At 32.6% G+C, this 121,933-nt stretch overlaps 5 protein-coding genes across 6 annotated transcripts; 3 read left to right on the top strand and 2 right to left on the bottom strand.

The window, feature by feature from the left end:
* Positions 1 to 18,980: 18,980 nt before the first annotated feature.
* LOC114332242 (poly [ADP-ribose] polymerase) lies at positions 18,981 to 104,757 on the bottom strand. Its single transcript, XM_028282000.2, has 13 exons — positions 104,537 to 104,757; positions 73,015 to 73,323; positions 68,258 to 68,445; positions 67,249 to 67,465; positions 53,726 to 54,018; positions 51,443 to 51,758; positions 51,077 to 51,386; positions 39,517 to 39,813; positions 38,547 to 38,728; positions 36,692 to 36,932; positions 30,579 to 30,835; positions 26,622 to 26,797; positions 18,981 to 21,270 (listed from the first exon to the last, which is right to left on the bottom strand). The coding sequence occupies exons 1-13, from the start codon at positions 104,651 to 104,653 to the stop codon at positions 21,198 to 21,200; spliced, it is 2,976 nt and encodes a 991-aa protein (XP_028137801.2). The 5' UTR covers positions 104,654 to 104,757; the 3' UTR covers positions 18,981 to 21,197.
* On the top strand, positions 96,402 to 98,491 carry LOC126891844 (putative nuclease HARBI1). The gene is made up of 3 exons (XM_050661175.1): positions 96,402 to 96,897; positions 96,993 to 97,274; positions 97,885 to 98,491. The coding sequence occupies exons 1-3, from the start codon at positions 96,613 to 96,615 to the stop codon at positions 98,374 to 98,376; spliced, it is 1,059 nt and encodes a 352-aa protein (XP_050517132.1). The 5' UTR covers positions 96,402 to 96,612; the 3' UTR covers positions 98,377 to 98,491.
* On the bottom strand, positions 99,584 to 104,530 carry LOC126891845 (DNA ligase 1-like). Its single transcript, XM_050661176.1, has 8 exons — positions 102,924 to 104,530; positions 102,750 to 102,859; positions 102,370 to 102,598; positions 102,174 to 102,305; positions 100,820 to 100,873; positions 100,106 to 100,162; positions 99,993 to 100,040; positions 99,584 to 99,852 (listed from the first exon to the last, which is right to left on the bottom strand). Exons 1-8 carry the CDS (start codon positions 102,984 to 102,986, stop codon positions 99,619 to 99,621), a joined length of 927 nt encoding a protein of 308 aa, XP_050517133.1. The 5' UTR covers positions 102,987 to 104,530; the 3' UTR covers positions 99,584 to 99,618.
* A 191-nt stretch (positions 104,758 to 104,948) lies between the features above and the next one.
* LOC114332243 (exosome complex component RRP42) lies at positions 104,949 to 108,765 on the top strand. 2 transcript variants are annotated; one of them, XM_050661178.1, is made up of 5 exons: positions 104,949 to 105,090; positions 105,323 to 105,519; positions 105,573 to 105,738; positions 106,546 to 106,725; positions 108,489 to 108,765. In XM_050661178.1, exons 2-5 carry the CDS (start codon positions 105,368 to 105,370, stop codon positions 108,747 to 108,749), a joined length of 759 nt encoding a protein of 252 aa, XP_050517135.1. In that variant the 5' UTR covers positions 104,949 to 105,090; positions 105,323 to 105,367; the 3' UTR covers positions 108,750 to 108,765. The 2 variants fall into 2 exon arrangements, with proteins under 2 accessions (XP_050517135.1, XP_028137803.1); XM_028282002.2 differs by having other exon boundaries at positions 105,083 to 105,245.
* Positions 108,766 to 115,195: 6,430 nt separating this feature from the next.
* Positions 115,196 to 120,910, top strand: LOC114332244 (uncharacterized). Its single transcript, XM_028282003.2, has 3 exons — positions 115,196 to 115,355; positions 117,905 to 118,041; positions 120,576 to 120,910. Exons 1-3 carry the CDS (start codon positions 115,292 to 115,294, stop codon positions 120,861 to 120,863), a joined length of 489 nt encoding a protein of 162 aa, XP_028137804.1. The 5' UTR covers positions 115,196 to 115,291; the 3' UTR covers positions 120,864 to 120,910.
* The last annotated feature ends 1,023 nt before the right edge of the window (positions 120,911 to 121,933 follow it).

The raw sequence follows: 121,933 nt of genomic DNA, 5'->3' as shown, positions 1-121,933 counted from the left end.
AATTCGAGATTTTGTTGGGAAAACCCACATTTTCCGAGGAAAATTTTCGTCGGAGCAAATCGGGAAAAACATGTCTCTATGCAGAATTAAATTGGGGTGAATTTTTATTTGAGTGTTTTTGGTGTAAAGTTAAAATCTTCGGAGTTATAGAGCAATAATTGAAAAAAATAAGATTTGTCGGCGCCATTTTGTTTATAAAAAAAGTAGCACACTATATGCGGACTTTTCATACCTATATTAATAATATATAGGATCTTATAATTCGATTCCAGCAATAAAATTGCTGGTAAATAACCTTTCTTTGTACTTTACTAATTAGACCAGCGTATTATAACTATTTTTTTTTCAAAATTTAAAGATTATGCAAAAAAAAAGAAAAATTTATATTTTGTCGATAAAATATTAAATAAGCATCTCACCTTTATAATCTTTATAAGTTTGATCAATGTATCATGATTATTTTGTTTATTATTGCGATCGTCATTTGTTAATTAACAATTGAATTGTTTCTAAAATATTCGTTTAATTTTCACCGGCTTCTGGAATTACAATATATACCAAAAAAGCTTTGAGGTCACTAAGTTATTTAATTATTGATTAATAATTACTTACCTAAAACTTTATTTGAAAATTAGAGTTTTTGTTAGGAAAACCCGCATTTTACGAGGAAAATTTTCGTCGGAGCAAATCGTGAAAAACATATCTCTATGCAGAATTTAATTGCGGTGAATTTTTATTAAGCTGTTTTGGTTGTAAAGTTAAAATCTTCGAAGTTATAGAGCAATAATTGAAAAAAATACGATTGGTCGGCGCCATTTTGTTTATAAAAAAAGTAACACACTATCTGCGGACTTTGCATACCTATATTATTAATATATAGGATCTTATAATTCGATTCCAGCAATAAAATTGCTGGTAAATAACTTTTCCATGAATTTTGCTAATTAGCCCAGAGTATTATGCTAGGGGAGCAAAGTATGCTAAATGTGCAGTCACTCGACTAAACACTATTGTTGTTCTGAAGACCCGTGTTGAGCTGCTTCCCCCCCCCACTTGCAAAAATTAAAAAACAAATAGCCCTTATTTATGAACTATTTATTAGCTTTCATATTCCGCAAATTAAAAATTTTGAGCTCGTTCCACTGAGCAGGATTTGATATTTTAGTGGCCCCCACTAATATTTTAGTGTCACTAATGTGCCACTAATATTTTAGAGTCAGCTCCCCCCCCCCCCACACTACTTAAAAATTGGAATATTGAATCGATTTTTGCGGCAGAATTACGAGCTATTTATAAGCTCTTGAAGTGATATACTTTCGATTTTTGAGCTCATCCCCTTCACCCCCGAACCACCCTTTAATTGATTTAACTTGAGAGAAAAATGCTGAAAAAACTTAAAATATATCGTATCGCGGATATAATTCCTACATATTATATATTCTAAGAATAAACTATTAAATCACGTGCACTTCGATTATTGACCTACAACCCCTTCGCAAGAAAACCACCCCATCTTCCTGGCTTAAGAGAGAATTATACTTAAAATGCATTAAATTAATTATTTGGCGACTACATTATTATTTAATAATTTATGAGCTCCCAAATTATGCGCATTTAGATCAGTAAATTGCAATTTATTTTGTATAGTGCAGTCACTGAAGGTAAAAATCAACGATTACCTTCAATTTCGGTGAACCTTCATCGATTTTCACGAAAATTGGTCAGTGGTTAGAGGATACCTCAAGAAACAAAGGTGACATAGTACCACCTTGCGCCTTTACCCTGATGCTGGATACCGCCCCTTCTCGGGGGTGGAAATTATTTTATAAAAAATAACTGCACAAATCAATAAAAGGACAAATTATAAGCAACATTTTTTATATTAAGTTATTAAAATAAGTCAATACTATTTAAGTTATTAAAGATTTTAATTATTCGTGAAAAAATGCATGTTTTGAAGCGGTTTTTCGCAAATCACTGAAAAACTGTAAGTTTTTACAAAAAAGCTAATAATAATAATAATAATAATAATAATAGCTTTATTGCCCAACAGTTTCCCATTTATAGGACAAATACAGAAAAAAAAATAACATAATTCATTAGTATAACATCTACAAAGTAATAGTAGAGACCTAATCTAAGTAAAGAGAAGCCATTTTTAACAAATCATTAAGTGAGCACGAAAAAATATCACAATGATTGCAAATACTATTATAATTCTTACACATGACAAAAAGAGGCGATTTAACTAATATATTTGTTCTTGCTCTTGGACACTTAAATAAAACGTTTGATCTAGATCTAACTCGAGGAACGTTGAAATTAATTTGTGCTAATAAATCACTACAGTCAATACTGTTATGTAATAATTTATACAAAAATGTTAATGAACTAATTTCTCTCCTTAATTCTAAACTAACCATGTCAACTCTACAACATAATGTATTATTATCACATCCACGGTTAGGATAGATTCCATCAATTTTAAATATCAGATATTTTATAAGTTTTCTCTGTACTTTTTCAATATCTTTTGTATAACAATTATATATAGGATACCAAACTAAACTGCAATATTCTAATTTTGGACGTACTAGAGAATAGTATAATAATTTTATTGGTGTTATGTTGGTGAAGTTTCTGCAATTCCTAATAATGAAACCGTACATAGAGTACTAATAGAGTTTAAAAGATGAAGTTTTCGATCCTAATAGCATTATTAATAATATTTAGAAAATATTAAAATATTACTAAAAGATTTTTAAATCGAAAACTTATTGGTCCATTTCCTTGGTAACACCTCCATGGCTTCTAAAATTTGCAAGCCAGATGGATACTGAAGCAAAGAAGACAAGAGGGAATTCAAAAATCTTACAATTCACGACCCCGTCTGTTCAGCTGGTAAATTCCAACAGGAAATGGACCTAGTTACTCGAAGGAGTAAAGACCAATATAAAAATAAAATAAAAATTTTATTTTTAATTCAGTTGCAATGCGAAGGCAAAACAATCTTACTTTTCAATTAGAATACGGAGCGCAGTCCAGTCCCTTGAATCGCGATTTTCGGCTCTTATTGGAGCCTCATCGGAAAGAACGTAGGCTTGTTCTCCATCAAGAGCCGAAAATCGCCATTCAAGGGACTGGACTGCGCTCCGTATTCTAATTGAAAAGTAAGATTGTTTTGCCTTCGCATTGCAACTGAATTAAAAAAAAAATAAAAAATAAAATTTTTATTTTATTTCTAATAGAGTTTAATTTGTATAGCTTCTATTCTAAGAATAAACTTTTAAATCACGCGCATTTCGATTATTCAGCTGCAACCCCTTCGCAAGAAAACCATCCCATATTCCCGGCTTAAGAGAGAGTTGTACTTAAAATAATTTAAATTAATTGTTTGGCGACTACATATCGTTTAATAATTTATGAGCTCGCAAAATATACGCATCTCAATGATTGAATTGCAATTTTCTTTCTATAGTGCAGTCACTGAAGGTAAAAATCAACTATGAGCTTCGATTTCGGTAAACCTCCATTCATTTTCACGAAAATTGGTGAGCGGATAGAGGATACCTCAAGAAACAAAATTAACAATAACAACTTGCGGTTTTAGCCTGGGGTATATGTCACCCCTTCTCGGGGGTGAAAATAACTTTATTAAAAATAACCCAACAAATCGAGAGAGGGACAAATTGTAAGCAAAATTTGTTATATAATGTTATTAAAATTAATGTGTGCGGCCGTGGAGTAACGGCATAATCGCTGGCCTCATACGCCAGTGCACGTGGGCTCGAGCCCTGCCAAAGACAAACCATTTTCATTTCCAATAATGACACTAGCCGTCTCACCGTGCCTCGGAGAGCACGTTAAGCCGTCGGTCCCCCTGGACTAGTGTACATCGGCACTATGTAGTTACTTGAAACAGGGTTAAAGATGTAAATGGCGCCGGAACTGTCCGAAAGGATCTCCCCGGCAAAAATGCGATACGATATTATATTATTATTAAAATTAATCAATACTTTTTGAGTTATTAAAGATCAAATATTTTAATTTTTGTGAAAGAAAATGCATGATTTAAAGCGATTTTTCATAAAGAACTCAAAAACTGTAAGTTTTTACAAAAAAGTTTTCATCACTTAAATTGAAGCTAATAAAAAATATAATAAATTGCTTACTTAAAAAACCCTTTAATGTTAATTTAAAGTAAGTTATAGGTAATTAAATGTATATTTTTTTCTGCGACTATTCAAATCTAAATATTCAAGCTTAAATAACGGGAAAGAGATGCATTTTATAACACTTACCAAATACTTGTTAAAGTACTTACCCTATTAAAAACTCTCTTAAGCGGTAATATGGGATGGTTTTCTTGCGAAGGGGATGTAGCTCAATAATCGAAATGCGCGTGATTTAAGAGTTTATTCTTAGAATATAAGTTTTACCAATTAAACTACTATTAACTTTTTTGTAAAAACTTAAAGTTGATTTACGAAAAACCGCTTCAAAACATGCATTTTTTTCACGAATAATTAAAATCTTTGATCTTTAATAACTTAAAAAGTATTGACTTATTTTAATAACTTTATATAACAAATTTTGCTTATAATTTATCCTTTTACTGATTTGTGCAGTTATGTTTTATAAAATAATTTTCACCCCCGAGAAGGGGCGGTATCCACCCTCAAGCTAAAGGCGCAAGGTGGTACCATGTCACCTTTGTTTCTTGAGGTGTCCTCTAACCACTGACCAATTTTTGTGAAAATCGATGAAGGTTCACCGAAATTGAAGGTAATCGTTGATTTTTACCTTCAGTGACTGCACTATACAAAATAAATTGCAATTTACTGATCTAAATGCGCGTAATTTGGGAGCTCATAAATTATTAAATGATATGTAGTCGCCAATTAATTTATATAATGCATTTTAAGTACAACTCTCTCTTAAGCCGGGAAGATGGGGTAGTTTTCTAGCGAAGGGGTTGTAGTTCAATTATCGAAATGTACGTGGTTTAATAGTTTATTCTTAGAATGTATAATCTATAGGAATTATATCCGGAATACGATATATTTTAAGTTTTCTCAGCATTTTTCTCTTAAGTTAAATCAATTAAAGGGTTGTTTGGGGGTGAAGGGGATGAGCTCAAAAATCGAAACTATATAATTTCAAGATCTCATAAATAGCTCGTAATTCTGCCGCAAAAATCGATTTAATATTCCTATTTTTAAGTAGGGGGGGGGGGCTGACTCAGCCCCACCCCACTAAAATCCCCCGCTTAAATCGTCAGATTTTTGAAATATACACTCTTTTGCATGCACTTAACTTACCTTATCTTAATCTGACAGTATTTTTAAGGATAGAATTTTTTTCGGGCCCCCCTTAACGAACTCCCCTATGTTAAGAGCCAATATAATGGTAGAGGTACATCTGCAGGGTACCAGGTTTCTCCCCATATGATAATCTGACGCGCTCGAGTAACTGCAAACATCCCCGCTTGGGCTCCCCTACCATTACTTAAAAGTAATACGCGTTCTGTAGTTATCCCTACAGCAACCGAAGGTGTAGCAAATTAGAAATATACGAGATAGGAGATATGTACCTATTTATTTTTTATACAATTTTATTTTGAAATTTTTCATGAATCCTAGCCAGAAATCCAAAATCAAATATTGTGTTATTACTTACTGAAAAAGAGAATTAAAATCTTATTTTATATTTGGTGATAGGTGATAGTAATTACTACTGTATTGTATTTTTAAAATAATATAATGCCGGAATAAGTACCTACCTATTTTTCAGTACTTATTTACCAATCGTTAAACTTTGTTTAGCTGTTTAAACTTGTTGGGTATTATTATTCCCTCCAAATTTGAAACTTTCGTGAATTTTTCCTATACGGACTTGAAAAATTTACCGTTAAAATAAAATAATAGACAAGAAAACGGGAAGATAGGGTACCCTCAAAATGAAACGGTACTGACCACAATGTGGTGACTGGTGAATGGCTAATTTTGGTCGTACTTTATGTTTTTGATGGTGCTGAAAACGAAAATAAAGTTTATTTTGAATTGTAAGTAGGGGAAAATAAAACAAAGACTGTGTGTGTACTTTGTACGCACGTAAGAAGTTATACTTCTATTATATGATTTCAACGAAATAAATATAGGTACTTAAAACAGTTTATTTGTATTAAAAAAATTTAAAAAAAAAAGGAATAACAATCGTCCGTCGGTGTCCGGATTCGAACCCGGGACCTCCGCTTTACGTAGTCGAATGCTCTGCCAACAACCCATCAGGGTTTTGTTTTGACGGCTGCCCGGACGTAATTACAAACGACGGTGACAAATAAATCAAGTGAAGTATAATTATATAAAAATGTTTAATACTTATTACAGTAGGAAAAATGAAAGAATACCCATGAATGAACATATAAAACACGCTGTATTTTCATGTCACCGTGTCACACAAAAAATTGGCCAGCGCAAGTACATGTAATAATTATTGTTACATGTACTTGCACTGGACAATTTTCTTTGTGACACGCTGACAGGAAAATACAGCGTATTTTATATGTTCGTTCATGGGTATTCTTTCATTTTTCCGACTGTATCTTATTCCCAAGGAAGACAAATCCAAAGACACAAAAATTATAATAAATATATTTACTAAAAACGCTAATATATTCTTTTTAAACCTTAGTTGCGCTGATATACAGAGAGAACGTAAAGGTTGGAATAAATTCATTTTCTCGAGAATGGACAATTTTGGAAAAAAATCCTGTAACAGGTCGATTTTTATTTTTAAATTACGACTTTTTGGCATATACCGGGTGTCCACTTATATTTTCCCCCATTTTAACTGCCTATAACTTCTAAACGGCTCAAGATAGAAATATGCGGTTTTCGTTGAAATATTTTATTTTAGTAAAAGTTTCGTCTGAATGGATTAAATTTTTTATAACGCTTTCAAATACGAAAATAAAAATGGCGGATTTTTGAAAAAAACGTTGTTGACTTTTTTTAATGGAACGCCCAGTATATTTTTTTGTAAATTGAAAGAAATGTCATTCACCTATCCAGCAATATAAAGTTTTTCAAAATCGGTTGTCAAATCACTGAGTAATTAATTTTTAAAATGTGAGGTGCAACGTGGATATCACATACCTAAATACCATAACGAAGCAAATTGATATTATGTTATTTATGTGATTTCCAAATGCATCTCTCATTTTAAAAATTAATTGCTCAGTCATTTAACAACCGATTTTAAAAAATTTTATATCGGTGGATAGGTAAATGACCGTTTTTTTTTCAAGTTACAAAAAAATATACTGGGTGTTTTAATAAAAAAAAGTCAACAACGTTTTTTTAAATCCGCCATTTTTCATTTTATAGCGATATAAAAAATGGTCATTTACCTAAAATCTTGAAAAAACGGTCATTTACCTATCCAGCGATATAATAATTTTTAAAATCAGTTGTAAAATGACTGAGTAATTAATTTTTAAAATGAGAGATGCAATGTGAAAATCGCAAACATAATATCAATTTGACTCGTTATGGTATTTAGGTAGGTGATATCCACGTTGCACCTCTCATTTTAAAAATTAATTACTCATTCATTTGACAACCGATTTTAAAGAACTTTATATCGCTGGACAGGTGAATGACATTTCTTTCAATTTACAAAAAAAATATACTGGGTGTTCCATTAAAAAAAAGTCAACAACGTTTTTTTCAAAAATCCGCCATTTTTATTTTCGTATTTAAAAGCGATACAAAAAATTCAATCCATATAGACAAAACTTTTACTAAAATAAAACATTTCAGGGAAAACCGCATATTTCTATCTTGAGCCGTTTAGAAGTTATAGGCAGTTAAAATGGAGGAAAATATACGTGGACACCCGGTATATCATACTAGTGACGTCACCCATTTGGGCGTGATGACGTCATCGATGATTTTTTTAAATGAGATTAGGGGTGGTGTTATAGATCATTTGAAAGGTAATTTAATTCTCTATTCAGTAATACAAATATTAACATAATTATTTATACAGGGTGTTCAAAAATTTTTTTTTGAATTAAATTTATTCACATAAAAAGAAGAGTCTATATAATTTATTTAATTCAAAATATATTTTACTGCTATCATAAAACAGAAAAAAATGTTTATTTGACAAATAAATATTGTTTTTTGCAAATTCAATATTAAAGCAGCCACCCACCTGCCTCTTGACAATTTGAGCATTTGATTTAAGCGAAAAGCAATGATTTTTTCAAATAAACATTTTTTTTGTTTTCTATAAATTCTGTTTTCTGTAAAATGTATTTTGAATTAAATAAATTACACATATTCTTCTTTTTATGTCAATAAATTTAATTAAAAATTTTTTTTTCGACACCCTGTATAAATAATTATAGATTATTAGATAATTATAGAATAGATAATTGAATTACCTTTTAAATGAGCTATTATACGACCCCTATTCTCATTTAAAAAAAATCATCGATGACGTCATCACGCCCAAATGGGTAACGTCACTAGTATCATATATATGCCAAAAAGTCGTAATTTAAAAATAAAAATTGACTTGTTTCGGGATTTTTTTCCAACATCTTCCATTTTCGAGAAAATGAATTTATTCCAACCTTTACGGGCTCACTGTATACATAACTTAAATGATTTAGCAACTAACAACATACTGTCTGTGTGCACATGCGCCGAGGATTATAAAATATCACTCTCGATCGTAAAGAAGTATAACTTCAAAAATAAATCACGTTTTTCTGCGTTCAACTCGCTGCAACTCTGTTCGGTTTTAATATTTTTATCTGAAATTTTTACAGCTTATTATATATATCTCACCTTTTTGGAGACAAAGGGACCTCTTGAAAGCTTTCAGTCTTATTCTAATATGAGTTATGAATTTTTAAAGTAAAAAGTGCAGATTTGTGAATTGCAAAGTTAAATCGCAAAAGTTGAATGATGAAATTTGAAACTTAGCTTTTTAATCACGTTTATGTTAAAATACAGAGTACAAAGAAGTTTTTTGTGGAGTTTTAGATCAAAATGTTTTATAGAAGAAAAATTGTGCAACTTTAAATACCGACGTTATACACCCCAAAATAACGCTTTTTTCTCGATATGTAACGCTTTTCTCTCTGACCACTGGTGGTGAATGGCTAATTTTGGTTTTACTTTAGGTTTATGATGGTGCTGAAAACGAAAATGAAGTTTATTTTGAATTTTAAGTGGGAGGAACATTGTCAAAAATGCAATTTTACCGTAAAAATAAAAAATGAAGTTACATTTTTCTGCGTTTAACTCGCTACAGCTCTGTTCGATTTTAATATTTTTTTTCTGAAATTTTTATAGCATATTTTTTTACCTTTCTGAAGAATATAGGATCTGTTGCAAGCCACTAAAAATTTAAATTTTTGTGCAAATAACGTTTTATTTTTCAATTTTTCCTAAAAAATTCAAAAGTATCCTGTTATTTTCATCATAACTTAATTAATTTTTATATTATCAACTTATATATTATAACTAATATTTTAGACAAGTATATTTTATAAAACGCATCGTTTTCCCGTTATTTAATCTTGAATACTCCAAAAAAAAAACATTCAATTAACTATAGGTAACTCACTTTCAATTAATACGAAAATGTCATTTTTTTATGAATGCCAAACAATGTCCCACTTCTCTCACTACTTACATACATTCAAAACGAAAAATTTCTCACGCAGTGAGAAAAGTCGGCCATTGAAGTGAGAAATAATTTCTCACTGATTCTCCGCCGGTTTTCCATACATAAGATCGCCATTTCCATGGTAACATGCACAAAACAAACACAATTATTATTGTCAAACCAAATGTGTTGAAGCAAAACTTACCAGGAATTACCGTTCAAAACTGTTCAAATATAAGTGTTAATTATAATTTTAAATAAATAAAGTACATAAATATTAAGAATATTAAATACCTACATATATGTATAAATGTATTTGTATTTTATTTCAATTTAGACACCTAAATTATTTAATATTGAAGTATAAACTCTTGACAACAACGCATCCATAGAAAAAGTACAATGTACAACACGTGAGAAAATGACATATTTCTCCCTCGCTTGATTTGCGGCACTCGCCATTGGCTCGTGCCAACAAACTTCTGCGCTCGTGAGAAATATGTCTTTTTTTCTCACTTGTACAATATAATTAACTAGTTTTGATGGAAAATAAGCCACAATTTTACTAAAAAATGATTTTATTAACGCTTCGACGCCCAAATCGGGTGTCGTTATCAATACTAGTTAATTGCAAAAATGCCACAAGAAAATAGCTTCAGAACAACATTGTACAATATACTATTCTAGTAAAGAATTTATTCGATTTCTTATTGGCTACAATTTTGGTAATATTATATTTTTTGAAAAAACAGTTTTTGAGTTATTTATGAGAAACCGTTGTAAAACATGCATTTTTTCACGAGAAATTAAAATCTTTAATATTTAATAGCTCAATTTGTCCTTTTCTCGATTTGTGGGGTTATTTTTAATAAAATAGGTTTCGCCCGCAAGAAGGGGTGGCATCCACCCCCAGAGTAAAAGCGTAAGTTGGCACCATGTCACTTTTGTTTAATGAGGCATCCTCTAACCACTGACCAATTTCCATGAAACTCGATGGAGGTTCACCGAAATAGGAGGTAATGGTTTGTTTTTACCTTCATACACTGCAGTATAACTTCGGTATAAAAGTTACACCATTTTTGAAGTTATACTTCTTTACGGGCGTAATGACGGTGAAATTTTATATGGTAAAACCTAGCGACCGGGCGCATGCGCATTATAACTTTGTTCTGATTGGATGTTCAAATGACATGACAAAAATTATCCAATATGGCAGCTGTGGGACTGTGGTTGGGTTATAATGTATGCTTGTTGCGTTTTAAAATTTGTAGAAAGAGAAACAACAAACAAAAAGTTAGTTAATGGTTATACTGCCTTTTTAAATAGTTTTCATATTATATGTTTGGACTTATTTACATAGAAGAGATAATTGTTGCATGCCAATGTGAAAGCTCATCAAACTGTGACTAGTATGAGTGCCGTAGATCTCGCTTATTCAAAGCTAAAGAATCTTTCACTGGTAAGTGTTTTATAAATAGTTGATCAAATTTTGTTATGATATTTGAACATAGCCACTTTGCACGACGCAAGTGATTGCGAAATTTATTAGTCGTTATACGGGCTCCGATACCTACCTTGAACCTACCAAAATACATAAGTAGTAGGTATGTAATACTTTTATTTACATAATTTGATTACCATCAAAATTTCTATCAATATTCACCTAATATATTGTTTTCTTACTCTATGTTTTGTTGTATTTTTTCAATTCTAAATCATTTCAATTCAAAATCAAAATAATTTGATTTACACAAGTTAAAAATGTCAAAAGGTTAATCTGTTTAGTTAGACGATCTTCGCACATAATGACAAGCTGTCTCTGTGGCGAAGTTTTAATGCGAGTGAATCCCAATACAACGCAAATATCAGCCGCGTGGTAAGTTGGTTCGAATCCCAATAGAAACTTTTATTTTTTTATTTTTCTTATACATTTTATGATTGTAAGTATATTTATTATATAATTTTATTTTCAGAAAATACGTATTTAGTTAAAAATTTTTCCGACAATTAATGTTCAGAAATCATTTGTGGCATTTTTAATGTGTTTGTGTGTGTTTTATTTTTTTATTATTTTAATTTTTAGTAAGTATAAATTAATTTAATATTTAAATAAAATATAAATAAAAAGTATATTAATTTCGTTTATAATCATATAATCATATAATAGAAGTATAACTTCTTACGTGCGTACAAAGTACACACACATTCTTTTTTTCTATAAAACATTTTGATCTAAAACTTTCCAGAAGACTTGCTTGTACTCTATATTTTAACATAAACGTAATTTAAAAGCTAAATTTCAAATTTTATGGCTCAACTTTTGCAATTTAATTTTGCAATTCACAAATTTTCACCTTTTACTTTAAAATATTTATAACTTTGGTTAGAATAAGACTGAAAGAGGTCCCATATTCCTCAGAAAGATGAAAAATATATTCTATAAAAATTTCAGAAAAAAATATTAAAACCGAACAGACTTGTAGCGAGTCAAACGCAGAAAAACGTGATTTCTTTTTTTATATCTATTGTAAAATTTCCCCCACTTAAAATTCAAAATAAACTTCATTTTCGTTTTCAGCACCATCAAAAATATAAAGCACGCCCAAAATTAGCCATTCACCATCCGTGGTCAATATCTCGAAAAACGACAAAGCTTTTGATTGTGTAAATCACAACATTTTAATAAAAAAAACTAAATTTCTACGAAATTCGAGGGATTTCTTTGAATTGGTTCCAATCTTACTTGGATGATAGGAAACAACTGGTTAGAGCAAATGATACAGACTCTAGTCTCAAAAACATTGTATGTGGGGTACCTCAAGGATCAGTATTGGGTCCTCTACTTTTCCTTATCTTTATTAATGACATCACTAGTTTAAAAATCGATGGAAAAATCTTTCTTTTTGCTGATGATACCAGTATCACTTGGAGCAACTCAAATATTGCAACTCTTCATGCTACTATAACTTCTGATCTACTTACAATAAAAACCTGGTCTGACTCTAATTTACTCTCGTTTAACGTAGATAAAACAGTAGCATTATCTCATAAAGGAGCTCTTCAACCCTTACCTCTTTAATAACAGCCAGATCAGTACCGTTGATTCTTTAAAATTCTTTGGAATTTTTTTAGACAGCAACCTTAAATGGTCCCTCCATATTAATCTGTTAAGGAAGAAACTATCTTCAGCTTGCTATGTTATAAGATCTGTTTCGAATGAACTCAATTTAGCATCTTCCAAAATAACATATTTTTCTTTGTTCGAGTCACATCTTCGTTATGGTCTTCTTTTTTGGGGTTCTGGTACAGCTGCCAAATTCGATGTTATTTTCAAATTACAAAAAGGAGCAATAAGATATCTGTTTGGCCCCAGAAGAACAACACATTGTAGAAGTTACTTCAAAGATCACAGAATTTTAACTCTTCCATCTTTATATATTTTAGAAACTGTTTGCTTAATTCGTAAACATCTACATGTCTTTCCACCAAGACCTAATCATGACTACTTCACAAGAAATTCTACTTCTTCTTCTTAAGGTGCCGAGACCGTTTGTTGATCGTTGGCTCTCATGTTGCCCAGCATATTAACAATCATTGTCTTATTTACAGCCGCACGAAATAGTTCAGTGCTAGTTTTCCCAATGGCGTAGGTTTTTAAGTACGGCGGCCCACACTTTTTTTCCCATTATTTTACCTTGCATGACAAGGTGAAGTATGTCATATTTTTCTGGGTGACGCATCATATGGCCAAAGTATTCCAATTTGCACCTTTAAACAGTGTTCACTACTTCGCAACTTTTATTTAAACGTTGCAAAACCCTTTCGTTTGTGACTCTTTCTACCCAACTGATCTTCAGAATAAGGCGGTAGACCCACATCTCAAATGCTTCTAGGTTTTTTAAAAGCGATTCTGTCAGGGTCCATGCTTCAACCCCGTAAAGTAGTACTGGGAATATATAACATCGAACCATTCTTATGCGAAGTTCCAAATTTATATCATGACTGCACATTATTTTCTTAAATTTCATAAAACTTGTTCTTGCTTTGGCAATTCTACTTTTTATTTCTGTACTAGGGTTCCAGCTTTCATTAATATGAGTACGTAGATATACAATATTACTTACTCGTTCAATTGAGTCATTACCGATTGTTACGTTATAGTGATTATTATTTACGGCTGCCTGTTTACTAATAACCATAAACTTTGTTTTTCTTGCGTTGAGTTTGAGTCCATATATCGCGCAGAATGCCACCATTCGGTTCAATAACGCTTGAAGATGTTCAATTGACCCTGTCAGTAACAAGGTATCATCTGCGTATCTGATATTGTTCATAAGCATACCATTAATGAGTATTCCCTCTTTTGCGTTTTCCAACACTTCATTTAAGATTGTTTCAGCGTAAAGATTAAACAACATTGGTGACAATATACAGCCTTCTTCAGATCACTGATTCCCAACCCTAACACATGCAGCCTGGCCCCAATACAAATTTGCGATTATTCTAATGTCCCTACCGTCCAGACCGGTAGTTTTGAGAATATGTAGCATTTTTTCATGGCGAACTTTATCAAAGGCCTTTTCAAAATCAATCGCGCACATGAAAACGTCATGATTTACATCTCTGCATCTTTGAATTAAAACTTGGGTTGCGAATAGTGCATCACGCGTTTTTTAATTTACTAAAACTTTCTATTTAAAAGTTTTTCTCTAAAATGAATATCCTAAGCTGCAAAATTAAAAATCTTTAAAAATAACAAATTTAACAAAAGAAAAACGTCATAAATAAAAAAGCGCACAAAATTTTTGGTTACATTTTAGTATAAGTTATTCCTGGCATCGTCGTTTGCAATTTGCAACACCTGATAGGTTTCAAAAATTCCTGAATTATATCCTGAAATCGACCTATTTTTCACCCACAGCTTGGACTATCATCACTTTTGAACAGTTTCCAATGTTTTGACCAGTTTTGTAGGATTTTGTAATGAACCTAGCACGCTCGTTAACGTTTTCGAGTGCCATGTAGCACATTTAGCACTATCAATGTTTGCTTTTAACGCATTCACAATCACAACGCCTTTAAAGTAATTCCGATTTTTAACATTTGCGATGCTTTTGACACCCTTTCGACGATCTTCCAACCCTTTTTGCACACTATATGTGAATATACAGAGTGGGCCAAAGAACAGAGTCCACCTCGTTATTTGGCACTATTTATTAGATTTTAAGGAAATGATGAAGCAGGTCGATTTTTGATCTACGGGGGACACATTTTTACGGTACATACATCTGTCATCCCCCTCCCTTCCACTTCCCCCACCCCTTATTTTTAAATAGGGAATAGGGGTTGTGTGCTAGCTCATTTGAAAGGTTATTCAATTCTCTATTCAGTAATATAAACATTAACATAATTATTTATACAGGGTGCCCAAGAAAAAAATTTTTAAATTAAATTAATTAACACAAAAAGAAGAATGTATGTAATTTATTTAAATCAAAATACATTCTACTGCTGCCACAAAACAAAAAAAATGTTTTTTAATAAATAAACATTGCTTTTTGCTTAATTTCAATGTTCAAGCTGCCATCCATCTGCCTCTTGGTAGGTTGAATATTGAATTTAAGCAACAAACAATGTTTATTTATCAACTAAACATTTTTTTTCTGTTTTCTGTCAGCAGTAGAATGTATTTTGAGTTAAACAAATTACATACATTCGTCTTTTTGTGTCAATTAATTTAATTCAAAATAATTTTTCTGGACACCCTGTATAAATAATTATGCCAATGGTAATATTACTGAATAGAGAATTGAATAACCTTTCAAATGAGCTAGCACACGACCCCTATTCCCTATTTAAAAATAGGGAGTGGGGGAAGTGGAAGGGAGGGGGTTGACAAATGGCATGTATGTACCGTAAAAATGTGTCCCCCTTAGATCAAAAATCGGCCTGTTTTGTCATTTCCTTAAAATCTAATAAATACTGCCAAATATCGAGGATGACTTTTTTCTTTGGACCACTCTGTATATACACTGTGTCCGTAAAGTATGGAACAAATTCTTTTTTAGATAAACAGACCACTTTAAGAAATAATCCTAAAACATGTTGATTTTTGATTTTAATTTACCGTATTTTAAAATAATATTCAAATATACAGGGTGAATTACTTTCGAGTAATGACGTCACCGTCATTTTTTTTTAAATGGAACACCCCCATTTTGTTTCAATTTTCGGATTACTCTAGCTGAGCGGATTCCAAAAATGTATCACATGTTGATTCAAATTGGTATAGGGTGGACAAAAATACAATAGTTTTGTGTGTGCCCATAAAGTAACGCGTTAGTTAAATTAACAATATCAGGTCACCAGATTTCAATCCTTTGGATTATTTTATGTGGGGCCATCTGAAGAATGTTGTGTATCAAACGAAACCAGCAAATATTCAAGAATTAAAACAGATAATTCGGACAGCAATAAACAATAATTCTCAAGACACAATAAACAAGGTTCAACAAGAATTTGTACAACGTTTGGGTTACTGTCAAATACAGCAAGGGCTGCTGTTCGAACATTTATAAAGTCATGTATTTCATCATATTCTGTCCGCTAGACAATAAGTATTTTTGATAATATTGTTAATTTAACTAACGCGTTACTTTATGAACACACACACACAAAACTATTGTATTTTTGTCCACCCTGTACCAATTTGAATCAACATGTGATACATTTTTGGAATCAGCTCAGCTAGAGTCATCGGAAAATTGAGACAAAATGGGGGTATTCTATTTAAAAAAAACAATGACGGTGACGTCATTACTCGAAAGTAATTCACCCTGTATATTAGAATATTATTTTAAAATACGGTAAATCAAAATCAAAAATCGACGTGTTTCAGGATTATTTCTTAAAATGCTCTGTTTAGCTAAAAAATTTGTTCCATACTTTACGGACACAGTGTATACCTGCGTGTGAACACTTTCCCGGTCATATTCCGACATTCCCAAAAATGTTTTTGATGCTTTTGAAGCATGTCCGTATTTTTAACCAACACTTTTTAACGTTTTTGGCGAATTATCTTGCATTTATAACACATTCCGATATAGTCTAGGCGCCAAAGGGGTCACCGTGTCATATTCAATTCTGATGGACAAACTCAACGGTTTCTTATGGATTTTTGGCTGCTGATTACGAATTTCGAGGGGGGATTTCGATCCGAGTGGTCAAACAATTGTTATAAACAATTTAATTGTTTATAAATTGTTTATAGGGCTCTGGCTCATAAACTAAAAGAGATAAAAAAAATGTTTCAAATAAAATTTGTTCCTTAATAAAAAACGAAGAAAAAACCGTTCACTAAACTTAAATCTAACAATTAGAACTCAAGATATTGTAAAATTAGTGCACAATGCAAATTGCAAAATAAGTATTTTTCGAAGCTTTATCGATCGTAACTCGCCTTCTACGCATGCAAATAAGTCTTAGAAGGTGTCGTTTTAAAGCTTAATTAACAGGCTTCCAAACAAAGTTTGTTAAGTTACTTGATCTTCATTTGTTTTAAAGTTATACCCGTTTGAAGTTACAATTTTCTTAAAAATATTGTACATTCATTTGTTTATAAGGGTTTCAAGCAAATTTGAGCTATAAACATTTACACTTTAATGAACAATAATGATAGAAAAACTCAAAAGGAACAATTTGAGGTTATGAAAATGTTCATAAGTTTATTTTTGGCCAAGATGTCGATATTTTAATGGCGCGCGCTATGAGGCGCAAGATCGGCTCACTGCGTAAAGGTTCACGCGCTAACTTCTCGATGCAAATTATAATTTCTATGTATACATACGTTATCTTCATTTTTCATTTTTGAAGATCCTGATAAAATTTTATCATATAATTCTTATAATTAAATCATCATACTGTACCTCGTATCACCTTTCATTATATTTATATTGTCTTCTATTTTTTGCACTAAATGAGAAAAAACATTAAAAACTAATATTTCAGAAGTATAACTAAAAAGTTCGTTGATATTATTTATTAATACTATTTTTACAAACATTTTTTTCATGCATCTGCAAATCTGAATAGAGATATACAGGGAATATCAGCTTTTTTACATCTGCATAAGTTCTTAGCGAAATTTTAACAGTTACATGGTGGTACAAGTCTGTTCTTGTAGGCAGTAAAACTAAAACTTTTTGAGGCTTCAGAGTCTAATTATCTATATGATATCCATATAAAGTGGATCTAGTTCTTTTGCAGCATCATCAAGGCCCGTCAATTGTGTGTATGCCGCCACCTCATAAATGCTCGTTTTATATGCAATGATGATGCTGCAAAAGAACTCGATCCATTTTTATATGGATATCACATATTGGCTCATTTTCATGCGTAGAAGCCGAGTTACGATCGATAAAGCGTCGAAGAATACATACTTACTTGACTGTGAGCCAATCTTGCGCCTCATAGCGCGCCATTAAAATATCGACATCTTAGCCAAAAATAAACTTACGAACATTTTCGTAAGCTCAAATTGTTCCTTTTGAGTTGTTTTATCATTATTGTTAATTAAAGTATAAATGTTTATGCCTCAAGTTTGCTTGAAAGCTTTATAAACAAATTAATGTACAATTTTTTTAAGAAAATTATAATTTCAAACGGGTATACCTTTAAAACAAATGAAGATCAAATAATTTAACAAAATTTGTTTGGAAGCCTCTTAATTGATCTTTAAAAGGACACCTTATAAGGCTCATTTGCATGCGTAGAAGCCGAGTTACGATTGACAAAGCTTCGAAAAATACTTATTTTGCAATTTGCATTGTGCACTAATTTTACAATATCTTCAGTTCTAATTGTCGGATTTAAGTTTAGTAAACGGTTGTTTCCTCATTTTTTATTAGAGAACACATTATATTTGAAACATTTTTTTTTATTCTTTTTAGTTTATGGGCCAGAGCCTTATAAACAATTTATAAACAATTAAATTGTTTATAACAATTTTTTGACCGCTCGGATCGAAATCCCCCCTCGAAATTCGTAATCAGCAGCTCAAAGTCCATAAGAAACCGTTGAGTTTGTCCATCAGAATTGAAAATGACACGGTGACCTCTATTTGGCGCCTAGACTAATAGCATTCGGTGCTTCTTCGATTTTTTCCGAGGCTTTTGTAAAATTTAGAGAATTTTAAAGATGTCTTAAATATTCACCCATTTCTGTATTAGCCTCGTATTATAGAACCGTCCTCGCATTTTTCGTGTATTTAAGTTATAAAAATTAAAACGCAAACATAGCAAAATAATATAATTTTATTGAAACTGTTTATTGACAAAAACAAATAGAAAATACCTGCAATTAAGGGCAAACAAATATCAATAAAAACAAAATATATAGCTCACCGATTGTGGCGTGAGCATTATAACAATAATTATCAACTCATACAAGTTTTAGAAAAGAACTATTACACTCTTGTTAGTAATAAACATCATGAGTATAATAGAATATACTAATTAAAAAAATATAAACCGAAAAGTAAGAGATTCGTTCAAAATGTAAAATATCTCTGAAAGATCAAGTTAACCCTATTCTATGAAGTGTAAAAAGCGAAAATATTGTCGATTATCCAACTCACTTTGTGATGTAACACAAAACTGTGATAAATAATAGTTTTTGATTATTACAATTTTTAACGTTATGGTATATTAGTTTGGAATATTGGTAACTTTTGAACATGAAAAAATACTTGATAAACTTAACGTAACGTAACTAAATAATGAAATTAATTATAATTTATACACTTTACTAAATTCAACTGAACAGAAGAAGTGACTTATAAAACGCTCCACATATATCAAACGAAATAATTTTCATTTCTATCTGTAAGGACAACTACAGAAATTTTTGTTTTATATATTTCGATCGAGAATACCTTTTTCAGCAGTTTTCCGAATTTTGGCGGCCTTTCAACGCTTTCTCGACGATTCTCCAACTTTTTGAAGCATTTTCGTCACCTTTCACAATGCTTCAACGATCCTGAACCTTTTTCTGTAAATTCTGTGCACACGGGTTTATGATTTATATTTCGATTTAGGATATATCTGTAGACTGTTTCTCATACCTTTGGCGCTTTCTAACTAATCGTCTAATCGACGATTTTTAATACATACTAGGAAGCATTTAACACATTTTGAGCTTTTTTCCACAATCTTCGAACGCTTTTACGATACTTTTAACGATTTTTCAACGGTCCTCACGCTTTTTCTGTAAATTATTTACAGACATATTTGTTTTATATATTTCGATGTAGGATATATCTCTCGACCTTTTGGGAAATTTATGATTATTTTTCGTCGACATTTCAGTGGTTTTGATATGTACTCGACCCTTTTTGACAATGACTATATCGATCTCTGAAGTTTCCCAATGGTTTTACAATGTTTTCGAAGTAGTTCTGACGCTATTGATGATGTTTTAACACTTCTTAACATTTTATCGACGATTTTCCTACTATCTTAAGCATTTTTTGAAGGGTTTACAACCATTTTTACACTTTCTCAACTCCAATGATGTTTCAACGCCTAGAAGTTAATAGGACTTTGGAATTTTTTAGAGAGGCACTTTCTAGACGCTTTTACAACGATAGTAAAAATGTCTCGACGTTTTTACAACGCTTACAAAGATCCAAAAGAACCAAAAGCATCGAGTAAGCGTTAAAAGCATTAGAAAAGCTTCCAGAATGCGTCATTGGTGTTAAAGAAGTGCCAAAAACGTTGAGAAAGCATTGAAGAAGGATTAGGGCATTGGAAAAGCATCGAGAAAACGTAAGGCATTAGAAAAGCACCTCTGGAGCATTATTTGGATTGGAAACGTACGGAGAAAACGAGAAATTCTACTAACAGGTCACATTTATTGCAGAAAAAATAGAGTTTTTGTAGAATATGACATTATACTGGAGTTCAAAGGAAAGTTTTGCTTTGTAGGGAGAACTGGCCTGTAGGGGGTCTGGGAGAAAACCAACGATTAGACTTCTAGCAAACAAGTCATGATCCATTAAAATCAAGATTTTAATTGTCGACAAATCCAAAAATTGAAATAATATGCTCAAAATTTTGTTATTTATTATTACTAAAGGTGCCACAATCAGGTATTTATAAGAATTTTGAGAGTACCAAAGATATATCGAAAAATAAAGACCCTAAAAACAACTAATGGTCAAAAAAGCAACAATTGATCGCTGGTTGAACATGCGAAATATAAAATAATTGTGTCAATTGTGCCAAACATTGCTCGTCAATTTTGATGATCTCATCTACTCTATTCTGGTCTTACCGAAACAGTACTAAAATAGCACTGAAAGCAAAATTGTTAATAAGCTCATTTAGCATAAGATAAAAGTATTGAAAATAGTGTATAAATTACAATTCTTGTAAAAAACAAACACTTTAACTTTTAGAACTTACAACTAACAGTTAAAACAGTGAATAACAAAACTAAAACTACTAAGCCACTTAGAACCTATATTCAAAGTGCATCTTCAGTAAATATTTTATGTTGACTTGAGCCACGTCATAAACGATATATCTGTAAAGGTATTAAGGAAAATATACAAGTTATTTAGAATATATCTAGTATAGCCTCATCATCATCATCAACCCGTATGCACCTACTGCTGGACATAGGTCTCCCTCAGCCCTTTCCATCTGTCTCTGTCCTGTGTAGCTGGCACCGAGTTACTGATACCACGTTTCAGATCGTTGATCCATCTGGTTGGTGGGCATCCTCTGCTCCGTAGTGCTTCTTTTCGTGGTCTCCACTCAACAATACGTTTTGTCCTTCGGTTGTCTGATAATCTGGCGACGTGTCCTGCCAATTCCACTTGAGCGACGCGATTCTTTCGACGGCGTCCGTTGTTTTTGTTCTACAATGTATTTTTTCGTTTGGGATTCGGTCCATCAGGGAGAAACCCAACATCTGGCGCTCCATAGCCCTCTGAATTACGCGAATCTTCACCACTTTTTTGGTGAGTGATAATGTTTCCGCTCCATAAGGGAGTATAGGCAACCCACACTAGTCAAATATTTTCCTAATGTTGTTCTGAAGCTATTTCCTTGTGGCATTTTTATAAATAAGTATTTTCTATGGGAAATAAGCCACAATTTTACTAAGAAAATGAATTTATTAACGTTTCGAAGCCCAAATCGGGTTTCGTTGTCAAAATACAAAATACTGCTGAAATAAACAAAAATGTTGTTGCTAAGTAAAAAAATTCTTCTAATAATTTATTTAATCTGACTCATTTATATTGGCAATTCAGACGTATATTATACATTTTAAAGTAGAAGACTAAAATGATATCGCCAATATTTATGAGTTGCGTTCCTGGGACGACTTTACTAAAAGATAGTTCATTCGATTACATGATATCAATCCCAACTCAAGAATATCGGTCACAAAAAATATCATAGAATCTTTTCTGTCTTTAAAAAGACAACCAAATGCAACGATGACAGTAAAATTCTCGCGTTACAGATTCCACAGTAAATCATGAGGGAAAACCAGTAAAAAAACCTCGTGATACAATCCCGACATCGTAAGTATTTGGTCTTACGTTTAATTTACTTTCAAAAAACTAATACAAAATTCTGACTTTAATATGTTTAAATTATATTAATAATACGACATAGATATACAATAAGTAATACTAAAATATAAAATTTGTACTAACTCGATATGTTATTGACTAATCGTGGTATTTTCTTTCTACTGACTTCGTCTTTCAGTATGAGTAACCACATCCTACTGCATTCTACCGAGGAATTTGCGACACAATTGGTTTCATTTAGCATAATTAGAGCCGCTTCTTTGATTTTTCTTTTTACTATCTGATTCTTTCAGGACTATACTTGAATCTCTCCATTGAACTCCATGTTCATTATCCCATGCGTGTTGACATATTTGAGATTAAATATATCAGAATAAGTGAACATCAGTCTTATATTCAAAATAGAGAATTCGATAGATCTTAAATATGTCAACACGCATGGGATAATGAACATAGAGTTCAATGGAGAAATTCAAGTATAGTCCTGAAAGAATCAGATAGTAAAAAGAGAAAAATCAAAGAAGCGGCTCTAATTATGCTAAATGAAATAAATTGTGTCGCAAATTCCTCGGTAGAATGCAGTAGGATGTTGTTACCCATTGGGTGGTGCGAAAAAAGTCAAGTTGATAATTCCGTGTCGCTCTAGTGCGGAAAAGTTGCGATTGGTAATTACAAGAAAAACAAAAAAAGAATTATTCAAATCAGACTTTATCTTCCGATCCCGTAACCGGCCTAAAGATTATGAAAAAATGAAATTTTACCTTTTTTTCAAACATTTTTATTTATCCTTCGTGTACGTTTAATTTATCGCTATAGTAAAATTTATTTACATTTTTCATGGTTGAGTAATAAAAAAAATAGTTCTACGCATTTAACGAATATCTTCCGATCCCGCAAGGTCAATCAAAATCTATAAAAATTTGAAATTTTTTATGATTTTGATAAATTAAAAAATATTTAGTTATATCATTTTTCTGTTACATTGTGAAGCTCTTCGCTTGTTTAGATATTGTGTGACAATATTTAAACAACCCAGAACTCAAAACGAGGGGTTGGTTGCACTTCTAGCTCCACACGCACCCTTTTCTCTAACCAACCAATAAGTGTGTGTTTTTACATTATTTACATATGTATGTACATTTGTTTTTCATCTGTTTGTGTCCAGTTCTTAAACACCAACTTTGTATTGTGATTTCTTGGTAAAATCAGGCAGCATGGACCTTGCTTTAATCAAGGTCCATGCTGCCAGATTTTACCAAAAAATCACAATACAATATATACTAAATTTTAGTGTTGTCCTGATGAATACATCTCTTGATTGGGGCCTACATACATTAGCATTAGACGATGCTTCTGTGGCCAACTTTAGACACTGCTCGTCAGCGTGCGTGTGGCAGGGATAGTTTTGTACATTCCAGTTTGGCATATCGCATTCCTGTCTGGCAGCTCTTCGAAGAATTGGTGGAGAAGATAGTTTTGTAACATTCCAGTCTATTATTTCAGTGTAGTCCTGTGCTTGAAAATCCAAAGTAGGAGGGATGAAATTTCTAATACTGTTGCCCTTGGCTTTAGTGTTTTCGGCTTTTAACACTCTCCTTGGCCCTAACTCTCTAATGTGTTTCCTTTCTCCCTACTACTTGAAATTTTGAAGCACAGGACTAAACACTACCTCGAAGAGTTTCAAATTAAGTTATAACTTCTTGCATTACATCGGGCGAAATGCCAGACTGGAATGTACAAAACTATCCCTTCCACACGCAAGCTAACGAGCGGTGTCTAAAGTTGGCCACGGAAGCATCGTCTAATGCTAATGTATGTGGGCCCCAATCAAGAGATGGATTGATCCGGACAACACTTAAATCAAGGTCCATGCTGCCAGATTTTACCAAGAAATCACAATACAAAGTTGTTGTTTAAGAGCTGGACACAGACAGATGAAAAAGAAAGGTACATATGTAAATAATGTAAAAAAACACCGACTCATTGGTTGGTTGGAGAGAAGATTGCGTGTGGAGCTAGAAGTGAAACCTCCCCCTCATTTTGAGTTCTGAATATCTAAACAAGCGAAGAGCTTCACAATGTAGCAGAAAAATGATATAACTAAATGATTTTTAATTCATCAAAATCATCAAAAAATTTTATAGATTCTGATTGACCTTGCGGGATCGGAAGATATTCGTTAAATGCGTAAAACTATTTTTTTATTACTCAACCATGCAAACTGTAAATAAATTTTACTATAGCGATAAATAAAACGTACACGAAGGCTAAATAAAAATTTTTGAAAAAAAGGTAAAATTTCATTTTTTTCATAATCTTTAGGCCCCTTGCGGGATCGGAAGATAAAGTCCGATTTGAATAATTCTTTTTTTTGTTTTTCTTGTAATTACCAATCGCAACTTTTCCGCACTATAGCGATACGGCATTATCAACTTAACTTTTTTCGCACTACCCTATTACCCATACTGAAAGAGGAAGTCAATAGAAAGAAAATACCACGATTAGTAAGTCAATAACATATCGAGTTAGTACAAATTTTATATTTTAGTATTACTTATTGTATATCTATGTATTATTAATATTATTTATAATTTAGACATATTAAAGTCAGAATTTGGTATTAGTTTCTTGAAAGTAAATTAAATGTAAGACCAAATACTTACGATGTCGGGATAGTATCATGAGGTTTTTTTCCTGGTTTTCCCTCGTGATTTACTATGGAATCTCTAACGCGAGAATTTTACTGTCATCGTTGCATTTGGTTGTCTTTTTAAAGACAGATCACATGCTACGATATTTTTTGTAACGGATATTCTTGAGTTGGGATTGATTTCATGTAATCGAATGAACTATCTTTTAGTAAAGTCGTCCCAGGAACGCAACTTATATTCATCTAATGGCGCCCTAGCGTCATTTCGTATGGTATTGGTGCTTTTTTACCATTTCCCAATGCATCTTCAGCATTTCCGAAAGCTCTTTGAGAGTTTTTTAACACTTACCTATCGGTGTTGACGCTCATTCCATTATTTTGTGACTTTCATGTGTTTTCCCAAAATTTTTGCTATAGAAAAGACACCATTCCTTTTTTTCTTTTTTTGAATCGTTTGACTCTTTTGTTGCTATATCGCCATGTTTACATTTTTGACATCTATTGGAAAAAATTTTCCAATAATTTAACATTCCAATCTTTTTTAACATTTTTGAAGCTTGTTATATCCTCTTCACCTTTTCTTGTCGTTCATCCAATTAATACTTTCAAAGCTTTTTTGAACTTGATGCACTGAGATGCTTTCTTGTCGGCTTTTTCAATTCTTTTGACGCTTTCTTGTCTTTTTTCGACGCAGTTTATGCTTTCTCTTTTAGAATGACGCATTTTGACGCTTTTCGAATTTTTGGGTGTTACATCGTAGCTTTTGTCGTTTTGTTTATTTTAAAGACTTTTTTCCTTCTGTTTCTGCGCTTTATTTTCTATTTTATAACTTTCTACGACGCTGTTTTGACGCCTTTAGAACTATTTTCGACTCTTGACGTTTTCTCGTGGCTTTTCCAATTCTTTTAATGACTTTTGGGCACTTTTTTCAACCCATTTTATGCTTTCTCAATGCTTTTTAAAATCTTTTGGCATGTTCTCGTAGCTTTTATCGATTTGTCGATGGTTTCTAATGTTTTCGAGATATTTTAGACGCTTTTTTCTCTTCTTCTGGCCCTTTCTTGTCTCTTTTACAACTATTTACTACGCTTTTTTGGTGTCTTATGGTAGCTTCTGTCATTTTGTCCATGTCTTCCAATGCCTTTGGCGCTTTCTTATCTCTTTTACAGCAATTCACAACGCTTTTTTGGTTTCTTTAGAACTCATTTGACTCTTGACGTTTTCTGGTCTATTTCTCAACGACTTAAAGACTTTCTCGTGTTTTTCGTCACTATTCAATGATTTTGGCGCTTTTCGGCAGTTTCTCGAGGCTTCCCTAACATTTTTAGCGCTTGGTTAATACTTCACATGACGAAGACTATCTGGCGCATTTCTGTAAGTCGGCAAAGTGGTAAAGGTCCAAAAAGAGTTGGTACTAATCAAAAAAGCATTTGGCGCTCTTGCCCTTCATTATTATCGGTAGAAGTTTATACTTCTTTGACTATCTTATCACATGTCCGAAATATTCCAGCATTCAAATTATCCGAAACTGCCGTTCATAACAACTATTTTGAACACCAATGTCTGTGTTATCATTTTAAATCATATAATCTAATCGTGATAATAACCCTAAAAAGCCAAAAACAACTACTTAATCTACCTATCCATAGACATTTGAAGTTATATTCGTAAAAAGGATACTCGTTATACAACAAACTGGACTTGGCATTGCTGGAAACCCCTTTTCCAACAGGTACTTCAATATCACCAATCTTCTTAACCACTGAAGGATCTGGATGTGTCATTCCCACGCCTTTGCAACTGTGAGTTCCTTTGGGCAATTTTTCAATATAATCGGCTTGCAATCTTTCGTGCATCTACAAAAGATGATATAAATTTAACAAATTTTCATACAGAGGATAGAAAGGTATGTTGCAAATGCATACGATATCGGAAATACTTTACTTACGACAGTTTTTAAGAAGCTGAAAGAGGAAGAAAGGGTTAGTTACGAACACTGAAGTAAGGCAGCACACAAAAGATGGAAAACATATTAAGTTGTGAAATAAAAAGAGATGAAACTTTTAGAGTTATTAAGTGTTATTATTTTAGTGTTTTTAGAAACAAAAAAAAATAAATTTTACAAAGTCAAAGGTAGATATCGAGCACTGAATTTATTTAATCTTGCCCAAGTATACTTTCGCTATCTAAAGCATCTTCAGGGGCATCTGAAATAAGTAAATAAAACGCCATTGTAAAGGAAGAAAAAGTTAGAAACTTCGACAAAAAATCCAAGATGATGTGATAAAAAAGTACAATAACGTTTTTGACTTACTTCGTCAATAAAAAGAAGGTATTATCCTCGAATGTCATTTAATATGAAATAAATAGTTTGGTGGCAACTTAAATTAACATATAACTACACAGTTAACAAAGGGCAAACAGATAAATTTGAGTGCCTGGTAAGGTTCTACATTTTTGCAAGATGGAAGCAGAATGAAGTATTACCACAGAATAAATAACCACATAATGTGGTTATTTATTCTTTGGTATTACTCAAGGTTCATAGATAGGAGGTAGGTTGTCTCGTAACTATGTGGGCGGAAGCGAGGGGGAGGGGAATATCTACGTCACTCGTACGACAAAGTCAAGGTTGACACTTGACAGTTTTTGTTTGTGGTTCAAACCTAACCCTCTTTTTTTATGTTGTGGTTGCGTTTCCGAATATTTCTAGATAATTTTCTTTAATAAGTATTGTTTATTAGTTTAATTTTTATTTAATACGTATACATGGTACATTTTTAATGGATTAGTTCTTGAATGACAAATAATTTTTTGTATTTTAATTTAAAAATAAATTATTTATATTATTAGTTTTTTTCCTATGACTACATGATAAAAATACTGCACATTCCAGAAAAACCATAATAAGTATGTAATTTTGCTAAACTTTTTCTACTTTTTGTTTTGGGTTTTTGTGCGAATTGAACTGTTATCTCCATTTAAAACACACAAGAAATGTTAAATTTTCTTCAAATCAATTCTATTTTTTTGTCAGCAGACTATTGATTTTTAAGGGAAAAATTGATATAATTATCAATATAAGAACCACTTAATATATCTATACCCAAAAAAAATCACAAAATATATTGCAAAACCTAAGTTTTTGAACCTTGTATTAGCATTGAAACTTATGACAATTTCAAATAGTTACGAGACAACCTACGCCCAATCTATTAACCTTGGGTATTACTTATTAGGCATTCCAAATCACGTGATATAATATGGCTGCTGGATGGCGCAACTGTCATCCATAGGCGTATCCAATGTTTAAACCACTTCATATTTAATTTGCTATCACAATTTCACAAATTTCGCTACACAATTAACAAAAAAACAAAACCAAACAGGATATTCTTTACAAATTTGTCAATTTTCAATGTAAACATTACATACGCCATGACCACCCCCCTTAACTATGTCTATGGGCATGCCAGTTTAGCCATCCACCGACCACCACTGACAGTTCATTGGAATCCTTAATTGGACGGAAATAATCGAGTGATGGCTGACAGATGACAACTTGGTGAGACTCTGACTGTGTAATATGTACAGTCACTACACAGTGAACTGCACATTCAAAAAAAGACCTACCGATCAAAGATTTCAAGCACGAAAAAACAGCAGCAGTAGGGCAAAAGGTGAAATGAGAGGTTATTAAAATTATTGTTAAATTATTTATTTGTAGTTAAATGTGTAAGCCAGTTCCCACATTCAAACCTGTCAAGAGGTGAGCTAAGATATTGGTTGGCGACAATGTTTGTGACATATAGATTGGATGTGGTACGGGTTAACACCTGAAGAGTGGTTGGTTGCATACTCTGTAGTACTAGTTAGGTATTAAAAATGTTGAAAGAAAAATGAAATTGACTTATTGAAATGGACTGAGTAGAATTTGGGATTTAAAAAACTTAATGAAATATGAAATATTGTACAACTGTTAAGTCAAACTTGAAGTCAATGATCGGAATACAAAATTGAAGTGTCAAGCATTATCCAAGACCAAATGAAAACAGCGAGGGCCATGTAAATATATAATGTCAATGAAATATTTAAATTTCAATAAAGGATATATAAGTTTTAATTAAGGTTTTAAAACAATTAACCTCAAATAAGCTTGACTACAGCTTTTACAGCTGGCCTTAATTAAAACTTATATATCCCTTATTGAAATTTAAATATTTCATTGACATTACATATTTACATGGCCCTCGCTGTTTTCATTTGGTCTTGGATAATGCTTGACACTTCAATTTTGTATTCCGATCATTGACTTTAAGTTTGACTTAACAGTGGTATAATATTTCATATTTCATTAAGTTTTTTGAATCTCAAATTCTACTAAGTACATTTCATTTTTCTTTCAACATTTTTAATACCTAACTAGTACTACAGAGTGTGCAACCAACCACTCTTCAGGTGTTAACCAGTACCACATCCAATCTATATGTCACAAACATTGTCGCCAACCAATATCTTAGCTCACCTCTGACAGGTTTGAATGTGGGAACTGGCTTACACATTTAACTACAATTAAATAATTTAACAATAATTTTAATAACCTCTCATTTCACCTTTTGCCCTACTGCTACTGTTTTTTCGTGCTTGAATTCTTTGATCGGTTATAGTTTTTTTTTTGAATGTGCAGTTCACTGAGTAGTGACTGTACATATTACACAGTCACAGTCTCACTAAGTTGTCATCTGTCAACCATCTCTCTATCATTTCCGTCCAATTCGCGATGAAAAACAAAGTAGCTGACCTCTGGTGGAATAAATTTAAACTACTATAAGTGGTATAAACAAACCAGAAAATTGTTGATTTGAATGGAATTTGGTCACTATTAAGAAATTTTTAGTAAATTTCAGCATTATGAGTACATTAAAATATTTTAAATCAAATCGGTATTGTTCTATTCCTCAATTGAATGTTTGTTTATACCATTTATATCGGCCATTTTCTTGCATTCGACCTGCCCTCTATATTCCGTTTCAATCGCGAATAAATAATACTTCATTCTGCTTCCACCTTGCAAAAATGATGAACCTTACCAGGCACTCAAATTTATCTGTTTGTCCTTTGTTAAGTGTGTAGTTATATGTTAATTGTTGCCACCAAACTATTTATTTCATATTAAATGACATTCGAGGATAATACCTTCTTTTTATTGACGAAGTAAGTCAAAAACGTTATTGTACTTTTTTATCACATCATCTTCGATTTTTTGTCGAAGTTTCCAACTTTTTCTTCCTTTACAATGGCGTTTTCTTTACTTATTTCAGATGCCCCTGAAGATGCTCTAAATAGCGAAAGTATACTTGGGTAAGATTAAATAAATTCAGTGCTCAATATCTGCCTTTGACTTTGTAAAATTCATATACTCGAGCATTCAACCATTTCCTATTTTAAAAAAATAATTATGAATCATTGAACTTCAAAAATTCGAAGAGAAATTAAAAGTATTGAAAGCCCAAGGTAATGAAAACTGAGTACTTACTGAAGGAACTGCTAAAAACAGAGATGGGAACGAATCATTTAAAGATAATCCGGTTCCGAATCACCAAAACGATAAATTCATTGTAACATGTCAATACTTACATTTCCTAGAGCTACATCGCAGAGCAGCATCAGACCCAACGGACTGTTGACGTTGGTGCAACAATAATTGGCCGACTTGGAGACCATATCGGCAAAGTAGATACCTTTACCGAACATGTAACCGGTCACAGGAGCTTCTGGTGGAGCGATGCGAAGACCTTGAGAGAGAATACCAGCGAAGTTGGTAACTCTGGAACCGTGCCATAACAATTTTCTGTTCGGAAGCTTGCGGAATGGTTTGTGGCGCTTTTCTTCTCCTAAAAAGATTCGCTTATTTAGTTATTTAAGCATAAATACGTACAAATAAACTCAGTTTCCAAAAGACAAGAGTAGACAAAAATTGACATCAATAAGGTGGATAATATCAAATTCTTCTTCCTGTACCTCACTGTAGCGATTCTGAAGGTTAATTTTCTTCTATGGTTAATTTCTCAATCCACTGCTTTAAATTTTTTTCAGTCCTCTTTTCCTTCCACTTTTCCTTGAATAATTAATAGTATCAACTCATACTAATACTCATATACACTGAACAGTTGTTCAGTGAAATATTTTTAATCGGAGCTTTAGCTTAATTTTATTTAACAAAAGTGTTATACGATTCTGAAACATCTTTTTTCGATCTTAGTATAGATTAGAACGAGATCTTTCATTATTATTATACAATATTTGTGTAAGAAGAGCGTTTTTCAACTTGTGTAAAAGTTTAGCAAAAATTGATTACCAGAACCTTAGTCTCAAAACGCGGGAAAAACATAAGTAATTATAGTCTAAGATCCGAATAGGAGGTCAAAATGTACCCATCTGCTTGCCGGATGAAACATTTTTTTATTCAATTTCATATATAAACAAATATTTCTAGCATGGGTTGCCTATCAAAATCGTGTCATAGCTAGCCTTAAAGGAGGGTCGAAGAGGTTGGTCAATATTCCAAACACATTTTTTAAAGTATGGTACTTATTTTATTTTTAAATTCTTCTTCTTCTTCTTCTTCTTTTATATAGGCAGTACTGCCTGTTTTTCTTCAACGGTGCCTTTCATTCTGCCCCTAAGTTGTCATTCCATCTTTTCCTTGGGCGTCCTATACTTCTCCTGCCTAACGGTGACTTGTCCCTGGCTATTCTTACTATCCTTGATTCAGACATCCTGCTTATGTGCTCATTCCACTCTTCTTTTCTGTTCTTTGCCCAGGTATTTATATTGTCTACTCCACATATGCGTCTGATTTCCTCACTTCTTACCCTATCCTGTAGTCCTTTTCCAGTAATCCTTCTTAAGATTTTCATTTCGTTGGTTTCCAGATGTCTTCGTGTTTTGCTTGTATCTGGTCTTGTTTCGGTCGTGTAAGTCATAACTGGCCTAATAACTGACTTATATATTCGGGCCTTTGTTTCCAATCTTAGGTGTTTGTTTTTCCAAATTGTGTCGTTTAGGCATCCGGCCGTTCTACTGGCTTTAATTATTTGGTCTTTTACCTCTTCTTCGATATTGTTGTCGGCTGATAGATTAATTCCCAGATATTTGAAAGTCATTACTTGTTGTATAATTTGATTGTCTAACTCCAATTTGCATCTTATTGGCTCTTTGGCAATTACTAAGCTTTTTGTTTTTTGGACTGATATTTTCATATTCATTTCTTTTGCGTTAATGTTGAACTTGTGCAATAATCTTTGTAGGTCGTCTTCGCACTCTGCTACTAACACGGTGTCATCAGCGTAACAGAGTATTTTTATCTCTCTATTGCCCATTTTGTACCCTCTTTTTTTCTTCACTTGCATCCAATATTATGTTAAACAGTAGAGGGCTTAGTGAATCTCCTTGCCGGATTCCTGTGTTTGTTTCTATGGGTTCTGTTATTATTCCATTGGCTTTCATCTCTATTTTATTTCTTACATATATGTTTTCTATCAGTTTTATGATATCCAGTGGTAAATTTTTCTCATATAGAAGGTGTATCACATCTTTTAATTGGATTCTATCAAACGCTTTCTCTAGGTCTATGAAACAGAAAACGGCTGGTTTGTTATATTCTAATGATTTCTCCGCTATTTGCCTTATCACAAAAACTGCATCGTTACATGATCTTCCACTTCTAAATCCTTGTTGTTCATCCGATATATTTATGCACGCCATTATTTTCTCCATAAGTATTTTTGTTGTGAGTTTCAGTATAGTGCTCAGTAAATTTATCCCTCTATAGTTACTGGGGTCTGCCCTATCACCTTTCTTAAATAACGCTATCATTTGAGTGGTTCTCCATTCTTCTGGAATTCTTCCTGTATTTATTATTTTACTTATAAGGATATTCAGTTCTTTGTGAAGTCTATCTCCTCCGTACTTTAAAAGTTCATTAGCTATTCCATCTTTCCCAGGAGCTTTTCGATTTTTCATCTTTTTTAAGGCGTTCTTTATATCTTCCTCTTTAATTTCTGTTTTCTCATCCGATTCTAATCGTGGTGTTTCCAGTTCTTTGTGATTAGCTGTTTGATAAAGGTTTTTTAGGTAAGTTGTCCATGTATTTGTATCAATATGTTTTACTTCTATCAATTCCTTCATCTCTGCTCTTTGACCTCGTTATCATTTTCCACATTTCCCTTTGCATCCCATAAAAGTCGTGCTCCATCTCTTTTGAAAATGCTTCCCAATGTTCTGTTTTCTTCCTTCTTACTATTGAGTTTAATTCATTTCGTACTCTTTTATATTCTTCATATGTTTGTCTCGTTCTTTTGGACTTGTATTCTAGGTAGATTTTCTTTTTTTCTTGGCATTTTATTTTTATTTCTTCACAGAACCATGGAGTTCTCCTTTTCTTTCGTATATGTTTACTTATCTTACGTTCTCCAAGTGCTTCCGTTGCTGCCATTTTGATATTATCTCTGATCTTCCTCCAACTTTCTTCTATGTCTTCATCCGGTGTAATGTAGTTTTCATTCAGTACTTTTTGCAATCTTCTCTGGTATAGATCTCGTGTTGACAAGTCTCGTAGCTGTTCTACCTTTATTCTTGTCTCACATTCAACAGGGTCTTCTTTCCTGTTTCTTTGTAGCTCTATTCTGATTTTTGCAAGTAGTAGGTTGTGATCGCTTCCAATATTAGCTGCACTTAAACATCGTATGTCTAGTACTTGAGAGTGGTGGATGTTTCTGTTTGTCAATATATAATCAATAACGGATCTGTGTCCTCTTGTATTTTGGAATGTATATTTTTGTTGATCTTTGTGTCTGAAGAACGTATTGTTTATTCGAAATTCGTTCTGAGAGCAAAAGTTAATAAGTAGTTCCCCATTTTCATTTTTGTTGTCTTCATTGAATCGTTGCTTTATTCCTGGTATAATTATGTTACCGACTCTTGCGTTCATGTCTCCTAAAATGTATATTATCTCATTGGCTGGTATTTCGTCGACTGTTTGTTGAAGCTCGTTATAAAAGTGGACTCTGTCGACTTCAGGTTTGCAGTTTTCTGGGCTATAAACTCCTATGATATTTATTTTTTGCTTCTCTAATTTGACCTTAGTAACTACGATTCTTTCTGATATATATTGACATTCATATATGTTATCTGCCCATTTTTTGTGTATCATTAAGGCCACGCCTTCTTTGGCTCTCATATTTTTTGGTACACCACTATAGATCAAGAAGTATTCCCCAAGCCACGTCTGTCCTTTTCCTTTCTTTTTTGTTTCCTGGATCGCGCATATCTCTATCTTATTTTCTCTCAGTTCCTTTTCTAACTCCTGGTCTCTGTTGTTCAATGATTTTATATTCCATGTTGCAATTCTGAGTATATTTTTCCTATTCTTTGTCCTGATTCTCGCCGTTTTCGTCATCTGTGTATCCGTCCTGTTCCGAGGCATCCCGTTGGTTCTTTGAGCATTGCTTCATTTTACGATAGGTAAGTTGCTAACCTCGCCTATTAACCCTCCACTTTTATCCGGGCTTGGGACCGGCTGTGATGACTACCAAGCTACTCGATGCACCTGATAGTTATCCCAGGCAGTGCAAATTTTTAAATTAAATAGGCATATTCAGTACAATTCATGGATTACTCAAGAAAAAATTGAAGGAAAATACTGAAAAATAAGCCATCGCGGTGGCAAATTTTTAAAAACACCTCAAAATATAATCAATTTTTCGTCAGAACTTATCATTGAATCGTGGTAAGCACGAAATTCAAAAAAAAATATTAGCTTATGAGTTTTTCGAGGTAACACTGTCAAGTTTTTTTAGTTTTATCTAATTTTGACTTTTTGATACCACTCAGAAGTCAAAACAACGAATTTTTTTTGTAAAAAAATTAACATTATTTTTTATTGTTAAACAAAAAATAAGCATACAACAAAAAATATCTCGATAGCTTTACCTCAAGGAATGTCTAAAGAAAATATATACAAAATTTCAGGTGGGTCGGTCAAGTAGTTTTTGAGTTACAATATCTACAGCCTTTGAAAAAAGGAGTTTTGAGGAAAACGCGTTTAAAGTATTGTCAACTTTTATTTTCAATTCCTTTTTTGTCTTTCAAATCGTAAAATGATGCACGCCGGAATCTTTTTGAATCGCGGAGTAATTTACAAAAGAAAATAAAAACAGCTGTTGACCGTTGTTCACTACGTTCAAGCGTGCTGGCGCGAACCTGCTGCAAATCGAGTCGAAGCTAGGACTATTTAACATTATCTCCCTACCTCCCTACCTTCGAATCGTTTTATAGCAAGTTCGTGCCAACGCGCTTGAGCGTAGTGAAAAACGGTCAACAGCTGTTCTTATTTCTTTTATAAATTACTCCGTGATTTAAAAACATATTTCGGTGTGCATCACTTTACCATTTGACAGACAAAAAAAAATTGAAAATAAAAGTTGACAATAAGGCGTTTTTCTCAAAACTGCTTTCTTCAGACTGTAGACATTGTAACTCAAAAACTACTTGACCAACTCACCTGGAATTTTGTATATATTTTCTTTAGACAATCCTTGAGGTAATGCTGTTAAGATATTTTTGTTTTATGCTTATTTTTTGTTTAACAATAACAAGTATGTTGATTTTCACCCTTTTTTCCAAAAAAATACTCTTTAGATATGTTGATACTGTATTGATAAAATACTGTTAAGATTTCTGGGTGATATCAAAAAGTCAAAATTAGATAAAACTAAAAAAACTTGAAAGCGCTACCTCGAGAAACTCCTAAACTAATAAAATCTTTTTGAATTTTTTGTTTACTATGATTCAATGATGAGTTCTGATGTTCACTGCAATATTCATTATATTTTGAGGTGTCTTAAAAATTTGCCACTGTTGGCTTATTTTTTAATATTTTTCGTTGAAGATAAAAAAGATCAAGGCAGGTTTTGTTTATATTTGATTCAGAGTTGGACCACCATCTCCATATAGCTATTTCACCATCCTTATGCCTCATCGGTGAAGCTCAGAAGTCTCAACTCTGAAGGAAATACAAACAATTCTGCCAATTTAAGGCAAACCAAACCATCGCAATGCAATGAACCCACCTCTGAGACGCAATTCAGCGACATCTCTCGTATTACGATGAAAACAACGAAAAGCCCCAGATGCAAAGTTTACTACCTTTTAAACAATTAGAATAATTGAAATAAAAATATAATAAACAATATTTTAAATCCAAGACTTTTCGTTAATAAACTGCTTTCTGGCTGCATCCCATATCTCCGGATTTTACAATATATAATCACAAGAGACGACGAAAGTAGGAGAAAGCAAATAGAGGACGCTTAGGCCACGCATTTACCTTCCCTTCGTCAAGGAAAAGGACCGAAAGACAGTTTCTAAATACTCAAACTGAGTAAAAATGAAAAAGATAAAAAAGATCAAGGCAGGTTTTGTTTATATTTGATTCAGAGTTGGACCACCATCTCCATATAGCTTTTCGTTGAGTTTTTTCTTGAATAATCTATGAAAATGTTTCATCCGGCAAGCAGATAGGTACATTTTGACCTCCTATTCGGATCTCGTACTATTACTGCATAGAGAAAATACATACCGCCGGAAAACAATATGTAGGAACCAAAAAAATCAACTTCTCACTTTTTGGACCTAAACTATCATACATGGAACTTATGATTAGTTAATGTACTGAAAAAGTGTTTTACCTTTTCGTTTGACAGTATACACCTGGTCGATAACCAACTCATAAGTATTATGGGTAGCTGCATGGGTATTCTTGACATATTCTTCGATAATTTGGAACTCTTCGCTTGTTTTCTCCAAGATATCGATCTCTGTATTGAGCTGCTTGTAGTAGCTGTCGACTGTATGTTCGGAACCTGATGTTTTCATCAAGTTGTAGGCGATTTCGAGTTCCAGCAAGCTGTCCAACATTTCGATTTTTTGCTAAAAAGTAAGTTTACATCAATAGATAGATACTACTTCTTTTAAAAAGGCTCGGATTTAGCTAATAAAACAACTTTTATGCGAAAAAACTTGTTTTCCACCTACCTCTACCGAAAGTATACTTTTCCAGACCTGATTGTAGGGAGCAAAGTCGTACTTTTCCTCTCTAGGGAGTAAAAGTGACGTCATGGTATGTCATTGATGAAATAACTTAATGACACCCTATATTCTATTTTCTATTACGTAAGTACCTATACATTTTAATATTTATTTATAGAACACCCTGTATTTTGCAGAATGGAAAAAACAGTCAATTTTTATTTTGATTTAACAATGTTTACATTAATAATTTGACAGTTGACAGTTCTACAGTACCCACTTGTTAGTTTTAGTTCTCTAATAAATTTTGTTAGTTACATAAATAAATTATGTAAAAATGAAAAAATGACTTTTTATTTGAGGAAGGTGGAAAAACCATATGTATAACATGAGAGTAAAGTGCCTTTTCCTCCCTTGAATGATTACTACCCTCCGCTACGCGTAGGGCAGTAAACTTCATTCTCGGGAGGAAAAGTAGGATTTTCCTCCCTTGTTATAGAAATAGCTATTTGTATAGCAAGGGAGGAACAACAAAATTCAACAATAAATTCAACAAAATTTACTAGCACTAAAACCAACAAGTAGGTACAATATAACTGTCAACTGTCAAATATAAGTCAAATTATTAAGGTAAACATTGTTAAATCAGAATAAAAATTCACTGTTTTTTACCATTCTGCAAAATACAGTGTTTTTAAATAAACGTTAAAATGTATAGATACTTACGTAATAGAAAATAGATATTGTAGAGTTGGTGCAAAACCTCGTGAACCTTGAAAATGCGTATGTATAACCGAAATAAAATGAAGCCTAAAACCATACGACTATTTTATTTGCTGCGAATTGCGCGGCAGGGTCCCATCTGCACCGTGATATTTTCAGTAATGTCGGATTCAATCATTTAGTTCGTATATTGATGTTACCAAATGAATGAATTAGGTTCACGAGATTTTGTAACAGCAATACAGGGCGTCAATAAGTTATATTTCATGAATGAAATACCATGACGTCACTTTTACTTTTCCTCCCTAGGGAGGAAAAGTACAAGTTTGCTCCCTACAATCAGGTCCGGAAAAGTATACTTTCGGTAGAGGTAGGTAGAAATAGTTATTTGTATGACAAGGGAGGAAAGTGCTACTTTCCTGATTTTTAATATAGGTGAGATACAAGGTTTTCAAACTAAAACCACCAAAATGTCATTTTCAAAAAAAAAAGAGATACGAGGTTTTCACACTAAGTCATCGATATGCAACGTCAAGACTTTAATCATCCAATACGAAGAATTGCTGAAGTGCAGATTCCTGGAAGGAGTAGGAAAGGAAGACCAAAGAAGACCTGGGGGAGACGATTAGGCAGGACATGTTGGTAAAGGGGATTAATATTGATATGACCCAAGATAGAATTGTGTGAAGAAATGTAATTAGGGAAGCCGACCCCGCATAGGGATAAGGCAAAGAGAATGATGATTGTTTAAATATTTATCTTGAATAGCGAAGTAGTATAATAAAAACTTACCTTGATAACTTCGGGATCGTCCAAGATTGGTGGATCATCAACACCGAAGGAGTGAGGTATGAATGTGTAAAATCTGTTGGAGGCATCTATAAATCTGGATCTTTCTGCTTTTTCGTTTATCAGAGTTTGCAATTCGCTCAAAACTCCAAAAGCCTTTTGAATCTGTGATTTACTCAATTTTCCTAGAAAAAGGACACATACGATTGTAATTGCAACCAGCCACAGAAATGGGTCAAGAGACAGTTAAATTACATTATTTAAGCATTTAAATTAATGAACATGACGGCATTGAGTCGATGTTAAAGGAATTAAAATTATTAAGAGGCAACATCATTAATTTTGAATATTTTGTCGAGATATTAAACACACATATTCGTAATACAGTAAAAAATGGCGGTACAGAGCCCAATTTGAGAAATATGTTAGTATGTATGTGGAAATTACTCTATACTTAAATAAAATATTACAAAAACGAGTCTGTACCGCCATTAAAAAGAACAAAAAATACATTTTAGTTTGAGTTACTAAAAATCGATTATCTTAACAAGAAATCGTACTTGACTGAATTGGCAACATTTAGCGCGCCTATGAGTATATTGTGCCTTCGTTTTTGATAGTAGGTTTGTTCGTAGAACGATCAGCAACCGTTGCCAACCGTCAGACGCAAGCGCGTTCGTAGTCTACGAACTCGAACTGTTAACTGCGCAGCGCTAACTGTTAACTGCGCATGCGTCTGATGGTTGGCAACGGTTGCTGATCGATTGGATCGTACTACGAACAAACCTAATATAATGTCACTGCGTTGTCACTGCCAGTGTCGTACTGCCGACGCACTGTTGAAAGTTCGAAAAAAAAATATTGATGACACGCTGATGTAGCCTCTTAAGAGGATGTACACATCCCTGCTCGAAAGGCACGTACCTATGGTAAGAGTAAAAGACCAACCAACCAATCAAATAAATTTACTCACCCAAGGGCATTTTTTCTGTATCCAACTCGAACTCCAACATAAGTTTCTGCATAGTGTTCACGTCAAACATAACCTTAATAAGATCTTGTACTCCAGGATGCAGCTTTGAATCACACTCGACAATGTCCAGCTTTTCAGCTTCCTCCTCTCCGTAGTCCATCTCAATGGGGTACATTCTACCAGGGACTTTTTTGAAGTTATGTCTATTTCTCCATGCGTTTCCGGATTTCTCTTCGTATACTTCTTCGAAATTTTGTTTGGCGTGGATCAAAGAATCCATCTTCTGAAGTTTAGTATCTGTTGAGAGAGAAAATAGTAATGACAAAATTTCATTTTATACGATTTTACAGTGATTTGGTGTTTATTTAAACAAATTTGCATTTTCTATCGTCAAGTATCAATGGAAAACAATATTTTAATAGAAGGGACTCAAAAATGTCATTATATGTCATTATATAGTGCAGAAAATGTTAGAATACCGTTTTTTACATTTTTCTCCATTCCCAAAAAACATCATAATCGATTTGGCTGAAAATTTGCCCACAGATAGCCAAAACATAGGACTTTAAGTGGTGAGAAGGATTTGAATTATATTACAATATCAAAAAAGTTACATGCAATATCATAGTCAAAAATATAGGCGTCTACTGTAAGTACAATTAACTCGAAAATATTGACCTCACGACAAAAATTGTTAAAAAGAAATTGTAATAATTGTAAATACGATTTATTTGGAACAATTTCAGTTCCTACCATTTTTGTCGAAAAGTTAAAAATGGCGGAGATATTGAGCAAAACAGGTTCACCTTTAAAATCAAGATGGCGGCTAACATAACGGAGGAATTCATTCGTGATTTTAAATTTAGAGAAATAAAATTTTGGGCAGCTCGGCATGCAAGGTCAAATGCTATCCCGACTGGACTAATATACTTTTGAGTCTGATATTACTGCATGTAACTTTTTTGGTATTGTAATATAATTCAAATCCTTCTCACCACTTAAAGTCCTATGTTTTGGCTATCTGTGGGCAAATTTTCAGCCAAATCGATGATGATGTATTTTGGGAATGGAGGAAAATGTAAAAAACGGTATTTTAACGTTTTCTACACTACAAAATTTGATCAAAAACTTGTTTTGAATTAAAATAACTTGTTATAATGCCATATAATGACTTTTTAAGTCCCTTCTATTAAAATATTATGTTTTTCATTGATACTTTACGATAGAAAATGCAAATGTGTTTAAATAAACACCAAATCGCTGTAAAATCGCATAAAATGAAATTTTGAGAAAAAAAAAGAAGAAAAAGATTTTTTGACCTTAAATATCTTATTTTTACGTCCCGCAGAAGCTATATACCAATTTTCAGACAAATCGGAGGTCCAAATTTTTTTGCCAGAGTGATTTGACATGGAATGTACCGAAATTATTATCAGTTATTGGGGTGTATTCTGTAACATTTCCGTTAAATTTAAGAGGCCTCTAAAATTTAACTTTTAACGGTCCTCTAAAACTTATAGGTTAGATTGACATTCTATAAACACATATTATGGAGGACCGCTAAAATAATATTTTTTAGAGGAATCCTCTAAAAGGTTTTAGAACAAATACGGCAACGTCGCACGTTGATCGTTTATGAACTACTTTTAACCTAGAAATTGACCGAAAACTGACTGTCAGAGAAAAAAAACCTTAAGAAAGAAGAAGAAATTTACAGTTTGCTAGAAAATAATATTTATTTTATTTAATTATTTTTTATCAAAACCTATATTTTTCAATTAAACATTTTTATTTATAAAGTTATACATTAAAATATTGCTGAAAAATTGCATATCGTATTTTTTCTCTCCTTCTACACTAATTTTGGTCAAATGGTCTATTTTCAATTACATTAAGGTCATCTACCTCATCTGCATCTGGTTCTTCTAAACCTTCTGGAACTTCATTTTTATTAACATTTGATACGTTTTGTATTGTTCCACAATAATTTTAAATAATTTTACCTGCATTAATAGGATTTAATGGCTTTGACAAACACCTTGATTTCAACACTTTTTCAATCACATTTCTAGGTAGGGTAGGGTAGGTAGGTATTTACCTACTTTCTTTAAAATGGTAATTGTAGTGGTTGTAGTTACTTTCAGGTCAATTACCTACGTTTTGTTTTTATTGTAATCTGAATTCAGCTCTACAAAAAGAAACAAAAATTTGAATTTTATTATAGAGGTGTAGTGTGTCGATTGTAAAGTAAACTGAGACTTACTGAAACATTTGTCATTTTTATATGTTTATCTCCATTATAATACATAAATAAGAAACCACTATTCATATCAACATAACCAAACAAGCATAAAACATTTAACGGACTGCTAAAAATTTAGCGGGTACATTTTGACATCCTCTAAAATATTTTTATTTAGCGGGAGTTTTAACGGTTTAGGTTATGATTTTAACGGATGCATCATTTACAGAATACCAAAATATTTTTAGCGGGCGCTAAAATTTTAGAGGCCTCTAAAATTTAACGGAAGTGTTACAGAATACACCCCATTATCAGTTAAGTAACTGGAACATATAGAAACATAGACCAACTGCATGCAGTCTACTTGAATAACTATGAAATAAAGATGGATTGAAGATAAAATGGAGAGATGGATTGAATATAATGAGGACCTGTTTGATGATAAAAAAACAGAAATTCGTATGAAAATATCGACTCGTCCAAACATAACTTTTAATAAGGTGAAAAGAGCTATAAAACTAGCAAATAATTCAAAAACAACCGATGGAAATTCCCAACAAAATACTAAAAGTACTCGACGATAAAGGTACAGTTGAGTCCGGGAATCTTTACCCGTGCGTCATCATTTAAAGCATACGAAATAAGTCGATGATAAGTCGGAAATTGAAATTTACTAAACGCAACAGCAAGTCACTTACTGTCACTTGCTGTTGCGTTTAGTAAATTTAAATTTCCGACTTATCATCGACTTATTTCGTATGCTTTAAATGATGACGCACGGGTAAAGATTCGCGGACTCAACTGTAAATATTCTCCTCTAACATTTTCAATAAAATATGTGAAACAGGGCATATATGAACAGAGTGGTTTTTATCAACATTTGTAAAGATACTGAAAAAAAAAAAATAAAAAATAAACCCTAAACAATGTAGCAATCATCGCACCATCAAACTGAAAAACCATGTACGTTCACAATTTGGAAATCACAAAGTTACGACGTTGCCAAGCAATTCAAAATGTCCTGGAAGTTGGAGAATTCATCATAAATAAAAAATTGGCGCAGTCATAAGTATACATAAGATAGGGAAAGGATATATAACTCGGAAGTCAAATATAATATATATATATATATATATATATATATATATATATATATATATATATATATATATATATATATATACACATTACTCTATTAATACCAAGCCCACTATATTAGTCAGACAACCGGAAGCCCACCCTTAATACGCCCGATAGAGGAGTGTATTTTATGTAGTTATATAGGAAATTCTAAAGTTAGTAAAGGCAACCTTTGAGGGGTAAGTTATTTTAATACACAAATAGTAGATATATGGTTTAGGTCTTTCGAAGCCCAAACATTTGAAGGCAATACGAAGCCAATTGTATAAAATGTTTATATTTACCAGACTATATGAAGCCCGACAGGGTTGTCAGATTTCTCAACTTTCACTATTTTATATTGCGTACCTGATCATATTTAAAAATGATCTTTTCGTACAAAAATCGGATTTGTTTAGGTTTAAACATTTTTGAAAATAAAATATATATTATTTAAAAGTAATTTATTGGAACTAAAAATAATCTATGTGGTTCAGTAAAAATAAAAATAAGTAATCACTTCCTTTCACGGAATGTATTATACACATATGTTTTTATTCGGACCCAGTCCTTATTTTCGAACACGTGTGGATGTAGTTTCAGTAGTTCGTCACATTCATGTTTCCGAGGGGTAATTTTTTTTTCAATATGTTTTTCAAAGTACTGAAGTAAAACTTGTTTTTCATTATCTGACCATTTGGCTCTGAATCTCTGGATGGATTTCGTGGATGATTCTAAAAACGTCAAAACGTTAAAAAAATACAAAAAAAATCACGTATGAATATATTTTAACTAAATATTTTAATATCTAATATTATTATTTCATATTTTTTCCAGGGACGGATCCACAGGAATAATCCAAATTTTAAGCGCAGAAAAGTAAAGTGGTCGTTTAAAAAGTTATGACCTATATTCATTTAAAGTTTTATTTTAATATTAAAATTTCTAACCGCCAAAAATATTTTCTATGTTAACCTGGTAATAACGGTGGTAATTTTGAAAAAACAAAAGTAGGGAAAAATCTCAGGTATTCCCGATTTTTCTTTCTTTTATCTTTTTACTTTTATATTTATTCATTGATAATGTAACTTTAAACAAAATATGGCGGAATATCAAAAAATTTTGTTTTGTGATGATCGTAGACACTTTTACTTATTCATACCTTTAGTTTTTTTTGTTGGTGGTTCTTCACTATTTGCTTCGTTAGATTCGTGAAACGGCTTAGTCGCCTTTTTAAAATAATTTCTTGATAATGTGTTTTCATTATGTTGATCACGTTCCGTTGACTGATGCACATATCTGTCAGAATCTCCAGTATCTAATTCGTCTTCAGGTTTTTTCCCCTTGTAACCCGCTTTAGCACCTTCTGCATAATCGGTTCTTCATCGCCTTCGTATTCAGAGCTATAGTATTCGTTATCATCTATATTGATTTCACTTAATTTTTTTCCTCGGTACCGATTTCCCTTGCCTTTTTCCATAAGTAAAAGAATCTTGGCTACTTTAGCAGTCTGGTAGATATCTTGCGGTAGTCTAAAAGTATTTTATTAATTTTAAAACGAGTTAAATGTCTATGTAGATACATGGTTTAGGTATCCATCGAATTTACCTTATCGGAAACAGTGAGAGTCTAATAGAACAATAATTTATTTTAAATACGGATTTATGAAGCATACATTCTAACAACGATTTTCGAATATTAAAGGTGAAATAACGATTTTTCATATATCGCATTCAAATATATCGGAAAGGCTGAAAGAAAATATGCTGGTAAATTTTAAAAAGAAATGTGTATTCATTAAACAAATTTAGACTCAACACGCGTTTTGCTAAGTTCGGACAAGGAACAATTAAAACCCGGTTTTAACTATTTTTCAAAGAAAGCTTTTTGAAATATTTTGTGTACGAGATACCTTTAAAGTAAACTTTTCGAAACTTAACCATTGTTGCTAATTCTATTACATTATGTATGATATATCATATCAAGCATAAAAAGTTTAAAAAAATCCTAACCAAAATTAACAGTGCATGCATACTCTTAAAGTTGACATTACCTGTTAAACTCGGTATGTGTCTTCTTTGTATATCCCATAAAAGTGGCGATTTGTTCCATTTCGTCATCATCGAGGGCTAATAATTGCAGAGTCGTGGCAATTTGTTTCCTAAATCTAGTTGATGTCAATAGTTCTGGATGTTTGGCTCCACAATTAATAGCTATCTTTCTAATTGTGTTTGCGCCAGACATCCAGCGATCTTCGGAATCAGGATTTGCAAAAAGATATGGATTGGTTTCTGGTACAACATTGGTTTCTTGTCTGACTTTTAGTAAAAGGCTAATGTATTTTTGCGTCTGGAATGAAAATAAAATTGGAACAGGTTTTGAGCCTTTACCTCCAGTTACAAAACGCCTATGATTTTTATATATAATCTTTTCAACTTCAGTGAGTGCCTCTGTAAAACTTTCTTGATTAAGTGTATCGTAGTTCCTCCCGTAGGTTTCTACTGTTAAATACTGCACGTCCCCTACTCTTTTACGGTTAAAAATCACCGTCTTAGCCAAAATACATTCTGTCAATTTTTTATAATTACTTCTAATATTGGTATTTTCCTGAAGTAGTTTAAACAATTCAGCTGATAGCGCATTTAAGTAGTCATTAAAAAGCTTTATACAGGGTGTTTCATTGGGAAACGGAAATACTTTAATGATGAATAGAGGTCACCAAGGCGGTTCTAGGTATACTAAATTTTTTGCCCTACCGACTTTTATATCCGAGTTACAGGGTGTTTTATCGATTTTGCTCATTTCTTTCCTAAGCCATAATTTTAGAACCACCCTGTATATTTTTTTAATATTTGGTACACATATCTCTAATATAAAACCCAAACGACCGACATACTAACCACAAGAAAAATCCAGGTCCGTATTAACAAAAAATTATAAAATTATTGTGACCTTAAAACAACACCCTGTATATTGAAATTTTAAAAATCTGTTTGCATATTTGAAAAGAGCACAAAAAACTAAGTCTAATAGTTCGCTTCGATGTTTCGGCCAGACAATTTTTTGGTTTTAATTTTGAAATTATATTGAATTTTTTTAAGAACTCCACATTAAGAAGCAGGTATTATTAACTTTTAATTATAAATTATTAAATTCATTGAATAAATACTCATTTTAAAATGAATCAATATTTATTTACCACATTGGAAAGACCCAATTATTAATCACAAGAAAAATCCAGGTCCGGATTAACAAAAAAACATAAAGTAATTTTGACCCTGAAACAACGCCCTGTATATTGACATTTTTAAAAATTGTTTGCACATTTGAAAGGACCACAAAAATCCGAGTTTATAGATTCACTTTGATTTTTTGTGCAAATATTTATTAACTTTAATTTTGAAATTAAAAATATTAAAATTTTCAAGAACCCTGAAATTAATAAGCAGGTTTTTAAAGCACTTTTATTAATAAATCATTCAAGTTAATGAATAAATACTAATTTTAAAAATAATCAGTTATTATTTACAGCATTAGAAGGACTTACTTACTAATCACAGAAAAATCCAGGGCCGTATTAACAACAAAATACAAAGTAATTCTGACCTTGAAAAAACACCCTGTATATTGAAATTTTTAAAATACGTTTGCACACCTGAAGAGAGCACGAAAAACTAAGTTTAATGTCCCGCTTTAATTTTTTGTGCAGACAATTTAATGACATTACTTTTTAAATTATATCGAAGTTTTTATTATGAGTTCCCAGAGTTCTTAAAAATTTCGACATAATTTCAAAATTAAATTCATTAAATTGTCTGGCCAAAAAATTGAAGCTAACGATTAAACGTAGTTTTTTGTGCTCTTTTCATACCTATGTGCAAACGGATTTTGAAAATTTCAATATACAGGGTGTTATTTCAAGGTTACAATTACTTTATATTGTTTTGTTAATCCGGACCTGGATTTTTGTTGTGATTTGTAAGTGGGTCATTCGAATGTCGTAAATACTTATTGAATATTTTTAAAATGGGTATTTATTTAATAACTTTAATAATTTATTGTTAAAAGTGCTTTAAAAATCTGCTTTTTAATTTCAGTGTTCTTAAAATTATCAATATATTTAATTTCAAAATTAAAGTCATTAAATTTCCTTCACGAAAAATTTAAGCAAACCGATAAACTCAGATTTTTGTGGTCTTTTCAAATGTGCAAACAAATTTTGAAAATTTCAATATACAGGGTGTTGTTTCAAGATCACAATTACTTTACTTTTTTTTTTGTTAATCCGGACCTGGATTTTTCTTGTGATTAATAGGGTCGTTCCAATGTGGTAAATAAGTATTGATCAATTTTAAAATGAGTATTTATTCAATAGCTTTAATAATTTATAATTAAAAGTTAACAATAGCTTCATTTTAATGTCAGAGTTCTTAAAAAATTCAATATAATTTTAAAATTAAAGTCATAAAATTGTCTGGCCGAAAAATGGAAGCGAACAATTAGATTTAGTTTTTTGTGCTCTTTTCAAATATGCAAACAGATTTTCAGAATTTCAATATACAGGGTGTTGTTTTAAGGTCACAATTACTTTATAATTTTTTGTTAATCCGGACCTGGATTTTTCTTGTGATTAGTTTGTCGGTCGTTTGGGTTTTGGATGATACACATGTGTACCAAATATCAAAAAAATATACAGGGTGGTTCCAAAGTTATTACTTAGGAAAGAAATTGGCAAAATCGATAAAACACCCTGTAACTCGGTTATAAAAGCCGGTAGGGCAAAAAATGTAGTATACCTAGAACCGCCTCGGTGACCTCTATTTACAATTAAAGTATTTCCGTTTCCCAATGAAACACCCTGTATCACTTGCTAGTGGCAATTGCAAAGGCTTTTCCCAGTGTTTCTCTTTAAGGTACTAGTACACTTTAGAAGACCAAAAATAAGCATTTTTTCAAGATTTTTTTTTCTCAGGACCTTTATTAGAAATGAACAAAACTTTTTACATATTAATATCTGACTCTTGGAGAATACAAAAAATATATCTTTTTTCATTTATGCACGTACACTAATGTTGTAGAGGGCGCCAAAATCGAGGCCTCGAAAAAAAGTAGTTCCGATGGCGGACAGTTAATCTCATGATTGGGATCTCTGAAACAAAAAAATCATACGGCATTTGAAAAAGGAAGGTTTCTTACGTGAGAATTTACCACCGTTAGTGAAAAATTCTGCAAAGAAAAGATTTTACGGAAATTTGAAAAAATTTTGTGAAAAAATGACCCGTTTTTCTTCAGTTTTTCATGGTTAAAAAATAATTATTTTTTATTTTTTGATGAAATTGTGGTAAATTGTCACGTAAGAAACCTTCCTTTTTCAAATGCAGTACGATTTTTTTGTTTCAGATATCCCAATCCTGAGATTAACTGTCCGCCATCATTTTTCGAGGCCTCGACTTTTGCGCCCTCTGCAATATTAGTGTACGTGCATAAATGAAAAAATATATATTTTTTGTACTCTCTAAGAGTTATATATTAATATGAAAAAAACTTTATGTTCATTTCTAATAAGGGTTCTGAGAAAAAAATTCTTGAAAAAAATGATTATTTTTGGTCTTCTAAAGTGTACTAGTACCTTAAGGGTTTTCAAAGCTAAACTAGACAGTTCGTTACACCAGTGACCCTCAATTAACTTTCTTAGATCTTTAATTTCGATTTTTTTAATTTTCTGATCGATCCATTCTATACCAGGAAGACGTTTTTTTTTTCTAGAACTAGTTTGTATGCTACATCACAAACCGTTTTTAAGTTGGATCCCATATGCAACGCTAGTGATGGTGATTTGAAGCTTTTACTCTCTACACTATAACCACTTATTTCTTTGGTAGCAAGTATTAGGTAATTAAATAGTTCTGGTTTCAAGGCATCAAATAAATTTTTAATATCATATGATTTTTTTAATGTAATAAGTAAACGGCCCAACTCTCTCATTTTATTCGAAATAACATTAATTATTTGTTTTCTTTTATGTTTTGAGAGAAGAGTTTCGCTGTACATACAGATTAGGGTGTCATTCTTTACTGCTTCACTTTTGTCATCAGGACGCATGATACTGAATACTTCGTCTTTAATTCAAGCATTTTGTAAAAAAGTTGAGTTTTTCACATTAACCATCGCCATAAAAGTTTGTGAAGCAGATAAACAATTCTTTGGGTTTGACGATGACCTATTTTTACAGCTTTTAACGTGTTTGCTTAAAAACTCTTTAGTGTAATGTCCCAGACAATGACTACAAACAAAGTATTTTGGATCTAGTTTTTTTGAAGATTTAACAGGGCGTGTAATATTTTTTTCTGTTTGTAGAATAAAATATCCTTGTTTTCTTAAAGCAGCTACAAGTTCCATACGTTTCTTACCTTTGGGCTTTAGGGATTTGATTAACTGAACTTTCTTATTATCTGGATGGTGCCTGAAAAGGTGTCTGGTAAAATGAGTAATAACGTCTTTGAAGCAAATGGCACATATTGTTGGCCGCTCTCTTGCTGAAGGTTTTCTTTCGTAGTTAAAAAATATCTGTTTTACGGACGAATGTACTTTCACTCTGAACAATGAACCCAATATACAAAATTGTAGGATATGGGCTACTGAAAAACCGCAGCTTTTTCTAGAAACACGCACCCAGTACCCGAAGAAGACAAAGTCTGGTTGGGAATAATAGGTCATCACTTAATTGGGCCCTTTTTCTACGAGGAAAATCTAACTGCAGAACGTTTTATAATGTTATTAGATAAAGACATTTTGCCTGCTTTGGCAGAGGTTGTCCGAGAAGACCACGAGGTGTGGTTCCAAATGGACGGATGTCCTGCCCATAATAGCCAGACTGTAAAAGAATTTCTCAACAATTGTTTTAATGATTGTATTATTGGACCAAATTGCCAAATTAAGAGGCCCCCTAGGCTGGAGATCTTGCCCCAAACGATTTTTTTTGGGGGCATTTGAAAACCAGGATTTATTCCGAAAAAAAGTTAAATTCACTAGAAGAACTTAAAAATAGTATATGCGAAGAATGTAGAAAAACTTCTCCTCGAATATTGGCTAACGTTCGTAGAGAATTTTACAATAGATTAAGGTATTGTTTAGTTCAAAATGGTGGAATATTCGAGCACTTGCTTTAATTAAATATTAAAACTGTGTTGTATGTTAAATTTTATGATTAGTGTATTAAGTATTAGTATTATTATAGTATTAAATCATTTAAAATAAATAAATCATTTTGCCGTTATTTTAGTGTGATAAATTGACGATAATCTTGTGCCAACAAATATGACAGATCTTTGAAATTTTTAAAAAAAGGTGTTGATTGTTCCTTAATAACTCAAATAGGTGATGGAAAGGGGAAGATATTTTCGACAATTTTCACTCCACGACGAAAATAATTCGTTTTTTGAGAATGCCATCTGATATAAAAAGTAATTTGCTACAAAAAAGTCTTATGGACTTTTAGCTAAAACAATTAGGGAAGCAGGAATATGTATTTCTTTATTTTTGCATTGTAATTCCTATGGTGCGTAATGAGATGCAGCACCCGGTATATATTTTTGATATACTTCTATAAAAAACACCATTACAATTTAGAAAGCTGGCTCATTAAATCCGCACAAGGTGTCTCGAGTATTAAAAACAATCGCCAATACTTTGAAGCAATGTTGCCAATTCAACGGGACTCGTACTGTATGTGAATCAACTCGGGCTTCGAATACGCTGTAAATATATTAAATGTGTATATAAATATACACCTAATGTTCGAGACGCCCCCTACCCATCAAATCGATGAACTAAATGGCGTATGTTTGGAGACACTCCCTGACAATTCGAAGCCCAAAAAAAAAATGTGTTATTGATAGCGTTGTGCAGCGTACAGTTTAGGCTCAAACATATACACGTTAATCTTTAGGAAGCCCGGAGTCGGGCCTCGTATTGTCGATGCGGGCTTCATATTAATAGGGCAATATGGAACTTTTGGCTTCGTATTATCGGTTAATGAGTATATATATATATATATATATATATATATATATATATATATATATATATATATATAGCAACTCAACTGTTCGATAGATATATATTATAAACAAAGCTTCTTGTAAGTTTGAATAAAATAAAGAGAAAAACATGTATTAATATTTTTGTGTCCATACTTACTTCCAATGGTGGTTCCAATTCTTCCCCAAGATCTAAACACCCAATAACTGTTCCTTCCGTCGGCTTCCAACAACTGCAATTTATAATAACTATTCTTCCCCGACTGAATGTCAGTCAAACCTAAAATGGCGGTATATTTATCGTTGCCACTTTGGTACACATGGGTTGTATTTTCGAGCCCAGAGTCTGGATCAACTGCAGTTCCTCCTTTGAGCTTCAACTTGACGGATTTTGGTACCGATTTGGTGTAAATGCTCTGCGATTTTGACTTAGAGCTGGTGGACGCTGGCTGTGGCAGGCGGACTGTAGGCTGTAAATAACACAAGTCAATAACTTAATATAATATGTAGTGTATGTAGTACTTACATCAGTTCCCCAACTGCAAATACTCTTCTTAACGATCAGATCTGGGATTTTTCCAGTTTTGCCTTTGGCCTCTTTCAAGAAATCCTCCGGAACGGCATGGATTCCTTCAGATTCCGCTTCTTGCATTCTACTGCCCAGCTTTTCCACTTCCTCTTTCGTCGTAATGACAGCCATGACGGTTTTGTCTATTTTGGTAACGACTTTACCTCCCAAAGCTGTCACTTCTTTCTTTATGGCTTCTTTGCTTTTACCCGAAAGTCCAAGGATGACGAATTTCATTTCGTATAGAGGTGGAAGCTCTCTCTTAACACGTGGCCTTGAAGATAAAGAATATTTTAAAAAAGCTATTATTAACAACACCCCTACAGTGGTCCCCCTACTATAATATTCATATTCAGGCTATTGAGAGGGAAGACCAACAAACTAAGTGTTAGAAATTAGAGAAGAAAAACTAAGGACTGTAAAGAATGGAGAACAATTGTCTAAAAGACTTGCGTTAGCATCATGTTGTCCAAATTTTTTGTTTTAGGATTATTATTTTACTTACCTTCTATACCAGAACTTTCAATGGTATATACAGGGTGTATTTTAAAGAATGGGCCACAGCTCAACCTTAGATTCCTGAGGTTAAAATAGGTCGATTTAAGCTAACTTACCTTAGTACAAAAGTGGGTAATAACCTAAATACAGGGTGTCAAAGTTAAACTTTTATTTTATTTATTTTTGAATATTTCCTGACAGGCATGGGACAACAACACGAAATTTGGTAAATGGTGCTGGTATTGTACAATCTACTAAATTATGTTAAACAAACGTTTTTGGCTACTACCAGAGGCGTACGACGGGGGAACATGAATGGTTGACCCTTCCCAAATTGTACGCCACTGACGGAATTGCTATTTTAGTGCAATTTTTTGATTCTAAAATACTTTCTGTGTAAAAAATATACTCTTCATTCGTAACGATAAAGCCATTAGTTTTCATGATATTTGAAGCTAAAAACGAAGGAAAATAATATATTAATCAAAATAAGTGTGCCTTTTCATTTTTAACTCCAAATGTCTCGAAAACTATTGACTATCGTTACGAATGACGAGTATATTATTTGAATAGAAAGTATTGCAGAATCTAAAAATTATGCTAAAATAGCAGTTTCATCAGTGGCGTAGAATTTGGGAAGGGTCAATCATTCACTTTCCCTTGTCGTAGGCCTCTGGTATTAACCACAAACGATTATTTAACATAATTTAGTAGGGTGTACAATACCTACACTTTCTGCCAAGTACCATAAGGATATGTCAAATAGTTTTATAGTACCGGGCACACATAGTTCTTAAAGTTTTAAATAAAGAATAAATTATTTAGGAAAAAAAAAGAATACTTTAAAATAATTTGACATATCCGTGTGATACTTTGCAGACAATGTAGGCACTGTACACCCTATTAAGTTCTGTTAAATAATCGTTTCTGGCTACTACCAGAGGCGTACGACAGGGGAAAGTGAATGGTTGACCCTTGCCAAATTCTACGCCACTGATGAAACTGCTATTTTAGCATAATTTTTAGATTCTCCAATACTTTCTATGCAAATAATATACTATTCATTCGTAACGATAAAGTCATTCGTTTTCGACATATTTGAAGTTAAAAATGAAAAGGCAGACTATTTTGATTAATGTATTATGCTTCTTCGTTTTTAGCTTCAAATATCTCGAAAACTAATGGCTTTATCGTTACAAATGAAGAGTATGTTTTTTACAGTGAAAGTATTGAAGAATCAAAAAATTGCACTAAAATAGCAATTCCGCCAGTGGCATAGAATTTGGCAAGGGTCAACCACTCACGTTCCCCCGTCGTACGCCTCTGGTAGTAGCTAAAAACGTTTGTTTAACATAATTTAGTAGATTGTACAATACCAGCACCATTTACCAAATTTCGTGTTGTTGTCCCATGCCTGTCAGGAAATATTCAAAAATAAATAAAATAAAAGTTTAACTTTGACACCCTGTATTTCGGTTATTATCAACTTTTGTACTAAGGTAAGTTAGTTTAAATCGACCTATTTTAAGCTCAGGAATCTAAGGTTAAGCTATGGCCCATTCTTTACCAAACACCCTGTATAACATGTAATGTAAATTATAAATGAATAAAAATAAAGTGTTAACTGAAAATGGTAATTCGCAAAAATAGTTAGACAATATTATAGCGTTTTATTAACCCCAGACCGATAATCCCATAAAATTCACTTAAAAATAGTAGTAAAAAAATTATAGTTCTACTTACTCAGCATTTTCTTCTTCTTTCTCTTTTTTAACGCCGTTAGTAGGAACTTTTACTTTAATAATTCTATTCCTTGGTTTATATTTATACGATTTCAAGAACGAATAGTGTTGCAAGTCGTCGGGTATCTTGAAAGGCTTCCGTTTAGGCTCCATCACTGTCTTGTTACATTTTGTCCAGTCTGTAAGATCACCCTTACACACGTAACCTGCGCTGGAATACACGAACTGGCCTTTGCATGTGTCGCATGGAACGAGGGCTCCGAAGGTCATGATGTCTGCCAAGTGGTCCAATGTCTGTAAATTAACATTAATGATCTATAATCTTCTATAGAGGCAACAACCCGCCAATAGCTATGTACACACTGGTGCGCTTTGACTTACAACATGCGTTTCAACGTTCCTTTCAACATTCAATTCAACTTTCATTAAGATATGTCTTCCGGTGTGCGCTAAGCGCAGTCATTTATTCATGTTAATATACAAAAGTACTTACATACGTCAAACAATAGGGTAAAACTACCCATGTTGAGCTGCCCCCCCCCCCCCCACTTGCAAAAATTAAAAAACAAATAGCCCTGATTTATGAGCTCTCATATTCCGCAAATTAAAAATTTTGAGCTCGTTCCACTGAGCTGGAATTTAATATTTTAGCTTATATTCTAAGAATATACTCTTAAATCACGCGCATTTCGACAATTGAGCTACAACCCATTCGCAAGAAAACCATCCCATATTCCCGGCTTAAGAGAGAGTTGTACTTTAAAGTAAAGTAAAGTATTGTTGGAGGTATTATTTTAAATATGATTTAAAAAAATCAAAATTTTTCAAATTTTCGTAAATTATTTGATTTTGATAATAACCCGATAATAACAATACTCGATACACGTAAAAAATGATAGATAACGAAATTTGAGTTTTTTTATTAGCAAAGATTTTACTTCTTGTCTTTTGATTTCTGTACGAATCAAAATAACGAAGATAGAAACGTTTAAGATAACTACGAGAACAATGTAACAGGAGCCCTTTACTATTATCCTAAAAAAATAAAGTATTTGAACGATTAAATGTAATACAGTTTTATAGCTCTTGAAATTACCTTTCAAATAGTTGGATGTGCCTGATATCATAAAAATTAACAGAGTTATTAAAAAAAATTCATTTTTTTGGAAAAATTACTATAAATTTTGATGCTATCAACTTTTTCTGGAGCTCATTTGATAGGTATTTCTAATAACTTTGACAAGTATTTAGTAAGTGTTACATAAAATGCATCTCTTTCCCGTTATTTAAGCTTGAATCCTTAGATTTGAATAGTCGCAGAAAAAATATACCTACATTTAATTACCTATAACTTATTTTAAATTAACATTATTTTTAACTAAGTAATTTATTAAATTTTTTATTAGCTTCAGTTTTAGTGATGAAAACTTTTTTGTAAAAACAGTTTTTGAGTTATTTATGAAAAATCGCTTTAAAGCATGCATTTTTTTTCACAAAAATTAAAATATTTGATCTTTAATAACTCTAGAATCTAAAATACTTTAAGTATTGATTTATTTTAAAAACATTATATAACAAATTTTGCTTAGAATTTGTCCGTCTCGATTTGTGGGGTTATTTTTAATAAAGTAATTTTAACCCCCGAGAAGGGGTGACATATACCCCAGGCTAAAACCGCAAGTTGTTATTGTTAATTTTGTTTCTTGAGGTATCCTCTATCCGCTCACCAATTTTCGTGAAAATGAATGGAAATTTACCGAAATCGAAGGTCATAGTTGATTTTTACCTTCAGTGACTGCACTATAGAAAGAAAATTGCAATTAAATAATTGAGATGCGTATATTTTGCGAGCTCATAAATTATTAAGCGACATGTAGCCAAATAATTAATTTCAATTATTTTAAGTACAACTCTCTCTTAAGCCGGGAATATGGGATGATTTTCTTGCGAAGGGATTGCAGCTCAATAGTCGAAATGCGCGTGATTTAAGAGTTTATTCTTAGAATATAAGATGTACGAATTAAACTACTATTAACTTTTTTGTAAAAACTTACAGTTTTCGAAAAACCGCTTCAAAACATGCATTTTTTTCACGAAGAATTAAAATCTTTGATTTTTGATAACTTAAAAAGTATTGACTTATTTTAATAACTTTATATAACAAATGTTGCTTATAATTTGTTCTTTTATTGATTTGTGCAGTTATTTTTTATAAAATAATTTTCACCCCCGAGAAGGGGCGGTATCCACCCTCAGGGTAAAAGCGCAAGGTGGCACCATGTCACCTTTGTTTCTTGAGGTATCCTCTAACCACTGACCAATTTTCGTGAAAATCGATGAAGGTTCACCGAAATTGAAGGTAAGTAATCGTTGATTTTTACCTTCAGTGACTGCACTATACAAAATAAATTGCAATTTACTGATCTAAATGCGCGTAATTTGGGAGCTCATAAATTATTAAATAATATGTAGTCGCCAAATAATTAATTTATTGTATTTTAAGTACAACTCTCTCTTAAGCCGGGAAGATGGGGTAGCTTTCTTGCGAAGGGGTTGTAGCTCATTAATCGAAATGCACGTGATTTAATAGTTTATTCTTAGAATATATAAGCTATAGGAATTATATCCGCAATACGATATATTTTAAGTTTTCTCAGCATTTTTCTCTTACGTTAAACCAATTAAAGGGTTGTTTTGGGGTGAAGTGGATGAGCTCAAAAATCGAAACTATATAATTTCAAGAGCTCATAAATAGCTCGTAATTCTGCCGCAAAAATCGATTCAATATCCCTATTTTTTAGTAGTGGGGGGAGGGGCTGAGTTAGCCCCCCCACTAAAATATTAAATTCCTGCTCAGTGGAACGAGCTCAAAATTTTTAATTTGCGGAATATGAGAGCTCATATTATAGCTCATAAATCAGGGCTATTTGTTGTTTAATTTTTGTAAGTGGGGGGGGGGGGGCAGCTCAACACGGGTGGTAAAACTTTGGTTCACAGATATAAAATACAAATATAAAAACACAAGGCATAATATTAAATAATACATACATTAAATAAGTCAAACACTTTCTGGGTTCCTAAGAATAAACAAAGTACAATTCAACAATTCACAACCCAGTTCCAAACAATAAAGTTACAATTTAAAAATTAATCAGTGCTGTGAAATGCTTGACTAATGAGAAAATTCTTTAGAGATTTTCTGAATTGTAAAATTGGCAATTCAGTAATTTCAGTAGGTAGCTTGTTGTAAAATGTTATACCATAAGAGTTTGGTCCGCCTATACAATAAGCATCAAAATTAACCACCTTAAAAGTGGAGCATTTTTGATGTCTCGTATTTCCTAAACCTGTTGTCCGATTTGAGTGATTTTTTTTTAATATTTTATAACTTTATTGTTCAAGAATATCAATGTAATAATATTGTTGCTAAACATGTAAGTGTCATTGTATACCGGGTGTAACAATGATAGTGTGTTTTTTCCTCAAAGTTCGGAACACCCTGTGGAATATTCCAGCACATATAAAATATTGAAATTAAAACTCGACTGTAGCCTTAGGTAACATTTTGCTTTTTGATTTATTCGCTTATGTTGGATAATAAAAAAGTTAGATACTTTAACAACTAGCAACGTTCTTCATCAATACAGGGTGTTTCTAAATAAGTGCGACAAACTTTAAGGGGTAATTCTGCATGAAAAAATAATGACCGTTTGCTTTATAAACATATGTCCGCAAATGCTTCATTTCCGAGATACGGGATGTTGAATTTTTTCTTACAAACTGATGATTTATTTATTGCTCTAAAACCAGTTGAGATATGCAAATGAAATTTGGTAAGTTTTAAGAGGTAGTTATTGCGCAGTTTATGACATACAACTAAGAATTTTATATTCACCATTGGCTTGCATACGGGTAATATGACCGGGTAATATGACCCGTATTCACGCCAATGGTAAATATAAAATTCTTAGTTGTATGTCAAACAATACGCAATAACTACTTCTTAGAACCTACTAAACTTCATTTGCATATCTCAACCGGTTTTAGAGCAATAAATAAATCGTCAGTTTGTAAGAAAAAATTCAACATACCGTATCTCGGAAATGAAGCATTTGCGGACATATGTTTATAAAGCAAACGGTCATTATTTGTTCATGCAGAATTACCCCTTAAAGTTTGTCGCACTTATTTAGAAACACCCTGTATTGATGAAGAACGTTGCTAGTTGTTAAAGTACCTATTTTTTTTATTATCCAACATAAGCGAATAAATCAAAAAGCAAAATTTTAAGAAAGCCTAAGGCTACAATTGAGTTTTAATTTCAATATTTTGTATGTGCTAGAATATTCCACAGGGTGTTCCGAACTTTGAGGAAAAACACACTATCATTGTCACCCCCGGTATAAAATGACACTTATCTGTTTAGTAACAATATGATTACATCGATATTCTTGAATAATAAAGCTATAAAATATTTAAAAAATTACTCAAATCGGACAACAGGTTTAGGAAATACGTCACATCAAAAATGTCACTTTTAAGATGGTGCGTTAATTTTGACGCTTAGTGTATATTAGTTGGTAATTTAGAAAGGAAAGTTTTCATTGGCATTCTTTCCTACATGCCATAACTTAAGAAAGTCATAGCTTTAACTGATTGTTCCTAAGGGTACAGACTGTTAAATAAAATGGAGTAATAAAAAAATTCTTCTAATTAGAATTTACTGTAGGATTGTACGAAAGTATGCAAAACTATTATTAACTAAAAGAAACTTAAATTACAATTACAAAGGAACGTAAAAGTTATAAATTATGAAAATCTAAAGAGTTTTCAGTCTCAGTATCGTCACAAGTTTGAGAGTTTCTTTGTTTAGCACCGGTGACCAGTACACTACTAGGCGAGGTTCAGGATGTACTTTACGACGTGTTTGCTGAAGATGACCTCTAGCCACAAGATTCAGGAAATGTCGAAATTGGCATTTCCTCTAGTTGCAGGCCAAATATTATGTTTTGAATCTTCCTTTTTGCGCGAACCCTATTTCTAGTCTGGGCTGATTATCGGAGAATAGGCGATTTTTGGGAAAAGTTATTTACCAGCAATTTTATTGCTGGAATCGAATTATAAGATCCTATATATTAATAATATAGGTATGCAAAGTCCTCAGATAGTGTGCTACTTTTTTTGTAAACAAAATGGCGCCCGAAAATCGTGTTTTTTTCAATTATTGCTCTAGAACTCCGAAGATTTTACCTTTACAACAAAAACACTCAAATAAAAATTCACCGTGATTAAATTCTGCATAGAGACGTGTTTTTCCCGATCTGCTCCGACGAAAATTTTCCTCGGAAAATGCGGGTTTTCCCAACAAAATCTTTAATTTTCAAATAAAGTTTTAGATAAGTAATTATTTACCAATAATTAAATAATTTGGTGACTTAAAAGCCTTCTTGGTTTAGATTATAGTTCCAGAAGCTGGTGAAAATTAAACGAATATTTTAGCAACAATTCAATTGTTAATTAATAATTTACGGTCGCAATAATAACCAAAATAATTATGATACACTGATCAAACTTTGAAATCTTATAAAGATGAGATGCCTATTTAACATTTTGTCGACAAAATATAAATTTTTTATTTTTTTGCATAATCTTTAAATGTTTAAAAAAAATAGTTATAAACAAATTAACGTTTCTCAGAAAGTTTTTATTATATTATAATTTTAAATAATAGCTAAAATGCGCATTTCAAATATCTTGAAAATGAATGCTTTAAAACTTTTTTGCAACCATTTGCAAAAAAGTTATGAAACAGCCAAATAAACATACGATTACTACGGTGTTAATAATTTTTTTAATTCTTTCAAAGCGTAGAAGTGAGTTTAAAGTACAAGCTAATTATTTATAAAACAATATCGATTATCAGCTTAATGGTTATATTTTAATTAAAGATTATAAATATATTTTTTTGTAATTTACACGCGCGAAAGTAGAATAATACAGTACCGTAGCTACCCGCCCACATACACAACTCGCGCGAGTTTAAGCGTGTCAGTCGCTTCGAGTGAACATTTTATCTCCGGCTCTGTATCAAGCCTACTTTCGCGCTAAAAATTACAAAAAAAAGTATTTTTAATCTTTGATTAAAATATAACCATTGCACTAATTTTTGACATTCTTTGTGAGTAATTAGATTGTACCACAGACTCACTTTTAAGCTTTGAAACAATTAAAACAAATTATAAACAATGGAGATATCATATATTTATTTTGCTGTTTCCTAACTTTTTTGCAAATGGTTGGAAAATTTTTTTAAAGCATTCGTTTTCAAGACCTATGAAATACGCATTTTAAGTATTTTTTAAAATTAGAATATAATAAAAAATTTCTAAGAAATGTTAATTTGTTTATAACAATTTTTTTTAAACATTTAAAGATTATGCAAAAAAATCAAAAATTTACATTTTGTCGACAAAATATTAAATAGGCATCACACCTTTATAATCTTTCTAAGTTTGATCAATGTCTCATGATTATTTTGGTTGTTATTGCGACTGTAAATTGTTAATTAACAATTGAATTGTTGCTAAAATATTCGTTTCATTTTAACCGGCTTCTGAATTTATAATCTATACCAAGAAAGCTTTTATTTCACTAAGCTATATAATTATTGATAAATAATTACGGGCCCAAAAAATTTATTTGGAAATTCGAGATTATGTTAGGAAAACCCATATTTTCCGAGGAAAATTTTCGTCGGAACAAATCGGGAAAAACATGCCTCTATGTAGAATTAAATTGGGGTGAATTTTTATTTGAGTATTTTTGGTGTAAAGTTAAAATCTTCGGAATTATAGAGCAATAATTGAAAAAAATACGATTTGTCGGCGCCATTTTGTTTATAAAAAAAGTAGCACACTATCTGTGGACTTTGCATACCTATATTAATAATATATAGGATCTTATAATTCGATTAAAGCAATAAAATTGCTGGTAAATAACCTTTCTTTGTACTTTACTAATTAGACCAACGTATTATAACTATTTTTTTTCAAAATTTAAAGATTATGCAAAAAAAAAAAGAAAAATTTATATTTTGTCGATAAAATATTAAACAAGCATATCATCTTTATAATCTTTATAAGTTTGATCAATGTATAATGATTATTTTGGTTATTATGCGATCGTAAATTGTTAATTAACAATTGAATTTTTGCTAAAATATTCGTTTAATTTTCACCGGCTTCTGGAATTACAATCTATACCAAGAAATCTTTGATGTCACTAAGTTATTTAATTATTGATTAATAATTACTTACCTAAAACTTTATTTGAAAATTATAGTTTTTGTTAGGAAAACCCGCATTTTCCGAGGAAAATTTTCGTCGGAGCAAATCGTGAAAAACATATCTCTATGCAGAATTTAATTGTGGTGAATTTTTATTTGGGTGTTTTTGTTGTAAAGTTAAAATCTTCGGAGTTATAGAGCAATAATTGAAAAAAATACAATTTATCGGCGCCATTTTGTTTATAAAAAAAGTAGCACACTATCTGCGGACTTTGCATACCTATATTATTAATATATAGGATCTTATAATTCGATTCCAGCAATAAAATTGCTGGTAAATAACTTTTCCATGAATTTTGCTAATTAGCCCAGAGTATTCGTGGATTTAGTTTTCGCATCTCAGAGACTATCATTTGACCAAAAATTGTACAGTCATCCATTTGGGTCAATTCACTAGCAGCTGTTCTTAGAAAGTTCAATTCTTCACCTTCTTCTTCATTATCATCGTCGCGTTTTCTTTTTGATACGTTCCTACTGGTGCGTGTTGGTTCTAATGCTCTATTTACAACTTGTTTTTCCAGCGGAGTGTCGGAACGTAGTTTAGTCATGGTCGTGGCAGATGTGATATCATCATGCTCCTAAAAATAATACAACTAATTGGACTTCGTCCTAGGTTTTCACCCAAAATAATCGAAAGTAGAACTGGAAGTCGATATTTGAACTCTTCGTGTAACTTTGCGTTGATTGATATACAATTTTACTAATTTTGAGACATTTTTACTAAACTTTGGGTCATCTTTGTCAACAGAAATAATTTCAAAACCGGAACTAAAGATACAAACTCAACCTTTCAATACGCTTAGATTCATGTGTTACATGTACTATTTCTACGACTATAATGGCACTTCTGGTTAGAACTTTTTAACCGGAAATGATATTAAAAGCAAAATTTTACATTTTTTCTCATTTTGCTAATGCACGTCGCATGATATATCGCTTATACCACAGAATAAATAACCATACAGAAACGAAACTCCTGCCGAAAACGGTAACATAATTTTCATGCTCATGTGTTAACGTAACTGGTGCAACCTCACTTTTGAGACTGACGTGACCCTTGTTTATAGTTAAATTTTATATTTATATATGTTTTATTTTATATTTTATTTATATTTTATAGTTAAATTTTATATTTCATATTTAATTAATAACAACTTATCAAAAATATTACCTAATTTGGCATGGTCTATTCCTTAGAACATCAAGTTCTATTCTGTAACTGGTGCACAAGGTCAAATATTTCGGTCCCAACAAAATCAATGGAAACGACAGTCAGATTCGCTTCTGTGTGGTTATATATTCTGTGCTTATAATATTTCAGTGACTTTAAAACAGAACAGCTACTTACGGTTGCAACTCTAAAACCGAAAGTCCGGTGTCAAAGGACACCGCACCCATCTTATGGAAAATATAATGTCACTCAAATTCAATAAATTTTTACATGACTAGATTCGTCTTTAAATTATCCTCGTTTTATAACCTTGCGCCAACTCTGTATTTTGCTTAATTAGGGCGGAAATTGATATAAATAAATCTAAAATCAAATGGGAATTTAAATGAGTGAAATAAGATTTTCGGAATCGCCACTTTATCAATTTTTAAGGTACAGGATTATAGATAATAAAGTAAGTATAATTTGATCAGGCGTACAAAAGTATATCCTCTAATCCTCTTAACTCAAGCCCTTGTGAATAGCCATTAGACTAATATTATTTATGAATGACACTTTTATGGACTTCAAAAATGTGTTTTCGCTAAACTTTAAATACAATTAACGCCCTAATTAAGCAAAATACAGAGTTGGCGCAATGTTATAAAACGAGAGTAATTTAAAGACGAATCTAGTCATGTAAATTTTATTGAATTTGAGTGACATATTTTCCATAAGATGGGTGCGGTATCCTTTCTCATCTTAATACCATCCTTGGGTTATAAGCTTTCATTCCATATCTTATTTGTCATTATCTGCATTAATAACTCAGTAGTTGTATTCGCGGATGGACAGACAGACGGACAGACCGCCTAGGTTTTATCTCATTTTTAGTAAAATCCTTAGATTATAAGATTTCATTTGACACCTCATTTCCCATTCTACCTGGTATAATGACTGAGGAGTTATATTCGAGATCGGACGGACAGACAGCCTAGGTCAAAAGGCCTAGCCGAGTAAGATGATGAAAATTGCCCCCAACTCGATTCGAATTCCATATAGGTCACCGTTTAGCATATATAGTGAAACTCACTTTCTGAAATTTTTAGCGCCCTAAGTGGTCATGTGACCCACCTAGAGCCTAATTAGAGTTTTTGAAGTTATACTTCTTTACCGGCGATAGAGGGTGATTTTTTTATATGTTAAAACCTATCAGCCCGGCGCATGCGCATTATAACTTTGTTCTGATTGGATGTTCAAATGACATGTCAAAAATTATCCGATATGGCAGCTGTGGTTTGGAGGTAAAGGTAAAGGTAAACAAATGTATAATATATTAGTTTTATTGTTGTGAGGACAGAAACAAAAAAGTTTATAATATTGTAGTGACTTTTAAATAGTTTTTAAAAGCAACAGGTACGTAATAATTGTTAATGTATCATGGGTATAAACTTACCTATTTGATCTGCCAAAATACATAGTATGCAATACTTTTATTTATATAATTTGATTACCATCAAAATTTCTATCAATATTCACCTAATATATTGTTTTTTTACTCTCTGTTTTGTTGTATTTTTTCAATTCTAAATCATTTCAATTCAAAATTAAAATAATTTGATCAATTTTCAAAATATCAAAATATCACAAGTTTAATCCGTTTAGTTAGTCGATCTTCGTAAATAATGACACATAGTGTCCGTGGCTAAAAGGAGAAGGCGAATGAATTCCAATACCAACCGCTCTTATCAGCGCTGGTTCGAGTCCCAATAGAAACTTTCTTTTTTGTTTTTTTTAATACATTTTATGATTGTAAGTATATTTATTATATAATTGTATTTTCAGAAAATACGTATTTAGTTAAAAAAAGTTTCGACAATTAATGTTCAGACATCATTTGTGGCTTGTTTAATGTGTTTGTGTGTGTTTTATTCTTTTATTATTTTAATTTTTGGCACTGTTCTAATAAAAATGTTTGAGAAGTAGTAAGTATAAATTAGTTTAATATTTAAACAAAATATAAATAAAAAGTATATTAATTTCGTTTAAATCATATAATAGAAGTATAACTTCTTACGTGCGTACAAAGTACACACACATTCTTTTTATGTTTTTATTTTTATCTCAGCCACATCGAGAACTAGCGAACAACTGTAAATAAAAAAGTTGTAAGCTTTAAAAAGTTCTGTCCGATTTTTTTTTTAAATTTTTGGCGGAAAATTTAAATTTTAGAACGATTTTAAAATTTTAAATGAGTATAAAAAAATAACTAAGGCATTTGTTTTCACGAAAAAAATATATAACGTGTATTTTTGCATAATGTTTCACCCTGAATATTTTCAAATTTTTAAAATTGGTGAAACGCACCTTTAAAAATAAAAAACCGCATTTTTTCGGTTTTTTTTTTTTCGTTTTTTGATCCAATTTTATACATGTTTTCAAAAAAGGTAACACCGTCACTAGAATAGGTAAAAAACTGAAAAATAATTGGGGTTTGCTTAATAAAAAATTTTTGTAACGCCATCCATTTTCAAGATACAGGGCGTTGAAGAAAACAAAATTTTACACATTTTTTACGATTTTGCCGAAACTACTGGCAACATTGTAATAAAACTTGGCGGGTTTTAAGAGGTAGTTATTGTGCATGTTTTGACATACAATATACAATTAACTTTTCAAATAAAAAAGATAGTACGCCACTGACATATTCTTTCAAATTAACAATCATTTTTTAATTCCTCGTTCAATTTGCGATAAAAAACTATCTTCTCATTTTTTCATACGACGCGCCGTTTTGCTGCAAAAAATAAAATATCTTAACGCTTCCAAAGTATTCGAATTAGTTTTTATAATGGATGTTATATTAATTAAGATATTTTATTTTTTGCAGCACAACGGCGCGTCGTATGAAAAAATGAGAAGATAGTTTTTTATCGCAAATTGAACGAGGAATTCAAAAATGATTGTTAATTTGAAATATCGAGGGGTTCGAGCGAAAACCCGATAATTAAAAATAACATTGTTTCGAGATAATCGCGATTAAAGATTTTAGGAAGTTGAATAAGTTTTCAAATCGTCATAGAAAGTTTAATGACGATTTGATTGAACTTCATATGACGATTTGAAATCTTCTTCAAACTTCCTAAAATCTTTAATTGCGATTATTTCGAAACAATGTTATTTTTAGTTATCGGGTTTTCGCTCGAACCCCTCGATATGTCAGTGGCGTACTATCTTTTTTTATTTGAAAAGTTCAGACCATTACCCCTATTCGCGCCAATGATGAATATCAAATCCTTAATTGTATATTGTTATGTCAAAACATGCACAATAACTACCTCTTAAAACCCGCCAAGTTTTATTACAATGTTGCCAGTAGTTTCGGCAAAATCGTAAAAAATGTGTAAAATTTTGTTTTCTTCAACGCCCTGTACCTTGAAAATTACAAAAAATTTTTATTAAGCAAACCACAATTATTTTTCAGTTTTTTACCTATACTAGTGACGGTGTTACCTTTTTTGAAAACATGTAAAAAATTGGATCAAAAAACGAAAAAAAAAAACCGAAAAAATGCGGTTTTTTATTTTTAAAGGTGCGTTTCACCAGTTTTAAAAATTTGAAAAAATTCAGGGTGAAACATTATGCAAAAATACACGTTATATATTTTTTTCGTGAAAACGAATGTCTTCGTTATTTTTTTATACTCATTTAAAATTTTAAAATCGCTTTAAAAAAATTTAAAGTTTTTCGCTAGTTCTCGATGCGGCTGAGACAAAAAATAAAAACATAAAAAGCCTAATTAGGCTCTAGGTGGGTCACATGACCGCCTAGGGGGCTATAAATTTCAGAAAGTTAGTTTCACTATATATGCTAAACGGTGACCTATATGGAATTCGAATCGAGTTGGGGGCAGTTTTCATCATCTTACCTGGCTAGGCCCTTTCTCACCTTTAGTACCATCCTTGGATTATAAGCTTTCATTTGACAGTTCATTCGTCGTTATACCTCTGACAGTATAATTCAACGTTTTCACATTTTTTCAAAATTGGTGAAAACAAAATGACAGGTTAGGAATCCAAAAAATAAAAGATGAGGTATTAACATGTAATAAAGACCAGGAACAACTTGAAAAATAAAAAATCAAACCAGAAACCAAAAAAATGGCGTATCCGATTTAAAACACATAAAAAGTCATTAAAAAATTAATATTGATTAAAAAATAAAATATATTGTAATCCATATCCTTCTAGAAAGCAGGTACGTGCGTGCCAAAAGGGTCCCCACTGTTCCATTCTAGTAAATTCAGTTTACACAGATAGGCGTTCTGGACAATTCCATGGGTCAAATAGCTGGTCGAACAAAAGTCAGAGTTTGGTAGACGGTTCGAGAACAGAATCGGAAGAATATAAATAGAGACTTTGTATTGAATGAAAGGTTGTGATTCTTATGTGAACCGTATGCATTTATATTGTAGTGATGTTGATTATAGTTACTTTCGAGTATTCATTACAAATCGTTATTTTTGTATAAAGTAATCATTTACAGTATTCGTTACTTTGATTACTATGATTACTTTTGTTACTTCTGTATTTGAGTATCGGTAATCATATCGAGAATCGCATTTCTCAGTAGGTAGGTATTGTGTATAGGTATTTTAATATAACAACGACCTTCACTGATCTGTTTTTACTCGATGGGATACGATTGGTAAAAAGTAATCAAGTCTACTGGTTGTAGATACAATAGTCGTTACTCGCTCTAATACGAAGTAATCAAAGTAACGAAATAATCAGAGTAATCAAAGTAACGAGTACTTTGTAATGAATAAATACTTTTTCAACATCTCTATTATATTGGCGGAAAATAAATGTACATACATTATATTTTTAGTAAAATGTGATATAAAAATAGTGATTGTAAAATAAATTAAAATAAGAACAAAATAAATTAAGCTTTAAAACTCAATAATAATAAATTAGGCAAACTGTTAAAAGTATTACAATATTCAAAAAAATCGTTAATACATTACCTTTTCTCTGCCTTTACAATGTGCTTGGCCATTGTGTTCCAGCAAAGCCGTAGTGAGTTTGTTGAATTCACTTCCTTCGTACTGGCTAAGGGCATCCCGGTATTTAAACAGTAATTTGTTCTGCTTGCGGTACTCCTCATCTTCCTTGGGAGGAGCATCCACTTCATCTTCTACTTTGGCTTTCTTCACTTCAGGGATATCTTCTTGTTTAATAGGACTAGAAATAGATAAGAAAAATTCAGGGTGGCCCAGAGTAAGTAAGAAAACATTTTTTTGTGGTTTTTTATTATGTATTAAAACTAATTCTATTGTTTCCTTCAGTATACTGAATAACACCATCTTTCCATCATTTTTATTCTTGCCAAAGACTAACTTTGATCCAGCTCCTCAAAATAGTTTTGAGAAGCTTTTTTTCTTTGGGAACATTTGGACAATGCTTGTTGACTGTACAGTTCCAGCCTTATAATTACTAGGAAGATACTGGGAAACTAAGAAGTAAAACAAACTTCAAAGATACATTTTTTCTTCTCTTTTCATAATGGTATTAAAATAAATGTGAGTGTCATAAAGACTGCAGAAAAAAAAATTAAAGAAAGGCCCAGGGATGCTTGAACTTTTGCAGTCCTGCAATCCAAGTCTAACTTCTAAAGTTTATATTAAGAAGTTAATGAATGAAAATGAAAATTTACATTTATATATTTGTCAAATAGTTATTTCTGGACCTCGGAGGTAAACTACACTATGTCGACATGGTGTTCACTTATTTTATACTCCACTTATTTTATTAGGTGAATTATTATACAAATTGGTTATATATTATCACTAAAATATGGTCATATTGTTTTTAAACCAGTTATGGGATATATCAGATTTTTATTAACATCCTAAGTGCTCTAAACTTTGTTACAAACACACGCTAAACACAGTTGTTCGAAATGACATAGTATAGTTTACCTCCGAGGTCCAGATTTATAACCTTCAACTGACTAAATAATCACTAAATACTTACACTATAGCCTTGATCACAGTATTCTGGTCCTCTTTCTTCAACCCTTTAAAACCAGGCAGCTTATCTCCAGATTCGAAGTATCCTAGGTCAGCTCTAATTTGAGCAAAACAAGTAACGTGATGCCAGAGATCTTGTCCTCCATATTTTCTACCTACTTCCGTTTCAAAATCTTTTTTGGCAATACGGACCTTTAAAAATCATGTTGATTTTAGAAATGTAAAAAATATAAATATTATTGAGGTTTCCACATTTTTCAAAAATAAAAAAGAAAATATTAAGACAAAAATCAAATCACCGACCAACAGAAATCGCAACACCCTGTATATTAAGCATTAGATGTAGAAAGTGTTTTTCGGAATTAGTATTGTATTCGGTTAAACACGTTCCTAGAAAATAAGAATACAAAATATTGGTTTTTCTACCGTTTATTTAAGCGTCGTTTAAACACAACGATAAGTCACAGCAACTAGTTGTGATGACAAGTTGAAACGCTGTTTAGACGCTGCGATTCAATGCGATACCACCTTCAACCCAACTCCAACTTTGATAAGTTGTGCGATGCACCGTTTACACACAATGATAAGTTGCAACAACTCGATTGACCTTGATAAGTTGTTTGATTTATCGCTGTGTTTAAACGACCCTTTAGATAGACATCTGTATACATTTATTGCGGAACTTTCTATTGTATGGATATACCACGAAACAATGAAAAGAATTATACAAAAGAGTAGGTTTAGTACATGGTCATTGAGGATAAGTAATTATCCTTTTTTCCGTAGAAATTGAAAATGTTAATTTGTATTTACTAAGAATGACTTATGGATTATTTGATACTAGAAAGTTGTTTTTTTTTGAGAAGACAGTAGCTTTGATCGCGCAGTACGTCCTGGGTATACCCAGAGGGAGAACGCCTGCGCATTACAAAATTTGGCGTTCGCGGAGTCCAAATCTTTCCCTCTGAACACCCTCCGGATTTTTAATTCGGTGTTCGCGCAGTACAGAAAAAAGATCCTGAACATGCCCGGGGTACGCTCTCGACGTTCGAGGATTTTGTTTCGGATTTTAAGTTCGCACAGGCGCACAAAATATTTGGGAAGAATTTCTTGACATTCTGTTCTTACTCCTTCCAATTCTTAACCTAAAATATTGTTTTGTTAAACAACTTATAGATGTAGATTCTGGTTTTTAAAGTTTTGAAATTATGTAAAGTGTTGTGTCATTTAAATATTCTTCAAACAAATTTTAATATTTTTTATATTAAAGCTATTTTAGTTGTTTTTGTCCATGTTTTCCATTTCGTATGTTTATAAATAAGTAGGTACTTACCTTTTCTAGTATTATTTTCATTCGATATTCGATAATTATCTATTACGGTAGTATGTATTACAATAAATTGTACTCTGTTTTTACTTAATTTCTTCTATCTAAATGAGCTTATAAGTACCTACATATTCTTGTGGTTTATTTTTCAGTTTAATTTATGAGTTAAATTAGTCTCTTATTGAATATAATGAAACATAAACAATACATCAAGCTTATTCTGAAACTATTTCTTGTGTCTTGTTATATTTCATTATTTTTGTGGTGTAATAAACCACAACACAATGCCACAACCCATTAAATTCAATACATAGATATCAAAATTGGAAATGATTGTTTTACTAAATTATTCCTTCCTTCAGATAATGTTCAACCCTCATGAAGTTAAAGGTAATTTTTATATCTACACTAGCTATAATACCCGGCTTCGCCCGGGAGTTGATATGAGATTACGCGGTAGTTGCAATAAAAAAATAAACTATGACGTAATAGTAAAAAAATTTATTGAAAACATTCGCTCATTTTTTACACTATTTGCTTATAAACAACGTTTTTCATTTTATTGTCTGGAGGAGATAACTTCTTTCAGTTCCTTTCGCAATCGCTTTTCAAATCGAACTAACTCTGGCGGGTGATACCGGGCCCTTATATATTCAGAGAGCATATTCGGAAAAGTTCGAGAGTATTTTCTTTTACACATTCTAGAATGTACTCGACATTATCGTCCGCCGTAACAATAAGTTCTGCAGCTATAGCATAAGTAGTAAAGGCGCGAAATTTGAAAACTTAAATTTTTAAATATTTTCAGAATTAATAATTAATAATTTGAATAACTAAACTTATCTCGCTTCAACTCCAAAATAAAAGCTACTTAATGCTGTATAAATACACAAAATTTAATAACTTTATTATAGAAACAAATGTAATTTAAGACTTTGTTGAAATTGGAATTTCAAATTTCGCGTCATTGCTACACATGCTGTAATTGCCCGCAGCGCCATTCGAAACGCAACTCAAATAATCGTTGTTCTGAATGGAGTTCAACTACTCGACAACAGATGGCGCCACTACTTCACTTAATTTTCAAGTTGAGGAATTGGAAAAGCCCTTATATCTTTAAAAATACGCCCTTTAAGTTAAAACGGGAACTTACTTGTTCGAGGGGGGATAAAGGGCTACGATAAAGTCCCTTTATCGTATCGGGAATCCTTTTTAAGTTTTATCGGCACACACATTTTATCAACTTAGTTTTATTATATATAATGATGATAATGATGTTAATACCGGAATATTTAAAAGTTTGGCGAAGGGGCGAAATTGGGAATATTTAAAAATTTGGTGGAGGAGCCAGGTCTAGGGCTAGCCAAGCTTGCTAGGAAAAGCCCTTATATCTTTAAAAATACGCCCTTTAAGTTAAAACGGGAACTTACTTGTTCGAGGGGGGATAAAGGGCTATTGCACTATATAAGTCCCTTTATCGTATCGGGAATCCTTTTTAAGTTTTATCGGCACACACATTTTATCAACTTAGTTTTATTATATATAATGATATCAACAATCTTACTCTCTACAAAAATGTAAGCTGGATTTCAGAGTGGAAATAACCACATTATATTGTGGAAATAATAAAGAAAGACTCTAATCAAATTTCTACCTTCTAAGAAAGGCATTGAATTATTGAATAGAAAGTTAATCCTTTGCCTGTTGCCTTTATTCTCTTTTCTTTTTCTCTTTGTTGACATACAAATTTGTTGCATTTGCATTTTTTTTGACATTTATTTCGAAATAAGAAAGAGACAACAAAAAGCTTCCTTCTCTAACCTTAATGTATGCAACCCGTCATTACATTGCGAATCCGAAAATTGTTCGCGGAGCGAAAAATCCTGAGCATGTCCAGGATAAGTTTACGTTGACGCCTGCGCATTGGAAACTAATCCCGAACTTACTCTGGGTATGCTCGATTTGTACTGCGCGAACACTACTAGTAAAATTTGTTTGGATAGAGATAGGTCCTGATTGGTGGAAAGAACAAAGTGGGAGATTTAATGATTTGGATGGAAGACTGTCTTCCATTGTGAATGGAAGACTGTGCGAGAACACTACAGTTTCTGCTGAGACGATGTTGCTAATTAGCCAAGTTTTGGAAAAAATATATGTTGTGAAAAGTTGTATTTGTGTCTGGTGGAAAGAGTTCCAACTGTGGTAGCAGACAGAAGAAATAACTGACATGTTGTAAATAATAAACAGATGTATAGTTTTATACTGGACTAAGTCGATTAGTTGAGATATCCTTGTGTCTGGAGGGAAGGGGTTTATTCATGTAGTTAAGATTTGGAGCAGAGGAGTTAGTAGGAGTATTTGGTGAAACTGAAAAGTACGAGCAAAGTGGGCAAGGCACAATCAAAGGAGAGAGAGGTGAAGTCATCAATTTTGGGGACAAAAGTTAGTTTCGTCATTTTAGTAAACAGAGACGATCAATCACGACCACCTATTTAAATTAGAGTTATTCGTTTTGTTGGTGTTATTGAGAATTAAAATAAATGAAAATTTATCGTGACTCACTAAAATTAAGAAGTCTTTGATTTGGATATAAGTTTAATTAATTTGTATTGATAATTTTGAATGTATGCTTTGATGAATGTTTGAAATTTTTATTATGCTGATCATTGTATATGGTATATGTTTATTCAATTTTTTACTTTTGATATTTGATTGGTTTTAAAAATATATCATTTGCTTTGTAAGTTCATAATTGTGCGTTAAATTTATTTTCCTATTGTCTATCCCTTTCCTCAAAGGCAACTAGCAAAAAATACTTTGAAGCCACGTTTTGTTTTAATTAGTAAAAGAGCCCTGAGATATCATATTAATTTGTTAAAAAATATATAAATCCAAGTAAAGAGAATTTAAAATAAATATTATAAACATACATTTGAACAAACCACAACAATATATATTGAAAATATGTAAATATAGACTGAAAAAATGTGAATGAATATTGAAAAAATTAATACATATTGAAACCTGTTGAAAAGTTGGTTTTAAAGTAATAGCTTGACGAAATTGCCTCTAAAAATCACAAAGTTTAGATGGCATAAAGGCAGTTCAAACTAAGGCTTTGGAAACACTGATAGATGTTACAAACCATGAATCTCAGAACTGTTTCAGTAACTTAAACCACTTATAAAAGCGTATTTTTAAGTTGAATGGGATTAATCTGAAGAATGCCACAAGCTGGATGATGAAGTAGAGTAGAATAAATTTTTATTCGCATAAATGTTTGTACATAATTGATCAAATAACGTCATATCATATCATTAAAAAATATTAAAACAGACAGAGTACAACCTTACACACATGCAATAAACAAAGTCAAATTCTTTCCAAAACCTGCCTGGACATAATATTGAACTACTATATTTAGCAAAATTTACCTCATCCTTTAAAATCTTCTGTTCACATCCTCTGCAAGCAGCCCTTCCGGACTTGGAATACTCAATTCTGAAATCCTTCAGAGCTTCTTTCTTCAATTTAGCATCGATTTTATCTCCAGCTCGTTTTTTCCCTTTTTTGTCTGGAACTATAGTAACACTTGACAGTCCGACTCTTCCCTTTATCTTGTCTTGGTCTTCAACTCTCAAAGATTCGTAGTGTTCAATGTCATCGACAGTCTTTGGTCTTTGTTTTTTGAAAAAGCACTCAAAGTGGTACCAATTGGGTTGTTTTCCATCGAAATGTGCAGACTATAACAATAAAAGTGAAAAGCATAAATATGTATTTGTTTAGGATGCCCACGTGCAACCCTGTGTTCCCATGAATAAAACTGCTGACTAAGTGGACTGTATATATTTTTATTACTAAGACATGTGTGAACTCTTTGAAGACAACAAACAGACTAACTAAAAAATGAATATGTCGCTAATAAGCCATATATGCACGCAGGCAGGGCCGTCTCAGGACATTTCATTAAATATTGCAGCGAACATGCCGCCCCTCCTTGAAAGCACAGTCTTTCAAGATAACTAAAACTAAAGTTCCTATTATATCAACAAAATAATGCAACAATATAACCTAAAACCAAAAATGATGTCCTAAAATAAACGAAAGTTTCTCTTTCCCCTATGTCTAATTATCCATCGGTAACACGCAAATTTTTGCCACCGCACGTTTAATACAGTGTCCATTACTCGTTTTGAGCGTCACTACCCGCACAATACCGTCTTTTCCAGGATGCACCTCCATTACCCTTGCCAAAGGCCATTTCATGGGTGGTACCCCACTCTCCTCCAAAATTACTATTTGTCCGGGTTTAATCTGGTCAGCTGAAGAACGCCATTTATTTCTTTCTTGCAAATTTGCCAGATAACCCTTGGACCATTTACTCCAAAAATTTTGCGTAATCTGCGTTACCAATTGGAACCTTTGAATACGACCCGGATTCAGATGTAGAATGTTTTCTTGCGGTAACGACACCAATGGACAGCCAATTAGAAAATGCCCAGGAGTGAGAACATTAAAATCAGTAGGATCCTCAGAAAGAGGGGTCAAAGGACGGGAATTTAAGCAGGCTTCAGTCTGCGCAATTACCGTATTCAAATCATCATAGGTGAGACTAGTGTCCCCAACAACCCTTTTTAAATGATATTTTGCCGATTTTACAGCTTCCTCCCATAAACCACCGAAATGTGGAGAATAGCTCGGTATAAAATGCCAGTTAATAGACAATTCAGATAAGTATCCAGCAAAAGTGCATTGATTTACCCTATCCCGTAAAAAATTAAATAAATCCTGAAGGTGGTTGTTAGCCCCTACAAAGTTACTTCCATTATCCGAATATATATCCCGTGGTAAACCCCTTCTGGATGTAAATCTTTTAAAACAAATCAAAAATCCCTGAGTAGTTAAGTCACTCACCAACTCCAAATGACCCTTTGTCACCAAACAAACAAAAATACAGAAATACCCCTTAATAATTTTTTGCCCTTTAAGCTTATGAGCCCTTATATGAAATGGACCTTCATAGTCAATGCCACACCGTTCAAAAGATTTAATACTAGGAGTTATGCGACTAGCCGGTAAATTCCCCATTTTTTGTTTAAGATGCAATGGCTTTGCCCGAAAACAGGTTATGCACTTACGTAATATATCCCGAACCACGCTTCTACCCGATATAGGCCAACAGGTTAATCTCACAATATTTAATAACGTTTGCGCACCCGCATGCAAATTTCGATAGTGTTCGTTTTGTATTATGAGTCTAGTTAACTTACATGATTTCGAAAGTATAATCGGATGCCTTTGGTCGTACGCTACCTCAGCATTCTGTATTCTTCCTCCTACCCTTATTATACCCGAATCACCAAAGAATGGATTTAAACATATTATTTTACTTGAATTTAAAACCTTTTTTGAATTTTTCAGAGCTTGCCAGTCTTCATAAAAACTCCGTTTCTGCGATAATATTATTAGTCGTCTCAAAGCTGTTTCTTGTTCGTCATTTGAGAGAACCTTACTTAAAACCCTTTGTTCCCTTTTTAATTTAGAAATTTTGTAAAATCTAAATATCCAACGTATTACATTTTTTAACCGTTTAACACCAGAATATTTACCGAATATGTCCTGTACCACAATTGGAGAAAATACCAATTTTGTCTTTCTAATTTCTGGCAGCTCCTCTACTTTAACGTCTGATTCTGTTTCAAACCACATTTCTTCGTGCAGTCCTAAAAAATTAGGACCATCCCACCACAATCTAAAATCCTTGGATTGCTCTGGTTCTATCCCTCTTGATAAAACATCCGCTGGATTTATCTCTGACCTAACATGTCCCCAAGAATTTTTATCCGTTAACCGTTGAATATCCCCTACTCTATTCGCTATAAAAGTTTTCCATTGGCATGGTTCTCCCCGTATCCATGGCAATGCTATCGTGGAAGCCGTCCAGAGTCTTATCTTGGTAAACCTAATATTTAAAGATTTAATTACCTCTTTAGTCAATTTTGCTCCTAAAAGAGCAGCACATAGCTCCAGTCTTTCCAAACACGCAGACTTCAAAGGAGACACCCTAGATTTTGAACAAACGAAATTTACATTATCCATACCGTTAACATCCGTTGATTTTTTCCAATAAAATTTTCGATTTATTTTTAATTCTTCCAGAGCCGTTATTTTATCCCTGAGCCTGCTACAGGACGAGTAAAGTTCCTGAGGTAATGATTCATCCCATCCCAATTTCATCTGCCATAATGTTTGTATTATTAATTTTACCCTTATCATCACTGGACTAACTAGGTCAAGTAAATCGAATACTTGAGCTACGACCGATAGAATGCCTCTCTTGCTCACCTTATCTTTTCTTGTATCAATCGTAATACTAAAATATAAAACATCTTCCTTTGAATTCCATAATAATCCAAGTGTTTTATTAATCCCATCTTCCGCTAGATAATATTCTATATCTCCTACCGAATTAAACTCATCCATAAGAACCTCTGGATGATTTGACTTCCATTTTCTTAATGGAAGACATCCTGAACCCAAAATACTAATTATTTCCCCTTTTAAACCTCTATCTTCTTCAACCGTGTTTGTACCCTTTATTAAATCATCCATATAAAAATCACGAAGTATAACTTGACTTGCCCTTTGATATTTATCCCTCTTTTCCCTAGCTAACTGTAATAAGCATGGAACCGCTAAAAAACTATATGGAGCTAACCCGTAGGTGACCGTGTTCAACCTATAAACTCCTACTTCATTTTTCGTTGAAAATTCCCTTGGAATTCCTTGAAATTCCTCGTTTGAATCATAAATCAAAATTTGCCGGTACATCTTAGCTATATAAGCTAAAATGACTATAACATGTTCCCTAAACCGTAACAAAATATTAAATAAATTATCCTGTAACTTAGGACCCGTCATTAAATTATCGTTTAGCGCGATTCCCGAATCGCTAACCGCAGACCCATCAAAAACAACCCTACATTTTGTAGTGATAGAAGAATCATTGAACACCCCGTGGTGACAACGATAATAAGCAGCTCCTGAGACTTGATTCTCATCCTCAATCTTGGACATGATTCCTAACTGAATATATTCCTTCATAAAATCACGATATTGCTGCTTAATGTTGGCGTTCCGTTCTAATTTCCTTTCCAAATGATTAAATCTTTTTAACGCCGTGTCATAAGATTGGCCCAACTTATCCACATTATCCTTAAATAGATATTTCACAATAAACCTGCCTTCCCAGTTTCTCTCCCTAGAATTTTCAAATAATTCCTCACATCTTCGTTCTTCCGCTGTATGAGGTGTAGCTTCCTCACATTCATCCAAGCTCCGAAACCGTTCTAATTGTGCTTCAATATTTTTATTTTCCGTAAAATTGCAACTTCGTTTTTTGTGCTGGGCACTAACCCCTAGTATTAGCCCCGATACAATCAAACCCAATTTGGTTTTTTGAATAAAAGGTCCCTCTTTATTCAACTTGAACCGCCCTGTACAAAGTAAGTCCCAAAATACAGGTGCTCCAAGCAGCAAACTTATTTTATTTGTTTTCCAAAACTCAGTATCTGCTAGAGTAATATTTTCCGAAATTTTAAAAGTATTTACTAAATCCATGCTATGTGACGGTAGACCGTCAGAAATTTTATCAATGGCTAAGAAACAACCGTCCATTTGAAAACTATTACATTTAGACCGTACCGTTAAGTTAACCGAATCCCTTATGCTTGCGCAATTGTGCTCTATCCCTTTTACCGGTATATTTACTTTAAAGGACTTTAGTCCTGTCTTTTCCCATAATTCTTTAGTCATAAAGTTTGATTTTGAAGCACCGTCTAATAATGCTTTACAGTCACTTAATTTTTCCGATTTTTCCATTATTTGTAACTGTTCCGTAGATAATAAAATCTCCCTTGAATCCGTATTTTCCGATATCCTCACCGATTTGTAACTGTGAACAATATCCTGTTCACAGGTTCGCGTACCTTCTGTATTTCCTTGAGCCCTCGAATTTTCATTATAATTATTTCCCGAATTATCCGCTGTGTTAACAGTGCTTTTCCTATTGTTGTTATTACCCGCATTAATCCGATTTACCGTATTATTTGCCGTGTTGTTATTATTAACCTGATTTCCCGTATTATGTGCCGTTTTAGCAGTGTTTTCCCTATCATCATTATTACCCGAGTTAATCCGATTTACCGTATTATTTGCCGTATTATTATTATTAACCCGGGTTCCCGTAACCGCATTTCCCGCAGTCGTATGTTCCGTAACCTCATTTTCCGTAACCGTATTTTCCGTAACCGTATTTTCCGTAACCGTATTTTCCGTAACCGTATTTCCCGTAAACCGTATTTCGTAACCTGTTCCCGAAAAAACAGGTACCGTATTATTATCCGTTTGTGGTGTCCCGCGACTAGCCACATTTGTATTTACCGAATCCGAAATATTTCTACCGAAATTCCCTGAAATATGTGGCAGAATATTATGTTTTCTACCACAAGCACTGCAACCTGGCATAGTACAGCCTTCTACCCTATGATTCCGCCTTTCCGTTTGAGCCCGATTATCCGTATTTTTTACCAATGCTCCTCTTTCCGTTGGAGCCCGATTATCCGTATTTTTTACTAATGCTCCTCTTTCCGGTGGAGCCCGATTTTCCGTGTTTTTGCTAATACCCGCATTTTTAGAACCATCGTATGAATTTTGTAATTTACCCTCAGCCAACGCAATAATCCTAATATAATTATCTTCGAAACTAACCCTTTCATCTAATTGTTTCCCTGAACTGTCTAATATTTCAATTTTTGACTGAATGTCTGCAAATTTATCCCAATTTTCTTCACATTTCGATTTCCGAAGACGTAATTCTATGAATTGCAATTCATTATCCCTTATATTATTTATAAATGTTTCAAACCGGCTTAATTGACCTTTAATTACACCCCTTCTAGCAACTAAATCTGTTAGATCACCCATTATAAACCAAAAATAATTTATTAAAACCAATAATTATTAAATCAACCAAATGTATTATCAAATTAAATTCTTCAATTTTAAACTCCGGAAATAAAAGTAATTAAATCAAAATTTACTACCTATGACAAATGAATAACATGCAATAAACACAGACCAAATTATGCTGTTTTTTATCTAATGTAATTAAGGAAAATATAAATAGGATATATTAGCTCACCCACTTTCAATTTTATTATCGTCGTAAAACCATGCGGCTATTATATGTAGCTGAAACCTGATCCGCTGATTCCAATTCCCTTCTTTATGTTCTTTGTTTTCCGTTGAACTTGCAAAGCAAAAACACTTAACCGTCTTGAGACCCACTTGTTGACTTCACCGAATTTTAACCAAACTATTCACTTATTACGTCACCGTCACCACGTTGACGATGTATGTCTTAGTGTAATCTAATTAAAACTTAACTGCTCCCTTGACCAATTTACATCGGCACTATAGTGAAATTTGATCTGTCTCGAATGGACCAATGTTTAGGATGCCCACGTGCAACCTTGTGTTCCCATGAATAAAACTGCTGACTAAGTGGACTGTATATATTTTTATTACTAAGACATGTGTGAACTCTTTGAAGACAACAAACAGACTAACTAAAAAATGAATATGTCGCTAATAAGCCATATATGCACGCAGGCAGGGCCGTCTCAGGACATTTCATTAAATATTGCAGCGAACAGTATTATCTATCAACAACTATTACTTAATTTTGTTTAAAAAAAAGTAATGCAAAAATGACTGAAAAACAATAAAGAAATTTACTTATTTTTTGTGATATATGGTATACAGCCAGCTTCAGGAAATTTTTCCTTGTAGATCAGTGATTGTGATTCCCTAAGTGGTCCAGGTGGACCCCCAGGGGTCCACGAGCGACTCAACATGGGTCTACGTTGGCGTGAAATAAAAATGGGGGTTCCGAAGTTGTAAGTGGGGGTCCACGAACATTTTATAGTGATTTGGTATTTATTTAAACAAATTTGCATTTTTTTATCGTAAAATATCAATGGAAAAAATAATGTTTTAATAGTAGGAACTCAAAAATGTCATTATAATGCATTATAACAAGTTATTTTGATTAAAAACAACTTTTTGATCAAATTTTAGTGTAGAAAACGTTAAAATGCCATTTTTTACATTTTCCTCCATTCCCATAATACATGTCTTTCGATTTGAATGAAAATTTGCTCATAGATAGCCAAAACACAGGACTTTAAGTGGTTAACGCCAGGTTTGATAATCAACTTAAAGTGCAGATTAACTAAAGTTCACTTTAATGCGTATTACAATTCCGTTGATAAAGGTGCCAACTTAAAATTTAAAGTCCACTTTAACTAGTATGAAATCGAGCGTAAAAGAATTTGTATAGTTTTACAATACAAAAGAAAATACGTAGAATAATATCAGAGTCAAAAATATAGGCGTCTACTGTAAGTACAATTAACTCGAAAAAGGGACCTTTAAAGGGAAAAAGGGAAATTTATTTGGACCAATTTCAGTTCCTACCATTTTTGTCGAAAAGTTGAAAATGGAGGAGATGTTGAACAAAAACCACTGCTATCAAACCAATCAGGTCTTATGCTGGCGCCTTTACCGCATACTGACTTACTGACTCAACGTTATTAGTGTTTCATTTTAATTCTATTAAGTATGTTATCATTATTATTTTAATAAAAAAATAGCAAGAAAATATACCTACTATTTCTTATTTATTTTTACCACTCCGAATTTACGGTTGGAACTCACCCGCGATGCCAATTTCCATCGTTAAATCTTCACATTTGAGACGAATTTTGGGAAGATGGTAAAAATGTAGCAGCAAATGGTCCACCGAAACCAGTAAATTTTTTATAGTGGTCTACGAGAAAAATTAGTTTGGGAACCTCTGTCAGTAGATTAATAAAGAAATGATGAATGAAATAAAACAAGTAAGGAAAGAACAAACGGAAAGTAATAAACAACTAAAAGAGATAAAGGCAGAAAACAGCAAATTAAAAAACAATGTGAAACAATTACAAGACAAAATGGAACTGGAGAAATCAAGTAAAAATAAAAGTTGGATCATATCAGGCTTAAAAATAGATACAAATGATTAGAAACTAAAAGAAAGCATGAAAGCAGTCATATCACAAGAACTGCAGGCGCAAATAAAACTAAGAAACACAATAAAAATTGGGTAGAGGAAATAAAAAATGTAGTATATCAAAGTGTGTAAATAATTTATTTCTTTAGCTGAGCGCTTTCGACATAAACGTCATCATCGGAGCTAATGGTCAATTGTTAAAAAAGTACCGCTACAAAATTGAGGTGTTAACATTTGCATCTTGTGAAAATAAATTTTGGTTGGATATGCTATGTCCTCCGTACAACCCCAAACAGCAAAAACAGAAAAACGGCCACATTACACGTTACACAAACACAAAAAGAATTTTTTCATGGTATAGGTATCACCCATCCATTGTTGGCCTAGTAGAAACAGCTGACTGACAGCGGTTGTACGGAGGACATAGCATATCCAACCAAAATTTATTTTCACAAGATGCAAATGTTAACACCTCAATTTTGTAGCGGTACTTTTTTAACAATTGACCATTAGCTCCGATGATGACATTTATGTCGAAAGCGCTCAGCTAAAGAAATAAATTATTTACACACTTTGATATACTACATTTTTTATTTCCTCTATTCATTCAAGTGTGTACAAACTTATCAGTCTTTCAACTATTTTTTTTACAATAAAAATTGGAGAAATAGTCTATGTTATAGAAACAAAGCTTCACAGATAAAATTTAGATATTAAATAAGAAAAGTATCATAAGATCACATCTACATCAATGACAATCTGACATCAAAAGAAAAGGAAAATAGCAAAAGAAGAAAAATGTAAAGGAAAACGGACAAAAATATGCTATAAGAAGTTGACTGTGAACTGGAAGGAATGGATATGGGATTGAGAAAAACAACAATTAAAAGAAAAGTAAAAGTAAGTAAATTAAAAAAGTACAATTGCCAAAAAATAGTAGAAGAAAAACAACTGTTAAAGTATGATACCAGAACGAGAAGTAAAAGGACTACACCTATAGAAACCGAAAACATGATCACAAAAGAAAGGCAACAGTCTAAGGAAATAATAAAAATCGGGACATGGAATGTGAGAAGTATTTATGGGCAGGAAACAAGGAAACAGACCAAATTATGGAAAAATATACAATATATATCCTTGCGGAATGGGACGTTTCGATGCCGCCGGTTCATCGCCGGCCGTTTCGATGCCGCCGGTTCATCGCCAGTCCACTTCATCGCCGTCATATCTCGCATTTCCTAGAATTCTTAATTAATACTAAAAATAACTAATAATTGTAACTGTCGAAAATTCGGAAATATATCAGATAGGGATTAATTGACTGGCGATGAATCGGCCGGCATCGGCATCGAACTGGCGGCATCGAAACGGCGGCGATGAAACGTCCTAGACCCATATCCTTGACCTGTAAGAAACGAAAAGGTGCTACTTCGGTATGCGGTCTACGGCAGAGTTTCTAGTTTGGTATGCGGTCTACCGTCTGATATGCGATATACGGCAGTTTAGCTGATTCGGCATGCGGTCTACGTACAAAAACAAATTAGAGAAACTATTACAAACTTTTTATTTATTATTTATATATTATTTTATTTATTACAAACTATTACAAACAAATTTATTATATTACTTAAAAGTTAAATAATCTTTGAAAAACTTATTTGTAGGGTCAACTGACAATACATAAACATTTTAAATGGTTTATACATATACATCTCTAACATCGTGCAGAAAAGCGATAAACTTATCTTCTACATTCCTTCATAGAAACTTCCACGCAACATAATCCAAATGGGACTGCAAAGTACTGACAGGAACACCTCTCATTTTTTTCAAAATCGTAATTTTACCCTCCAACCAGGATCTTTCTATCCCTTGCGTATGTGCTCCTGTTTGTGGGTCGACATAATTTTCCTGGTGGTTAACGGTTGAGTGCACGTAGCCTAATTGGCGCAAATTGCCGTATGCTGGCCATTCGTCCGAGTGAATTACTGACCCAGCTTCAACTTCCCTTTGTATGATGGGAACTAGGGTCGCTCTGTCTCTTCGCTCAACATAAAAATATCGGACCTCCTCTTTACTCTTTAATCCGAAGACCCAAGGACCGTCAATTCGGCGTCCATGATTCCGATTATTTTCCGCTTCAGCATCGCTGTCTTCTGATTCTGCTGGATGGTCTCCATTTAATATTCGTCTTCTGTTGTATTTCCTTCTGCCCGCAAATCTGGCTTCGTCAATTTGGATTGGGTCTTCTTCCGTACCTCGAAGCTGTCCACGGCGATTCACTGACATCACAGAGGAACAGACTTCTCGACACATGCTGTACCAGTCCCCTATAGCTTCACTTCCTCTCCCCGTTACTTTCATTACTGTGTCAAAATTGAGTTCCAAAATGAACATGAACATCAATTCCAAAATTTGACATAAAGTTAACTTGCAGTTAATTTTTCCATTTAAGTCGGTGAAATGGAAAAAACGGTTGCCATGCCTAACTGATCTTGTGGTCTGGCATCCTCTCCTTGGACAGCGAAGAACTGGTCTATATTCACCACCCCGATCTCGTTTCCGCTTTTCTTCCATTTCTGCCCCACATCGGTGGCACGACTCAGCGTCTTCAACATTTTGTAATAAACCGTTCACTCGTAGAAATGCTACTGCCTCTGCTTCGCTCGAAATGACAGTTTGATAAAACTCTTTTAGCAACATTTTGTTTGCAACTAAATCAATCTTCATTTTGGGGCTCATTTTATACCAAAATAGGTCATTAAAGGTTTTAGTATAAGCACTACGTAATTGACCAATAATGAGTTCGTCATAATTTCCCTAATTTGTTTTTGCATTCCTAATTGAGCAGTAATGAGTTTATTTCAAAGATTATTTACTTTTTAAGTAATATAATGAAATAGTAATGAGTTTGTCATAATTTCCCTAATTTGTTTTTGCATTCCTAATTAAGTAGTAATGACTTTATTTCAAAGATTATTTAACTTTTAAGTAATATAATAAAATAGTAATGCTTGTAATAGTTTCTCTAATTTGTTTTTGTAGGTAGACCGCATGCCGAATCAGCTAAATTGCCGTAGACCACATATTAGACGGTAGACTGCATACCGAAGTGGCACCAACGAAACTACTGGGGAATGAAATAATATAAATAGGAAAGAGCACTCTTGAAGAGTGAGGAAATCAAGAGGTGCTTGGTGCTTTGGAGTGGGATTCATAGTGTCAGAGAAAGTAAACAAAGGAGTTGTAGGATTTTTAACCAATATCAGACAGAATATGTTTGAGAGTAGGAGAAAAGTATAGAAAGATAGACATCATTAACATACATGGGTCCTCTGAAGACAATGATATAAAAATAATTATTGGAGACATGAAAACAAAAGTCAGAGAAGAGGAAATATATAGAAGATTAACAGGGGGACGAAGTTTACATAAGGGATCAGATGACAATGGGAACAAGTTAATTGCTTTGCTACACTGAACAAAATGAAAACAGCCATAGGGCAGTCAATGAGGGTATTTGGCTCCGAATTCCATCCTACTACATCGATTTACTTGATATTTTCACAGTAAGTAAGGAATAGCTCAAGAAACAAAGTCTACCCTATGCCGATGTGCGCTTTTATCTTGGGGGTGGTTCCAACCCCTTCTCAGGGGCGAAAAATGTTTTGGTTAAAATAGACACGGAGGAGGCTAAAGCACCTAATTTTAAGCAAAAACTGACTATAATTATTTTTTGAAAACTCAATACTTTTTTAGTTATTCGTGGTTGAAAATTGGCCATTTTCATTAAAAAATGACACCTTTTCAGACTGATTTTTACGAATACCTTAAAAACTATGCATCTAACAAAAAAACTATATAAAATATTTTTGTAGGTTATAAAAAAACAAAGAGATTCGTTCCTTCATAAATCTTCTAGTTAAAATACAAAGAGGGGTATGGTAGGTAAGAAGAGTTTGTTTTTTTGCTGAATGCTCAAATCGGTGTATTCAACTTGAAATAACAGAGAAACTGTCGAGTTTAGGTGTATAATGATACTAATAACTTTTATAGTGCTTGAAAAGACCTTAAAAATGAGCAATACTAGTTGTCAATTACATTCAAAATAAGCGAGATATTCTGCAAAAAAGTCAATGACTAATGTATTTTAAGAAGAAATGAGAAGTATATTTAACCCCTCATCCATCAGAATTTAAATACATTGTTTTCCTTCTACAATACTTTTTATTATAGTATTATTTCTATGTTCAAAAAGTTGGACTGGATTAAAATTAATAGTTTTTGAAAAAAATAAGATCAAATTATAGAGCGCATTTTTAAATTTTCTAAAAATCTTCCTTTTCCTCCATGTAACTCGAAAAAGATAAGAGATATGAAAAAAGATACCACACAAAAATGTAGGACTTTTTCAGATAAAAATTCTTTTTGTTTTTCATTACTGTATCTCTTATCATTTTCAAGTTACATGGAGAAAAAGGAAGATTTTTAAGAAAATTTAAAAATGCACTCTATAATTTGATCTTTTTTTTTTCAAAAACCATTCATTTTAAACTTGTTCAACTTTTTGAACATAGAAATAACACTATTCGCTCTGAGTATTAACAAAGTGTCAAAGCAAAATCGACCGACCTGCTCATGGTGGCGGTTTTTTGAAATTTTATCAGGACGCTTTGTGTATGTTTAAATGAGACATTTAAAAAAATGCCGTGTCACGCTAGTGATATTATGTATTAATATAAACAGAAAATAAAAACGCACTTAATCTGATATAAATTCTTCTATTTCCAATATTGATTATCAGTTTGATTTTGTATACATAACCTCACTATCGCAGTTTATGTCACTAAATCTTTATTAACGATAAAGAAAATATTTTTGTTGCACTATAAATTACAGTATAAATTAATAACTAACGATTTCTAACAATTGTATTCGGTTATTATCACTACAAAATAAAATATTCAAGTTTAACAAAATAATCCCATAAGACTCAATGTTAAAACGTCCTGACAAAATCTGACAGCGTGTGACGTGGCTGTAAGTAGAGGGGAGACGCACGGAGCCAATAATAAAAGGTATTGTAGAAGGAAAACGATGCATTTACATTTTGGTGGATGGGGGTTAAAATTACTTCTCATTTTTTCTTAAAATACATTAGTTATCAATTTTGATTGCAGGATATCTCCCTCAGTTTTAATGTAATGGACCTTTAATATAGCTATTAAAGGTCTTTTCAAGCACTACAAAAGGTATTAGTAGCATTGTACACCTAAAATCGACAGTTTCTCTGTTATTTCAAGTTGAATACACCAATTTGAGAATGTACCAAAAAACAAATTATTTTCACTTACCATATCTCTTTTTGACTTATAACTGAAGATATATGAAGGCAAGTGTCTGTTTTTTTATAACCTACAAAAATATTTAATATAGTTTTTTTAGTTAGATGCATAGTTTTTAAGGTATTCGCAAAAAACCGTTCGAAAAGATAATATTATGTTTCAATGAAAATGGCCAATTTTCAACCACGAATATCTCAAAAAGTATTGAGTTTAAAAAAAAAATTATAAAACAGTTTTTGCTTAGAATTAGGTTCTTTAGCGAATTTCGTGGTAATTTTAACCAAAATTTTTTCCACCCCTAAGGAGGGGTGGAAACCACCCCCAAGATAAAAGCACACATCAGCATAGGGTAAACTTTGAATTAGGAGATAAGTAGAGGCTATTACCAAAATTTCATTAAAATCCATGCAGTAGGATAGAATTCGCAGGTAAGATCCTATTCTTGGCCCTCATTGACTGGCGTACCAGCACAAGTTTTGATCATAAAAACATTAATAAGGTAACATGGACTTCCCCTGATGGAAAAGCAAAAAATCAGATAGATCTAAGAGAAAGCAAAGATATAGTAACTATTCATTAGTAATAGTGAAATTAAACAAGAAATTACAAAACAAGAAATTCCAAAACTTGTTAAGACATATTAAATTAGAGCACCTTCAACAAAAACAGGCAGTAAACAGACTAGAGGTAGAAATAAATGAAAGGCTAGAGAATTCAGTCAAACAGGAAATACAAGAATGTCAGACCATACAGACAGCCATGTCAGAAGCAGAGGAAAAGTTTATAGGAATAGTGCATATAAAGAGACACCAGACTGGTTAATGAAGAATGTAAGAATGCTTTGGCAAGAAGAAACAGAGAAAAACCACAAAGAGGCAGAAAAATACCTTAAATATAATTGAAAACTATGTGCTAGAAAAAAAGAAGTTAAAAGAATTTGCAGAAAGAACAGCTTGAAAAGCAATTGAACAACATAGAAAAAGCCTACATAAATATGGAGGTAAACATTTTCTACCAAGAAATTCAGAGAAACTAAAAAGGATAATACTAAGTATTGCAGAAACAAAGAAGGTTTACTTCTAGAAAAACAACAGAAGAAATTAAACAGGTTTTTGTTTTTGTTTTGTTTGTTTGTTTTGTTTTTTTATTTCCACGGGACAAGCCCAATAAAGTTACAATTGTTTACAAATTTTGGAACAATTTAGTATACTAAATATAAGTCATATATATATAACACATAAAATATAATAGTTAAAATAGAGTTAACATAAATAATATAAATTACATACAAAACAAATTAAAAACAGACTGGTAAAGGTGGACATAACAAAACAATTAAGAGGCAATATTAATTTGTTGTAAGTTGCGGATAAATTGGTTGGGTGTGGAACTAAAATTAAGCCTCTCGGTATTTTGATTTGCTAGACGTAACATTCTAGTTATAGGTTCATTGAGGCCATAATTACATCAATGAAATGGTACATGAAAAGTGGTTTCGACTGCATTTCGAGTACTGTATGAAGGAACTTTAAAACCAACCTTAGACAATAAATAATGACTATTTGCTGTACCATTTAACAAACTATATAGAATTTTCAAATCATGGTGATAACGACGTTCTTCCAGTGTATTGATATTTATAAATGCTCTAATTTCGTCATAACTGTAAAACCTGTTACTCCCAGTAATAGCTCTAATTTTAAATCCCAAAAACCTAAGGAATTTGTTTTGGACCTTTTCAATTTTTTCTGCGTAAACATTATAGTAAGGTGACCAAATACTACAACAGTATTCCAAGTAAGGTCTAACAAGAGAACAGTATAACAATTTTAGGGTATTGGGACTTTTAAAATCATAGCAGTTTCGTTTCATGAAGCCAAGCATCTGTAAAGCCTTTGAAATAATAGAATCAATATGATCTGCGAATTTTAGCGATTTGTCAAACAGTATTCCAAGATCTCTTATTGTATTAACACAATCTAGTGGTGTGTTATCAAGTTTATATTCAAACAGAATACACGTTCTACCTTGATAAAAACTAATTTTATGACACTTTTTGACATTTAGCTCCATTTCATTTTCTTTACACCAATTCTGTATTTTATTTAATTGAAATTGCAGATTTTCGCAATCGTCAGGACTAGATATTTTCGAAAAGATTTTTAAATCATCCGCAAACAAAAGCTTATCACAGTTTATATCTGCAATATCATTTATAAATATAATAAATAATAGCGGACCCAGATGTGAACCCTGAGGGACCCCAGAACTGACAACTACATCCTGAGATAGACAATCCTGGATCCTTACTGCTTGGCGCCTTCCTATTAGGTAGCTTTCCAGCCATTCAAGCAGTTTCCCATCTACTCCAGCAGCTTCTAATTTAGACAATAGGATGTTATGATTTACCCAGAATATTTCTAAGATCTATTAAATACAGACCAACAAGAGGAAGCGACGCACAAGCCCTTTTAGGACTCTGTGTATGGAGAATAGCAGCCACAGACAAGCAAGGGTGGAGGCAAAAAATAAAGGAGGCCAAAGCTCAATTTGGGTTGTAGTTGTAGTGCCGTAGAAGAAGAAGAACAAGAGGAACCGGGAAATGAAAATTGGCAAGAAGCTGAAGAAGGGACATGTGAGGAACTTTAAATGAAGTCAAAGAAATAATAAGAGACCTTGATCCATCTTCAAAACTAATATTTATTTATTTATTATTCATTTACGGACCGAAGTCCATTAGTACATGATACAATTAAAATTTTTTTACAATTAAAATGTCACACAAATTAGAAAAATAAGATCTAGTAGATACAAAATTGGTAAATACATAACAAACAATAATAAAGAATAAACTTACTTGCTCTCATTCAACAATTGAGAGCTAGAACATTTTGAAATTGACAAATACAACTTATCCTAGAACAAAGACAATAACAGTAGTTGACAAATCAGTCTTGAAATTAGAACATTAAGTTAAGTATAAATATAATTGTGTGGAAAACGCAGTAAAGTCGTTCACAAAGAAATCAATTTGCGGAGATAATGTGTTTGCTAATTTAAGAGTTTTAGAGAGATAGGAACTTGAACTATAATTTGTGCGGTTAATGACAGTATATTATGACAGTAATATTAACACAGTATTTGCTATTATTAAGCCAATACTTTGAAAATTAATTTAATTTAGGGTAATATGACTAATGATTTGGTATACACTTTCACCAGAGGAAGATGAACAACTAATGGAATTGTCATGTGATTTAAGCCTAAAGCTTCAATAACAAGAATAAACTGTTTGAATTTTGGAGCTCAGAGTCTCAGTATTAAAGGTTTTATTACCATTTGTGACTTTGTACTTGTGTGAAACAGGCTTCCCAAGTAGCACCGAACAGGTTTATTAAGTCTTTTAAGGATGCTTTAAAACTGTAGAATAAAACTAAAATTAAAACCATTTGGTTTTTAAGTAAACCTTAATGTTGCAATAAAACCGCTTTCAGCATAAAAGGGCCCACTCTGAAAGAGGTAAAACCAAAAATAAAAACCTTTTTAAAATTTTTTTTTCTTAAGCAACTGGTTTTAAAGCTGCTGTGAAGGTGCTTTTAAAACCATGTTAAAAGACACTTTAAGTGCAGATAGTTTTATAGCAAACTTAAAAAGGTTTCTTAACCTTTCGTTACTCGCGCCAACTTTTTGTGATCGGATACTCGCACACGGTGCAGGAGACCGGGTCCAAAAATATGGGTCAGCAGTGTTTTAAAATTATTTTTTTTTGCAAAATTGTGTACGATTAAATTATTTAATGAATATATGATCATATAATTTTGTAGATATGCGTTTGTGTTCACATTATATTACTTTAATCAAAAATTTAATAATTTTCATTGTTATCCATTTATATGTATATACAAAAACTTTGGAAGTGAAAAAAAAATTGAATATGGTTAAATTTGTTTACTAAGAACTTTAGATCTTAATTCAATACACAAAAAAATTAAAAACAAAGAGTAATTGTAGTAACAAAAAAAGTTATAAAAATTAATTAACGTTTTTAAAACATGAAATACACAATGGTGTCACATTCATTGGAACAATGGTGTTCCAAACACAGATATTTTGAGCATATTTGTCAGTAAAACTTTGTTTTTCTATTTTTCTTCCAATCACAAACAGCACAGCGATCTGAAGTTCCTGGTGTTACGACTGGTACTTGTTCTGTTGGTAAACCACATATCTCCCTAAACCTCATTCTGATGGTTCTGGGTAAGTTATATATTTATATTTATATATATATATAAATATAAATAAACTAATCTATAAACATTGAAAATAAGGAAAACATCTTAAATTACCTTACTAATTAAAAATATCGATGTGTGATCCAAACACAAAAATTGGTGCACAAATACTCGCACACGGTGTACTGGACTGTGTTGCGTAATAACAAAAGGACAGTACTATTTTTTACACTGCGAACTGACTTTACCCACAGTTGATTGACCACTGAAGAGGTATACGAAGTAGCCATTCAAAATCCCCACTACAAGCAGAGTTACAGGAATTTATTTACAGGCCCGGTCTCCCACACTGTGTGCGAGTAACGGAGGGTTAAATGGAGACTTTTAAAGACAATTTACCATATTAAATGATTCTTTAAACCCATATAGTCCATATAGGCCAACAAATTTTTACATGTGTTATGATAGGTAGATACGTATTTGTAACCAAAAAATAATAAAAAGTACTTGGTTATTTCGGACTGTCAAGGTAGAAAATCACTTGCGCACCCAACTTTATTGATAATGTTAACAAAAATAGGTCTACATAACTCACGCCCCCTAAAATTTCTGACTTTTGGCGATTAAAAAATAAAAAAAATTAAATCCAAAAAATATTTATTTATTTATTTATTTATTTACGGGTCTCCCCAATTTAAAAAAAAATATACATATATAAACAATAAGTAGAAGTAAAAGTAGTATTGGTAAAGTCCAGTAAAACAGTAAAAAAACTAAAAATAAAATAAAATGAATTAAATGAAAGTGTGACAGCATAAAACTGTAGTAAGTACATTACAATAAAACTAAATTTAACATACACACAATCCACGTTATGCAGTGACAATACATAATAATATAATATAAACTGACATTAATCAACTAACTACAGACAATAAAAAAATTAACAAATTACATAATACAAAAGCATTATCCATGGCAAAAATTAACAAATCCACTGAAAATATAATATTAAATATTAAATATTAAACATAAGTGCTGACCGGAAAAACTGATTTTAGTTGGTTTTTAAATACTCGACTGGAAGAAGAGAATAAATCGATGTCCAAATCATTCAGGCGACTTAAAGTTCTATCTATTGGTGAGTTAAGACCATAGTTAGTTAAATGATGAGGTACATGGAACAAGTTATTATTTCTCAGATTATGGTTTGGAATATTAAAGTTTATTAATTTTAATAAATCAGGACAATGGATTTCACTATTTAATAGTTTATAAATAAAAGCTAGATCATTTATAATTCTACGGTCTTTTAAGGAGTGCAAATTGAGATCACTACGGATGATGGTATAGTTGTGGTTTAGTTCAATAACATTATATCCCAATCTGTATGCTGCAAATCTTAAAAACTTATTTTGAACTCTCTCGAGACAAACAACATGAACATTATAAAATGGTGACCAGACAATAGAGGAGAATTCTAATATAGATATAACCAATGATGAGTAAACAGCCTTTATTGTATTAAGGGAAAGATCAGCACAACTGCGAAGTATATAACCCAGTACTTTTGAAGCCTTTGCTGTCACATAGTTAATGTGATCCACAAACGTTAAGTTTTCATCGAATATTACTCCTAAATCCTTTACTGCTCTAACATAAGAGAGCGCTTTACTGTCGATGACATATGATGATTGATATTTTTTTGCAACTTTGTGGAAGCTAATGAAATGACATTTATTAATGTTTAAAAAGAGTCTGTTTTTGTTACACCACTCAACTAAATTATTGAGATCGTTTTGAAGGAGACTACAATCTTCATGATCTTTGATAGATCTGTAAATCTTCAAATCATCAGCAAATAGCAAGTACTTAGAGTGATTAAAACATTCACCTATGTCGTTAATAAACAGATTGAACAGAAGGGGCGAGCAATGAGCACCTTGTGGAACTCCAGATTTTATTTGTATTGTATCTGACATAAATGAACCCAGTTTGACTTTTTGTGTGCGACCTATTAAATAGCTATCAAACCACTTTAAAAGCTGATCGCTGAAACCATATGCCTTAAGTTTATGTAGCAGTAAGTAGTGGTCAATCCTATCAAAGGCTTTTGAAAAGTCTGTGTATACACAATCTACCTGACATTTTCTTTCCAGATCTCTGATAATAGATGTTTCATAAGATAGTAAGTTTGTAGTTGTGGATTTCTTGTGCATAAAGCCATGTTGATAATTATTTATTAATTGTTGACAAGTAAAACTAATATGGTTATAAATCAACTTATCAAGTAGTTTAGGAATGGTCGATTGTTTAGATATACCTCTGTAATTTTCTATATTTTCTCTTTCGCCAGATTTAAAAATTGGAATTAAATGGCTAGTTTTCCATTTATCAGGAAGAATGCCTAATTTCAATGATAATTTATATAGAACAAACAATGGTTGAGTTAGACTGTAAGCACAGTTTTTCAAGAAAAAATCGGGAAGACCATCCGGTCCAGCTGTTACATTATTAGAAAGTTTTGACAAACCATCGAAAATAACTTCCGCTGTCAAAGAATCACACTTTATAGATGAATAATTATTAAATGTGTCATGATAACTTACATCCAGGGAAGAAACATAAACTTCAGAGAAGTAAACAGCAAAAAGTTCACTTATCTGATCACCATTCACAGCTTTTTTATCAGCTAGATACATATTATTAGGAACATCATATAGATTATTTTTTCGGCTAAAAAATCTCCAAAATGACCTGGGATCGGTATTAAAATTATTTTCAAGGTCTTTTTTGTAATTCACAAAACATTCTTTAGATAAAATATTACATTGACTACGTAACTTTGAAAATTCTATGTAATAACAGCGATTGCCAGTATTCTTGTAATTTTTGTGAGCTATTTTCTTTTGGATGATTAAATTTCTCAACTCAGCATTGAACCACTTTGGGAAAGTTGATACCTTACTTTTCTTTTTGGGCACAAAAAGATTTAATGCCATACTCATAATATGATAGAAATTGTGTACTGCAGTATTTATGTCATTTAAATTTAAATACTTGTGCCAATTGATAGGTCCCAAATAATTCTGTAAGCTAATATAATCAGCGTTTCTGAAATCATAGTAAAATTCTTGGCACAGTAAATTATTTGTAATGCCCGATATAGGTAAATCAAAGGAGTATGGTTTGTGATGGGTAGATTCAGAAAAAATAGGATCTATTGCAGATGAAACTAGAATACTATCCACATTCGAAAATAGTAGATCTAAAAACTTATTATTAGAGTTAGGAATAGTAATATGCTGTTTAAAATCAAGAAAAGCATAACATTGTGCTACACTAGAAATGTTTTCATTCATCTGAGATGGTGATATATTATTTAAATCGGAAGTTATATTAGGCAAGTTAAAATCACCAAAAATATAAAAGTTGCATTTATTATACTGAATTCTCAAATCTTCAATCGTTTCAACATGTGATAGATAACAATTATTTGGACTGTTAGGAGGAATATACACGCCACCAATGATAAAATTAAAATTTGAAACAGAACAAGATATAAATAACTGTTCCACTGAATTGTTTATGAGGCTCATTCTAAAAGCTTTTATTTTTCTATGAATAAGTATCAAAATCCCTCCACCTCTACTTTTAGTACTTGAAAGATTAGATCTATCACATCTGAATATCTGATAATTAACCAAATAAAGTTCCTTATCTAGGAAATCATCGTTCAACCAACTTTCAATAATGACAAATATATCAAAGCAAGAACAATTAACTGCTGCAGAGAAATCAGATAATTTTGTCCTTAAACCTCCTACATTATGACAGTAGATTTTCAGTGTATTGGAAACTTGTGGAATGATCATTTCGAGTTTTTTTGCTGATTATATTTGGTTATTTTAGGCTCACCATTAATATACCTTATAACTAGATCTTTCTCACCTTTAGATTTCCTTTCTGCCAATTCAGTTTTTAACTTATTTAAGATGTTTTGTTGAAGACGCGTGAGGTCAGCACTTATGAAAATATGTCTATCACGGCTTACATTATATTTATTTTTTAACACATCAAATACATCCTGGGGTCTTGAGAGCTCCACCTTTACAGAACGATGTCCATTTTTATTTTTCTTGCCAACTCTGGTTATCTTAACAATACTTATTTCATCACTGGAGGCTTCACTTATGATTGAACGCACAGTTGTAGTGTCATTTGGGGATTCTGGCAAATTAAAGATCATAATGTTCTTAGCTCTAGCATTACGCTCTTGAATTTCATTAATTATAGATTCATCATTCGAAATTGACGGTGTAGTAGTTAATTGTGGTATAGAAGTGTTTTTGGCTTCAATACTTTCCTGAAGATGTTTCACCTCTAGGCGTAACTCGCTGACGATTTTGTATAATTTAGGTACAGCTGCCATGCCCTCCAAACATTGCTGACAGAAATACTTCAGTTGACGACTGTTCTTTAGGTCCATGACTCTCAGTTCCGAAGCCGAGAGTTCCGTGCATTTTCGATGTAAACTCCTTTCACAGCTATCACAACTCAGTGCATCCTTGGAGTCACTGATGTCTTTGTCACATTCTAAACAATTCATTGCCATAATTAAATGTATGAAATAACATATTATTTTGAAAGAAAAATAATTTTATCTGCAATTTTAATGTTTTAAAAAATAAATCGAATTTGTGTCTTTAAGACGCTTATTTATAATTTTTATGTAAGCCTTATATTGTAATCTATCATGGCTTTCAGCATCTCCAGAAAGCAATATGGCTGAAATCCAAATAAAACTATTTGATCTATCGACAGAATTGTTAAGATCAAACGGTTTTATTTTATACCTTTCCAAGAGTATATATCCTACATAAAAGCAAGGTTGTCTTAGAATTAAAACCGTTTAGTTTTAATGCTGCTGTCGATAATACCACTCGCTTTTAATGTGAATCTAACCTAAAATCGAGGCGTTGTAGTGCTGTGTGTGTTGTATTTTTCTTTTAAAATGACCAGTTCGTTTATATTTTAAGTACTTGCGACTTATTTCTTCCATACTAACTGTACTTCCACTTTTTACAACACACTACATCACTGTTTCGCTCTAAAACAAATAGCCGATCATTTTGGATATGAAAGAAGAGGGGATGAGTTTAGTTTTATTGTTTCTTACAAGAAGCATAGTTTCTTTACGGTAACCAAATTGATTCAGTTAACAGCGTTTGGTTTTAATATAGCCTACTAATTGCTTTTATGAAACCAACTTTAAAGAAAACTAAAAAAATAGTTTTAAGGCATTTGTTTTACTGACATAATAGTCTTGAGATCAAGTAGTTTTAATAATAGGTTTTATTAGTTGTATTAGCAGAATCTTTAAAACTGCAATAAAACTAAAAGGTAACAAACTAGAATCTAATAAAACCAAACAGTCCAGAAGTTCTTCATAAAACTGATTAGTTTTAAAGTGAACTGAGAATAAACCATTTTAAAACTACTATAAGACAAATTATCTATTAAGATTAATTAGTCTTATTTGATACTCTTATTAGATACTTTAAAACTAGTGACAAATGCTTAACAGTTTTAATGTTCTGGCAGTATATCTACAAGGTAACTTTAAAACTATCATCTTATGTACCACAATAAAACCTTTATAAACCTTTAATAAAACTAAAATGTTTTTATTGTGCTACTTGGGTTTTCTGCAGTTCCAATGATATTGAACAAGTACAGGGCAAAAATAGACAGAATAAGAAATGAGAGTGGCAATTTCCTAATTTGGAGCCCAGGTTTCAAAAGCGATACTCAGAAAAGCAAGCATATCCTTCTCCTTATCCAGCCAGTTTCTAACAAAAATTATAAATATAGTGTTTTTCTGATAACACGTTACTAGACTAATCTTTATTTCAAGTTAAGAATAGAATGTTACACTTACGGAGATCAGTACAGAAAAAGCTGTAGAAGGGTGGGATGTCTGTTGTATAAAAACAGGTTTAAAATATATCAAAAAAAATTTTTTTTTAATTATGCAGGTACTGTATTATGTAGGTCATGAAATTAATAAAAGGCCAATGCCATAGTATAAAACTCAATCTGCCTTATTAATAAACACGTACTAAGGCCGGGCTAACTTTAGTCCTCGGACTAAGGCAATATCCCTATTAATAAACAGCGACTAACCCTGAACTAAGCTAAACCCTCTCTAGTCTCGGACTAAAATTTAATCCAATGTAATAGCAGGTTTAAATCAAGACTAACGTGACATTGACGGTTGGTGTTCATAACCTTAAAAACGTTTTATTTGTTTTTACATAAATCAATATTATTTTTATAATGGAGAGGGACTATTTTATAGACGATTTAAGATTAATACAAGAAATAAATGAGTATAGAAATCAGCGGAATATTCCGAGACACATAAAAATATATAAAATTAGAAAAAATCCTTTAGAGGAATTAGAAGAAGGTGAATTCAAAACCAAATACCGCTTTTCAAAAGCCACTGCAATTTTTATAATTGACATGGTCAGAAATGACTTAGCTGGCGATTTTAGAGGTGGACATGTACCTCCACACATAAAAGTCTTGTGTGCAATAAGAACTTGGGCACGTCGAGAAGTAAGTAATTATTATCAAAGTTAGTAATAAAAGTGTACTTATATTATAAATTTTCTACTGCTCTAAATTTACTGATTTCTTTATAATCTCAACAGATTCAAGATGATGCTGCAGATATTATTGGTATCAGCCAGCCAACAGTTTCGCTTGTCTGTAAACAAGTTGCTTTAGCTCTGGTAGTACACAGAGCTCAGTGGATTAAAATGCCACAAAATGATCTGGAGCAAAATAGAGTGATTGCTGGGTTTTATGGAATATGTGGGTTTAGGCAAGTGGTTGGAGCTATTGACTGCACCCATATTCGAATTCCAAAAGTGGGTGGAAACATTGGGCAATATTACATAAACAGAAAAGGATACAGTTCAATAAATGTACAAGTAAGTTAAGAGTAATTGTAGACTGATTTGGAATATACTTGATGAAAGTTTACACTTTAATTACTTTTAAAATAGAGTGATGAGCGTGCTAATAACTGGCAAAATAAACGCAAAAGATGGAAAGCATATTAAGTTGTGAGATAAAAAGAGATGAAACTGGTAGAGGTGAAAAATTTAGCGATAGAAACGTATAAATTTACATTGCATTGATAGTTTCCCACCTTTAGACGTATCAGATGAGTATGTCAACTAAAACTGTGGCTGTCGCAGTGTTAGTTGTCAAACTCGTCCGGTACGTCTGAAGGAGGGAAACATTCAATATAATGTAATTTTATACGTTTCTATTGCTAAATTTCTCACCTCTACTAGGTTCATCTCTTTTTATGTCACAACTTAATATGATTTCCATCTTTTACGTTAATTTGCCGGTTATTAACGCACTCATCTCTGCATACAAGACATCTGTACATTTTCCCATTGATTTTATTTATAAATCTAGACAATTGTTTTTAAACATTTTCTCAAAACAGTTGTTACGGGTTGTAAATAAAATGATTGTGAAATAAAAGTGTTTTTGTATATTTCAAGAGATAAATATGTTCTCTTTTAGGTTGTGGCCAATGCTAATTTGGAAATTATGGACATAGTAGCTCACTGGAGAGGCAGCACTCATGACTCCAGAATATTCAATGAGTGCAGATTAAAACGTAGGTTCGAGCAGTCAGAATTCAAAGGGAGACTATTGGGAGATTCAGGCTATGCCTGCTCCCCTTATTTATTCACTCCAGTCCTAAATCCGACAACACAACAGGAGGAACGTTATAACAGGGCACATATACAAACCCGCAACACTGTGGAACGATGTTTCGGTGTGTGGAAGCAAAGATTTCGCTGTTTACTAGATGGGTTTAAAACCAAATTAGATAACACCAAATTGTACATTGTAGCGCTGGCAATACTTAACAATATTGCCATCCACCACCGGGATATGATTGAAAATATTGACCAACCAGGAAATGAAGACATACCAGTAATACCTGCAATTAATAATAACATTAGAGGAAATGCAGCTAGAGCTGCATTTATTAATGATAATTTTTAGTTGAATGGAGATAGATACTACCCAATTCCTTCTCAAAGAGTTTGGCAAATATATTTGGACGGATGTTAAAAAAATACAACCTTTATTATTGCAAATAAAAAGTTATCAAAACACATTTTATTATTATTTTTTTTCTTCTTCCTCTTTATAAGCAATTCTGCTTGTTCACTGACAGATTGATACCTACTCGTATATGGGATGTTGTCACTGCATCTTTTGTACAGTCAGCCAATACTTCTATCAATTGGTGATTTATCTCTTGTTATTTTGATCATCCATGTCTCCCCCATTATGCTTATATGGTTATTATATTCCTTTTTTTAAGTTGTTAATCATTTATACACTGTACATTACATAAGTCATCTAAAATCTTCACTCCTCTTTCGATCTCTCAGCGTATTTTCGGTAATTCTTTTTAATGCTGACATTTCTGCCGTTTCCAGTAGTCTTTGTGTTGTGTCTGATGCAATGTCAATATTGATTTTACACTGGCTTTATAAATATTTCTTGACTTCATCTCAGTGTTAGTATGTCGCTTTCACCATATAATGTTATTAAGACATCTTGCCAGTCTATTTGCTTTTTGTACTTGAATTCTCACTTTTTTGTCCAAGTCTTAATAGCTTAACGATGTAATTCCAAGATATTTTATTTCCATTATTTGTTCAATACTGATACCATAAATTTCTATTTTACATCTGATTGGTTCTTTACTGAATACTATTGTCTTAGTTTTGTGTGGGAGATGATTAGCTTAGTTGCAAAAACTAGAAAGTGAATGTGAATAAAAAAGATCATCCAAAATATCTGTTGTATTCATATTCACTTTGTGAGTTTTTGCCAATACTTTTCCTTACCTATATTGACAGTGGTGAGCCTGCCAATAACCCACAAAAGATGGAAAACATACTATGTTGTGAAATAAAAAGAGTTGAAACTAGAAAAGGTAAAAATTATCAATAAAAACAAATAAATTTACATTATATTGATAGTTTCCCACCTTTAGATGTATCAGAGTCAAACTGTCACAGGTCACGGTAGTTGTTGTCAAACTCCTCCGATACGTCTAAAAGTGGGAAACTATTAATATAATATAAATTTTACGGGTTTCTATTGATAATTTTCCACCTCTGCTAGTTTCATCTCCTTTAATTTCACAACATAGTATATAGTTATAGTAGTAAAAAAGTATAAAAACAAATTATATTATCATTTTATTTCTTATAATATATGTACATAATATTATTTATTTTGTGATTCTGCCTCTAACATTTTTGTCTTCAATGAAGCATGTTTCAAAAGTTCCGCTTGAACCTTCATTTTAATTTCGTGTTCCCTTTTTTCCATTTCATGTTTTAGTCTCATGTACCTCATTTGCCTGTTGTGTTGGAGTTCCATAATTTCCATATGCCTATTGTGCTCTTTTTCTTTTAACTCACGCGAATATTCTGTTATATTTTTTATGTATTCTTCATCCTGGAAATTGAAATCATAGTTAAAAAAATAGAAGAATGAAAGGCTTCATGTTTGGAAGTCAACAGTTAGCTTTATTTAAGATCCTACCATCTACTATATACATAAACAGAGCAGTTACTAGAAGTTGTGTAATTAAATACCTTAGAAACCTTTGCAGCAGCCCCCTCTGTTAAATTACTTTTTCCTATCTGCAAAAAATAACAATAAATAAACATTTTCCAATATTTAGTTACCAGAAGTTATAATTAAATACCTTCAGGCTATTTTTAGACTTAGCAGTGGCCCTCTCTAATGAACTGTTTTTTGGTGTCTGCAACAAATAATAGTAAATGAACATTTTCCATAGATTTTGTTTTGTATAGATATTATTAAGTACTAATTATTTACATGATAATGATTAAAGTCCAGATTATAAGCATTTTGCTTTTTTGTTTTTTTTTTGCTTATAATTGGGATTTTGAGTAAAAATGCTTATTTTAAAGATAATTTACTTCAGATAATGTACTTCAAGATAATATCTTTAAAATAAGCATTTTTACTAAAAATCCTAATTATAAGTAAAAAAAAGCAAGATGCTTATAATCTGGACTTTAAATGATATATAAGGGCCGGTTTAACCAACAACAAATAAATCAGTGAGTAGTTAAGTGTTGGTAGAGTAAAATTTATTAGTCAATTATATTTCTATTGTGTTTAAATACAATTTTGATAATTTACAGTTAAACTGACGAATCTTCTTTATAGTTATTTAAAAAGGCATTAACTTCTCAATAATTTTTTTAAAAATATATATTTATTTGATAAATAATGAAAGTAAGTCTTATTTGACATTGGTGGAACATAGATATGTTGGTTTTATGAGTTGAATAAATTTATTCATCAAATGCTTAAACTACTATTTGTTATTAGTAAAACCCATCAATAGGTTTATTAATTGTATAATTAATTCTATGTTAAATTAACTAACCTCTAACATTTGTTGTGGGAATTCTTTATTTTCTTTAAATTCCTTGTCAAATATCTGAAAAAAAATGTTTAGGTTAATCATACTGCATATAAACTTATGTCTATGATAAATCTTTTTCATGTGCCGTCTCCTTTAAGAAGGTTGGCAACCATCATGGCAATTCACACTTTCGATACCGTTGCTCTAAAGAGATCAGCAGAAGTGCAGTTAAATCAAGCTCTCAAATTGTTTAACAAGGAGTTGCATCTTCTTCCAAGACTCCTTCTACCCTGTATTCTTCCTTGTATTATTAATTGCAACAAGTTATAACGCTTGCCCCTCATGACATGTCCCAGATATTGCAGTTTTCTAACTTTAATTGTATTTAAGACCTGTCTTTCTTTTCCCATTCTTCTCAACACCTCGACATTCGTGACTCTATCCACCCAACTAATTCTTAATAGGTTTGTTCCTACAAAGAATCACAAACTAGTTCATAACAGTTTCTGACTGCTGCACAATACGCATGTGCGAATTCAACCAGCCGCAAACTAGTTTGTGATTTTTGTTGGAACAATATTCTACCGAGCTGGCAAGTTGTCTAAGAGCAGTGCCCAGAGAAAAGAAAAGAAAGAAGAAGAAAGCATTCAGGAAAACGAGGCAAAACGAAAACTTTAACCTTACTATTTTACCCATATTCCATATTTGATAATGCACGAAGATATCAATGTTCTATGATTAAAAACCATTTGAACATCATCAAAAAGAAAATTTTTATTATTTCAATACTAAAATTTTAAAATGTTTACATAATAAAAACATCTACAATATTAGATCACCAATATGAGTGTAATAAATGTATAGTCTTACCAAGGCCATATCATATATTGTTTAATGTTTTGATAGCAGAGACTGTAACTCTAGAATCTGTACTATATTTGGGTTTCTTTAACTGAAATTACTTATTTTGTAATCTAATATTTATACTTTTTTAAAATGTATATAATGAGTACATAGATACCCATATTTGCATAATTTTGACTATTAGATTACAACACAAATCTCAGTTGGTGATACTAAAACATTTAATAAGGAAATATTACTAAGAGAAGGGATTCTATATATACAATATTCCAAAAATTTTACTACTTTGATAGCAGAGACTGTAATAATTCTAGAATCTATTATATAAACATTTCTTTAACTAAAAGTACTTATTTGGTAATGCAATATTTATATACTTTTTTTAAAATGTAGAGTATATTATATATTTACATAATTGTGGTCATTAGATTACAACAGAAATCTCAGTTGATGATAATAAAAAAATTTGATAAGGAAATATTGATATTTTAAGTATGATAAATCTACTGACCTTTAACTGAATTTCCAGTTCTTCACTAGTATTTAGTCCAATATTACTGGTGCTTTGTCCCATTGCACTGGTACTTGGTCCCATTTCATTAATACTAGTTCCCATTTCAAGAAATTGTATTGCTGGCATCACCTGTTGACAAAAAATATATATAAAATATAATGTATATAACCCTACCTATTACATGAAAACTCACCGAGCCATCAGAGTCATGTTCATTGTGATCCCGCAATAATTCTGCGGGATTCATAATATCTTTTATCTCCATTACATCTTGATTGGGCATTGGTGGTCCTTCTCCACCGCCAGTCTTCCTCAGTTCTTTATTATAACTGCTACATACTTTGCGGGCATTTATTTTCATATGTTTCCACTGATTTTGCAGTTGTCGCAGGTCTCTTTGTTTACTATTTAATTCATTGAACCTGAAATGTTGAATTGTATATAAAGTATATTATGGATAATTAAAAGAAAAGAAGTAAATGAAATTTTTAAGTGCATAATTAAAAATGTTCATAAAATTATTAAAATTTTAATAGAATGTTATTAAAAGGGCATTAAAATAAAATATCTCACTTTTTATGGACTGTTTCCCAGGCTTTTGTTTTTGCTTTAGTTGCATTTGTGTTTAGTGATTTATTCTCTATTATATGTGAGTATTCCTTGAATACACTGCGAAACAATTGCTGAAATATTACAAAAAAATCAATCAAACATGAAATTTGTATTGTAGATAAGCAAATAACTTACCTTTTCTTCTTCGTCCCAATTTATGGAGCGAATTCTTTTTTGTTTTTCTCCACCTCCACTCATTTTGCAATTAAAATCGATCAAAAACAGTTATATTAACAAAAACAAACCAAACAAACGGAAAATGCAAATGATGAAATGATCTAAACCTAACCAAAGAAAAAATGACAAATTTCAAACAAAATGTCGCTGTCACCGTCAATTTCTTGACATTTTTCTTCTATTTCACAAGAGTTGCCAACTTAAATTTGTTGTAACTAGGACTAAGGAAGGTTTAGTTAGTCCGAGCTTAGTCCATGTTTATTAATGACGTTCTTAAAATGAAGTTAGTACTCGCTTAATCTCGGACTAGCTAGTCCGAGACTAAATTCGGACTAAGCGATTTTTATTAATAAGGCTGAATGAGTCTACAACTTGGTCTGGAATAAACTGGCGTCTGATCAGCCTATATAGGAGCGGTACGACAAGGGATAAGGGCTTGCGGCTTGGTGATCTGTATAGAACCCTACCGAAGGGCATTTGGTACTGTATTTAGATACAGTGTACAAATCTGAAAGTTAAAAAAGCTTTTGTTAAAAATAGCTTTGTCTAAACTCAATAATCATTTCATCTCATTCGACTGTATTACCAGTTTCTTCTCTTGAAATTTTCTCACTGCAATCCTTTATGTACAAATTCTTTAAAAACCAATTTTTGAAAATATTTTTGGTAAACCATGCTCTATTAGAGTTATAATATGAAACGGGCAGCTGATGCCTTTTGTTGATTATATCTATGACAACACTATGTTTACGAGATTTGCCAATAATTATAGTAGTCAATCCATGCGATCCATAGGCGTTAACACAAAGCAGTGCCGAGATAGGGTCCTGTATTGTTTTTCCTTCTAGAATTAGATTTTTCATATTTTTGCATTCAAATTTTGTTTATATTTGGGATCCCTCTATCATACAAACATTTACTTATTCCTAAATTATGGTCTTTTAGTGTGAGCAAGTGCAAAGCCACTCAGAATTCTTTGTATCTCAAGAAATATAGATCCAATGGAGACCACACTATCCTCCAAACATTTCCCGTGACTTAATTAGTACAGTTACATCACAGAATATTTTTTTACCAAAAAAATCAAATAAAAAATTAATTTAATATTCATTATGTATAACATTCAAGGTCACACCACTAATTAATTATTAAACCCAAACAAAATGGTTTGTTTATTAGCATTTGTATAGATCAAGTACACAAGAAACAACAAGCTTAGAAATTTATTTATTTGGGGTAGGGCTTGATGCATGGAATGGTGGAATAAAAGATAAAATAATATAAAATGCCGTCAATGCATTACTGTTAATTTAAAAATTATAGTTACGTTATTCTGGATCCTTGGATGGTTTAAGTAAGGCGCAAAACATGATAGAAAAAAATTTTGTACTTTTATCTAAAAACAAGTAAGTAGGTACATAAATCTTGAGATAAATAATCAAATCTTGAGCTCTCGAGTATATAATCTTGAAAATACATTATAATACACAATACACTACAATCAATGCTAATAAGTGAATTTATCATGAAATATGATTCGTTTAAGAAAATACATTAAGATTGGGACCTACCTGGACCATAACAGCAAGACGCAAAGTCCCCTGTCCTATTGGGGTCCTGCAGCCTTTGCAGCTGGCACGACCACTTTTGGCATATTCTGCCAGATACGGTAGATCAGTTTTGCTCATTTTTGAATTAGAAAAATGAGTCTTACAACGTTCAATTTGATTATAAAAAAAAACAGATAAACAAACACCGGCAGACTCAACGAGCACCGACTTGTATGACTTTATGTCAAATGTCGAAAATGTCAAATTTTCCCGGGCTTTCAGTGGATAAAGTACTACCAACGGTAAAGCACAAAATGTTCACAAGTCCAAGAAATTTAAATTTGGCAACAGTGAGTAGAGGGCCTATGAAAGTATTTCTTTGCTATTTTCTTAGTTATAAATATGCATTCTTTTGATAGTGTATTAAAAACTTTTCTAAAAAAACCACTTAGAGAAAGTGCTGTTCTAAAAATATTTAAATTTTAATTGAATGAGAATATTATTTCAGCAGGTTTCAAATTTAATTTCTCAGGATTATTCAGCTACAACAACAATACCCAACTGAGGATCGTCAGGTATGATTGGAAGAAGAGATGTTGTTTTGGTTTATGGTTTATTATAGGTTAGGTATCAAAAAACGTCTGTTTTTAAAAATTTAATTTAATTTATTTATTTTCTAATTATGTCTCTCTGCGAGGCTGAAAAAACGTTTGTGCTACATGGAGTAGAGGTAAGTAATTATTCTTCTAATCAACAAATATTTGTTCTAATCATTATCTGCTAAAATTCTAAAATGTACATTTTCAGGAAAATTTTAGAGTAGATGGAAGAGAACGAGAGGATTACAGACCTATGGAATTAGAAACTGACATTGTCTCTCACGCATTTGGTTCAGCAAGGCTGAGACTAGCAAATACTGATGTTCTGGTAGCTGTTAAGATTGAAGTTGATGTACCTTTTCCGGAAACACCTAACTTAGGAAAGCTGGAATTCTTCGTTGATTGGTAATTTATCATATTCTGACAATTTAATAAATTACTTATTGTGGTATTTTTAGTTCTGCAAATGCTACACCAGATTTTGAAGGCAGAGGTGGTGAAGATCTTGCTATAGCTATCTCAAACACTTTAAGTTCAGCGTACTCTTCTCCGCTGGCATTCGATTTGAAGAAGCTTTGTATTTTGAATGGAAGGAAGTGCTGGAAGATATATGTAGATATTTTGGTAAGAATTTGAATTTCTGTTCTACTTTCTTTTCTCGATATAACGGACTAATTGGGGGGACGGTATGTCCGTTAAAGCCAAAAGTCCATTATATAAAAATAGGTTTAAAATCAATAAAAATTTTTTTTTTTTGAAAATATGTGCCGTAGTACTTTAGATACAGTGTACAAATCTTTAAGTTAAGAGAGGAATTAAGTTTTATTTGCTACTTTTTTAATTCTTGACTTCATCTCAAAACTTTCTACAATATACTCGTTTGGTTGCCAAAATTATTCATTGATCCATGCGTTGAATAAACTATGAATTTTTTTTTAAAAACGATTCAGTTAAAGTTACCATCTTCTGAATGATGAATATCTTCAGGGGGATAAGCAGGAGTGTTGTCTAAAATCGATAAACAATTCACATCTTTCGGTGGTATTTCCAGTTTTTTCTCTTGAAATTTTCTCACTGCAGTTACAAATTCTTTAAAAAAACCAATTTTTTAAAATATCTGTGGTGAACCATGCCTTATTAGAGCGATAATATGAAACGGGCAGATGATGCATTATATCTTTGACAACTCTACATAAATTTACGAGATTTGCCAATAATTAAAACAGTCAATCCATGCAATCCATCGGCTTGAGTACAAACTAGTGCCGAGATCCTTTCCTTGCTAATTTTTCTTCCAGAATTCGATTTTTCATATTTTTTTGAATATAAATTTTTTTGCTCATTCGATCGGATTTTTTGTCCGTTATATCCGAAGTCCGTTAAATAGAGGTCAGTTCTGTCGAGGTTTTACTGTAATTATATTATTTACAGATTTTGGAATGTGGAGGTAACTTGTTTGATGCTGTTTCACTAGCAGTCAAGGCTGCACTTTGGAATACACAGGTTCCCCTTGTTAAAAATGTTAATATTGATGGTAATAATGTTGAAATTAATGTCTCGGATGAACTGTATGATTGCAAGAGACTGGATGTCCAAAATGCACCTATTATGGTAAGTTAGTATCCAAATATGTCATTTTTTTAAATCTATGGATTATTTTTGGTCTCATAATTACTATTATCAGAAATGTGTAAGATATAAAAATTCATGCAAAAACTTTGTAAATGCAAAGTACAAGAATCCTCACTTATCCATACTTGGATCCTTCGACAGTCAGATAGGTTTGAAAATTTGAAGTATAGCTTGGCTTGGAAAAATTGACAAAACTTTATTACTCAAAAATAATATTAATAAACAAGTTAAACAGAAGAGGACTAACTAGAGGACAAGAACTAACCAAGATAGGAATCAAGAGTGGACCCTTTATAAAAACAAACTGAACTATTTTTCTAACCATGGAAAACTGTTTATAAAAAGAATGCATTACTGTATCAAAGGCCTTCGAGAAATCAGTATAAATTATTCCATTTGGTATCCATCCTCAAAAGCCCTGACAATATAGCCATGATACAAAACAAGATTTGTAGACACAGATTTACCCTGCCTAAATGTTGCTCATTCATCAAGAGATTTCTACAATGCCAAGTGAGATATTAGTTTAAAAAGTTCAGGGGTGGCAGAAAACGTAACAACAGGCCTATAACTTTTATGTTGTCTCTATCACCATTTTTAAATACTGGATTTATATAACTGTTACGGCACTTACTAGATGTGTAGTCTCAAAGATAAATTAAATAATGGGTGTAAAGGTTTAGATAAACTGTAAATATATATCAGAACCATAACTCAGTTTATCCTTGAGACCATTTATAGACCCAGAATATTTTTACAAACTTTTGCAAATGCCACTTTTGTTCCATCAGTTAACTGATGGATTTTATTTCATGTGCTGCTGGTATTTTAGAATATCATCTCTAGCAGAATATTTAAATGATTATAATAGTCAGGTATCCCAGGCCTATATTTACCATTTACTACTAACAAGCTAATTTTTCTTGAGTAGCTTCATTTTGACGAGACACCCAACTTTTTTCCTTACAACAATTTCCGTATGTGGTAGATAACAAAGATAGCAGGGATAATCCAGTCGGGATAGATGAATAACAGGCCTAACCTTGCATGTTGAGCTGCCCCAAATTTTATTTTTCTAATCTTTAGGGAGGGTCAATAGTATAGTGTAAATTTAAAATCTCGACTGAATTCCGCCGTTGCGTTAGCCATCATTTTGATTTTAAACAGGAACCGTTTTTGCTCAATATCCGCCATTTTGAAATAGCGGAAAATAATGACAGTTATTATTTTCCCCCATAACTCTGAAAATATCGACCGCATGAAAAAAATTGTAATGAAAGAAATTTAGAAAATCACATTTTCAACAATTTTAGTTCTCATACTTTTTGTTGAGAAGTTGAAAATGGTGAAGATATTGAACAAAAACGTTAAAAAAACAATCAAAATGACTGCTAACGCAACGGCGGAATTCAGTCAAGATTTTAAATTTACACTACTATTGACCCTCCCTAAAGATCAGAAAAATAAAATTTGAGGGAGCTCTACATGCAAGGTTAGGCCTGTTTTTTGTCTAACCCAACTTGACTGTGCCTGCTATCCTTGTTATCTACCACATACAGAAATTGTTGTAAGCAAAAAAGTTGGGCGTCTCGTCAAAATGAAGATACTCACGAAAATTAGCTTGTTAGTAGTAAATGGTGAAAATAGGCCTGAGATCCTTGACTATAATTTTATAATGGGCTTCTTGACCAAGTGTCAGAGATGTGTTTCTTTGTTTACTTTTAAAATGTTTTTTTTTGAAGGTGACAGTTTGTAAGATTGGAGAAAAGTGCATAGTGGACCCCAATGCAGCCGAAGAGCAATGTTCAGTTGGTTCAGTGGTAGTAGCTGTCTCTGGAGATAAATTTAGCACAGTTTATCAAACAGGAACAGGATCGTTACATCCCACAACCCTCATTGAAAGTTTGCAGTTAGGCTTGAGTGTAGCGCAAAGATTGGATGAAGCTTTGAGGGGGACTTTAGCAGAAATCAAGTCGGATCAGGATATTGGATTTCTTAAATAAATCTATTATCTGTATATATTTTCGTTTTTTGTTATTTCTTGCTTACACCCAGTGCTGTTTTTGTGACCGTACGCACCGGTACGCCGTACCGGCACCTCTTGGGACAAAAAAAGCAACAAAATATTTCGTAACTTTTGGGTGAGCCATTATGCGATTAAAGCGATGTATAACTAGCAACTGTGTAATTGGCAACTATACAAGTTTTAAAAAATAGACTTGTTGCTTTGGCATGTGATGGAGCAATGATGATGCTTGTAGGAAAGTCTGGAGTTGATGCACTGCTGAAAGAGAAGTTTCCGTCTATTGTTATTTGACATTGCTGTAATCATAGGCTTGGGTTGTGTGTGAGTGAGGTGATAAATAAAATGGCAAATATAAACCGGTTCAAGGGATTCGTAGACAAACTTTACGTAGGTACTGTATCACGTCTCGCCTAAGAACAGCCGGGAGCTGAACGTGTGTGCCGATGAACATGGTGTACAACTGTTAAAAATCGGTAGAGTGTTGGACACGCGGTGGGTCACATTAAGTTTTGGCACAGTTTCGACCGTTTTGGAAAAATTATGAGGTGTTAGCCAACCATTTTGTAGCAGCCAAAGAAGACCAGACGCGTGATCCTTTGGAAAGATGCAAATACGAAGGCCTGCACAGGAAGCTGACATCAATGTGTTTCGTTTTGGATTTGGGACTGATGTGCCAGGCACTGCAAAAACTGTCTGACGTAAGTGAGGAACTTTAATATCGAGACGTTGACCTATTTCGAGCTAACAAGAAACTTTAAATTTTGATGAACATGTTTGTTTCTCGAAAAGACAGTCCTGGGATGTTTTATGCGCAGCTTGAGACAGCTGTCAACAACAAAAGTTTTATGGGAATCGAACTGTATGTGAAATCTAAAGAAGATTCAATCAATGTTGTTGTGTTTTATAACTACCTTGCTCAATCAATCGAAAAGAGGAGGCTCAATGGGGAAGATGCAGCGTTGGCCAATTCTGCCCGCATAGTTGACAAAAGCACTTGGACCAAAAGCATTAAAGACAATACTTTTGGGGAAAAGACATTGAAACGCTCGAAGTTCGCCTACAAGTGAACAAACGACAGGCAATTAAATTTTTCAGAGAATATGTTTTTGACAATTGTACAAATTTGGGGGGAAATTATGAGAACAATCCCTACCCAGAAAACTTGCTACCTTTGGCAATAGCTTTAAAGATAATTCCAATATCTTACAGTGAGTGTGAAAGGGAATTTTTCCAAATGAACCTGATCATCACTAATGGCAGAGGTTCCCTACTCACAAAAACTGTTTCTTCATTAATGTTTGTGAAGTTAAACGGCCCACCTCTTACTCGCTTTGAACCCTCGAAATACGTGAATTCGTGGCTGCTTCGGGGACGGCACTCAGCATTGCACACAACAGTAAGGAAAGAGACAGAGAAGATAATTACGACAAAAACTTCTTCAAGCTTTGGACAGTTTTATGAACTGAAAAATTTGCAAAATTTGCAAAATTATGCATTTATTTGGAAAATTACGCAATAAAACATGTAAACTAGGATTTTGTGCAAAGGATTTTATCCCCCGGAACATTGCGTACCGGAACCTATATTGTTACAAAAACAGCACTGCTTACACCTAAGAATATATTTTAGTTATATTTATATTTTTCCTTCCATAAATGACATTTCTATCATCCTAAATCCCTCATGCATATCAATATTATATACCCTCAGTCTTTTCTGAGCGTTTCTTGAAGAATTGGGCACACCAAATGTTAGTATGTATACGAAACTCCTAACTCAGTGAGCTTTACTAATGGACTGTATGACAATAGGGAAATTTAAAAAATAACAGTAAAAAAAGACGGACCTCAAAGTAATTTGTATTAAAGACCTCGTAAGTTCTCGGTGCAGAATCTTCAGCAGGCCTGCCCCTTCCTGTCTTTTTTTTCTTCTCGCTCTCACAACGAGGTTGTGAGCTAGCATAGCTGTCCCCACATTTGTTTACAACACTATTAACATGCATTCTCTTTCAAGCCTATTCGTCATTTTATCGCTCAGTAACCTCCAACACTTCCACCTTCGCTCTCGCTCTTCTGGTAATTCCCCTGAATTTGGGACACCAAGTAGATGTATGACCTTCCTTGTCATGGTTGAAGCACTGTACAGTGTTGCTCTGACACTGGGATTGTCATTTCTCTCTATTTCCTTATGCCCATCATTCCCTTTAGCTTCCCTCTTACAGTTTCTTGCTATATGGTCATGTGCTTGGCATTTATAACATCGTACTATCTTCACCTCTCTTTTACTGTGACGTGGACCATCCTGATCTTTATTCTTTCTGTCACTATAAGTCTTCTAGCTATGTCCTCATCCACCTCCACAGAATAAATTCTACTTTTTCCCCTGTTTCACATGCTTCTTCCCTATCAGCAAAGCAAACTTCTCAATCGATTGGAGGGTCTCTTCTGTGGTTAGGCCACCATATCCACCAGCGTCAACCCTTTCTTCATTATTCTGTCTTTTGCCACCACACTTATTGCGCATCCTTTTCTTGATGCTACTAAATTCTTGACTTGCTCCGCCATTTTCCTGCCTCCATCTAATTCCAGAACCACACCTTGTCTGGTTTTTCTGACCTTTAGTATGACATTTCTTCCTCCTGGCTCTTCCCTTAACTCATGTACAAGTTCATCATACCTAACATCTTTCGGTTTTGTGATGATTACTATATTTTTCTATTTTCTGGCTATTATTTGACTTTCTTTACACGCTTTGCAGTATATCTTTGCCGTTATGTACTTTCGTCTTCTTCTTCAGGTGCCATCTCCGCTACGGAGGTTGGCAATCATCATAGCTATTTTAATTTTTGAGGCAGTAGCTCTAAATAGTTGTTTCGAGCTGCATCCAGACCACTCTCTCAGGTTCTTCAACCATGAAATTCGTCTTCTTCCGATGCTTCTTCTGCCATCTATCTTTCCCTGCATTATGAGTCGTAGGACCATACTTCTCGCCCCGCATCACATGTTCGAGATACTGTAGCTTATTTTCTTTAATTGTAAGTTCAACTTCCTTCTCTTTACCTATTCTCCTCAGTACTTCATTGTTCGTAACTCTATCTACCCAGAAAACCCTCATAATTCTTCTATAGGTCCACATTCCAAAGGCGTTAAGTCGTCTCATTATCTCTACATTTAACGTCCATGATTCCACTCCATAGTGTAGTACACTGTAGACGTAACATTTTGTTAGGCGTACCTTAAGAGCTAATGTTAAATCTTTGCTACATAGGACCTTTTTCATTTTTATAAAATTAGAACGTGCTTTTTCGATTCTGACTTTTATTTCTGCAGTGTAGTCATTATTTTCTGTTATAAGTGTTCCTAGGTAAGTGTACTTTTTTACTCTTTCGATCTGCTGGCCCTCTACTATCAAGATTTCGTTAGTATTATGGTTGTTTTTACTAATTTTCATAAACTTCGTCTTTTTGATATTAAGAGAGAGTCCGTACTCCCTACTACACCTTACTATTTTACTCATGAGTCTTTGCAGGTCTTGTAAACTATCGGCTATTCTTACTGTATCATCTGCATATCTGATGTTGTTAACTCCATTTACTCTTATGCCGACTGTTTCATCTTCTAGAGTTTCTCGCATTACCTCTTCAGAATAAGCGTTAAATAATAGAGGTGATAGTATGCAGCCTTGCCTGACTCCTCTCTTTAATTCCATTTCTTCAGATGTTTCTTTTTCAATTCTTACTATTGCTCGCTGATTGTAATAGAGGTGTGTCATTAGTCTTAAATCTCTTTCATCTAGGTTTTTATTTTTTAGGATTTCTATGAGTCGATCATGTTTTACTTTATCAAACGCTTTTTTATAGTCTATAAAACAGACGTAAAGAGGATGGTTAACATCCAAACATCTCTGTGTCAGCACGTTGAAGGAGAATAATGCCTCTGTGGTACCCATACCATTGCGGAACCCTTATTGAGTGTCACTAATATCCAGCTCCAGTTTTGAGTGTATTCTGGCGTGGATAATTTTCAATAGAATTTTCAAGGTATGTGACATTAAGCTTATGGTTCGGTAGTCACTGCATTCTTTTGCATTCACTTTCTTTGGCAAACACACAAATTCTGATGTCAACATTTCTCTAGGGATGATTCCTGTAGTATAGATAGCGTTGAACAGTTCTACTATTATGTCCAGGTTTTTCTCGTTGACCAACTTTATCAGCTCGCTAGGCAATTCATCTGGACCAGCACATTTATTGGTTTTCATAGAATTTATTGCCTGACTAATCTCTGATTTGGTTATCTCTGGGCCTACATCTCCCGTTTGGCTATCTACGGATGTACTAGCTTCTCTCTGGTCATGAAATAGTTCCTCGATATACTCTTTCCATCGTCGTAGTTATCGTTTTTTTTACTTTCCTCTTGCTGTAGAATATTTATATTATTTATATAATATATATTTATATAACAATAAAAAACTGAAAACGTTTGTTTTCTATACTTCCACAAAATTTATTATATCTAAGTGACTACAGCTGTTTCGGCGGAGTGCCTTTCTCAAGTAATATAGTTTACAATGTGTTTGCCTTTTTAATCTTCAACTGAAGAGGTTAAGGAGTGGGGAGCTGTTTGTCTCGAGTTGGTCATTCAGAATTATATCTGTATTTTTCAGTTTATTAATTTCCATAGATTCTAAAAAAGATAGCTTAAGGCCTTTATTTTGAATATGTAGAATTTTAAACTCTTCATTGAAAGAATGATTATGATCTAGAAGGTGAAGTGCGTATGTAGAAGTGTCTGTTTTTCTATTGTTGAATGTAACGGTCGAATCCATCAATTATATATTTATATAATATATAGAATACCCTATCATTTCTCTGTCCATTTCTTCCATACGGTCGAATTTCTTCCTGGCTTTTGACGGAAGTTGACGGCTATTGGTTGTCCTCTCCCCTGTTTCGGCTTGTGAACAAATTTTTTTGTTGTCCTCGCTCTCCTATTTTCCTCCACTATACATGTTATTTGGGACATAGTTCCAATTCCTCCGTTTTCATCTTCTTCCACATATAATCCGGGAAGATCTGAGTACCTTGTACTAAATTCCCCCTTCACTCTTACGTCAGCGGCATCCTCTGTTACCCGGATTGCCACATCGTCCGGTGCCTCCAAAATTTCTTTTTTGCAGATGGCTGACCTTTTTATAAGCCTCCTCTGGTCATTCTTGTCTAATACTTCAATTATTTCCTCGGTGAGTTCTGCAGTCTCAATTTTATTATGTAATTCCTCCATTCTTCTTCTTTGTACTTCTGGGTCCTCTTCGCCATTTACTTCTACCTGTGTTTCTAATGTTACCCCAACCCTCGACCTCATAGTTTTTCCCCAATTATTTTTGTTTGCGCCCTTGTTGTTGTCACGCATCTTCTTATACTCTCCCCTTTCTATGTATACATTAACTCTCTATTTCTTTTGCCTCCACCTTTGTTACATTTACTAACTCCTAGATGAATCTCTTCATTGTTGGCATTCCCTTCTCTGTTTCGCTTCTTTTTAACTCCGTTTACTTTCATTCTTATTTCCACTAGTCCCTATGTCTTTCTCTCCGTGCGATTTTCTTTTCCTTCATCCATTAATATTGGTCGTGTATTCACTCTCATCATTACTCTATCCTGTTTCCTTTTCACTACTATTCTTTTACGTTGTTTCGCTTATGTCCTCGTTTCCCCTTTGTTCTTCTCTTTTGCGTTCTACTGTTCTTCTCTTTGTTCAGACTCTTGTAAGGATTTCATTTCTGGTGATGATTTCATTTCTGTTAGATGTTTCACCTTTTATGTTTTTCAGCTTTGTAGCTTCATAGATTTTTTTCCAGAATTTTTTTCATGCTTTTACTTTGTTTGATTGTTTGTTGTATCTGCTCTTTATTGTGGTGTCTTATGTCATTCATGCTACCTCTGAACAGGGGACAAATCAAGACAGATACGAGCTACTCCAATGCATTTTGCAAGGTAAAATTGAAGGAAAAAGGGCACCAGGACGGAGAAGAATATCCTGGCTTGCTAACCTGAGAGCATGCTATAGAAAACCTCAACACAACTATTCCGTATAGCAACCAACAAAATCATCATAGCCAGAATGATGATGATGGCCAACGTTTGGAACGGACAGGCACCCTAAAAAGAAGATAACAAAACGCAAAATGAGCGATGGACTAAAAGATTTTTAAAAATTTAAATCTCGTAAAGAATGAAGAATTACGACTAGAGTATAATTAGGTAGAGCTTGCACAAAAGAGGCACAGGAAGTTTACACAATTTCCTGGAGGCTTTTATCAAGAAGTATTCCTAATAAACAAAAATAAATTCTTTTGTGAAATCTCTACGAAATTAGTAAGTACTGATAAAAATATATCTTTCATTGATAAGTACTTATCAGTGATTACTAAGATTTATAAGTGATTGTTTTTAAAAATATTACAATTGATACATACATCATTAATATTACTACGTTTAGAATAATATTCCCAATAAAAATGAATCTTAAGTCTTACGTTATTTTGTTTAGCATATTAGTGTTTTGTGTCAACAAATCGACAGGTAAGTGAATCATTACATTACTTTCAGCATATTTCAAGATAACTGCACCTGCTTATAGAGAAAACATAGACAAAAGGGACTTACGAATAATAACAAACCTTTATTGGAATCAAAGAGCACAAATTGTAATAGATAACGAACCCAGTCCAGAAATTGAAATCAGGAGAGGAATTAGTCAGGGATGTATTATGTCTTCATTACTATTTAATGTATATAGAGCCATTTTTAAAGAAGCATTAGGTACTATGTATCTCAAAAAGGAATAATTATTAACGGAAGATTTATTAACAACATAAGATATGCAGATGACACCGTGATTATAGTAAGCTCTGCTGAACAACTCCAATTACTACTAAACAAAACAAACAGTTACTGTGAAAAATATGGACTAAAAATAAACATAAAAAAGACCAAATACATAATAATTGAATCGTTTATTTCAGAAATAGTCCTGTCGCCAGGGGGGGTACAACGGCCTCCTGTATTCAGATGGACTTACCCAAGTTTTTTTTATGTATTTTGACCTGTAGAACACGAATTTTTTGGGTAACAGTTGATCCGGATGTCGATAAGATTGTTATAAACCAAGAAGTTGAGGAATCACATATCAACGATTTCTCGCAAAACAAAACATTTTTTTGTATTTTTTGGGCCATTCTAACCAAAAAATGTTCCTACAAATTTTTTCGTAAGATGCATAGTTTTCGAGAGAAACGCGGTTGAACTTTCAAAAAATCGAAAAATTGGAATTTTTGAACCCGAAAAACTTTTGATTAAAAAATAAAATAGCAATTCTGCTTACCGCATTTGAAAGTTCAAGTCAAATTATATCGGTTTTAATTATTTGTATTGCTAAAAATGTATTATTTTATTGTTAAAACAAAGCTATAAACACCTAGTGCTTGAGTGATGTTTCAATGATTTCTCATTTAAAATCGAACGAGTACGTAGAGGAGGTAAAAGTGCAAGCGGGGCTATTTCTAAGTAGCATGCATTAAAACGCATGTATTAGGCACGGGAAACACTATGTGTTTATAGCTTTTTTTAACAATCAAAAAATAAATTTTTAGCAATGCAAATATTCAAAACAGATATAATTTGACTTAAACTTTTAAAGGCGGTAAGCAGAATTGCTATTTTATTTTTTATTCAAACGATATTCGGGTTCAAAAATTGCAATTTTTCGATTTTTTGAAAGTTCCGCCGCGTTTATCTCGAAAACTATGCATCCTACGAAAAAACTTGTAGGAACATTTTTTGGTTAGAATGACCCAAAAAATACAAAAAAATGTTTTGTTTTGCGAGAAATCGCTGTTATGTAATTCCTCAACTTCTTTGTTTATAACAATCTTATCGACATCCGGACCAACTGTTACCCAAAAAATTCGTGTTCTACGGGTCAAAATACATAAAAAAAACTTGGGTAAGTCCATCTGAATTAAGAAGGCCGTTGTACCCCCCCTGGCGACAGGACTAAAAGGGGTCAAGTGACAAATCTTGACAAAATGAGTGCAAAAAATTAATTTTTTTTTCTTAAACAAATTAACAAGATACATTTTTAAAAAATACAACACTTTTTGACAAATACTCCAGGTTGTTAGGTAGAATTTTTATTTTATATAAAGTGATTGTTGAATGTAAACAGTGTGTAAACTTGATTTTCTCAAAAGTAGATACTTGTGACTTGACCAGTTTGACCTCTTTCTGAAATAAACGATTCAATTAAGAAATATATATACAAAATATACATTTGGAAATATACCGATAAAAGAACAAATCAAACAACAGAAATAAGTATCAGGATAGAAATAGCAAGAAATGCGTTTGTAAACGTGAAAACAATTCTCTGCAACAAAGACCTTAGATTAGAACTGAGAGTAAGAGCTATGAGATAACACGTGTGTTCTTGATACTGCAATATGGACATGAAAGCTGGACATTGAAGAAAGAACACATAAGTAAACTAGAGTCATTTGAAATGTGGTGTTACAGAAGGATGCTTAGGATAGCATGGACACAGAAGAAAAGTAAGTATTGCGAGAATTGGACAAAGAATACGAAATAATAAACAGAATAAAAAATAAGAAAGTTGCAATATCTGGGACACGTAACGGGAGGGGACAGTGATATGAAATGCTAAGACTGATTATTATAATACAGGGAAAAATAAGAGGAGGAAGGAACAGAGGAAGAACGAGAGTGTCATGGTTGAAGCATTTAAGGGACTGGTTTAAACGCAGTTGCTATAGAACTCAGAGCAGCTTTAGGTAGAGTAAAGATAGTGATGGTGATATTCAACCTCCGATTGAGAGATGGTACTTAATAAAGAAGAAATAGCTACTTAAAGTTTTGCAGATATGTTTACCAAGTATCTGCTCTGGTTTATTTGGTGATCTATTTTTACAATACCTTTTCGATTATCTCATTCCACACTGCTTTATCTTCTATAACATTTTAAAGATATTTTTGTCATCTATCACAAACTGTTTTGTAAATTTTTCATATCGGTAAGCAAATTTGTTTTAATCAGATGTAATTATTGTTTTCAGCTTTTCTCAAATGTTATGCGTGCTCTACGACTGAGGATGACGCAGATACACACTGTTTAGATAATCCTGGATCAAAAGACACCGATATACTAGAATGCGACAAAAAATACTGCTATGTGGTGAGACAGGATTACAAGGTGAGTTTTATTAACCCTTAACCACAAATCACTGACATGCGGCATGCCATACCGCACCGAACTTATATTTTGTTGTAAAACGTGTTCTATAAAAGATTCCTAGAACACAATCTGTGTATCTTTAAGTGGTATGCAATTATACCTGCTCTTAACTGATGCAATTTTATTATGGTTTAGTCTTTGAGCTACGTTGACGTAAAGTTTGCTTGCCGTATCACGTACTTCAGTGTTTACATTTCTATAGTTAAAAACAGTTCAGTGTATTCTTTCGCTTTTAGTATGGCATCACGTTCATCCAGTTGTTGTATCTAACTGATATCAACATTATTTTACTATTTTTTAGTTACCAATACTCAAGTTTTTTTTGTAATTCAGTTTATAAAGGATTTTGTAAGAACCTCCACCATTTTTTAATATTATGCTATGCATGCATTCATAATTTTCTTGGAAAAATAATGTGTATTTTATTTGGAGCTATATTTTATTCTACAGTAGTGTGAACAATCATTCCGTGGTTGATGTAAATGTGTGGCATGGCTTGAAAACTACACGTCGTCAACACCTACCCCGGGTTCGAAAGTAAACAAAAGTCTCTATTAAAAAAACCTCTATTTATCTAAATCAGCTCTAAGATAGTATAAAAAGGTCACACAAAAATGAATAACGAAAACAGTATATTTCTAATGGATTTAACAACGAAAATAATAATTAAAGTGTTTTAATCCTCTTAATCCAACGGTCTCTGAATACAGGGTGTGCATCAAACAGACAACCAAAATTAATGCAATATTTAAATGGCTCGAACAGTAAAACACAAATACAATGATCTTCTTCTCTTCTTCTTTTTGTATAGACATGACTCTGTCTGTTTTTTCAATGTGCCTCCAGTAAGTTGTAGTACCATCGTTTTCTTGGTCTTCCCACTGATCGTCTTCCTATTGGGGAACCGTCTCTCGCTATCCTGACTACCCTATTTGTTGCCATTCGGCTTATGTGGTAATTCCATTCTATTCTTCTGTTTCTTACCCAGTTATTAATGTTATCCGCCTTGCATCTCCGTCGTATATCTGTACTTCTAGCTCTGTCCCATAGTCTTACCATCGATTTTTCGAAGGGTTTTCATCTCCGCTGTTTCGAGCAATCTTTTTGTCCTCTCTGTGTCGGGTCGGGTTTCTGCCGCGTATGTCATCGGTCTGATGACTGTTTTGTAAATTCTGCCTTTCATTTCTTTTCCGATATTTTTATTTCTTTATATTGTGTCATTCAGGAAACCTGCGGCTCTGTTTGCTCTATTCACTTGATCTTCCACTTCTGTTTCGAGTCTTCCGTAGCTAGATAGTGTGATGCCCAGGTATTTAAACTCCATCACTTGTTCTATTATCTGACTTTCCAGCTCCAATTTACATCTTATTGGATCTGCTGTTATAACCATGCATTTTGTCTTTTGTGAGGAAATTAACTTGTTAAATTTTCTGGCGATTATGTTGAATTGGTGCAGCATACGTTGTAAATCATCTTCACTGTGAGAGATTAGTATTGCATCGTCCGCATAGCAGACTATTTTAAGTTGTTTTTCTCCCATTTGGTATCCTTTTCTAGTTCTTACCTTTTTATTATTTCGTCCATGATCAAGTTGAACAATAAAGGACTCTAGGAATCCTCCTGTCTTATCCCATTGCCGGCTTCAATTGGGTCAGTCAGTTCATCTTCCACTTTTACTTTTATTGTGTTGTTCTGGTAGATGTTTTCTATCGTAAAAATACAATGATATAAGACAAATTTATATTGAAAACAAAGGACAATAGGCAACGGTACTGAAACATCCATGTCAGTGATTATAAGGGTTAGATAGATTATCATGTGGCTAGGTTGATTTAAGGCACCTGTTGAAAAACTATATGGATTAACACTCATATAGGACTTACTAACCTTGAGAAGAGCTACAAATAGGATAACTCGAGAAGTTCTGTGGTGAGCACTCAATAATAAAAAGGTTTCTGGTGGATATGTGAATGTTGTATGATGGAGAACACCTACTGTTGGCCATTTACCACATCCCCATTTCTTCTTTTCGTATGTTTTCTTGAGTGATGTCTCTTTTTGCCATTGCTATTTTTATTTTTCTGTTCCGTAATCTAGGACGTCCTCTTTTCCTTCTTCTACGTGGTTTTCATTTCCACTACAAGGTATTCTTGTCTCGTCCATTCTTTGCATATGTCCATACCAGACATTAATTTTCGTCTCCTTTACATTCATAAGTTCTCTAATTTGTTCATTTCTCACTTTGTCCATTATTGTTAATGTGCAGCTTCTTCTCCAAAGCATCATTTAGTAAAAGTATGACCTGTGGATGTTTCGGCGAAGGGTCGAATTGGTACTCATAACAAAGTATTGTAAACGTTTCGTGACCTCAACTTTATATTCCATAAACCGGGATATTCATATAACGGGTATTAAAATAAGCGGGTTCGACTATACTCACAATACTAACATTTCTCTTATTAGATTATACTAAAACACTGTTTATTTTGCAGGATCCTAGGGGCAAGCTCCAATCGATAACAAGAACTTGCCTCGACAAACCAACATATTCAAATAAAATCATTGAAGATGCTACACATAGGATATACTTTAGGGCCTGTAAGTCAGATTTGTGCAACGGAGGTAACGGTCACACTGACGAAAGCTCTGGAGAAGAAGGAGCGTTTGGAGATAAAGGAACTATTTACGTTCCTGGAACTGGTTCAAATAATGCCGGCAAAGTTAAAGTATTTTTAAGTGTCAATGTAGTGTTGTTTGTCGTGCTGTGTTTTGTAAGATAATTTAGAGGGATTTAATGTTAATAAAGTAGGCTTATTATTTATGCAAACATTTTGTTTGATTACATACATCTGGAGGACTAGCATTAAAGGGTTAGAGCATTTTTGTTCCATGTCCCACAGTGGCGGCTGGTGGGGTAAAATTTTGGGTAGGCCACGACAGCAAATTACAAATAGCTAGGCATAATACATAATATGCAAATAAAAATTTATTTTTATGTATAAAAATACTTAGAAGGTAACTGTAACAGATTTACATTTAATTTATTTTTAAAACTAAATAAAATTATGAACTAAAATATACAAATTGTTTACATATTTTATTATTTATAGAGCAGGTTTATTCTTCTCTCTTTGCTTTGTGCAAATTTGTCAGTTACAATTCGATAATTATGTTACAAGTGGCAACGACGCTTGGCGAAGGCCCGTTTCAATCGGGCCTATACACCAAGCATAACACGACAATATAAAAATCATTCTCCGGCAAGCTGCTTAACTTCAAACGCTTTTTGTACGGGGATCTTATAGTCCAGGGCCCATCTGTTTTGAGATGGACGTTGAGAGGTGACTCAAATTTTTTTGCAGAAATTGATTGAAAATAACTCAAATAATAATATTTGAGTTATCCTCCCTCTCAAAAAGGTCCGGAACATTGTTTAAATAATTAAAATGTCAAAAAATGAAGGAAAAATTCGATTTTTGTCTTCGTTTTTTGATTATAACTTTAAAAGTGTTCATTTCCCAGAAACAATTTACTGACATAAAAGTTGCATAATTAAATTTCCTACAATACAGAATTAGCTAAAAGTTGAAAAAATAGTCACCCTTGTTGCAAAATAGCAATAATTGCGAAAAAAAACCATACAAAGACAAGTATTTGCATTTTACGTTTTTCAACCATTTATGCTACACTTGTGACCTTCATATTTCACCCAGAAGAACTTTATGATACAGTAAAACAATACTGTAAATTTCATTAAGATCAGTTCAACAGATTTTGCAAAATAAATTTTGCAATCCAGCTTTCGCAAAAACAATTCATTTTTTCAAAATGTTACAGGACTCAAAATAAA

Source organism: Diabrotica virgifera, chromosome 9 (genome assembly GCF_917563875.1).
Source record: "Diabrotica virgifera virgifera chromosome 9, PGI_DIABVI_V3a".
Classification (NCBI taxonomy): domain Eukaryota; kingdom Metazoa; phylum Arthropoda; class Insecta; order Coleoptera; family Chrysomelidae; genus Diabrotica; species Diabrotica virgifera.
The sequence above is the reverse complement of the archived record's forward strand: the minus strand, read 5'-3'. Positions and strand labels throughout refer to the sequence as shown.

Coding starts and splice junctions, on each gene's coding strand:
- LOC126891844 (XM_050661175.1), top strand. CDS start 96,613: ATGGAGAGGGACTATTTTATAGACGATTTAAGATTAATACAAGAAATA. Junction 96,898..96,992: donor GAACTTGGGCACGTCGAGAA/GTAAGTAATTAT, acceptor TAATCTCAACAG/ATTCAAGATGATGCTGCAGA. Junction 97,275..97,884: donor ACAGTTCAATAAATGTACAA/GTAAGTTAAGAG, acceptor GTTCTCTTTTAG/GTTGTGGCCAATGCTAATTT.
- LOC126891845 (XM_050661176.1), bottom strand. CDS start 102,986: ATGAGTGGAGGTGGAGAAAAACAAAAAAGAATTCGCTCCATAAATTGG. Junction 102,860..102,923: donor ATTGGGACGAAGAAGAAAAG/GTAAGTTATTTG, acceptor GTAATATTTCAG/CAATTGTTTCGCAGTGTATT. Junction 99,853..99,992: donor CTGCTGCAAAGGTTTCTAAG/GTATTTAATTAC, acceptor TTCAATTTCCAG/GATGAAGAATACATAAAAAA.
- LOC114332243 (XM_028282002.2), top strand. CDS start 105,198: ATGTCTCTCTGCGAGGCTGAAAAAACGTTTGTGCTACATGGAGTAGAG. Junction 105,520..105,572: donor CTGGAATTCTTCGTTGATTG/GTAATTTATCAT, acceptor TGGTATTTTTAG/TTCTGCAAATGCTACACCAG. Junction 106,726..108,488: donor TCCAAAATGCACCTATTATG/GTAAGTTAGTAT, acceptor TTTTTTTTGAAG/GTGACAGTTTGTAAGATTGG.
- LOC114332244 (XM_028282003.2), top strand. CDS start 115,292: ATGAATCTTAAGTCTTACGTTATTTTGTTTAGCATATTAGTGTTTTGT. Junction 115,356..117,904: donor TTGTGTCAACAAATCGACAG/GTAAGTGAATCA, acceptor TATTGTTTTCAG/CTTTTCTCAAATGTTATGCG. Junction 118,042..120,575: donor TGGTGAGACAGGATTACAAG/GTGAGTTTTATT, acceptor TTTATTTTGCAG/GATCCTAGGGGCAAGCTCCA.
- LOC114332242 (XM_028282000.2), bottom strand. CDS start 104,653: ATGAGCAAAACTGATCTACCGTATCTGGCAGAATATGCCAAAAGTGGT. Junction 68,446..73,014: donor AGAAGATTTTAAAGGATGAG/GTAAATTTTGCT, acceptor TGATTTTTAAAG/GTCCGTATTGCCAAAAAAGA. Junction 30,836..36,691: donor GTATACTGTCAAACGAAAAG/GTAAAACACTTT, acceptor GAATCTTTTTAG/GAGAAGAAAAGCGCCACAAA.